The sequence below is a fragment of the Anas acuta genome, chromosome 1 (assembly GCF_963932015.1).
Source record: "Anas acuta chromosome 1, bAnaAcu1.1, whole genome shotgun sequence".
NCBI classification, from domain to species: domain Eukaryota; kingdom Metazoa; phylum Chordata; class Aves; order Anseriformes; family Anatidae; genus Anas; species Anas acuta.
In genome coordinates this window covers 102,818,499-102,951,712 of record NC_088979.1, presented here as the reverse complement: position 1 = coordinate 102,951,712, position 133,214 = coordinate 102,818,499, and the positions used below count along the sequence as shown (strand labels likewise).

The window sequence follows — 133,214 nt, the reverse complement described above, 5'->3', positions numbered from 1 at the left end:
GATCAGCTGTGTGGTCCCCAGCCACCAGCAGCCTGGGTTAGGGGGCCTGAATCTTGGCGTGGATTCATGTTGAGGTCTGGAGCAAATCACTCAGCTTCTGCTCGGCTCAGGTATCCTGTGCAGAAGCAGGAATGGCCATACCGCAGCGACTCCCAGGGTGGCAGGAAAACTGATTGCTTGTACAACAGTTTGGTGGAAGCAAAGTGCTGCAAAGTACAACCTGGAGCAGAAGAAGGAGGATGCGACCGGGAGTCTCATAATCTGCATGAATCATGGTGGTGATAATGATAATGAACAAGCGTCCCAGCAGTCTCCCAGGAGGCCGTTTTCTCATTCACATTGTTGCTGTGTATATGAAATCCATACAGATGTCAGTCGGACTTGTCAATTTTATCTATTAGGAATGACAACAAAAGGATAAGCAGAGGAATGCACTCAAATATAGATGCTTTAACTGAGCTCCCCAGGCCAAGGAAAAGAGCTTTTGCAACATGTTTGGAGAAAGAAAAGTCTGTTCTTCTTTTTGTAGGGTACTGATGATGCTAAGGATGCAAAATATTAATTTCATGGTGATTCTGTTCTTTACTGGAAGGCCCCTGGAGTAATTCAGTGGGCTTGTACACTGGGTAAGAACTTCTGGGCCTTTCTGGTGAATCAGTGACACAGGTGATCACTTTCAGTTGTCTCTTACAAATAGTGTTATGGTACTCTAGGAGCAACCATGCCATGCCATGCCCATTTTCATGGAAGAATTAGTCCCTGTCCTAAATCATTTCTAATCCAAGTATACAAGAGAAATAACAGTTAAAATAATAGATTGTTCTTCTTTGCACAGTGTGAAGTGGAGGAACACAGAAATGAAATGACTCAATGACTCAGGAACATACAACGAGGCTGGAGACAAAGTACAGTTTGGAGTAAGATGTATCAAGCACCACTCCAGAGAGCTCACTACAGAATCAGCCTTCTTCCATGATCTTAAGGAAAGGGATTTGTATCAAGGATGGCCAGCAAAGACCTAATGGGAAAGAAATGTCCTCATTTATACATGGCTTTTTGAGCAAAGTGGTAATGGCATTTCCTAATTGCCTTTATAGTACATGTCTGTCCTGCAGAAACCAGAGTTGGCATTATCATATGAATGTCCAGCATACTTCAGTGTAATCGATACAAAGTTCAAATACGACTAAGATGTGAGCAAGCTCATCTAGTATTATACAAACTCAGCTTGGTTTTATTTCCAAGTGCAATGTGTGAAACCAATAGCACTTGACAGCATATCCCACAATGCCTCTTATTTACTCTAGCCCCTCTGAAATGGGGAAGGAAATTCTGAGAACAGAGAGAAAGAAAACTCAGGCTCATCAGCCTAAGTCAAGGTCCTTGGTGTTGCTTCATACCTTCCCAGCACCTCTGGTCAATTGGCGTCTGCTTTGCATGAGTCTTTGCCTATGCCAAGGCTTGCAATGTACCTGCAGGGTTCTTAAACCTATTTCTGACAGTGTTGATGGAATCATTCCGACATTAGTCAGATTACTCTTACAAGACAAGCAAAGATGTTAGCCACGGCATGTCTTCTTTTCTCAGTGTCATTCCACACACACTGTCATGTGAGTAGCAAGTGTCTGTTTCGCCTGGAGAAAAGTTTGTTGAAAGCAGATACTGTAAAGTTAGAGCCATTCTGGAAAAAGACTGCTTTGCTGCTGAAAATGATCCATCCACTGAAGCAGAAATGAGCCTTTCTGTGCAATCACAATAAAATAAAAGCCGTATGCCAGCTCCCTCTCTCTTTCTTGAATGATTGTGCTGTGTATAGGTCTGCTGGACTGCATCAATACCTTCGTACAGCCAATAATTCATCCCTGTGCTTTTGGCTCTGTCCTGCTGCTCAGATATGCGAGAGCATGCTTTTGCTCGTTTGAAAAATCAGCTACTGCATATGCAGACACCAGCACAGTAGTAGACTTTAAAATATATGTGAAATCTGCGTGCCAGCATATTTGTGGGCGCTGAGCCCTTAAGCTTCAGAATATTTTTGCAGAATACAAATTACTGTTAAAAATGCAACAGTATGTTTATGTTGTGGTACTAAGAAACGTTTTTGACTATGTGCAAACAGTCTGATTGGGCAGGGGCTGCTTTATTTTCATTTTTGCTCCTTTTAGCACAGCACAAAAGGGCCTGTGGCTGTCAGTATGCCTTAGGTGCTCCCACAGTACCAGTAATAAGAATTAAACAGTAGAGTGATTGGAGGGAGGGATTTTGCAATCTCAGAAGGATATAATAGAAGTATATTAATTTCCACTGAACTGTTGGGCCAGAGAACATATCTCTTCATGTGTTTTGGACAAGCCCCAGATATATCTTGGTCTCGGTATAACAGCTCTTTTCTTGCTGTCAGTCAGTCCCAAAGTGAACAGAGCTGACAGATGTCGATTCTTTCAGATTTTCCTTTTCCTAAGGACCTTGACAGCTTCAGATGCAGGAACAACAAACTTATTTCATTTTTTGCCTTACCTGTTTACTCCCACTACAGCTCTCTCCTCTCTCTCACAAGGAGATGTAGATTCAGTTTGTATCAAGCAACATCAATGCTTTACCCTCATTTCACTGAGAAGGATCCAAGGAACAATACAACGTGTCCTTATCTCTCTGTTGGGTGCTACAGCAACCAACTTCATGCTTTCATTTCAGAAACACATTGTTATGACAGGAAAGCTGTAGGTTAGATATAGATATAAAACAATACACTACACAAACAGAATGTAGTTAGGTGGCAGCTATATATCTATAATACCTGCAACATGTATATCAGCAAAATAAAAGCAAATGGTGAAGAAAGGTTTTTCAATTTCAGTGGTAATAAATAATCTGAACTGAAAGATCTGTGCCTAAATCCTTATTGCTATTAAATTAATTGAAAGCAAAACAGGAGTTTTATATCATGCGGGGTATGCACACAGAGCTTTTTGAAGCTGTATTACTAATTCTTGCTGAATCGAGGGGAAATATGGCATGTCCACATAGTTCCAAAGGGAACGTGACTAGGAGCCAAATGGTAAAACCTCTTTGGTAATTTGATTTCCTACAGTAGATCTTCCATAAAATAACGTTGAAGTAACTGTTACTTGTAGTCACTGAAGGCTGGTAATTCACTGCCATTCCATTTCTTCCTTCTGACTTCTGTTTGTGAGTAGGGATATTATGGATTAGCCTGCTTCTGTGTGACTGGTGTATATATTTTAGTTTTGAATAGTGGGGCCCTAAAACCTGACCAAGACAAGCAAAGCACATTTATTTATTTATTTATTTATTTATTTATTTATTTATTTTTCCTGGAAAGTTCATTAGGCAAAAGCTTCACTAGTTTAAACCTTTCCCGGTTCTCCGAACTCTTATTTATTTATTTTATTTTATTTTTTATTTATTTTATTTTATTTTGTGTAGATTGATCGATTTTATCTCAAATGTGTGACAAAGTGTTAGGAGCAGAGCTCTTCCTGTAGAAGGCTGTCCTGAGAAAAATGCAGTTTAGTTTACAGCCTATGATAATCTTAACGAGATAGTTCATGGAGGGTGTGTCAGGAAAATCAGCTTACCATCTCTAATGCCATTTGAAAACAATATATATATATATTATATCTTCTTTTACTTCTCTTTTGACAGCATTATGATGTTTTCTTTGTCCTATACCAAAGGATAGCAGAAGCAACAGAGAAAAAAAAAAGTTTTATTTTTATGCACAAACATTTAAACAACTTTGGGGAAGTGATTGCTGCTGGGAAACTGATCCACACCTCTGCTTCTCCTGTCCACCCTCTCCATCCACCTTGGCCCTCTACAGTCCCCCTTGCACCCAAGCTGTGTGCCGCAGACAGCTTTGCAGATGAAATGCACTGACTGAGCTGCCTGCCCCTCTGAAGGAACACACAGTCCAGTAACAGCGTCTTCCCATCTCATTTTGGAATACATTGTTACTCAGAAGTTAACCAGTCCTTTACAAACCCATCTATGCAACAATATTTATAGACAAAATTCAAAAAGCCAGTTTTAGGAAAAAAGCTGTTCACGATGAAGGAAAAAGACTGTATTTGTTGGATAGTGCTTTAACCACTGGCTGTTCAGCCTGCTCTAACCACCGCTGTGCCTTTCCACATCTATTTTCCAACTCTTATTTTTTTAAATATAGAATAAATGATCCCAGTCTGCCATTACATTTAAGTTATTCTACGTGACTATAATATTCTGCTTTCTATCTGAGTAGGCACTCTTCCATATGAACAGCAAAAGAGAGGATCGCAGTCGTTAGAGAAGAAGCTGTATTCGACCAGAGTCCATCATCCTGTAAGGGTATGCTAGAGTACTATGACAGAGGCTATATCAGGTATTAAATCAATATCAACACAGAATTACCTGAAACCGTAATGAGAGAGAGCAGCCCAGGTGTGGATTTCCTGCTGGTGTGATAGCTGGGGGCTGCCAGGGGCAAGAGGCCCTATGCAGGCACTGCTCAGGCCTTGCTGGCAGCAGCCCCTGAGCCTAGCCCCACCAGCCCCAGCGCCATGCCCTGCTCCAGCTGGGAGGGGGCAGATTCCATCCTTAGGGCTTGATCCAAAGTCCATGAGAGGTGAGGAGAGTGTTACCTTTGATTTCTGAGCAAATGGCAGCCCATCACCCCACCCCTCAGCAGCCCAGCCTCTGGCCCCACAGCCTCGTGGCAGGCACTGGGTGCCTGGAGGTGGCAGATCCTGCTTAGCCTCTCAAGGCGACTCTGATGTCTTGCTGGGAGAATGAAAAATCCCATGGTATGTTTGCAGAGAAAGGGATATAAACCTTTTGGCATCTTGGCTGGATCCAAAATTACATGGATGTTTACTACTTAATTCAAATTTCTCCTGCATTTTAATTGATGCAGCTTTAACTGATGTCATGCTTCCCCCAGACTGAGGAAGGCTTTGACACAGCCCTTTAACTGTCTGTTCCCTTACTTCCTCTTCCCCCCAAGCGTCAGGTAAAACATAGCATTTAACAGTATGTGTTAAATTTGTACTGCACATTATACAGTTGTGGAAAGTGGCACTGTATCCTCTTTCATAACTATTTTCTGTAGATTTTTTTAATCAGAATATGAAACCATGGAAAAGAAATGCTTTTATACTCTACTGATAGAGATATGAGACAAGGAATATCTTTAGTGAAGTGCTTCAAATTCTCACAACATTTTTTTCTGTCAAAACTCTTGCAACAAAAATACATTACGCCAGGTGCCCTGGTTTCATTTCTGCATGCGCTCTTCTCAGAGGTTTCACGTAGCTCAGAAATCGAAAGTTAAGCTCAAAGCATACATTTGCTGCTGATGAACACAAATTCAGGGGTAGACTAATAAAAATACCACACTTCTTCTCGATACAGTATACATTTCCAGTGCTGAGTAAATACTAAACACAATGGCTGAGATACCCTGTTACTAAGGCAACCAACTCCCATGTCATCTTTAAATATATATATATATGCTTCCCATGCTATTTAATAAATAAATAAATAAATAAGTTCCTGTCAAGATATAGTGAAATGAATTCTTGATGAGATCTGTCTTATAAAAGAGTAAATGTTGTGGATGCCTCAGACTGGACTTTTATGTTGACAATAAGAGTAAGCACAGAAGCAAATAGAAGAACTAAGGACTTCTGAGTTGCAGATTATTGGCCATGTTGTACAAAACAGGTGTCAGGACTAAACTTTTCTAGGGTCTATGCATACTGTAACTGCCTTCACTGAATTTATGTTGTAACGTTTCATAGCACCTCCTTCTGAGACAGCTCTTTTTGCTCATTATATTTGAGAGACCACTGTATTTCTCAACTATGGTAATTCTTGTTAATAATAAGCCAAAGCAAGGAAATTTCCAGCTGCATGGAGTGTAATGTGTAGTCTCTTAAATCTTGCTGTTATTTTCTGTTTCCATATACATATTTTCAATAGTAGAATACAACATATAATAAGCAAGTGTGTACTCTGAGAGTAACTAAGGCGCTACTTACATATTAGTTCTTGTGCTCACTCTTGCTTCCTCTTTTACCCCAAGAGAAAAGTCTGTCTCTTCTCTCACATCATGCAGTAATGCCAGAAGGTCCTTATCCATGTCCCTCAGTAGGTTGCTCTCTCTCCATGGCTTGAGTCCAAGTAGTTTCATCTTTTTTCTAACATCTCAGAGGTGACACCATTCTGTCTCCATTTTTAGAAAATATCAGTGATACATCAAGACTGAGAAGAATCCTGCTCCTAAAGAAGCTGTTCCAGAAGAATCTCTTCTTGAAATCTCATTTCTTTCCCAGGCTTTTGAGATGTTTCCTGTGTGGTTGTAGTGACAGTGCTTATAATTAGGGAAATCCTTAATTCGAAGCACAATTGATGTGTTTCTTTGCCAGTTACCCCTCAACAGAGATAATAGTATTTTATCACCCTTAAATCCAAAAGATAAATGTGATGCCATCCTGCTCAACATGCTCTAAGTGATCCTGCTTGGCAGGATCAACAGGACTAGATGATCTTCAGAGGTCCCTTCCAGCCTCGGCCATTCTGTGATTCTGTGATTTAACCAAAGTGCTCAAACCCAATACATAACTGCAATGTAAATCAGGTCTGTCCCATACAGTCCTTTCCTTGCTCACCAGCAGATGCTGGAGGAGTGTGCCCTCTGCTTTGAGGCCTCTGTCCATCCAGAGTTTCTAAACAGCCCTTAGACTGCACTTCTTCCTTTTTATCAACAATAATCTTGCTCTCAAAACCTTCAGGGAATGTGGATTACACTTGCATGGAAATGGGATTTTTAGTAACAAGTGGCCAAATCCTCAGACGTCTCCTCTAAAGACACTTGTGCTTCTAGTGAGGGGAAAAAAAAAAAAAAAAAAGAAAAGCCTGATCCCAGTAAGGAATCTATTTCTAAATTAATAATAATTTTAAAAGCCCCTCAAGTCTGACATACTTTAATATACAAGGTGACATTTGAATGCATACTTTGGGTCAGACTCTGGTGCTCTAAGGCACATTGAGTACTGTTTTACTTGCAAGCAGTTCCATTAATTTCAGTGACCCAGTTACGGAGTAAGACACCACTCAGCAAGAGAAAAGATGTTAAAAATCTGCCCGCAGTATTTGATGGTAATTTGATTTCTGTACTGTCTCCCAGACCCAGTCACCCCATTCCGCTTTCACCACAGTGCAGCATCTCTTTCATAGATGCTGACATCTCTAGACGGCTGTCAGCCCGTGTGATGAAGAATATTAGAGTAACACTGTATCTGTGTCAATAAAGCCCATATGCATCCATTCATGAGGAGGCTATTCTTTCAGTGATTCTCCTAAAATTCCTTGGCTTTTTAAAGTTTCAGATTCAGGTTTCTGTGACTATGGTAACTTCTGTGCATTTGCATATTGTAGGCTGTGCAGTCACAAAACTGCATTGGGGATAATTGATTTTCTCCCTGAAGTAATTTGGTGCTCTTCACTTCAGAGATCATCCTTTGGATTATTGACTCCTTATTATCAGTTATTTGCAAAATTATTGCCATAGCTGTGAGGTTCATAGCCCTACCAGACTTTTGGCTTCTTTTCCTTAGGGTTTGCTTCTTGACCAGGAAGGTTTTAATCCTCTTACACTTGTAAAAAAATAATAATTAAAAAAAAAAAAAAAGGAAAGAAAGAAAGAAAAAGGAAAAGCTAGCTAGTTCTGCTGGCATTATCTCCTGTAACGCTGATATTTCAAATCAGTTCTTTACCAACACATGTTTCTCTGCTTGCCATTATGATACCTTCAAAAAATGTTACAAAGAGCTTGGTCAGTGATGATAACCTCTGTACTCTGTGGAGTAGTGATCCACTGCAAGGAGAGGAGTGTTTCCAAATGAGAACAGCATATTAGCGAATAAGTTTGTGCTTGCACTTGACTATGCTATCACCATTTTCAGTGTTTCACAGTTGGACTAACACTTTGTTTATAATAGCTCCATCCATTTTTTGTTGTTTCAAATTAATTTATAACATCAGCATAAAACCTCGCTCTAGGCTAAATAGTACATACACTGCCTGCCTGGAATTAATTGAATTATTTAGTCCAAAATTTTCAAATGATCAGATTAACCTTCAAAGATCTAGTGGGTTATTTTATTTTATTTTATTTTATTTTATTTTATTTTATTTTATTTTATTTTATTTTATTTTATTTTATTTTATTTTATTTTATTTTATTTTATTTTATTTTATTTTTGGGGGGGGAAGGTTGGGGGGGGATGATCTTTTAATGACAAAAGGTGAAATTCTTTTTTTTTTTTTTAATATTTTACCCATTATCTTGATAGCTGTTTACCTCTTAAAGCACTTTTTTTTTTTTATGTTGATTTTCAAAGCATTGAAAATTCAATGAATTTTCATTGAAAATATCACTTTACAGAAGTGATAGTGATAATGCAAATGTAAGAGAATATTTGAGCTTAAGGTACTAAGGTGCTATTTCTCTGTGTTTTCATGCTATTTTCATAGCAAGAAAGTGCTGTTTATCAGTGTAGATGCTACAGTGTTCAAACACTGCAGGTAGCAGTAGTAGTGACTCAATGCTTCCATTAGCATCTGTGGTTTCCCCTTTTGTGCCTTTGATGATTTCTGGCTTACAGTTAAGGTAATCATTGAACGGGAAGGATCTGGTTTAGTTGTGCTGTGGTATCTGACCTAGGCAGAGGGGTGAAAATGATGGAGCTACTGCGATAGCTCCCACGGCCGTGGTCTGTTAGCTGCCGTGTTGCTTGTTATTTTGTTTCCAAATCCAGCTCCAGCAGCTCCCTGCTGAGCTCGTCATCCTGTGGGAAAGTGACAGTAAAATTGGGACCCAAAAATGTAGGTACAATTTTAATAATGTCCCTGTCATTGTTTCCATAGCACTGGGGAAAGAAAGACTGACATGGAAGCACGGTGTTTTGGGACAAAAAAATAAGGGACATGACTATCAAGAACTTTTCTTTCCCCATGTAGTGTTAATTTTAGTAATGTTCATGCACATGCTCATGCGTGCATTTATACACAAGCCTCTCATTTTTCTCTGAATTTATGATGTCTCTGCCCCATCTGTCTGTGAGGGACTCCAGAACACCTCTGTGTGCTGGAGAAGGATTCTGAACTTAACATTGGTCTTAATCTGCCCTTGACAGATGAGTGTCTAGTCTCAGCCACATATTTCTCAGGTAGTGGCAATTCTGCAGTCTTCTCTGTAAACTTGTTCCGTTGCTTAACTTTTCAAATAGTTATAATGTTTTTCTAATATTAAATCTAAATTCCCCCTTGCTGCATCTTAAACCTATTACTTCTTGTTCTGTCCTTGTTCTCTAATGAGAATAATTGGTCTACGTCCTTTCTATAACAACCCTTTACATATTTGTAGACAGTAATGCTTCCCCTCAGTCCTCTTTCCTCTAGACTGAACAGGCCCTGTTCTCTCAACCTTTTCTCAGAGGTCTTATTTACTAACTCTTTAATCATTTTTGTTGCTCTCACATGAACTCTCTCCAATTTCTCTGTCTGTTTTAAAATGTGGTGCCCCAAAATGAATGCCATTCTCTGAACGAGGCCTAGCAAATGCTAAGTAGAGCAGAATAATTATCTTGCTTGTTAAACATGAGGTATTCCTGAACGTGGCTCTCACCTCTTCCATGAGACCTTGGTGATCTTGACTCACGTCCCATTTATTATCCTTTATAACCCCACAGAAAACAGGAGCTCTTTAATACAACATTTAGAGCAAAGAAAAACAAATTAACTTCCAGTTTCTGAATTATCCCCCTTTCCAAAGGAGAGTCTTTACCCTGCCCACAAGCTTACACTGCTGACAAGCACAAAGAGGTCTCAGAGGCTTTGAGGTCCCTCACCCTGCGGTGCAGGTGCTCCTCACCACAAGATGTTGTGTTGCTGCCTCACGCCCCTCCTTCCCACACTTGAGCGGAGCTATGGCCTCCCACTCCTTTCCCTCGTGGTCCCCCAAGGCCTCTCTCTGCCACCACCGTGTGCTGCTGACAGCAGCCCCTGTGGTGGGGACACGTTCCCCACATCCTGCTGATGGAGACTGGCATTACCCTGAAGTGCTGCGGCAGCCTGGGACAGTGACACCTGCCAGCCCTCAGCAGGTTTTGCTTGGCACGGAGGTTTCAGCTTGGATTTCATTCTCATGCAGGTGTACAGCTGGTGATTTCACCACTGTTTCCCCATATCACAGCATAGCCTGCCATTACTGCTCAAGTGCAACCACATGTTGAGGCCAGGATGGCTGCTGAAACCCCAGGTCACAGGGTGGTGCCTAGGCAGTGCTGCCAAGGGCTCAACTGCAGCTTCAGCCACGCACCCAGCAATTTCAGTGAGGATTCACCACTGCTGCTGGGCTGCTTTGTACCCCACTGGGCATGCACAGCTTTCATAAATCCAGGAAATACCAATGAATCGGGACCTCTGTGTTTAAAAGAAAAAACAAACAAACAAACAACAACAACAACAAAAATCCCCAAACAGAACAAAACCAAAACCCAACACATTCATTAAAAAATAAAAGAATGTAGCCACAATAATGCACAGTTGCTTGCCTCTTTTTCAGATTGAAATATGAGTTTGCACATTGGTGTATATGAACATACATCTCCTCATGTTCCTTGTTCTGACATGTTGTGATTACTACCGTGCTGCATATAGAGTGCAGGCTTGTAGCTGGGAAACACAAGGCATGTGTCTTGTGCCAGTGCTGGTTTTATTTTTATTTGTCTGTTTGCTCTCTTCTGGATCGTCTTGAGGTCTGATTTTTAAAAGAGTTCCCATTTAGCTGCTCAGGGCTGTGCAAGCCCTCCCTTTTGGCCTGCCAGAAGTCAAGCCTTGTGACTTGCCCATCTGTCTTCCTAAGTCCACTGCAGCTCTGGAAACCTGCAATGAGCAGATGAGAAGAAGAGGTCCGGGAAGGTCTGGAGAGCTGCAACCAGCATCCTAGTGACAGAAATAGTAATTGGAGGAGGAAGAAAATTTTTTGAGTCATACCCAGGGAGCGGAGGATGCATTTATCTTAATTCAGAAATGGTTACCAAGGGCAAGGTTTTTTTTTTTTTTTTTTTTTTGTCTGTGCCCTGTGTGCTTGAGCATCATTCCTGATGCTTGTTTGGGCACTTAGTAGAAAAGGTTTTTCAGGATCTGCTTTGGACATTCTGGCACTGCAGCAGGTGGATGCCTTGTGATGGCAGGCACCTTTTCCAGGCTCTCTTGCAGGCAGGAGCTAAAAAGTTAACTGCAGATCCTGCCCCAGCTCTTCCCTGGTAAGGGCTGGGGTGCTCAGAAGGAAGCCTGGCGTCTCACTTTAATGCCAGCCACCACCATTTTTGCTTTTGGCCATTTAAACTAAAATAATTATATCTTTCCCTTACAACGTACACATGAAGCAGGGACAGCAATGCTTTCCAGGAGAGCCGTGTTACATGCATACTGAAATGTCTAACAGATCTGGTGCTGGACCCAACCCCCACACTCCACCCTTCAGACATCCCTTTGCCTTTGCTCAGCTTGGACTCAGCCCTTGAGATCCCCTGACTGAAGGCACTGCTGAAGATTAGTTCTTTCAGAGAGCAAGACCCTATCTGCTGACACACCAATTTGCCTGCAAAGAATTAAAAATGAGTGAATTCTGCAGAAATGTTCCACTTTCAGGCTTTGAGGGAGAGTGCAAGCTGCACAAATCCACACACCTCCCCATCCCTGCAGTCAGCAGGGGCACTGGGCCAGAGCCTCTGCTTTGCTGAGTCTGTGTTTGCCAAAGCAGAATGAGGCACTGGCTATGGCTTCCCCTCTCTTTGCCTGGCTCCCAGCCCAAATTGCAGACTCCAGGGACCCGCTCCAGCATTTAGCATTTAGCAGCATCTCCCAGGCCATGTCTACAATGAACACTGGCCGACAGTGGTGTGAGCCGTGTGTTTCCCCATGCCCTTTAGAATAAAAGGGGCAAAGGAGCAGTGGAGCATCTGGAGGCACGCGTCAGTGCTGGTGATCAATCATGCGTGCATGCAGGTAGCATAGCTCTCTGTTACCTCAGCACCTCTTAAGTGATGCAGAGAATGTGCCCACGATTTACGAGGCTTGTGCTGAGTGTAGCCGGCATCATTGACTGCTACATTTTTCCAGATCGGTGCACCAGTATGCTGTTTAATAGACCTCTAGCGTAATGTGCAGCAGTAGAGCTCCATACCTTGGAGCTAAAGCAGAGGAGAGAGGAAGAGATGAACAACACAGTTGTTTTTCATACTGCACACAACGAAATTACACAGGAAGTAAGTCACCTCCTGAGGAGACCAGATATCAGAGTTATCTTTCTCAGCTAAATTCAAAAGAGTGATTAAATGCCAGATAGTTAGATCACGTACAGCAGATACTCTGCAAGTGCTTTTCTTGCTAGGGAACTGACCACATAAGTTATCTTTTGATTTGAAATATCTGAGAAAGTGGAGTTATAAAAATTGCTACTGCTAATTTATTTTCTGACAGGAGTAGAAGAAACCAGCTTCGGTTACTATATAATGTATTAAAATACTGTGGCTTGTAAGTAGCGCCTGCACATGTGAGGACGTGGTGTCTGTGTTGCTCCACGCTTGACTGATGAACTTGCATGGCCCTAACAAAAACCTCATGCACTGAGCAAGGAACCGTGACACAAAAACCCAGTTGACCACATAGTCTGCTCTCTCTTTTGGCTTTTCAATGCACTGCCATGGTGTGGGACGCTGGATGCACATAACCTGACTGAAGGCAGGACCAAGGCATCCTCAAACTTCTGCTCAAATCCATCATCTCTTGGCATTTTTTGTTAGTGAGGGTCAATATAGCTGTCAGAGGATATCCTTCTCCTGGGGCATTCTCTCGCCGTCCAAACACTGACCCTGTTCTCTATCAATCTCAGCAGCTAAGCTAGATGAGAGTGGTCCCTCATTGCTACATTACAACAAATATCTCTAAATCAGATCTTGTACACGACGTTTTTTTGTTTTGTTTTGTTTTCCTTTTTTTTTTTTTTATTTTCTCCCCCTCATTTGTCACCAGATAGGAAGTAGCATATTACTCATATTTAAAGGATAAATTCAATTAATTTTAAAGGCCATCTCACTCTGTATCAAAACCTTTCCATTAATCTCAGCAGTTGCAATCCTAACTACCAAGGGCAGCTGTATGGAAAGAAGGACTCATGCTATACATATTTGTCCCATTTCTAAACTCTGATTATGGAGTTCAGCAATTTCCTCTTGCAAAGATTTGCCTCCTCCAAAAAGTACATGCCTCAATGTTGTAATGGTTTGGGACTTAACTGGAACTGATCACCTGCACAAAACCTCTCTCCACAACCCTAGTTTCTTCATAAACAGGAAAAAATGAGTGTATCATAGCAGAGTAAAGTTGTCTGCATGGAGACCTGGTGCAGTATTACTGCCCCACTACTTCATGAAGTCAAGCCTTACATTAGGCTCTGACACCTACAGGCTCCCCACTTAGTGGGAAGTTTGGGGGAATTTCTTCATGGGCTCCTGCACTTTCAGACTCCCAGTATTAGCACAGTTCAAACTCTCTGACTCAGTGGAATATAAGTTAAAAATAGAGGGGGTTGTGATTGCCTCTGCCTAGTGTTCTGTGCCAGGGAGAGAAGCAGAAAAGCTGTGTTGTTCAAATCATCAGCATACTAATGTGGTTCTTCTCTTTTTGTTTTTGGTTACTTCCCTGATTGCTGTCTGAATGCAATAAAGGAATGAGAAACACCACTGCTTACTGTTTTGAGTTCACATCAAAAGTAAACCAAGCCAATTTGGTCTGTCTCTCGCCTGTCTTATAAATGATAGAGATAACTTGTAGGATAGGAAGGGATCAAATAATTGTTTTGATACCATGCTCCTTTGAATTTTAGTTGGCCATGTCTACTTTGATACTCAGTTCTTAACAACTTGGTGGGCTATCCATAACCTTTTCTAAAAAATATTAAAATATGAGTGGGGCAGGAAGCCCCTTAATCATTTAGAGACCAACCCCAAAAGCAAATTCAGTCTAAATCATAGAATCATAGAATCATAGAATATCCTGAGTTGGAAGGGACCCTTAAGGATCATCAAGTCCAATTCTTGACACCGCACAGGTCTACCCAAAAGTTTAGACCATGTGACTAAGTGCACAGTCCAACCTCTTCTTAAATTCAGACAGGCTCGGTGCAGTGACCACTTCCCTGGGGAGCCTGTTCCAGTGTGCAACCACCCTCTCTGTGAAGAACCCCCTCCTGATGTCAAGCCTAAACTTCCCCTGCCTCAGCTTAACCCCGTTCCTGCGGGTCCTGTCGCTGGTGTTAATGGAGAAAAGGTCTCCTGCCTCTCGACACCCCCTTACGAGGAAGTTGTAGACTGCGATGAGGTCTCCCCTCAGCCTCCTCTTCTCCAGGCTGAACAGGCCCAGTGCCCTCAGCCGTTCCTCGTCCGTCTTCCCCTCCAGGCCTTTCACCATCTTCGTAGCCCTCCTCTGGACACTCTCCAACAGTTTCATGTCCTTTTTATACTGTGGTGCCCAGAACTGCACACAGTACTCGAGGTGAGGCCGCACCAGCGCAGAGTAGAGCGGGACAATCACCTCCCTCGACCTACTAGCGATGCCGTGCTTGATGCACCCCAGGACACGGTTGGCCCTCCTGGCTGCCAGGGCACACTGCTGGCTCATATTCAACTTGCTGTCTACCACGACCCCCAGATCCCTCTCTTCTAGGCTGCTCTCCAGCATCTCATCGCCCAGTCTGTACGTGCAGCCAGGGTTTCCCCGTCCCAGGTGCAGGACCCGGCACTTGCTCTTATTGAACTTCATGCGGTTGGCGATCGCCCAGCTCTCCAACCTATCCAGATCCCTCTGCAAGGCCTTTCCACCCTCAACAGAGTCCACAACTCCTCCAAGTTTGGTGTCATCAGCAAACTTGCTCAAAATACCTTCTATTCCTACATCCAGATCGTTTATAAAAATACTGAAAAGTACCGGCCCTAAAATGGAGCCTTGAGGGACCCCACTGGTGACCGCCCGCCAGCCTGATGCAGCCCCATTCACCATAACCCTTTGGGCCCTGCCCGTTAGCCAATTGCTCACCCATCGTATGATGTTTTTATTTAGCTGTATGGTGGACATTTTGTCCGGTAGGATCCTATGGGAAACCGTGTCAAAAGCCTTGCTGAAGTCCAAAAAAATCACATCAGCTGGTTTTCCTTGGTCCACCATACGGGTGATCTTATCATAAAAGGAAATCAGGTTAGTTAGGCAGGACCTACCCTTCACAAACCCATGCTGGCTGGGACCAATGACTGCTTTGTCCCCCAGGTGCGCCTCAATAAGTTCGAGAACCATCTTCTCCATGATTTTACCAGGCACTGACGTGAGACTGACAGGCCTGTAATTACTAGGGTCTTCTTTCTGACCCTTCTTGAAAATCGGCACAACATTTGCCAGCTTCCAGTCTACCGGGACCTCTCCAGACTCCCAGGATCGTTGAAAAATAATTGAGAGAGATTCCGCGATGACGTCTGCCAGCTCTGTCAGCACCCGGGGATGAATCCCATCCGGACCCATGGACTTGTAGGGATCCAGGTGGAGTAGCAAATCCCGCACACGTTCAGGGTCGGTTGGGAGTTTGTCATCCCCACCGTCCCGGTCCTCCAGCTCAGGGCACCCTGGGTCCCGAAGCCCATCATCAGCATTGAAGACAGAGGCAAAGAAGGCGTTAAGCGTCTCTGCTTTGCCTATGTCATCGTCTGTGAGGAGACCTTCCCTATCAAGGAGCAGCCCTATGTATTCTTTAAATCTACCTGTTCCTGTTAGTAGGACTTGGCACAGCCACTATGTCTACTCTCCCAGACCTTAAAAGATAATTTATAACAGAACTTTGAATGTTTTCTGGCTCAATGCATTTTTTAATATACTGGATCATTTGCATCTGTGTCTCTGTTCACCATATATTTCATGAGCAAGTAAATTGTGGAAGGTTAACCTTTTCTGTTAAAAAAATAGGACTTTATGTGGACGTCAATATTGGCACAGTCTGTGAAAGAATTGTGTCTCAGCTGTCTGGGTGAATGTTTTGTCTGGCCTTCCTTGCAATTCATTGGGTTGTACTCAGTACTTTTTTTTCCTTTCTTTTTATTCTTAAAACCGGAAAAAAAAAAAAGTTTCACAAGCTAATATTAGTATCAAATTTTCTAAATTGTCAAGTCATGCTCTGGCTAGCTTTTCCCCCTCAGTAGTGCTTCAGCCCATGGTGAACATTTATGCTTACAACACATCCCTTCTTGGGTAATTTATAGTATTTAAAAGCTCAGATGATCTTGTGGACTTCTTGGTTCTTCAGTGCTTAAGTGGACTCTTGGCTCCATAACAGCGATTCCTGATCTAGCGGGCATTTGTGTGCTGCTGCTGTGCTTGATTGCTCCCATATTCATCCAAGGACATAACTAGCAGTATGAAAGATTTCTCCAAAGACTGATGAGTGCAATTAACTGAATTACCTCAACAGGGTGTAGATAGGATAGATTTAAAGTGGAACCTGTTACTGTGCCAGTGGCTGGATGATGATCCTGCTGTGCCAGTTGCAGGAGAAGAAAATCCTTCTCTGCCAGTTCTCAGTGAAGGAATTCTTGCTGTGACAGCAGATCTAGCTCGCACGCTTGATTTAATGCCCTCAATTACCATATCTTTGTAATTATCGTCCATGTCTGATAAGTCTTGTGGAAACTATCAGGTCTTGAGTAGAGGATCTAGGAGTATTGTAAGAATATAATGTCTTGAATTGATCCTTCTGTTTAATGTTTCATCACTCTGCTACCAATTGATCATTCTTTGAATAAAATGATAGCATAGCTGTATGCCAACACTTGTGATTCATTTTCACTTAGCTAATCAAAATGTTGTTTCACAAGACCCTGATGATGTTCAGGATGCCTTTTAGGAGGTATTAGCTTACTCCAAACTGGCTGATTCAGAGCATCTGTTTCTTATAACTCTACCAGGCTAAACACCATGATTTACAAGGCAGACTTTCCTCTTGCAAACAGTTCTGATGGAGGTACAAAACTGTTTAATTACAATGTTTTTCAGCCAGTGAGAAATCATAGTAAATAATATATATTTATATGAACATATTTATATATTTATATATTTATATATACTTCCTGTTGAAGGAACTGCAGCATCTCAGCATATCCTAGATCAATAACTGTACATTTTCTCTTTTTACAATAAATTTAAGGATGAAGAACGGATTTCTAGGCTGGTCCATACAGATCAACCATTCATCTTTAGCTAACCCTTCCAAGCATCTGTTTCTCTCTGCCATGCTGAAAACATAATGCTAAGATTCAAACACTGACTTTCATTGAGGAAGGCTTCTTTTAGCACTGTCAACAAAGTAAAAGTAAGTTTTTGACTCCTTTAGCAGTAATGAACAATGTTCATATTTGTAACTGAACTTTGAAAGCACATACCCTTCAACCAGGGATGTGACTCTCTCTTGTGAAGATTAGTTGCTTAGACTAATTAGACTGATTTAGTCCTAGTAAGTCCAAATAGTGTAATGGAGTTTGATGCTTGCTATATCAACAAAATGGTAACTAAAGATCACCATTAGTAAGGTCTGAGGTCTGAAGTAAGAAGGAGCAGTGAGTCCAGATACTGTAATGTAGTTAAGAGACGTTGTAGTTCTGAGTTTGCAATAACAAGCAAGTGTTTCATAGGCCTTAGGAACACACTTGAATTTTACCCAGAAAAAAAAAAAAAAAAAAAAAAAAAAGCATTTTCCTACAGTTTCACGTCTGGTATAGTTATGTTCTCAAGTTTTAGCATACTTTTTGATATTACATGAACCTCAGTAGCAGCAGCATCAGAAAAATTGCACTGTAGCACTGAATGCTGTCTGCCTACAGCAAAGATGAAGTTTATAAAGGACATAGAAGGCACAGAGCCCCTGCTAACCTTTTGTGATTTTTTTTTTTTAATTTATTTATTTTTTGGTACACTCCAAGAAAGTAATCTTTTTCCCCCTAGGTCTTTGTAAAATCTTGGATGTTTTCTTTTCAAAGAGAGAAGACACCACTGTAATTTTATAAGTACCATCAGCCTGAAAAAGACTCTAAAGGCATCTGTTAGGGCCAGAATTGTGATTCATGATGTCAGACACCTCCTTTCACATTAACAGCCTCTCAAACCCAGGCATGTTGGACTCAGTGGCTGATGTGGACAGGCTGATTGTTGTGACTGCGTGGTTGTGGCTAGAATTGCCACCAGATTGGGTCATGTAGAATGATCAGTAATAGATACTGGGTTTTGTTTTTGTTTTTGATTTTAATGATCAATGTAATTATTTACATCTGATAAAACAAGCATTCCTCTAAGTCCAATGTATTTTGGGCTGTATTTCCATGAGTGCAATTACAAATTGCAAATTGCACTCACTGAAAGTTGCATGTGTCTGCCTCTTTCAGAGACTGGTATGTTGGACTTCTCACCATTTGCCTTTGCTTTCTACAACATTAATGGTTCTTTGAGTTAGTGATGCTTGAATAATTCCAGATGAGAGCTTCCAGTACCCACGTGGTAACGTTTCTTCCTGATTAAGCAGAACAAGTGAGCACCTGATTGACTTTTACCATAAATGCTGACATTCTGCAGCCAAAGGGGAGAGGGAAAAAAAGAAAAAGAAAAACCACTTTGATAGTGTTTAAAGCATACAGGCCATTTTCAGCAAGGATTTCCATTTCAAGGGATTTGTTAGTGTAGTCTTGGATTAGCGTATGCATTGAAAGCTTTACTTAGGAAGATTTTCATCCTCTGAGGCACAGACATACCACAGCTCTTTGTTGTTCTGAATCCATATGATTATATGCTGAATAATGAATATTTTTAAAAGCTTTATGTAGCCATTCTGTGACACCTTACCAATTTCATCCATTCTGACATTCTCGCTCTAATTTATGTTGCCATTTCCTAAAATAAAACTTTTAGCAAAGACTTGTAACTATTTAGAAATTCTTCCATCCCAGGCAACTGAAGTGCTGAGAAGCTGATTAAAAAAAAAAAAAAAAAAAAAAAAAAGCAAATGGTATCATATGCTGATTTTGTTTTAGAACAAGCTGACTAGCTGCAATTGAGGTTAATTGACCTTTATAATGGATACACAGGACAGTACTAAAGCTATATACATAAACTGCAAGTTTATTTGAAAGCAAATTGTGTTAATTGACATTCATTGTGCATCTTTCTGTTGTTTATTGCTAGTTACTCATGTGAATAGTTTGTTGATATTATAGATAGGACAAACATTTGTTTCAGATAAATAGGATTTTCAGTTGAATGGGTTTTAATTAAATGATCTCCTGTACTCAATTTTGAAATTGTGAATTACTGTACAGTGTGTAGTTAATCCTGTTTTCTAGGATCTTAAATTGTTGAATCACATCTCACACAAATTTGTTTATTTTTGGCAAACAATGTCTAACATCTCTGACAGTTGTGCAAGACTTAGGTCCTTCTCCAGAGTAAAATATGAAATTATGGTGCTGTAGGAACTGAGTTTATGCAAGAATTGGTGCTTGTCCACATCACAGGACAAACCAGAGCTGTACTAAACACGTACTCACTGTTACATTAAAAGCATAAGTCAAAGTATAAGCATCTGCTCTCATACATGGGTCTTATTCTGTAGACGCTCAGCTGTTGTCCTTCCTCTCACAGACCTCACTAACTACCTGTGGGGCCTCACCAATATAATTGTAGCCTTAATGTTTTTCATAACACAGAGCATTTTATGATTCCTTAACTAAGTCCCACATATGCCCACAAATTCTACACAACCCGGTTGATTTTCCCATTTGGGAAGCAAGCTCTCTGGGCTGATTACCAGGGCTTTAATCTAGGTTTGACTGGAAAAGGGAGGGGAGCTAAAGGTGGCAGAGAAGGGCTGTGGGAAATCGTCACTACTGTCACTGTTGAAGACAGGGAAAAACTTCTGAGTTCTCCCATAGGATTGTCTGAGGGCTCCTCAGAGAAGGTAGCATTCCTGATCCCCCGGCCAGTATCTTCTTCTTGCATCTCCCCAGGGGTAACTGCACCTGCTGCTTCCCTAAAGTCCCTGTACACCAATGCATGGAGCATGGGAAATAAACAGGATGAGCTTGAGATCTGTGTTCAGTCGCGAGGCCACAATCTCATTGCGATCACTGAGATGTGGTGGGACAGCTCGCATGACTGGAACGCTGTCATTGAGGGCTATGTCCTCTTTAGGAAAGACAGGCTGGGGAAGTGAGGGGGGTGGGGTTGCCCTTTATGTGAGGGAGCAATTAGAGTGTACCCATCTCCAGCTGGGGGAGGGTGAAGGACAAGTGGAGAGCTTGTGGGTAAGAATTAAGGGGTGGGCTGGTATGGGAAACACAGTGGTGGGGTGGTGGGGGTCTACTACAAGTCTCCACATCAGGAGGAGGAAGTCAACGAGGCCTTCTACATGCAGCTGCTAGTAGCCTCACGATCATGAGCACTGGTCCTCATGAGGGACTTCAATTACCCAGACATCTGCTGGGTAAGCAACTCGGCCAGGCACGAGCAGTCCAAACAGTTCCTACAATGCGTTGAGGACAATTTTCTGACACAGGTGGTGGAGGAGCTGACGAGGCAGGGGGTGCTCCTGGACCTTGTTCTTACCAACAGGGATGGCCTTGTTAGGGATGTGAAGGCTGGGGGGCAGCTTGGGATGCAGCGACCATGAGATGGTGGAGTTCCAGATAGAACTAGACAAAGGAAGTAAGGCTAAAAGCAGGATTGCTACCCTGGACTTTCGAAGAGCCAACTTCGACCTCTTCCGGGACCTGGTTGGGAGTATCTCATGGGCTAGGTTGCTTGAAGGCAAGGGTGCTTGTGAGAGCTGGGCTACATTTAAGCAGCACTTCTTCCATGCTCAGGATCGGTGCATCCCAAAGAATAGGAAATCGGGGAAGGGGGGCAGGAAACCTGCGTGGATGAGCAAGGAGCTCATCAATAAGATCAAAAGGAAGAGGAAGGTCTATGAAATGTGGAAAAAGGGCCTGTCCTTTTGGGAGGAATATAGATGTGTTGTCAGGGCCTGCAGGGACATGACAAGGAAGGCTAAAGCCCACCTAGAGATGAGGCTTGTGAAAGAGATAAAGGATAATAAGAAGGTTTTTTTCAAGTATGTAAACAGCAAGAGGAAGACTAGGGATAATGTGGGTCCCTTGCTGAATGAGGGGGGTGTCCTGGTCATGGGAGATGCTGAGAAGGCAGAGATACTGAATGCTTTCTTTGCTTCAGTCTTTGCTTCAAGGACACTCCCCCGGGACTCCTCACCCCTGGCAATAGGACAAAGGGTCTGGGAAATGGAGGGCTCCCACCTGGTGGACGTGGGAGTGGTTCGGGAGTGTCTCAGTGGGCTCAACACACACAAATCCATGGGTCCTGATGGGATGCATCTGCGTGTGCTAAGGGAGCTGGCAGATGTGATCGCAGAACTGCTCTCTATCATCTTTGAAAGGTCCCGGAGAACGGGTGAGGTGCCTGAAGACTGAAGGATAGCCAATGTCACTCCGGTCTTCAAGAAGGGCAGGAAGGAGGATCCAGGAAACTACAGGCCAGTCAGTCTCACCTCTGTCCCCGGAAAGGTATTGGAGCAGGTTGTTCTGGATGCCATCTCCAAGCAATTGGAAGAGAAGAAGGTTATGAGGAGTAGTCAGCATGGATTCACCAAGGGGAAGTCGTGCTCAACCAACCTCATTGCCTTCTATGATGGCATCACCAGCTGGGTAGATGGGGGGAGAGCGGTGGATGTCATCTACCTTGACTTTAGCAAGGCTTTTAATACTGTCTCCCGTGACATCCTACAACAAAGCTGAGAAAGTGTTGGATAGATGAGTGGATGGCAAGGTGGGCTGAGAACTGGCTGACTGGCCGAGCTCAGAGGGTGGTGATCAGTGGAGCAGAGTCTGGCTGGAGGCCTGTGACTAGCGGTGTTCCCCAGGGGTTGGTGCTGGGTCCGGTCTTGTTCAACATCTTCACTGACGACCTTGATGAGGGAATAGTGTCTGCCCTCAGCAAGTACACCGATGACACGAAGCTGGGAGGAGTGGCTGACATGCCAGAAGGCTGTGCTGCCATTCAGTGAGACCTGGACAGGCTGGAGAGATGGGCAGGAAGAAACCAAATGAGATTTAATAAGAGCAAGTGTAGAGTCCTGCACCTGGGAAGGAACAACCCGAAGTGGGACGACCTGCTGGAGGGGAGCTCTGACGAAAAGGACCTGGGGGTCCTGGCGGACGACAGATTGCCCATGAGCCAGCAGTGTGTCCTTGTGGCCAAGAGGGCTAATGGGATCCTAGCGTGCATTAAAATGAGCATGGCCAGCAGGTCAAGGGAGGTGATCCTCCCCCTCTACTCTGCCCTGGTCAGGCCTCACCTGGAGTACTGTGTCAAGTTCTGGGCTTCCTGGTACAAGAAAGACAGGGATCTCCTGGAAAGAGTCCAGCGGAGGGCCACAAAGATGATACAGGGTCTGGAGCATCTTCCCTATGAAGAAAGGCTGAGAGACCTGGGTCCGTTCAGCCTGGAGAAGACAAGACTGAGAGGGGATCTCCTCAATGTATATAAATATCTGAGGGGTGGGGGACAGAAGGATGTAGCCAACCTCTTCTCAGTGGTTTGTGGGGATAGGACAAGGGGCAATGGCTGCAAGTTAGAGCACAGGAAGTTCCGCACTGACATGCGAAAGAACTTCTTCATGGTGAGGGTGACAGAGCATTGGAACAGGCTGCCTAGGGAGGCTGTGGAGTCTCCTTCTCTGGAGATATTCAAGGCCCATCTGGACGCCTACCTGGACAGCCTGCTCTGAGGAACCTGCTTTGGCAGGGGGGTTGGACCTGATGATCTTTCGAGGTCCCTTCCAACCCCTACAGTTCTGTGATTCTGTGATTCTGTGGTTCTGTGAAACCATAGCTGACAAACCACACAACCACTGCCATTAGTGATAGCTTTCCCTTCGTTTTGAAAACAAAATGGAAAAATACCCTCTCCAAATTTCTAGATAGAAACCTTTTCTAGGGTAAAAAGCACATTTTGCTTTACAAAGTTGAAGTGAGCAAAGATTGTTAATACATTTTATATAAAAATAAAACCAAACTAAGAAGAAAGGTAGATGTCCTGTGGGAATGTTCATAGTATTCACTGGCACTGAGCAATCAGTTACACTAAAAATCTTCTAGATCGTTCTGACCCTACCTCACTGTCTTTAAATAGCCACATAGCTAAGCATAATCAAGAAAGTAAAATAAGTATTTGCTGTATATTTTTTCACCACAAAAGCATTTAAAGGGAGATAATTGCTCTTCTGGTAAGTTACATTTTATTTTAATATGGCAGTCTAAAAACTGATGCTAGTCATTCACCCCGAATTAGAGATGAGAGCAAACTTAGGAGGAGATAAAATATTTAGGTAATATACAAAGAGATTTCTCTAAAAGCATGCAAGTTCCCCAGTTTTGTTGTATTAATTTTTCTCTAAAGCATATTTTCCCCACATGGCTTTCTCTTACTGTTTCTTTTACATTTGTACTCTGTAAAGTGTAAGGTTATTGCTGACAGTATTTTAAGAAGTGCTTTCCCTGGAGGATTTTTTTTTTTTTGATAGCCAGCAAGACACTGTTCTCAAATATGATGGTGAACATTTCAGAGAGATTTGTGATATAATGTGTGTCACAGACACAACTTACAAGTACCTTGTTTCTTTTCATAGTGAAGCAGTAAAAGGCTGGGGCATCCAAGCAAAGCAAGTCAGTAGCTTCAAGCTAAAGGTGCCTAGAAAACTGAGACAGTAGAAGCAGCACAGGCTGGCTGTCATGACGACTGAATATATTTTGCTGTATTACTTGGGCATCCAGTCCAAACGTGATCCTAAGTCATTAACTAACTCTTAATGCTTGTATGTTAGTTTGCATTTAGGATAACTATGGTTTATACAGTTTGGTTCCTTCTGCAGGAAAGCTAAGGGCTGGGAATGATTCATGTTGAAGTCCTTCTACTTTTTCCCTCAGTGATGTGGACATGACTGGTAACCAAACAGTGCCAACCAGCTTGTTCACAGTCTGACACAACTGCCCCATGGCACAATGCTTCTACACCCTTGCCGGTCCACCCAAAAGACATGCATGGCATGTGACAAGAGAGCCATTTGTGAGATCCATATGTGGAGGTCTTCAGAAACCATCAACTGAGGAATGGGGACAGGTATTCTGGAAAATTTGGGTTCTCCAGCTTCTCCAAAGGGAAACTAATGGGATAGTAGTAAGGATGCAACTAATCCTAACTGCAAACACAGAGGACCCATGGAGAATCAAACTTTGAAATCTGATATCTCTGAATGCGGATAATTTGAGAAAAAACAGGGTGTCCTACAGCCCTGGGTCAGAGCACCAGTAAGTGGGAGCAATAATGTAGCTGGTTGGCATGAGCCTGAGGAAGTGAGGACACATGGCTCTGCCCAGTGAACAGATGAACCGTGGGACACCAGCCAAGTTTAAATTGAACAGCCAAGATGTGTGGACTGGTAAGACACAGCACTTACTCTCCAGCCCTTTAGCCCCTCATTTATGCATGACTTCTGTCACAGGCAGATTTTCTGTGCTCTTGCTCTCACCAGACGGAGCTCATGCCTACCATGAAATCAAACCAACATCAGACCAAACTCTGCCCAACCAAAGAAAATGAAATGACCTTCTAGCCTATCATGGACCTCCTCCCACCTACTTCCTTCTTCTAGAGAATATGTGTTTCCCAAGAGATTCAGGTTCATTATAATGACTGTTGTTTATTATGTGTAAATGATGTAACTGTATATTTACCAGTTGTATTTCCTTCAATATATTATTATCTCCCATTCCCTTTAGCTATGTGCTTGGAGAGGCATTTCTTGGCGTTTCCCAGACAGGAAGAAATAAAAGATTTTACACTTTTTTTTTTTTTTTTTTTTTTTTTTTTTGGTGTTCCAATGAATAGACAAGCCCTTTCTCTAGGACCAGGTAAAATGCAGAATGCAGAGGTTGACAGAATCACTGGCTGGTTGTCAATCTGCAGCAAGGATGCTAGCTAGAGAATGATCTGCTCATTACCAACAAGGCACCAAAGATCAGGGTGAACATGTCATGCAAGTGAACGTGTCATGCAGCAGAAACTCTTAGAACAAAATAAGACACTTATAATCATCATAAGTAACATTCCCGGAACTGACCAAAGACAAAGAAGTTATACAACAACTGTGTAGCCAGCAGGCATCAGAGAGTGATGCAAATAACCTCTTCAGTGGCTAATGTAACTCAAAACCTCAACTTTGAGCTGTGAAAAAGAGGCAGAGGTTTTGTCATGCTGTCACTAGACATGATGGAACCACTTCCCTCTAATAGTAGAGAAGGTGCAGCCATTCATCATGATGTATGAATCAGTTGGGAAACTGCCATTGAGACTGTATTAGGTTTGCTTACAAGGCACCAAAAAGGTCCGTTTCTTCCATTATATGTTTATATCACAGATTTGGGGGGAGGAAGGGGCAGGAAGGAAAGGTGTGTGTGTGTATGTCTGTGGACTGAAAGAGCTATACTGACCTTGACCTGATGGAACAACTAATTCCCAGGGAAAGGGTTAGGTTGTACTCATCCCATGAACCTAGTGACATCCAGAAACTAGCCTGCCTGGTCCACAGTAGCTGAGGTATCTTTTTTTTTCTTTTTCTTTTTCTTTTTCTTTTTCTTTTTCTTTTTCCTTTTCCTTTTCTTTTTCTTTTTCTTTTTCTTTTTCTTTTTCTTTTTCTTTTTCTTTTTCTTTTTCTTTTTCTTTTTCTTTTTCTTTCTTTTTCTTTTTCTTTTTCTTTTTCTTTTTCTTTTTCTTTTTCTTTTTCTTTTTCTTTTTCTTTTTCTTTTTCTTTTTCTTTTTCTTTTTCTTTTTCTTTCTTTCTTTCAATATTGACTTGGGCTCTTAGCAAGAACAAACAAGCAAAAGGTCTGGCATATGTTGCCTAGAAAGGCTGTGTGATTTCCAGCCCTTTAATAATTTGAGACTGCTGGACATGATCCTGAGTAAACAGATCCAGCTAGACATGCTTTGAGCAGGGGGTTGGACTAGAAATTTCTAGAGGTAACTTCCTCCCCTCATTGTGCTATGATTCTGTGACCTGAGAAAAAGTATAAGCAACCTTTGTATAGAGAATCATTTGTGGCAATCTTTGATACCAGAGGTACATTGGTCTCCACAAATGAGGTGATGTCAACCTCCCAAGCAAATTATTTTTTGTTGTTGTGAACCTTGTATAGCTCCATAGTAGCAGGAACAAGCAATGTGCTCTTGGATAGCAAGAAACTGTATGAAGGACCACTTGTACAGGTAGCTCTGAAGGACCACAGGGCAAATGAAGTGTGGAGTTGAGTGCAAGTAGGTACACAATCCAGTTTGTTTGTAGTTTATTTTGTTTTGTATGTGGCTAGTAGTACTTGAAAAAGTGTAAAGGAAAATAGTCTCCTTCAGAATTTCCACTAGCATACCCACATCCATGTATTCATTTACAACTTTGCAAAATTAATGTAAAACCCTCCTTGTTTCTGATGTCACACAGCTGCATTTATGGCTGCTGAGCTTCAGAAGTTTGGTGGCAAAACCTGTAGAATCATAGAATGGCTTGGGTTAGAAGGGACCTTAAAGATCATCTAACTCCAACACCTCTGCCATAGGCAGGGATGCCACCCACTACATCAGGTTGGCATCTTTCTTGTGCTGGGGGCCCCAGACCTGGATGCAGGACTCCAGGTGGGGCCTCATGAAGGCAGAGTAGAGAGAGAGAGTCACCTCCCTCAACCTGCTGGTCACACCTCTTGATGCAGCCCAAGATGCATTTGGCTTTCTGGGTTGCAAGCTCACACTTCTGGCTCATGTTGAACATTTCATACACCAAAACCCCAAGTCTCTCTGCAGAGCTGCTCTCAACAGTTCTTCTCCCAGCCTGTCCTGTCTGGGATTGTCCCAACCCAGGTGCAGCACCTTGCACTTGGACTTGTGAAATCTCATGCAGTCCACATGGACCCACTTCTCGGGGCTGTCTATGTCACTTTGGATGGCATCTCTTCCTTCTGTTGTATCAACTGCAACGCTCAGCTTGGTGTCATCTGCAAACTTGCTGAGGGTACACTCAATCCCATTGTCTATTTCACTGATGAAGATATTGAAAAGCACCAGTCCCAAGACAGACCCCTGAGGGATGCTGCTCATCGCTGGCCTCCACCAGGACATAGAACCATTGACCACTACTCTCTGGGTCTGGCCATCGAGACAATTCCTTATCCACTAGATGACCCACCCTTCAAAACCATATCTTTCTAATTTAGAGATTAGGATGTAATGTGGGACATTGACAAAAGCTTTAGATAGAATAGGATGTTGATTCCCAGGATCTGCAGGCTAGTCTGCCTGGGTTGCAGGACCATGGTCCAGCATGCTACTACCAATTCTAGCAACAGAGCAGGCCTCCTTTAATGTCCTGCCAGCAGGGAACAGCAGTCAAATGGAGCTGAACATGAAGCAATGCTGCAAAAAGCAATGTTAACCTTGTCCAGAGGTGGTTCTTCCCTGGGGACAAGGGGGCTTGTCACCACCTCAACTTTTCTGAAGCTCCCTTTGGCCTTTCTGAGTCACTGGCTGACTGAGGGTGAGTGGCAGCTGAGAGTGAGTGGCAGCACATGTGCCAGCAGCAAGCCTGGCACAGCAACCCTATGGGGAAGTCCTCTGCACTTGCACCATGGCCCTCTGCAGCAGGGGAAATCCCCACCAACTGAAGGCTAGCAGGGCCATTTCTGGATTCAGTGAGATTCACCTTGTTGGCTTGTTTTCTTCTGTTACTGGATGTTTTTGCATCTTTTTGTATGCTTTATAATCGTGGGGAAGAGTGGGCTCCCAGTTATTTCCAAATAAGAGTCTTACAGACCTTATAGTCCTCCTTAATCACAGAGGAAAGTTAAAAAATGAACAGGGATTTGACAGCTGTGAGCAAGTGACAGAGAGGAACAAACCCCTGCTTGCTTCTCATCCCTGTCTCTAGTACATTTTAAAGATTCCTCAAAAGCATTTCAGTTCTCCATCAGACTAAAAGATCCTAGAATACTTACAGCTTTAAAAAGAAACGTATATTATATATATATTATTATTAAGGTTAGCCAGCATAAAAGACAGCAAGGGGACTGTTTATGCTTAGATAGGTTCATCCAAGATCGCTATGATTAACATGACCACTGAGAGATGAAAGAAGGTTGGGTATGCTTCTTATAGGAAATACGCATTTTTTTCCTTTGTGGTATGATATTTCCTCATTCTTTTTCTCGGAATAGCTTGAGAGAACGGAAGTTTCTCAGCTTGCGATCTAATCTTCTCTGCCTTCACAGGAAGTTACAAATATGTTGAACAAGCTCTCAGTTGACACATTTTTTCTCAACGAGAAACCCTTTGGACAGTCTTGCTGATTACAGGCAGAAGTGGTTCAACCACAGCTCATGTTCATAGTTACCGACTAGACTAGTTAACCTTAGATGTTAGTTAACCTCTTGCCATCAGCCTAAATTTATGTAGGGTTTGATTCTTGTAAAATAATAAGAGTAGTTGGGTATTTTGCTCTTTTGATGAGTTGCTTGTCTTGCTGTAACTAATTAAGCCGACCTATTTTCATTTGCAAACTAATGCAAATAAACATTCCTCAGAGTATATCATGGCATATCTCTGGTCTCTCAGGTTGTTAGTCCTTGACCCAGCTAGTTTAGCTGTTTCTTGACAGTCATAATCCCTGTCATAATCCATAATGCTCTTGACAGAGGTAGTCAAGCAGACTTCAGTCTTCTCTAGGATGAGGAGATGGTAGAAGCCAATCCAACAACATTTTTCAGAAAAAGTTATCAAAATCATATTAAGTACCACCTGTGATGACACACTAATGGTTAGAAAGGCATTAAGAAAAAAATGAATATACATGTAGCTATTTGATACAAGCTGACATGTACTTTATACCTTCATAGGCTTGTGCATCCCCAAGCACACCTGGAAATATGAGGTCATTGCTGCTAAATGATGACTATCGTTGCCAGCCAAAGCATAAAAGGTAAGTTAAAACCAGAAACAAGTCAAGCATCTCCCATGCTTCTTTACTTTACTAAACCAAGTTTATTTACTCCAAGTCTTTTCTAATGTAATATATGCAGTTTTCTAAAATTGCTGTTTTGATAATCTTCAAAGCAGATCTGTGCATTAGGAACTATAACTACAAGAAACATTTCCATTAGGGAAGAAGAAAAAAAAAGGGGGGGGGGGAGGAGGAACACGGGGAGAGAGAAGAGTTTTCCATTTGTTTACAACTTCTTCAGAAATATTATTTTGAGGGTGGAAATTTCCATGTTTCATCTCTTCTGGAAATGATTTAAGTTGTCATCAATCTGTGGAAACTAACATGAATGCAAAATGCCTTAAATTATGAAAAATGTGTGACTAATTGGTGAGCATGAAGTTTCTGTATTGATTTGATACCCAGATGAGTATGCATGATAAAAATACTAAGTTGATTTGCCATTTACTGTGTTAGTGTTAGAATGAAGACATCTTTGCAATGTAATGACAGCATTAAAAATCAACTAGTTTATAAAGGGCTCAAACATATGATTTTTTATATTTATTTATTTTTGAAGAAAGTACTCTAAAAGAAGACAGGCAGATATAATGTGTATTCCAGTGCAAAATATACTGGGAAATGACAGTTAAAACTCATATAAAAGACAATAGTTCACAATAAGCATATTAGCTCCTGAGTTCTGTACGCAAACAAATAATCAATTAACAAACTTTACACCACACACAAAAGGCAAGAGCTTCACAAAGGACATTCATAAAAGCATAGTATTGATACAGATTATTTTTTGTTTGTTTGTTTCAAGATTTCATTCTCTTTATACTGCTTGTAAAGAATGAGAACAGTTGTGAAATAACAATATACAAATTGCCAGTGTGTAAGAATTCAGATGGCTATGCTCTCTAAAAGATGATGAACACAAAAATCTTGATTCAGACTCATACTACAGTTCTTCTGTACCTCCAGGATAAAATGTAATAAATAGTCTATTCTAGAGACCATTTTGGAGAAGAATGGCCTGAAATAGCTTTAATATTAATGAGAATTAGGTTGGTACTTTTTGAAGTAGAATTTGAATGTATCATTTTTTTTATTATGTCAATGCAAACATTTTCTGTACAAATCTCAGCAAAACAATCTGAAAAAAAGAGTGTGATTAATTCATATCTTTTAAAAATAAATATATACAATATTTACATTTGGGACAGTTCCAGAAATTAACATCCAGGTTATATATCACTACATGAAACAATTATCTATTATTATAAAAAATGCATTTGCTGTACAAATATATATATAAATATATATGTATAAACTTTTTCAGTGAAACGTCTGTGGATTCATTAAAAAGAAAAGCATGAGATATTATCAGCTGCTAAGATTTAGCTCTCAGGTGTCCACACGTAGCAGTCTAGAGCATCATACATCAGAGAGAAGTAGATTTTCAGTGTTGAGAGTATTTTGTGTTCTGCTTCTCTGCCACCATACCAGCAAATCAACTTCACTTATCTGTTTGCTTTTTCTGAGCATCTGCAGAAATACAGCTTAACAGAATCAGTTTGACTCAGTGATTGTTATTGACTGCACCATGTCAGACAGCATTTCTGTGTCTACTTCTTCTTTACCATTATCTGAATTTTCTGACGAGATGTAACAGCCGGAATCTCTTGGGCAGTCATTTAACTGTGATTTGTCAAAACTGGGCTGAGGGCTTAAGCTCCGTGTCTCCTGACCACCCTCACTTGTCTGCTGTTGTTCAACTACAAAGAACAAAATAAGAAAAAAATGTCAAAGTAAGTACCCCGTGAAAGAGTTTGAGACAGAAATGTGGCTGATCTTGAGAAATTGTAGAAAAAGAGCTGGTAATATAAACATGGCTTGATCAATATCTTCTGTCTATCAGAATCAGAAACTTCAGCATCAAAGTACTAAAAATATGATGACATGAGCATCTAAGTTGCTGTTGAGGTTGGCGTTGATCCCGTACTATGTTGCTCAGAGATGAATGCTTGAGACTTTGGCCTCATCCTTCAGACTGTACACAAGTGCACCAGTCACCATGCATGGTCACCATGCCCACAATAAAGTAGCCTTTCCCCTCCCACACACATGCATTCCCTTGTTTCTAATACATGAATGACAGGTGCTGTGTCTTTTGAATGTAATTCCCACCGTTTCTCCTACTCTGTGTATGCATGGCAAGATATAATTGGCTGGTCTTTAGAAGTGCTCAGCCTGAAGATATGGCAATCAGATTTCCTAAAGCACTTGATTTTTCAGTGGGAGTAGCTGGCTGATGGAAACTTCCTAAACTTAGCTTGGTAGCCAAAAGGGTGTTTTCCAAAACACAAAGGCCTCAGAGAAGGCTTAGATGCTTAGTTCTTGCTATATGCTTTTTGAACACCGTTTCAAAACTAAGTAGAAGTAGAAAATCTTGCAAATAATGTGTCCTTGTTTAGCTTGCTGCATGACTAATCTATTCAAACTCAAAAATCTGCAGCTCAGGAGGAGTATCGGCAGACCTCTCAACTGAGCTCAACAAGCTGGTGTGTTGCAGACAGGATATACCTGTATATCATGAATCTAATGTATCTTGTGGTTAAAGTTCATGTACATATTTTCTGGCTGTAAAATACATGATGTTTACTCATGGTAAATTTCTTCAGAAAACAAGGTTTAAGATTTAAAATCTTCCTGCCATTCTCTTTCTTTTCCTATTGCTGTCCAACAACTGTGTTTTTACTTCAAACTGTGGTTTACTTTCAAAAGCATGAGGAACAGATCTTAAAGGAATAAATGGTTTTACCTCAGATTTTAATCCTCTGAAAAATGGTACCTTTTGCTTTTGTAAAGAAAGTTCCCTTATTTCACCTGACTTGTTGCTCCATGGTTAAATAGTTTGCTTTGACTGTTTGGTCAGATTTAAGTTGTCTCAGTACAAATACAGGCAGTATGGAAGTCCTAGTTCATGAAGGATTTCATCCTTCCTGGAAGTCTAAATCTAGTTTAGTTCCAGGGTAGCAGCATGTGATTATAAAATTCCCAAAAGGAAAATTTCTACAGATACTTGTTTCAGCTATTAGACCTTACAAACTTTTGCAACATGAGAAAGATTTTCACTTTTTTTGTTTGTTTGTTTGGTTTGTTTTGCATGACAGAGGGAAACTTTCAGAGGATTTTTCAGAGGATATCTGTAACTGTTTGATCTCCTCTCACCTTACAGAACATAGTTTGCTATGTCAAATGTTATATCTGTAGGGAAAATACTTGATCGCATAGGGTCCAATTGATTTCTGATTTAAGTCAGTAAGGAATTACAAAAGGAATTACACCAGAGAAGGTATTACTGCTGCTATTAGTAGCAACAGAAGTAGTTTAGCCCAAACAGCAGCAGATGCCCCAGTAAAGCCCTGTCTAAACTGTGTCATTAGCTCCTCACACCCATCCCACTGGTGCCAAAAGGACCCGGATGACCCTTGGTTGCTGTGGGCTGACAGAACTCAGCTGGTGGCTGCATGCAGACCTCCTCGGTGGCTGAAGACAGGGCTCTCCTTCCCTCTGCTGTAATCCCTGACAAGCCCTAATGCCACTCGCTGGGACTCTCATCAGCTTCTGGGGCATCATCTGCTGCCCAGGCAAGCAGTGACCTGAAAAGTGTTAATCCTGTTTACATTTTCAAGGTCAAAGAGGAATTTCTATCCACTTTGCTTGTTTTACAGTGGGAAAGAAGACCAAGTAACTAGTGGATTAAAAAAAAAAGAAAAAAGCAACTGCTTCGGTTAATGTTACAGTAGTGCTCTGTTAATGGTTGTGGTAGCTTAAGCAAGTTCCTATGTGAAAAACATATCTTACACTATTATGTAGCAGTGTCTTTCCCTTGTGTGTTCCAGGGACAGAGACACAAGCAAGCAGGAAACTGAGTTTTGTTGTTGTTGTTGTTGTTGTTGTTGTTGTTTTTAATTTGAATTTAGATCAGTTTTAGAAGAATAACAAATTTACATTTAGGAAACAGAAATGTAAAACTTCTGTCTCCTCACTAGAAGATTTTTTTTTTTGTTACATTGAAAACTGAAAAACAATAATGCTCAGGTGTTTGGGAAAGTGAAAATATATTTTCTATTTTTTGTTCAAAACAGAAAAAAATAAATAAAAATCATATTTAAGAAGAAAATACTGAAATCAATCTAGTTGTTTTTCTTTTTTTTTTTTTTTTTTTTGAGCAACTTAAATATTATGCAGTATCTACTAAACCACTTAAACAGGATATTGAGTATTATAAATAAGCATAGCATACAGCTTTAGATGTTCTAAAAAAATAAACAACTACTTTTTTTTTTTTGGGGGGGGGGGGTTAAAATTTCTTTTAGCTTTTGGTTTTCACATCCAGTTCTACTTCCTTCCTTCTTCTAACAAATACATATTCAATTTCCCCATTAGTAAAGGTAAGTTTACCGTCTTAATCTTTTGGACATCAGAAGAAAGATACAATACACGGGAAACATGAATTGATAAAAATTAAACTGCCATTAAATGTTGCAGAATCATCAGAAACCACTATCTTATCAACAAATGGAAGTTCTATTATTTTTCTACAACGAAGCAGTTTCATATAAGATATATAGCTTTTAGTCACTGTTGTCTATGATATGGCCAGAAGGGTCCAAAATAAGGATCATTTTGACACATATTCTAGTCCTACTTTAGACTGCAGTGTTATATGCAGATGACTGAAAAAAATGTTAGGCTTTTAGACTCGATAATGGATGTGTGATGATGCATATGTATCTTCCTCATGATTTAGACCTTGGAATTGAACGTTTTTTTGTTCAATGACATAAATGCGCATAACACATGCAGAGATAGATTTTTTTTTTTTCTTTCACCAGCTTTTCCCCTCTTTTTAATCAGTTTAAAGTCCTGATTAGGAAAGCACTTTAAGCTTAGGTTTAAGGCAATTGCATTCAAGAATGTATTGAGGTCACACTGACTCCAGTGCCATTATGTCCAAATGAGTGGTTGAAGCTTAGATTTTGTTTTAGGAAAGAAAAAAAAAAAAGTTCAACCCAGCAGCAAGCTGTACTTCATGAGCATGCCCTCAAGTCTGCCTTCATGAGATTTGCCCAGAAGGTGAAATGGGACTCAGCTTTAGGCTGAGTCACTTGTGTGCTTTCGTGGAAGATGACACAGTACAGCACAGCTGAACAAGTAACTAGAATGACGTGCATCTTCAAAACTGTTGTTAGACCTCCTAGCCAGGTGTGAAGGAGGTCAACCTATCAACCTGGAGTGCCTGTACCCGTTAGACCACTGTTAAGATGAAACAAAAACTCATAGCACACCAAACTCAGAAAGGATCATTGTAAAGCAGTAAACAGGGATACTTCTTGAAAAAGAAAGACCCAAAGGGGGTCTGTATATCTGCAATACTTCAGAGAATCAAAGGAGTAAATCTTTAGTGGATATTTACAGACACATAAGGTGAAAAATAGCACTTGATGAGTCAATGACATAGCTTCTGCTTTCAATAGCAGACATTGCATTGACATCAATTGGGCCTTCTCTTCCCGCTGGCAAAGATTCTCCAGCACTCAGAGTAAAATACAAGTGGGAGAGATACTGAACAAGTATGAGAGAAGACTTTATGCTGAAAACAGAAGTAAGCTTATTTTTCTCTAAAACCAGGAAGCAAACAGAGGTGTCTGGAAAAAGTGAAAAGTACTAATATGCATGCAAGGGAGAGCTTCCCAGAATATGGAAATATTACATACAGGTCAAAGGGTTGCAGCTACCACAGTGAAGGAAGGGAGATCATCTTTCAGCACTATTTGACCTTTACATGATATTGTGTAATTTCACAGATTTAAAGAGACAGCCTTTAGTAAGGCTGTAAATTAGTTTAGTATGCCTTTAGTAAGTTCTTCAGTAAGTAGAACTCTTGACGCCAGGTCTTCATTTAAGGAATACAACTGAGAACTGAAAGTTGTATCATCAGCTACTTTGCTGTCCAAATAAAATAAATAAGAAACAAACCTTATGTGATACTGACAGTGGGACTTAGAGTATGATCTGGCACTTAGATAAAAAGAACATGCTAAGGAAGTGGATTTGGGGAGATAAGGGTAAGATAATTATCCCCAAGATTGCACATATGTTTCCCCCCCCCCCCCTTTTTTTTCCCTATACATGAACATTATGCACATATTCAAAGAAGTCTAATTCTTCTTTCGCTCTAAATAGTTTCAGACTAATACAACCTACTGGACTTCAGGAATGAACCTCTTGACTTCCATCATCTAAGTGAGAACAGAATCAAGCCTATTTCACACATCCAGAAATGTGTGTCCTGGGAAGCAGTCAAGAAAGAAGTTGCAAACTTATTTTATTACTTTATTCATTAACCATTCAGCAACTGCTTCACTTTAGAAATGGCATCCTACAAAAGCACAGACATCCATCTCCTGTCTAGAAGCCATCTGGGAGAAGAATGAAAAGCTATTAAGAAATACCTTATGAAAAAGGTCTTTTTTTTTTTTTTTTTTTTTTTTCCCCAGACCAATCATGTTTTTTCCCCAAATATATAGGTCTGATCAACTTAGAGTAAATATAAAAAGATATTTGTGGGGGGTGGAGAAGGTCATGAGGTGCTTCAAAGACCTTGCAGTTTTAGAATAGTATTACTACATGAAGCACTTGAAGATGGTGAATTTGGGCCTTGACACACAGGAAAGGTAGAAAGAATATAGCACAGTACCATGAAGGAAAAAATGTTAAAAAACAAAATAAAACACTATTTGGTAGCATTTCTTAAATAAAACTCAGTTTTTATTTCCTGATGTGAGATGTGTAAAATCTTTACTCTTTAATTCACTGAGGTCTAAATCAAATGTAAGATGAAAATATTCTTGCCAAAAATCCTCCATTTTGGGTGGTTTTAAGAAGTGTATAATGTGGAAACAATTGCTGTAAGTCCTTTTGTTACAAAACTCAATATCTGTTTGTTTATTCTGCAACATGAATTATATAGTCTCAGGTATGTGGCATGAAGAAACCACCTAGTATAATGTAAAATAGATGTCAGGGAAAAAAAAAAAAAAAAGAAAAAAAAAAGGAAGAAGAAATGAAAAGCCCTCTAAAGACATTTGGACATTTAGGAATATCAGGTATTGCATTAAAGAAATATAAAATCATGTTTTATCATTACATTTATAGTAGAATCAAGTAAAATGAGGTTACATTCCAGGATACTTGGCTTTTATGAATAGTATTAGACTATAGTATTCAGATAATAGTATTATTCAAACACTCAGAAACCCTTGCATTTCAGCTCTGAAGCATATCTTCATGGATGAGACTCCATTCATTAATCAAACACATGTTTTGTGGAAGCATGGATCTAATGCAAAGACATGGAACCATTCCAATCTCTGTGAGAAAGATGGGATTAGAATAGTAAATATGATCTATGGGTTTATTATTTTCTCTCACAAAGCTTATAAAGAGAATGAACTTTTACCTGGTAGAATACTGAACTTCTATCTAGATTTACTTTTGGCCAGTAAACAGATTACCTTGTAACTGTGGGTAATTATGCTGCTCACTTCTAAGCAATGCAGAAAATCAATTTTAATTAAGAAATCATTTATGCTGGACTCAGTCATGCTCATTTAGGAAAAAAAATATTGACCTAGGAAAGTTCAGTTCAGATGCAGAATTCACTTTCACAATAGCACTCAGCTCTTTCAACCCAATTTTCCAATTGGGTTGACAGAATCACAAAGAGGTCAAATGATTTGGACAAGGTCAGACACATGCTGAGCTTATGCCCAAATTTGACTCCCCATCTTTCATTATAGCTATTTAACAGATGACTTCTATCAATTTTAGTCTTTAATATCATCCTTTTCAGAGCAGGTTGTTAATTTTTTTTCTGTCACTACTGGTCATGTGATAAGCACCATCAGACTTTGACAACCAGATGAGGGAAGGATTTGATTCAGTCCTTATTCAAGAGAGTATGCTTATTTATATAACCAAGACCTTATTTATTTGTGTTTTACCTTAAAGTATACAGGAGTCTTATGACACCCAGACTGAAATGAATGCTTATAACTGGGATGGCATCTAAAGATGTCTTAATTTTGGGCCCTGTGAGTATTCATAATTTCTGGGGAAATTATTTTATTGAACTTTAATACTCTAAAGATTGCTTATACCTATCTCAAGTGAATGTGAAACAAATATTCATTTCATCTCTTGATCAAAAACCACAGTGTTATCACTGATTCTGAAGCATGGGCCACTTTGTAAGATTTAATGTTATTTTATCCAGAACCATTATAAGAATTTAAAGTGTTAAACTGCCATACAGACATAATCAGGGTTACCATTTTACCTGGAGAAAAGTGACTTAATCCCATGCTGCCAACAAGGAAGAACCCTATTTAGGTAATTAAGGTGAATTTTCTAATATTCAGTGTATGGGACATGTCCTTCTCAGATTTGCTTCTTGCACAGGTTTATGTAGAACATAAAGTTATTAACACATCTTCAGAAAAGGAGAACCCTGTTGTCATCTTCTAAAAATATTACGTGTCTTGCAACACTTTTTGCTATACAAGAAGTATAAATAGTAAACCATAGCCTCACTGCCGCAGAATAGTTTGACACTTGCATAGCATGATAAAAAACATTATGTTTTGGTTTTGTTTTTCACCCTGATGCAGAACTCTGTAAAACTACAATCTATCATTTTTCATTAATGTTTTTTTTCTTGTTAAATATTGATATAGAAAAACATATGCAATAAAAGAACATGTGGCAAGGCTAATTACTTGGAAGTACACATAAAGATACATATGCTCAATGCATGGAAAAATTAAGGAAATGAATGTATTTTCATATGATTTCTAGCTGGATGCATGCAACACAATTCTTGGAAAATGTAACCTTTTCTGTCCCAGGTTCATTCTTTCAATCACTACCTCTACACAGACAGCACTGCAAGAGTCCTTTTCTAGTCCCTCTTCTCAAAAAGTACTGATAAGAAATAAGTACTGATCCTGCTGGGCAAAGAAAACCTTTTAAATGTTTCTCCAATGTGTTTACAAGAAACTTACATTTCTGTGGATGCTGATTAAGAGAACAGGAAACACTGTACATTGAAATGGGTTTCAGAAAAACCCAAAAGTAGAGTGAAATACAAGGAAACCAAAGGGTAGATTAGAGAACATCTGCAGGGAATGTTGAATGGATGAGACATTCTTAGAAACCCATGTACAGAATTAATGTACAGAAAGATTAGGATATATGTGAGCCTGCAGGTATGTGCATATGTATGTACATGTGCTGGAGTGACAAATGGAGAGCTACCTATGCTGAGGAGAGAAAAACTGGACAGCTGACAAGACCTGATATTAACATAGGAAGACAGGGATACCTGTTCTTCCAGGTATCCTTTTATTCTCTTTCAGATACTTCTCAATTGAGAATACACATCTGATGAAGTAACTGGTCAGGATAGGGGTGAATTTGCACAAATATTAGTGGAGAAGAAAACATTTTTTTTTTTTCCTGAGTATCTGCAGTTGCTTAGCTAAAGTTTCTCAGAACTTGACCTAAATTCATGTTGTAACTCTCTTTGTAGCTCTATTTTTTTTAGTACTTACCTCACTGCTTTATTATTATTATTATTTTATTTTTATTTATTTTTTAAGTACTAGCCCAGAGTTTGGGAAATTTAATTTTCTGCTCTTGCACAGACCTTGTGACTTTTGGCAAGTCATTTAAACGCTCTGGGGGTTGGTTTTACAGTCCTAAAAAGGGTTGCTCTCAAGCAATAGTTGCTGTCAATGTCTAGTTTAGGATGTATCAGCAGGATATCTTAAATCATGCATGTGTTACAAGTATAGTAATCATGTATGTGTCTAGAAGAGATGTACAGTTAGACGTCTGGACAAATAAAGAAACCACCAAACTCAATGTTTCATATTTAAGAGAAAAATCATTAAACAGATCAATGTGTGGACCACTACTTTTTTTTTTTTTTTTTTTTCCAGTTAAAATGTTCACATGATTGTCAGAGTTTAAACACTTACTGTCATAGTCCTGTAGATTTTCAATTGCTGATAACAATCTTGTCCTGTCTTCTGGGTTTGAAATATTCAATTCAATCAGGTGGCTCTCCTGTAGATCCTTTAAGTCCTCTAGAGTTTCATAGCCATTTAGCAAGAGTGTTGAGGCATATTCCTACAAAGAGAAATTTGCAAATCTCTCATGTAAACAATCAGTATTTTTTAGTAGATGAATAGGAACAATTTCTCCTTTACTTTTTCATCAGGTTGAATGGGCTCCACTTTTCAGTCTGATGAACCTGCCTTTTGTACAAAACTAGACTGAGAATGAGAGAGGTGGAGATATCTTGGCGTCATCTCAGCCATCCCAGCACCTGTGGCTGAGTTGCCTGCCAGACCTTGGCAGCAGATTAGGTCAGGATAGAGATCTGTCAAAAATGGTTTAATCTACTGACCTTCTGCACTTTCACGGGTAACCCAATAGAGTGCCTTCCATACTGGGTCCAGGAAAGCCTCTGGTGTAGAGTGCAGAAAGAGCCCTCAGATAAAAATGTGAGTGTAAGAAACTGAGGGAGCCCTCAGCCATGCTGTGTCACACATGGTCCCCCTTCAGCTGTATGTCAACACAATATGAAACTCTGTATCTATTCCAGGATTAGGAGTGCTTGCATCAGTACAAAAAGCAGTAACAGCTAATGAAAATATTACATGTAATTCATGACCTAACTATGATTTTAAACTCAGTCAGGAGTTAGTGATTCAGAGAGGGAGAGAGGCACAACATGAGCATAGGGCAAAAAGAATACTGCTCCCAAAGATCATACAAAATTAGAAACCTAAATTCTGAATGGTCACTTGGGTCACACTGCAGTCCTGAGATTTCCACATACTCACGCACCTCCTGCCCCAAGGCACACAATTACAGGCAAGTTACTTGACAAGTCATCACTGTGCCTCTCTGCATGGAGCCTTTTGGCTTAACCAAATCTTGTGGTAAAATGCAGTTATATAAACCACTGACATCAGATAAGAAACAGACATGAAACTTACTTGCGTTGTTGACTTCAAAACTGCTGAAACCTGCCATTCTACAACTGCCTGTAAATTACATCGAAACCCAAGTGTAAAGAAATTAAAGATTTCAAACACAACAGGGAAATGTTTGCTGACCTGCAGATGGACACACTCCAAGAGTTCTTGCAACGTTTTAGGCTTGGCCCTTTTGCTTCCTCTGTGAGCCTTTATCTTTTTGGGTGCAGCTTCTTCTTCCAAAATAATATCCACATAAATGAACTTGAAGTTTCCTACTTTGTTGTTCAGCATGCCTGTCCATATGCCCATGGGGGTTTTACAGATGATATCTATAATATCTCCTTTCTAGAAAATAGAAAAAGCACAATACTGCTTACACATCTGGTTTGTGATATGTGAATTTTCCTTTATGCACCAAAACCAGCACAGAATCTTAACCAGACAGTGTGAAGTAACTTTTTAATATGACCTAAATTTAGCTTCTTTGCTTTTATAAAATCCCAGAAAAATGCAGTCACAGAAAATGGAGCTAGACCTTATCTCCAAAGCTCCATGAAGGAGAGGTGAGCATAAGCAGCACCTTTCAACTTCTAGTGTTTCACTTGGACCCTGAAAACGTGTAAGTTTCACCCTGCTAGCAACTTTTGCAATGGATACCAGGCATAGCTTCGGCAAAAAGCAAGAGATCACAGTGAGGTTATTTTCCAAATACATGCTTTACACAGCTTCTCACCTGGCTCCTTCACTTTAAACCACTAACACAATAATCTTATTATCCATCATCCCAGGGGTCTTCAAAAACTATTAGCTGAGCTACATGAAAGGTGAACTCTTACCCATTTTACAGTAAGAAACACTGGCTACATTTCTCAAAGGCAATAAAGAACATTTAACTCCCTTAATATCTTCCTGTCAGTCCTTCCCAAAGGACTGTCAAATTTTCCCATTATTATTAACCCAATTGACTGGGAAAATAGTAGAAACACCTTAGCAGACAGAACTAAAAGCTTCAGTTCTCCACGCTTGTGCATACACTCACAAAAGCAAGTGCAAAAAAAAGAGTGACAACACAGCAACTTCAGGAAGGCTTGTTGATAAAGGTGCTCTCACCAAGCTGTGGGAACTGACATCACAGTTCAGCACAACAGTCATTCTGAGTAATTCTGGTAGTAAAAAAGTCATACCTTCTATGCAACTTGCTCCCATGACAGTAAAATTGAGTCCTCTCTTCTGGTCAGATACTATAGAACTTACAAAACCACTGGAAGTCTTTAAAGAGTTCTACAACAAATCCCTACATACACACTTAATTTGTCATTCTGTTACAAAACAGAAAAATCAAACTCAGTTTGTTAAAATATCTTTTAACAACTCCTAGAGTTTTAAATGTTTTCTGGTCTGGTCAAGAAAATGCAAGTAAAGCTGCCACCCTAGTTTGGTTAAAACCCAAGTATGAAATTCACAATGTTTAAATGGCCTGATTTCATTAGAATATGAAGCTTAGAGCTATGAACATGTTTGAAATGGGAACTAAACAAACATTTGTTTAAAACTCTATAACAATATATATTATTCTACACACTTATGGAGGGCTCAAGAACTTTAGATATGGATGCACATCAGGATTAGGTAGCTCTAAGGCAAACTGCAGTTTTAATTCAGATTCAGGGCACTGAAATTTATTGTGATATTCTTAGAGGTTTTCAAACTTAAGTATTAGTTGTTAACTGTAAAATACACCACCTTAGTGACTTTAAAAGTAACCTAGGTGAGCCAGCAGAAATTTGCTATTTCATTACCTGATAAACTGTTTTGAAAGAAATATCTTAGGTGTGTGTAGAAGTAGAGGGTAAATGTTGGAAACTGCAAATATTTGCAGAGCAATTGCTGTAATACAGGCCTGAGAGAAAAGGAAGGAGACTGCAGTGAGATACATATGAGGATTTTGACAAGAAGATGCTGTGAAAAAGATAAAAAGATGAGGCAAGGATACAATCTGGATAGGAAGGTGTTTACAGAGAGGGAAAAGAAAGATTTTCCTTTAGAGAAGAGATAACAGATGCAAATAGTCTGAAGAATGATGATATTAAATGCATCTGTGCATGGATGGAGAAGAAAAGGGCTGGACCTTTTTAGTAGTGTTGAACTGGTCCTATGTCTGGAGCTTCTTTTTCTCACTCCCACAGCATGGATACCCCTGCTATGATGCCAGAGCCAGAGAAAATTCATAGTTCAAAAGCGTGAGTAAATAAAGGCTAAATGAAAAAGTGAGCTGTTTGCAGTAAAGACAATGTGTGCCACCAAGATCTTGATACAATCTAACTGGAGAGGGAACTCGGTCTCATGCCCCATGAGACTCTAGATTTTCTTACTTTAGATCTTCTAGGGAAGCAACATGTGTTTTACTCTGAGGAAATATTGTACTGATGAGATACCTCCCTGGAGGCCTATGCCTTAAAAAGCCTTTAGCAGCAGCTGACTTAGCATCAATTGTCTAAACTAAGTCATTACAGAAGCACTGCAAAAACAGATCTGTATTGCTTTTAGAGTGATGCATGTGATTAACAGTTAAAAATGTTTTAGCAAGCATATTCTTTCACATGTAAAACATGCCTACCGTGGTCTTACTGGAAAAGAAGAAATCCTGACAGCTGTCTTACCTTAATTTTCAGAGAGTCAGTGTCATAAGGACTTGGTGTGAAGTCGGTGTGCACTTTAGCTCGACCACAGAACGGCCCACTGTAAGGGACTTCGTCATCAAACCTAAGGCTATCCCTGTTGCTTGTTCCATCAGAGCAGCTGGTCACCCCACCTTAAAGAGAATCAAGTGGAAGCTGAGATCTCCTGCACTTAGTGTCCAGACATACAGTTCTGCACAGCAGCAGAGAGGACGGCTTTCAAAAGCACAGAATTAAGAAAGAGCATACTCCACAAGGTTTTGACACATTCCAGGAAAAATACATTAAATAAAAAGCATACTACTACAGACTGAAGAATATAGGTTGGAGATCTTTCATTAACATCTTCCCTAAAATAATCTTTTTCTGGTGATGATACTAATAGACTACACATTTTACTTGCAGACTTTTTTGAAATATTACCTCTGCAGATTAATAACATGTACTCTGAAAGTGCAATTTAGAGAATTAATTTTGCTGAACTTCTCCTGTTTATTCAGAGAAATGAAAACAAGTACTGTAGAAGTTATTTTATTTCATTACAGAGCTAGCTAAAACATCAAAAGAACCTGCATTGCAGAGCAAAATTTTAATCTTATCAACATTTCTGCCTGTCATTTTATCCCAGTTGAGCAATAAAATATCAGCAGAGTAATTCAAGCAAATTTGAGCAAGCTCTGCAATATCCCATCCAAATATGTTTTTAGATAAGAGCAGCAGTGTGTTGGAAGTAAACTCCCATATATAATTTTCACAAATCACATCACAGAAAATGATCATAAAAATGGTTTTGTTTGAGGTGATTGCTTAAGTGCACAGCTCCATCTCAGGGCCAGATAAACAACTAAGTGGAAACGGCCAGGACTGCAATTCAAGCCCCCACTTATAGCTCACGTAATGTCTGCAGTGACAGCACAGCAATATCATCATGGACAGCTGTGACCTGCTGCCCAGGGACTGTCCATAGCAGAGCAATTGAAGATATGTGGAGGCAAACTCGACCTCTCTTCAGAGATTCATTCATCCTCCAATTGAGAATACTCAGTTGGGTGTGGGGGTTCAGTGGGATTTCAGAGAAGTAGACTGCGTCTCTGCATCATGATCTGAAGCTGCCCAGTCAGGCTCCCATCACCCGTCATCTCAGACAGACATCTCACATTGTCTGTCTCACATCCACAGAGTGAAAAATGAACTCACAGCCACTATCTGCAGAGAGGATGCTTGTGTGGTTGCACCCAGGAACTGCAACTCAGCAGTGCTACCCCCCAAGAAACATTCATGGTATGTATCAGCATAATTCACTGTAATCCATGTTGTTGTTGTTGTTTTTGTTAGTGTTATTATATTTTTACTTCTTTTAATATCAACACTCTTAAAAACAGTCAGGTTATTTCAGGCATATCTACTTTAGCTGCCCATTTGATCAGATTATATTTTTGTCTGCCAGACTGAAGAGCTGTCTACTACCACATTTTTGATCACCAGGTCTGACACCTCAGACTTAAGCAATAACACTATTGGACCAGATACTGAATTAGAAGTATGGGTATCTTGTACTTACTGGATGAGCTCTGACCACTGTTTAGACTGTAGAGACTTTCCATAGAGTCACTGGCTTTTATGGAGCCCTTCTCAGTGTGTATTCCACCACCAGGATCACTGTCATCTTTTTCTTCTTCATTCTTTAAAGAAAAATCAGATGTTAACCTAAGATTTATTTTAGTCAAAATTTTTTTTTTTTTTTCAATCATCATTGCACTTGGAGATTTATTCATAACTACATTTTATTAAGTACTACTCTAAGAGAGAAAGCATTTTAGGAGTTGATGCCTAGTACTAAGGATACCCAATCCCAACACTATGATCTTGGAGAAATCACTTATCTCCTCTCTGCCCCACTCATGTAATTTCACTTCTTCTCAAGTGATTCTTCATCTCAGAAGACTGCAATATATTACAGCGAACAAAGGCTTATAATGAAAAAAATGTAGGTAGCCAAATAAGATGTTTTTTTCTGATTGTGAGGAAGAAATATAAACTTTAATTATGAAAGCTCATGGTGAAGGCCTTGCTGACACATCTATGTTTTGTACTGAGCCTCTGAAAATCATGGGCACTTGATTTTGCTGGCACACAAGCAAGGGCATTCCAGAGATGGCTTGCACATATGTACAGCATCAATACATGTATGTTTTAGCACCATACTCACTACCTTGGTTAACCTACACATTGGCCTCAGAATCCCATGCATTGCAGAAGTAACAGATACATTTTTCTCTCACAAAATCTAATGGCGTATGAAATCTGTTCCTGGAATTCATGAAATTAAATCACACCTCAGAAATCACAGTTTATACACTTAACAAATTCAAAACAAGAAGGCCTGTATTTCAGGCACAGATAACTTAGGGATGATGTAACAACTAAGTGAAATAATGCTGAGCTTTCAAAAGAAGGAATTTCTTCAGCAGATTGCATCACATTCTCAATGTGCGTCACATTCTCAATGTGCATCACATTCTAAATTCTCTTGCACTTAGGATGTTACGTCACGTTTACGGAAATGTTAATCATCCATCAGGTGACTGATGGATGTCAAGAAAATATGACTGCATGTACGGAGACCCATACAGCTACATACAAGGCATAACACTGAAATGAAAGACTATATTGGTTTTCAGCAAGGACAGAGCTTGTTACACCAATCATCGGTATAAGTCATAGATTAATCAGTGGACCAATATCACTGGTCATCATCTACTGCAGGTATGAAGATCACACTATATGTGAGTCCATCCAGCTAATTCATTGAATTTCTTTCATGTGAATGGTTTCTGTTAATGTGCAGAAGATAAATGTTGAAATTATGAGTTTTCTTTCTCATAGTATAAAATTCATGGATTGCAACTTGCTGAATTTTAGCAAAAAATACAAATTAAGGTAACAAATTAGGATTTCTTGTCTTTGACCTCCAAAACTGCTAAACTTTATGCTTATTAGCATGTTGGGAAGTTTCATGCTTATTTTTCCTAGTTATTTGATGTTGATACATGTATGAGATAGGATGCACACCAGCTAGATTTTTTAGAGATCCTTTTCCTTATGTGTTTTAAAATTTGGAACTCAGTGACAAAAGATACTGATGAAACAGGGTTTACAGTGTGTAAAACAGATCATATGTTTTTTATATTTAATAAAGATAGCTTCACATAGTAGATAAAAGCAGATAGAACATATGAGTTGTCATGCTGTAGGATGCTGGCTGACCTCTACAAAATGGACTTTGGAAAAATATCTTGTATTCAAAGATAAATTCTCCAATGAAGCGTTTTGTACAGGCTGAGTATCAGACTGATGACTGGGTTCATCCAATACTCCCCTGTGTCCACATCAGGAGATGTTTTATGATACTTATACAAATTCTCCTTGATGACAAAGCAAAATTCAATGATGTAAAACTCCTAGGTCTAACTTGAGCCCTTACTGTGTGCTGCTGTACTTGTTTACACGCATGTGTGTGTACATTAGCATGCACATGAAAGAAAGCATACATATTAGAAGTTGTTTTAATTCAGTACTTTTAACCATGTTTTCATAGAATCTAATAACTGATAGCTGCTTGAAACAAGAACAGGAAAAAATGCACATAACATTGTTACTTCATATGCATTATCACCAAATACAAGATTCTTAAGCCATGTTTACCATCTCCTCAGAGAGTGCCTTGATGTACTTTTTGCCCATCTTTTTCTTCATGGTAAGGGAAATGGCTCTCATCTTCTTACCCAGGCTTCTTCCATTACTTGCTGCTTTGGTTTGTGCTGCATCTCCAACATCACTTACAGTCTCCAGTTCAGATACCTGATTTGAAATAAAACTGTAAGAAACAACTCACCAAGAAAATACAATTTGGTGCAGAGGAATGAGAATTACAGAATAATATTAAGGACACCAATGCAGTTAGGATGACAAAAGTTAGTCACAGCCATTTTCCTGGGGAATAGTATACCTAAAGAGGTTCGCAGCACACCCCTGCACTGCAAATGACAGAAAACAAAAAATATCTATCTTTCTGGAATTGTTGTTTCCCTTTGTTTATTGGCCTTAATACGAACAAGAATTGAGGGGGCATTTATACAGGTTGTTTGAAAACAAAAATGACACATCTGTAGTCTGCATGCATGTGTTGGTTACTTCGGGAACACACCAAAACGAAGTGCTCTTTTGCCTTTTTTGAAAACTTGCTTCTAATCTTCACACCAAAGTAAGAAAATTTAAGCATGATTCTGTTGTTCATTTTGGCAAGAACTCAATCATCCAGACAGATCCAGGTACATAAGACAAGTTCTTACCAGTGTAGAATTTATACAACAGTTACTCAATGTTTTTTGCATAACTGTTATGGGAAAGAGATCTGAAGAAAGCAAAAATTTGATACAAACCTCAGCAGAATCATCTGTCTTTGATACTGAGTGATGTCTGAAACGGTCAAAGCTTCCAAAACTACTTGTGCGCTGTAAAGAAAAAGACAAACCTGGAATCACTGGTTGTTTTTGTTTGTTTGTTTGTTTGTTTATTTTTCTGTTTTGAAGGCTTAAATACGGCTGTCAAGTCACCCATTTATATTAAAAAATCCTTTCAAGTCATTGGACCGTGAACTGCGGAAACAAAAAAATCCAGTGGAAACAAACAAGGAGGTGACTATATGGGAAACAAGTATTACTGTACTGCTGGAAACAGAAAAATCAATAAGAGAAACAATACCGCTTCAAATACAAATTAGATAATGGCTATGATTCAAGTTCTTTACATCAGTTTCACATAAAAATACACAGATATCTGTGAGTTACTTCTGGATTAAATTGATGTCTATGAGTTTAGAAATAAAAAGCTATATACAAAAGTATTGTGTGAGCCATAGAGTTGGTTATGATCGTGGAAACTTTTCAATTTTTATAGTTTACTTTCATGGCTGTGGAAACTGTCCAGGCTTCTTTACCAATAGGAATAGTCAAGGGCCACTGTGTAGTGTGAATGCATTTTGTCCCAATTGTGTATGTTGTGGAGGAGTAACAGAATAATCAGGCAGGCCTCACAGTTTTGTTGATGACAAGTCAGAGATGCCTTTAAATCTGTTCCTAATATCAGACAGAATTTGGATATTTATCAACTATACAGAGTCCTTAAGGGCTTGTTTTTACATCTTCACCAGTACTCAATGCTAAGTCTGGAATTAATCCTTTTTTAAAAACTCTTTACCCTTACATACAAAACAAATGTATTTTAATGCAGTGTCAGGTTTCTCGAGTGGGGCTTACTATTTTATACAATGCAATATCATCTCAGTTTGTTTCTACGTGTTCAAAATCCCTCCTGGAGGAAAAGAAAAAACAGCATTGAACTAAATAGCAAACCACAAACTCTTTGCACATCTTGAATGATTTAACAAGTGATTTCAGACTACCTGGTTACCCACTTTTCTGGATTTATTCATCCATTACTTTGCCTACATGATTTCAACCAAACTTATTCCTTGCTCCATTGCTTATATTCCCCCCAGCCACATGAGCCTTCTTTTCTTCTTCCCCTGGTTTCTAACACGCCTGTCATGTCCCCTTCCCCTGGCATCTTCAGCTACCTCTTTTCACTGTTATCCAGGAAATCTGCAAGCCTGAAAAGGACCTGCTAGCTCCTTGTATTGCGCTATCATTTCAACTTTCACATCTTCTCTACCAGGTAAGGTAGCTTGAGAGGATACTGAGGTGGATTATCCATTCGGCAAGAAAAGAGGAGGACAAAAGGGCTTGTTTAATAGCTGATCCAATTGCCCACTTTTGTGTTGCAGACATGGTAAATGCTGTTATAAACCTGCTTCCAGTGAAACTAAGGGGAAATCTCTCCACAAATGTAAAAGGAGCAGAAGAACACAAATACTGAGTGCTGTAGGAAATGCTGCCCTTACAGTGCCTGTCCTCCAGGTCCCTATCCAGATGACTGGGTTAGTAATGCTGTTGAAGTGATGTGATCTGAATTGCTGGAAGAGCAGAGACCTTTTAGAGCTGATGCCTAAGTAAAAATTTCAGCTTCTGGGGTCTTGCTGAGTATTGATACAGTACTGTGCCTGCTCTGCCCCTCTGCCCACAGTCACCAAGTCACCATGTTGTTCACTGCCCTGTCTCTGTACACTCTCCTTTCCTGGCAGTAGTTAGTCCTCTGAGAGACTCAGCAGTAATGCTGCCATACTCCTGATGCAGTACAGGGTGACAAGTTGACATTCAGTCTTCACAGCTGTAGTCTGGTCTTAAGGAAGGAGTTCATCAAAATGATACCAGCTATGAAGATCACACACACACCTCCCCTGAGTATTTCCATCCGGGAGGAACCCCATCTTATTCTGTCCCTGCTCATAAATCATAAGGTTACTACACGTATTAGCTTCTTTATCACTTACACACAGTCACTTTTAAACTAAAAATAGTTTGCAGAGGGGAAAAAATAAGACAAAGAAAAGCAATGAGAAACCACGTGAAAATACTTTGTCTTAAGTCTCTATTTCTGAAGAAGAAAATTTGCCTCTCCTGGACCAGAACTGAAAACAAAAACTCCCCACTGTTTCATTTCCCTGTTTTTCCACCTACACTTATTTATTAACAACCACCCACATCCCCAGATAAATAAATAAATAATGTGGACATGGCAGTGGGAGAGGCCTGAGCACAATCAGATAGGAGAAGAAAGTAACACTTTTTTTTTTTTTTTTTTTTTTTTCACTAACATTTCTAGGCCTATCTCACCTGAAAAATATTTTCAGCCAAAGGTTATTTGAAGAAGCTGACCCAGATTTGTGAATATTTTTGGACAAGTAAAATGACATTTACTATTCACTGAGGTGAAAAAAAAAAAAAAGAAAACTGCACATCTCTGCTCTTAATTGATTGTAATCTCACAGAAAATCTCTGTTGGGTAAACATTGTGGTTTATTTGTTTATTTTTACCCTGTGAAGTTGAAAAAGGACCATTTAGACTGTACCCTTTAATTTTATCTAAAATTCTTGTATAGAACTTTGCTATTAACTAGATGAAAAATATCCTGTGACAAGGGGTTAGCTCAATAGTATGATATAAAAACACAGCCCTAAGGATTATGGTTCTATTAGACAGGATTAACACCTTTCACTGGCTTGTCAACCCAGCCAAATGTGCCCTGAAGCATGGAGCGGGAGGCTGGGATTCACAGCAACGTTGGGAAGGTATAAAATAGTCTCACACAGTGATCTCTAAACATACACTGACCTTTCTGTTGCATTCAATCACTTGAAGATGTCTAGTAGGAATAACTGTATATTAAAGTGCAGATGTGCTGCAAATACTTTAAAAGGAACAAGAGGAAAAACATTGTTTATTGTTGGTCTTACCTATAAACAGCTTCAGCACAGGGAAATCAGTTATTCTTTTTTGACCCTTGAAACAACCTTATATCCTATGTGGCCAGAAGCCTTGGGCTATTTTGTAGTATACTTCAGTGTTGTTTCATCCCTATTAAATATTAATAAGGGTTACAGGATGATTTCCACTCTTCTAGATAATGGTCTTGTTGCACTGGAGAGTACTAAATAGGGCTGCTTCAGCACTTCTCTATACTAACTTTTTCCATTAAGTAATCAATAGCTACCACCTTTTAAAAATGTATTCAACCCCATTATACTGATAACAAAAGGCAGATTTAGGAGCAATGGGCTGCAGGGGAGCAGGACGATGACTTTCAGTAGTTTCAGTCACTGCATTAGTGTCAGGGAACACCTACCCTGTGAAGATACGCCCAGGCCTTTTTTCCAGCAGAGGGGAAGCTTTTAAAGTAAATGCAAAACTACTAGGAGAAAATACACTATTGACTTTTGATACCAGTGTTCAGCATCCTATAAGATTAAGTGATTTTGCTGGCTGGATTCATGGAAGAGCTACCAGTGGATATGTTAAGCAAATATTAATTTGCTCAGTAAAATCTAATGGAGGCATGGGCAGGGACCAAGGGAGAACACTTATTTCTCCACATAATGACCGATCAAATAATTTCTTCAAGTCAATGCACTAATTTTTATCCTTTCCCCTCTGGTATACCTAATTAGCATAATGGAAAATGTCAAAGATGTTTCAATATTTTAAATCCTTCTTCAATCTTTTTCCTTATCTTCAGTCCCCTGAAATTTGGGAACTTTATTTAATATTTTTGAAGTGGTAAATAACATCTAATGACTATTTATCTTAATTTGGACAGTGTGCAGTTTGTGATCTGGTTTGTCTGCAAATAGACTATCATTTTCCCCTGAAAAGGGTATGGTATACAAATAGAAAAACAACAGCAAAAAAAGGTGTTGCAAAACATGTCTTTCTGTTATAAAACACCCTTCCATTATAGCGCATATCATAAAAAAGTCAGGTAGGTCTTACGATAAACTAGTCAGAGCTTCTCCATGTCTAAGGACAAACTCTGAGCCAAAACTGACAGCGGTCATCCTGCTAAATAATCATTCTTGGTGCTATTCATCTCTTATCTTCCTTTGGACAATTTAGAATGCTCAGAGATCTCTATCCCTGCTGTGAGAAATTCTGGCTTATTACGTTTTACTTCAAGTCCTATTCAAAACAGAATTTCAGTACAGCATGATGCAATGGCTTTGTACTGACCCTTTTGCACAAGTAAATCTCTTCAAATTCATCCATGCATTTTCATTTTTAGCTTCCATTCAACCTTAGACTACCCAGACCTGTAGGCTGTGCAAGGGCAAATGCAGTCACTGAGTAACAAAAAGGGAGCTCAGTGTGTTGCCCAATTTCCTCTCCTGCCTTAGACACCTCTATTCTTCCCTCTCTGCTCAGAAGAAGCCACAGCAGCTCCCAAGACGACAGTCTGTGCTTGCTGCTTTGATCAATGGTGATAAGTGGAGCCTGCGATCTGATTCATTTCACCTGTTCTCAGCTGCTCCCAGTCCCTTCAGAATCAGGATACTGTGCTGGGAATGAACTAACAAACTACCAAAGTGGGGATGAATATAACCACTCTGCTAGCTTATCTTAATTCTTGCACAAATATTCAAAGAAAATTCTCTCCTACTTTCCCAGAAGGCAAGATAGTAAGTTTTAGCTTTTGGGATGTTCTGTGTAAAACAACAACAACAAAATCCCCTTGCACTTCTGTATAAAGAATGAGTATTTGCATACATGATTCAGTAACTTAGAAGTGTAACAAAGAAGTAAAAAAAAAATAAAGGACATCACAACCTCCCTACCTCAGGGATTTTTCCTATTTACACATTAGTTACACATACAGAACATCTGACCACTAACCAAGCTATTAATATAACTTTATAGCCCACTGAAACATGGCCTAAACCTTGTACTTCACCAGTCAAAAGCAATAAAAAAGATACAGCTTGTTCTTGCTAACTCAAATAGGGCAATCTACTGAAATGGCACTTTTAACTGGCTTAAAAATGACTCTATAAAAGACTCCAGTTGTTAACTTGGCCCACTATTCGTGGTCTGCATGGAGGTGGGGAGTGAGGAGAGCAGGGTGGGCTTTGAGCAAGGCTCCTGCCTTGAAGCTTCACTGCAAGCACCCTAATTTTAATGGCAGAAAATAACTAGAAACTGAAAGCTGTGTAAAATAACAAGTTTGTCATACTTAACACTCCCCCAGGTCAACGAACTTAACTCGTGTAAGTAAACTCCGAGCAGCCCTGTTATCAATGCCCCTGGCAGGCACCAGCCCCAAGCCAATGGCAACATGCAGCAGGCGGTGCAGCCAGGGACCTGACCCAAGGACACCCAGTGCAGGGCAGAGAGCCAGGGGCCACTGCCATTACAGCAGGGTAAGCAAGGGTACAGGGCTCCACAGGGTGGGGGCCCGTTTCTGCAAACTTTCCTTGGGAAAAGGCACTCACAATATCTTTTCTGCAGCTGAGTTTTACAAAAGATACAAGCAGGGATGGGATACAACTCTTCTTTGAATTCTGTTTACCACTGTAGAACTTGGATCCTTGCAATCAGTGTTTGGAGTCTGTGACTGGGGATATAGATTTTTTTTTTCTAGCCTTTTTTTCTTGACTTGGAAAAGCAGATAAAGCAACTAACTGCTAAAGTCAGTTGCTTGGTCAGTGAGCGACAGCATTCAACACCTTGTGGGGTGGGAACTTTTACTGGAGATAGAGAAAATGTACATTTTAAACAGCACTATTGCTGCCCAGTTGTTGCAGAGCACTCCCACCCTCCCCAGTGAGAAAAGACTCCCAGGGCTCTTCTGGCAACCTGGCCAAGTCTGGGAGCATGCATGCAGGTTTTGGCAATAATTATGTAATTAAGACTTTATTATTTATATGACATTTAATTAAAAGTGACTTTCAGTGGCACACAAAACCATGAAAAGAAAATGACTTTAAAAGAAGGTTAAGGATGTGTGACAAACTCAGAGGAGCTATGAAAATGACAGCTAAGGACTTGGCATGATGTGCACCTCTACTGCACTGTTATCCTTTTATATCCTTCACTTACACAGGGGCAGAAACACTGAGGGACAAGCTTGGAAATCCACCCTCCACAAAACAGTGACCACAGTGAAGGGGAGCGTTATGTGAGCAAAGACTGGTTAAACACTGCATAAGCACTGGAGGCTTTGGTCTTTAATCCCTTAAATAACAACATCTTTTCTTTCCCGAACCTTCCTCCTCCTGAACCACAGCAATTCGCATACAAATTCTTGTATTTTTAAAATGAATTGCCTTGTTTCAATTAAAGTCCTTTCTCTGCTTCCTTATACAGCATGATATTATTAATGCTGGGTGTTATCCTGGCCCTGACCTTGCAGGGCTCAGTCGGATTTCTCTTGTGAGAGAAATTACGTTGGTCTGCAGGATGGGCTTTAAGAGAAGATGAAAATATCTGTGCCAAAAGGTGAGCCAAGAAGAATGAAGTGCCTGAGGAGTCAGTTTTGCAGGGAGCTCCGAGCCCATCCTGCACACATGGAGTGGAATAGGCTGCTTGGTCAGCGTCCCCTCCCAGAGGAGGCAGGGTTCTCCTCTGTGTGGTTATTGTGGGCAGCAAGGACCCCCACTGCCACATCATGCTGTACAAAGACCACAGGTGGAACAGCACAGGGATCCACAGCATGTCCAAGGACTTTGCTGTCCTCTTCTGCATGGCTGAGAAGTGGCTGCAGCTGCCGATGGCCAGCCCTGCAGCACAGTGGGAGGGATGATGCTTTGGTTGGAGCCTCTGTGACTTGGCTGTCATACCACAGCCGTATGAGATCCCTTGCAAGGGTCATTTCGGTGGCATCAGGAGACTCCTTGCCTGTCTTGCACTTCATTCAAGCACAGTGTGGGAGCTGGTCCTGCTCCCATGGGAGTCACCGTGAATGAAATGCAGCTGCTATATTCCTTGCTAGGCAGAGGCACATTTTGAGCAGAAGATATTCCTTCAGATGACCTTCCAAAGGGAAACAAGATTAAAAAGTAACCTCTAAGTCACGGTTAAATCTGACCGTCTCAAAAGCTCGTTTGGTTTTTTGAAGAGTAAGCAAACTTTAGAAAACCCTTGTACAAGTTTTACTGCAGTCCTGCAGCCTTATCCTTGACAACAGGTAATGACCAACAATAAGCTAATTCTAAGAAACTTGGGGGGGAGGGAGGGAAGAGAGGGAGTTAGTTTTTATTACTTTTAAATGAGTGTTTGATACATCATGTTGGTTCCTCTGATTAATGTTCACAGCAAACTCAGCCATTGGAGTTGTAATGTTTCTGCAAGCTTCCCTACAGCAAAGCTTAGCCATTAATTCAGTGGCATATGTCAGCTCAGCAGAGCAAGGTCACTCTTCTCTTTCAAGGGGAACCTTTTTAGAAATAATAAAACTGACAGAAAGTTCTTTTTTGCATGCTTTATGTCACCTGAGGTTGAGTGCTGCAGTTAATATCACAGAGCTTATAAACATTCCCATCTTCAGCAGTCTCCAACCCCACCGGGCTCTTGGAACCTAAACTTTTTTTTTTTTTTTAAAGTAATATAGTGACAGCTTTATGTGGGGCAGATATACTGTATGTAATCCTAAATGAGTAAAAAATGAGTAAAAACTTGAACAAATCTTTTCTTAGACTCTTTAGAGGAGAAATTTTGGAAGTCACTAAGAGACTGCTGATAATGCAGTATGGATTTAGGATGTTAGTGCTTAGAGGAAAAAAAAATAAAGACTTTGATAATTTGTCTCCGTGGATTCTTGTACCTTTGGCTAAAGGGTGGAGAGGAGAGGGGGCAACATGACACAGGTAAAATGTTACTGGTCCACCTTGTTTCCATTTCACTGTTAACTAATACTGCAGGCTGGAAATCTGTGTAGGTATGTAATGTAAAGGAGAATGCAAAGTTAATTGATGTATTTAAGGAATCATTCAAACTTGCAAGTAAATAGAAATGTGTTAGTCATCTGTTATGACAACTAATCGCAACTGAATGGAACTGGAACTTATTTATCGGAATACAAATATTACAAAGCATGATAAACAAACTTACTGCTGGAGAATAAGATCCAAACAATAGGTCAATTTCCTCCCCTCATTATCTCCCTTCAGACATCCTGACTGCACTTGATTAATGAATCCATAGTGAGATTAGCTGAAATTGCCTTAATGGAGATGCAATGCAGTGGAGAAGCAAAATTTAGTGTGGTATCTATCATCAGTCATTGTGAATTTTAGTGTTTCATCAAATCTATATATCCATTTATTTACATTATTTTTATCTTGGAGAACAATAAAAATCAAACAAAAGACTATACTCATTACAGTGGGTTAACTTTTGGCTCCTTTAAAATGATGACCAGTGTCACCATGCATTTTTCCTTCATATATCCTCCCTTGTCAGAAAGCTGAGCTCCAGTGTTGGCTTATTGCCATCAAATGGCCAAAGTTATCTTAATTATCCAGTTGAAGAAAACATACTTTGCATTTCATTGCAGCCTTGCAAGCTTCAAAACCCAGACATACTTGTTTGCACAAAATATGCATGGGAATCCTAAATGTTTGTTAGAAATTTGAGTATAAATAAATAAATAAAATGAGCTTCTTGTTTTGGACCAGTTGAAATAAAGTTTCCAATTCAGAGTTTCCTACTGATTTAGAAATGTGTAAGAATACATCTTAGTGTACGTGATATGGTATGTGAGATTCTGGGCTCTCTTTGTAGCGTAAGTCCTATCACTGCAATCCTGGGGTGGTGGTGGGGATGAGAATAAATCTAGTTCTCCAAAGACAAGATAGCATCCTGATTCTGTTCAGGTCATTTTTATATCAGAAAGGAACAAATACAATCCACAGCTCAGCGCAGGTAGTGGATATGGCAAATGGTACCCATCTAGTATCATCAATTCCCCTTTCTCTGTTTGATTATCCCTGTGGCAGTGGGGTTACTATGACCACAGCTCAGTGGAAGACTAAGATTTCATTTCACGAAAAACAAATTCACTAGACATTTGGATTGTATTTTCTTTCAGATGCCTGACAAAATTGAGGCTAAGCTCTTACAACCACCAGGAAAATGGTGCATAATTGAGAGACACCAATGAGATGATGCTATCAAGGAACAGGTAGCAATGAAAGCTTTGAGAAGTTATATGAAGCCCCAAAACAAGGCCATACTCGAAATTCTTCTCAAATCTGGCCTATGGCTGCAAAGGAGATTGCATTATTTACAAGGTTTTAAACTTTCATGAATAGCAGGAACATATTTGCTTCTACCATTCCTTCAGATACTATCCAAAATCCCAAACACATAGTTTTCAAGCATTTTCTCCAGGTAGGCACAATGACCAAGAGACTCTCACTAATCAAACAAATATAAACTCTATTAGAGAGACAGGAAGAAAATAATGGAAGTACCCCAACAGGCTATATCAGAAGAGCTTTGCCATGTACTTGGGGTTAGAGCTGGATGACTGCTGTACTATCATCAGTTATTACATGCACTCACTACACAAGCTTTGAGCTTTTCATCCATCAGTGAACCATGTCCCCTTTTCAGTTCTGTGAAGCACTTTTTAGACTTAACATATGATCTTTAAAAGGAGGCAGACAGAAAGAGGAATGAGAGAAATACAGTGCAGCTGTGGAGAATGAAACCAATTCATGAGCAGTAATGCTCAACATCAGCTTTGCTCCGGTGAAGGCAGCCGAGAGTCAAGCTTTGTAAACTCATTCAGCTGCATTGGTTACTTTGTCATCTCTTCTTTACACATCTGCATTTGGCTGTGTTGTTGCTACGTGAAGCTGATTTCTTTATCTTGTTACTGCAGGCTGGCAGTGACAAAGCTCCATCTTGATCTTAAACATAAAGGCAGAGGGAAAACATGAAATTACACCACAGCTTTTCTATGCTATCTAGTTGAATGGCAGTCCTGCAATGCTTCTGTTTTCCCTGAAGAAGCCATCAGAAACACTGCAGAAAATCTTAAACCCAAGTACTCAAGTATTTCACTAACTCCAAGTATCATTTACCTTTCAACATGCCTAAAAGAACGGCAAACTTACCACACATTCTGAATGAGGTCAACATGACCAAGAAGAGGAACTCACTACTTCCTAAAATTCTCAGTAAGTAATTGTTTAGCATCCCGTGAAAAACAAGGACAGATATGTCAGGTTACTTGGTTGTTCTTGTGAAGATGATAAAAGAGATGAAGGTATAAAAGGGTAAGACAAGAACTAAAACTCCATCCATAAGACATAATGACACAAAACGTTAGATGGATAATAAAATCTTTGTCCCAGAGAAGGGCTTTCTTTTTGGCTTAAATGCTGGATGATGGCTAGGAATAACAGACCCTTTGCAGTTGATGTTCAGCATACCAGAAAGATGCCTGTAGATGTTAGAACTAGCAACTAAGCAGCATAAAGTCTGTGTACAAGTGAAATCACCATGCAGCTTTCTGTGTATCCTTGGAATAAACACGCAGAGATATACTGGAAAAAAAGTGGCAGTATGATGCATAATACATGCAGTCAAAGAAGCAGCTTTGTGGAAGTAGTTCAAAATCTCTAGATTTCTCTCAGGGCTGGAATTTCAACCTCAAGTTTGGAAAAAAATAAAAAAAGTAAGATGATGCTCTTCCGCTATGTAAACAAAATAAAGTATAAACACCTAGAAAGGTAAGAACATGCAAATATAGAAAAGATTTCCCTTGGGAAAAAGATAGGTGGTCATTCATCATCCTCTGGAATATTAACACACATGCACACAGACTCCTTCATCTGATGTATGAAACAAAGTTTTCCATTACAATGGATTAAAGGACACATGACTTGCTAAATATTCAGAGCATATATAACCTGTAGCCTGTTGCCGAGCAGAAAAATGTCTAGAGCAAAACCACAGACATTGATAATTTGTGGAAGTAAGTGAAATGGCTTCTAACAACTGAAGTAATTCTGCTGTTTCTGTTACAAGCTTTCAGAAGATAAAGCTTACAGGATATTGGGACTACAGAGGCCCAGAAGACTTCTCTTTTCATTTCCTGGTGTCTGTTTTGCCAGGGATTTCAGCCCAACACAGCAAGAGGTTCATTCTTCTGGCTAAAGTGTTTGTAAATTCAGTCTGGATTTATATATAATACAGATTACTGGAAAGATATTGAAACCTCTAAAGAACTTTAGGCCACATCCTCTGCCTTGCCCCTACACAGATACTGCTTTTTACAAACAACAACCTGGCCAGTGTTTGATTTAAGAGTATTTTGGGTTTCCTAGAAACACAGTATTGAAGTTGAATGCTTTATAAAGCTAGTTAAATAATCAGAAGGCAACTAATGCTGATTTATATCACCTTGGTGTTTGTGTTACAGTACTTATCAGAGAGTACAGTTATAACTGTTGTGGTTGGTAATCAGATTTCCAGAAATGGCCGGAGAATGTAGTTCAGACATGTTTCTTGAAATGTCCTTGCTTGCTTAGAAAAACAAAGAAAGAATTGCACTGGTTTTGTTTGTTTGTTTTTAAATTTAAGCAAAATTCACATTAATGTGAAAATATTCCCCTCAGAAAATTTGTTTTAGAATATTTTGTTATCTAAGGGCTTAAGCCTGGGTAGCAAAGGTAAATCAAGTAAGGGAATAAATAAGAAATGGCCTGAATTTTGATTATTTTATTTTAGTTTATTTTAGTTTAGTTTAGTTTAACGTGCAAGCTAGTTGTGTGAGTCCTCATGATCCTTTCTATTGTTCTGAGCATCAGAATGTGGATTCTGGATATCTTAACAGCCTCGTGGCAAAGGAGAGGAGAAAGATAGTTGTTCCTTCAAACCAAAGACCCTGGACCCTTACTTACTCTCTGGTGAGAAAACAAAATTCCAGAAATTTCAAAATCTTATTTTGAAAGAGATATACTATCATATATGTTAGGAAACAGTCTGAAAACAAACAAACAAACAAAAAAAAAACACAAGCAAACAACAAAAAAAAATATGGACCTGCTGTAGACCAAAGGAAAAATAAACTTTTGGCTGATAATCAATATTTACAAACAAGATGTTGATATGAAAAAGGAAGAAAAATAACAGAGATAAGAGGAGCAGTAATATGATTGCAGAACTTTCCACTTACACAAGAAAAATACCCCAGGGTTAACTCTAACCTTGTTCAATTTTTTTACGAAGTCTCAGGGAGACAGGAAACACCTTCTGATGTGTCACCTGCAATCCCTTTTTTCCTCATCTGCACATACATGATTATTACTAGTATAATTTTTTCTTTCTCTGAACCCTTCCTTGATAAAAGCCCACAGGTATTTCCACTGTGAACCAGATTCTCAAAACTACTTCCCAGATGTCATCTGTTTCTGCTTATTTAACAGAGTTCAAATGGATTTTGACAAACAGTGTTTCTTCAAGAGGCAATGGAGTAAAGACCTTTAATGACAGAACTATGTGTCATCTTTGCCTACGAGCATAAATTTGCACAGCGGGCAGTATGGTGAAAACAGCTTATCATCAACTCATCACCTCTCATCACTGTTAGAATGAAATGCAAATGGAAATGAACATCACTTCAGTCATGGCTGTGAAAATTAGCATCTGTGACATTAGCAGTGGCTCATTTCTTATACACTCAAAATTTCAGGGAGAAAGAAAAAATTTAAAACTTGCTATTTTCAGAACTCTACCAATCTACCTTTGAAATAAAATTAAACCCCTCAGTTTTACTCACTCAAGAATAAATCCTAGTTAATATTCATTAGCAATGCACAATCTCTTCACTGCAGATCTTGTCCTACAGAAGATGTAATTGTCTTGAATCTTTTTTTTTTTTTCCTTTAGGTTTGCTGTACCTATTTTCTATTTTATTTTTTTCAGTAAATATTCCACATTAGACTGCACAAGCCACTGTCTAAGAAAAGTGGAGCACCAAAAAACTTGTTTGTAACATCTGTCTGCACTAAAGGCTTCAAACACAGGCAAGTGATAAACTTTACACAGATGACAAATCCCATAGAAATCAATAGGATCACAGCTAATTTGATCATTTATATGTTTTCAGGATAAGGATCAGGCCTTCTGTGAAGAATATATACAGAAGAGAAATCCTGGACTCATTAAACCTATGGTAAAAACGTGCATTGATTTCTGTGCAGGCAGGGTTTCAAATAATGCTTTTAAAAAGGAAAATTAATGATATAAAATACTACTAGGGGACAAAGTTGCGCAGTAAAATATTTCCTTCCATTGGATTTGCCACTATTTTATTATAGCCCTGAAAATAAATAATAGTTTATCACCTTAGTAAGTGACTATTGATTTAATTAGAAGCTCGGACGTATTTTTGCCTAAACAAAATACACAGGCATTGACCCTGAATTGTCTTATACCAGAAGTAAGCCGAGTTCCACACATCGAGTATATTTGGAAGCAGAAAAAGAAAACAAAAATGTCTCAAACCTTTAGCATAAACATAGATCATCTGTCATGTAAAATAATGACATAAGACTTTCCAGAAAGTAAAGCCAGGAAAAAAATGGCACAAAGTTGTGTTTGCTTCAGCTTGAAGTAAAGCCAAGAATCATCATGCAGCTCTCAAGTTTGCTATGTCTGTAGGAATTTGAGAGAAACATAAGAAAAGCTTCTGCCCAGCACGTTACATTGTGTGAAGTGAGCAGCACAGTGCAGGGCCCAGCAATGCAAGGGACCCTCTCTGGCTGCAGCAAGCTGCTGGGGCCAAGGTGGACTCTGGTGATCAGTGCCACAAACGTGATCAGGCTATGTGCAAGCCCTAGTTTGTTTGACCTCACCTGCCCACAAATAATACTGAGATGTGGCTTGGAACAGCTACACCACATAAACCAAGTCATGTCCAGGCTGACAGAAAAGTGAAGGGGACAGGTGAGTTCTGAAAGGATGCGCTGAGAGTTCATGGGAAGTGCTTCGTGGGAAGTGCTCATGCTGTACTGTGATAGAAAGTCATTTAAGGACCTGCACAGACAGACAGGTTGGATTAGAAAGAGGACAGGCTTGAAATAGAGAGCTTAAACCCTCAATAAGTATGAATTTCTTCAATATTAGGCAGTGTATTTTTAAGCCTGAGGACTGTTCCTTTACAATTCAACTGCCTAGGTTCTCAGCTGCTGTACAAGTTGTAAATTTATAAATCCACACCAGTATGTGCAGCTATAATGATAAACATTAGCAAATGATCAGAATCCTTTCAGTATCTCTTTTGAAAATATTTATCTCCCCATTTTCTCTGGGATAACACCAGGTATAGATTTTTTTTTTAATATATATATTTTGCTCAAAAACGAATGTTTATTACATTTATTATCTACTTTACATACAAATCACATAGTAGTTACATACATATCCACACATATATAAAAGCTGCCAGATATGCAAAAATGTTATTAAGCATGTCTGTAGTGCTATAGTAATCCTTGCTGTATAAGGAAAAACTGCAACACTAGAATTTCATGGCAATGGACAAGTATCAACCTTTGGATAGAAGACACTGAGAGCTGCAAGATGCTATTTCTTATCTATATAGCACCTAGCACATTTGCTGAATTCTTTAAACTGCCACAACAGTGAAGTAAATGTATTACAGAGAACTGGCAGTTAGATAAGTGAAAGTCTGTATTAGTCCTCCACTGGCCACTGACCTGCCCACCACTACTAGTGGCTCTATACAGGGACAGTGAATTGCCAAGTGAAAGGTTTCAACAGCAACTGTGCATGGTATTCCTTCATCTTTATCAAAATGTATAACCACATACTCTTCATGGACATTAGGTAATTTCACATTAGAGTGTAATAAAAACAAAAGGATTAAAAAGAAAATGAAGGTGAAACACTTGAATTGATGCACAAAAGTTCATACAAATATGATAAAGACAACTGGTCACAATGGGTAAGACTGAGTTGCCTAAACAGATGTTTTGGTTGTCCTGTTTGTGGGTCTAAGGAGGCAAACCACATTTTCACTTAACAGTCCTATGGCTTTCCCATAAGTCTCGTGTCATATGTGTCAGCCCCATGTGTCTGTTCTGGAGACACTAGGACATCTGGGACAGCCACCTAAAGCTGAGGAAAGGTAGCCCAAGAACTCCACAGTGACAATTCTTCCCTGTGAGTATAAGGTGACGTCAAATATTACCTACACAGAGCAGGGGTTGCCAGGAAGACATCTAGAGTAGTCACTTGTGAAATTCTGTAACTTCTGTTAGGAGGTGAAGACATGCATCCCATGTTACCCAATTCTGTATTGAGCAAGTTAGGTATTTGCCTTGCTTACGCAGTGCATGTTTTGAAACATGCTACATCAAACAAAAATTTCTCCTGTCTCCTCCCACAACCTTTTTGTGAATAGCATATTCAGCAAAAGATTCTCATAGTGGAAGGTTTACACAGTTCTTTGCAAAAGTGAGACTATAGTAGGTAAAGTGTTTCAAAGTATGCTATCAAGGCAGAAAGATTCTAAACTACTTCACAAAGACTTTCCAATTTCTGGTAAACATTTAAAGAAGACTGTCAGCCCAGTTATGTCAGGAGGTTTGACAATCAGTCAAGTGTTTAGACTCTCTTTATCTCTGCTTTACACACACAGTGAATCTGTATATATATATATATATATAATGTTCACAGACTTTTATGAGTATATATATATATATATATATATATATATATATATATAGATTCAAGAAGCCACAATGCCAGCATTTTAATAGCATGGAAAACATTCATGAATGAATAACCAACTGTGTGGGAAAAAAAGAAAATCAGATCATTTGTTAAGTAAAGTATTATTCTGGAAGAAGAGAGTGAACAAAAATGAATTTTGCAAATAATCAGTGGATTCAGTGTCTCATGATCCTTTCTTATTTATAGTGTAATTCAATACTAACTATACTCCTTCCCTGCCTTTAAAAAACAGTATGATGGTGGAACAGAAGCAAATAGATACCATATAAACAAATGAAACACTTAAAATATATACACATCCATGGAAAAATGACTTCAAAATTGTTTCAAATCCATGGAACATATTAATTTTAATTGTTAATGAATCAGAGACTAAAACTGCAAATGTGGTATATAAAAGCCAATGCCATGTAAAACCAGAAGACATTCTTTCCGAAAAACTGTCTTCAATAAGCTTGTGGAATACAGAATGTGAGGTGTGTTCCCAAACAATGAGAGGATGGATATGTAAACTAAGAGACACTGAGTTACTGAAATCAGAGGTATACAAAATGGGTTTTCTAGTCTCTTATTTAAATTTTAAGCACTGAAAAAATGATATGGAAGTGCTCACATCTAGCAGCATCCATTTCTCTTAATGCTCACAACACAATTTGAAAGGTTATTCTACACACAGTCCAGGGACTTAAAGTAAAGTTGTACGGCAGGACATATCCCCATGCATCTTCCAAAACTCACACTTTCTTTCTTGCAACTCCAGCTTGTAGAAAGTGTTCAGTGTAGCAACTTATTGAATTATTCAGACTATTTCTTTCAAGCTGAAAATATTCCCAGAAAAGTGAAGACGACTAACACTGATTGCCAAGTACCATCTCCTCCTCTAGTAATGATGATACAAAAGCAAATTTATTTTAAAAAGGAACAAATATAGTTTTTCTATTCCATCACTACTTCTCACACACTTTCTTGGGACATCATCCATTTATTACAAGTGCAAGGGAGAAAGGGAGCTTTTGTGAGTGTCTCTGATTAAAGCTTAATGCAGAACATACACCGAGAGACAACATCCAGTACCAGGACCCTACAGTAGCTTCAGAATTATGATTTCTTGGATCAGATCATTAAATTTATAAAGAGAGTACATAAAACTAAATTCTTGAAATTATACTACAGAGGGACATGCTGAGGAAATCCTGAATTACTTGAGGTTTTGCTTTTCAGCTCCACATTTTCTGTAAAGGCTGCAAAATCTTAAGAGCTACTCCACGGAATTACAACCAGTCCTACGCCTCTCAAGTACCTAAATATTCCTTTTAAACCTTGTTAAGAATTCCTGTTATAATTCATTGACAGTAACAGTTAAACATTCTTACCTTTGGTTTTTGGCTTTTCTCCTTATCAGACACATTGGATGGTTTTCTCTTCAACATTTTAAATTCAGGTTTATCCAACTGATGTTTAACTGCTACTGGCTTGCAACTAAACTAAGCACAAAAAAATGTATACCACACAAGAGCACATCAGTTAATGCAGTTCCTTATTCTGTCAGGATGTGACCACGCAGCTGCTTTGCAGAGCGGGTGAGCAAGCTGAAATGGTAGTTTGGGGAGGTAGTGAGGAAGGAGGGGAGGAAGTGACGGGCAGAGAGAGAGAGAGAGGTGCACTAACGAGATGGTTTGAAAATGAGGACAGGGTGCAGAGTAAGAAATTCTTTAAAACTTCTGTGTTACCATCCGGCCTCAATAAGACATTGCACAACCTCAAGAAATCATTCTCTTTTCCTCTCTCATTTTTCCCACTCAACCTAGTGGCAAAAACTGCACCCTTCATTTCAGCTTGTGCTGAGACTTGAATGTGAAGAGGGTGTGCTGCTCTTCTGAGCACCAAGGGATATTATTTCCCAGCAGATCTGTGCACTATGACCTGTGCACTATGGCACACGGTCAAGCTGCTCCCTAATGTCTCCCTTTCTCTCTTAGCTCTAGTCATGCAATAAATGCAAGAATAAAGGCTAGTGTTTGGGAGAGAAGGAAGGATTTCTAAAGCCATTTTCTTATTTTGCATGGTAGAATATATTTTTTTTTGCCTTTCATCGCAGAATTTGGACACCCTGAAACAGCACTTTTTAGTCTTCCACTGTTGTTGGTTCGGTGGCAAAGTAGAAGGGAGAACAACCAAGTCTAACAGAAGGCTTACAACAAAGAGCCATGGGAGAATGATAAATTAAAATTCTATTTTTTACCCCCTTCAAAAACAAGTCAGAGCTAAATGAAAGTGGTGGTACTAAGATAGCTTAGAATTTATGCTTATTTTTGTTTGATATAATTTGCCAAAGTCAAACACACACAAATCTGGACTATTGTAAAAAAAAAAAAAAAAAAACCTTATTTGTTGTGAATCATAAAACATAAAGCCTGAAAAGATGGTGGAAAACAAAACAAAACAAAACAAAACACAGCTTTTTGCTGAAAAATGGATGAAAATTCTCAATTACAAACCTAAAATCTTTGGGCTACGCATAGAAATTCAATGAAATCGTAACATTACCACAAAGGAATAAAGAAATCTATTTTTAAGTGAATTGCAGAACTGACAAAATGAAGAAAAAAACTTTGGTTGAAAATATTATTTTTCAAACTTTTGTTGACATTTTTCCAAAATGAAAAAAAAAAAAAAAGTTTTCAAAAATATCTAATTTAAGCAATTTTTTCTCATAAGATTCGCATTGGTAAAACCTCTTTACAAAAAGCAATTTTGTGAAAACTCTCTTGCACCAAATAATTCACAAGTCATTGTGAATCCAAATACTCAGTGCACACACCCTAGCAAAGTCCAGTCTTTTCTTTCTGAATGTCATCATTTTACATGTAATAGTAGATCTGGGTGAACACAGACTTCAAGAGAAACTGAAACAAGAACCACCTGAACTGAACAACAGAAGAACTGATAGTCAAAACTGATAAGAGATGCATAGGTCTGATTTTTTAGAATTTCCTTTCCCAACCCCAAGCACACTTAAAATTTTTTGAAGCATAAATGAGGAGACAATGCTGGATAGGCAGGCAGTCTCTTTGTTCATCCTCTATCACATGAATACTGCAAGGAGGGAAAATACACTACTCATCAGATGAATTCCTATTTCAGTTTCCTATTTGGACTACCAGTTAAATATATAAGAAAAGTTTTGAGGGCCTTCTTGGATTCTGATGGATATACAACTGAATGGACTGAGACTGATGGGTAAGTTATGATTACATATGCTAATGGTAAAATGAGGTTTTCCTTTTCAGAACTTCTAAGAACTGGGTGGTTAAGAAATAGAGGAGGAACTGGGCTTAAGATACAGAGATTATGCCAAATACAAAGCAAGATTGTTCTTCAGGTTATTGGGTTGCAGTGAATTATGTGTTGAACCTCAGCCAGTTAACCAAGATGTTTCACTTCACAATTTAATCAGAACTACTCTCATTTAGAATAGAGCTGAATTTTATTATCAATAATAAGATATCTCTCAGATCTCATCATCATTATTATTAATTAAATATGGATTATTATTAATAATGACAATGATAAACTCTGAGGGATATGTTATTCATAATTATTAATAATTAAAATAATTAATTGTTATTAATAATATTGATGAACTATAAGGTATATGTTTCTTCCACGTATCTGTTACCAACACCCATTTTAGTTTTTAACCCTGAGGAGGTTTTACCATGGATATTTAATCAACCTTAGTAATTCAGTAGAGCCATATGTTGTTATAGTAGTTGTATGTATGTTTTACAGTGATTAAACCCAATTATTTATCTATATATATATATACATTGCAGTATATTGCTTTTCTTTTTAATCTGTTCCAAACTGGAGGATTAAATAAGACTGTGCTGATAATTAGACTGTGATTTCCTGTCTCAGGCCACTGTTAAAATCTTCATGATTAATAAAATGAGAACTCATCAGAAGAGTAATATATGAGCTTCCTTTCTGTAGAATATTTATTGTTAAACAGGAAGAAAGAGGCCATTTCAAGAGATATAGTACCCACCCATATCTATTTCCTTTCCTCATCCACATATCAGAAAAATTATAGCAGCTTGAAAGCTGACCTGATTAGGTTCTTGCCCTTGGAAGGTTGACCCACACTAGTTTTAAAAAGTAACAAAGTGAAGAAAATCAAACATATATAACAGTAAATTCATTTAATCCAGTTAACCAATACATTTAAAAGAGGGTTCTTACGTTTTAAGAATTAATAATAAGCCTGGTGCTTATATCCTCTGTATTTCAAGCAGATTTTGCAAAGAGGAATGAATACCTATGTAAAATTAAAATAAAAATTCTCATATTTAATTTTCTGTTGGACATGATTACAGGTAACCTATTCCATTTCCTTGTTGGTTTTTGGAACTGATCCAAGCCACATTGAAATCAATAGAATTTTTTCAGATTAATTTTATGAGGCTTAGATTGGACTCCATCCTGAAATACCTAGGCAATGCCACTCTTTTCTCTCTAAAGTCCAACAGGAAAAAAGGTTTTCCACTTAAAAATAATTAAGATGACCCCATGAGAATGATTCCCAATGTCATTATATTTATAAAAGGCAATATACATTATAGCTTATTATCATTATTCAGTTTTAATGAGTGGACTATGATGAAAGATCCTGGATACTCAAGTGCTTTATGTGTCACCCTCCCACACAGTATCAAGTGTCACAACAGTATCAAGCACCACACTCCTCAGTGACTCTGTCCAGTTCCCTTGCCTGGAAAGAAGAAACTACTTCCAGACTAAGCTGCAAGTACAAACTCATGTTTTCGGTATCTGATTATTTTTATAGATCTAAAAAGTAGAGTGAAAATTAGAATTAAGGGTTTGATATAGTGGTCACTTGTCAAAACGCAAAGAAAATTAGGTATTTTTCATATTAGCAACTCAGTTTTCACTGCCTGTCAGACAAATCTGGCCCAAGTTTAACTGAAGACTCAGAGATACATGGGGACTGCACATTGCTTTCCCTTATGCTGAGTGATCCCAAAGTGTGTTAGTCTGTTTTAATTAAATTAAAACTTGTGTATTTCACAAGAAAAGAAGGGTGCCTTCAGCCTCTGCTTTTATGTCCATGCCTCTCTGTGTATGATCTGGCTTGCTTAGGTATTGCAGAAATCTCAGAACAGGAAGTGGAGCTGAGCAAATAATTTGCCGTGAATAATTTACTTAACAATTTTAGTCTTTATTTCCTCAAGGAATGCTCATGAGCAGAACACAGTTTCCTCAAATGTACTAATTACTGGTCAGAATATAGCTAGATACTTCCCTCTCCTGGTCTAATCTGTACAAGGGCCAGCTACGGTGCAGTTTCTGCTACTTGTCAGCACAGTTCTCTCCATAAACTATGATGGCAAAGAGGCTACCGAAATTAAAGGAAGAAGAGTGAAAAAGTGAGGTCCCTCTCCCACTGGAGTGAGCGTCCCTTTACCACTAGCAAAAGAAGCTAGATGTCGTTGGATGGGCTGTCTTTTAAACTAAACACTGACTTATTGTTTTAACTCTGAAGACTGAGGCTCTGTTTTTTCTTTGAGATTATGGGGAATGGAGCAGGAGCTTAAGGTCCCATACTCACTGTAGATTCATCACTCTGAACACCCAAAACTTAGCCCTCAAAATTGGCCCACAACAGTTATGGGCTTTTCTTCACACAATGAGTTGTGTAATTTCTTATTGAATTGGATCCCATATGCTTTTTATCAGGAGAAAAAAAAGAAAAAAAGAAAAAGAGGCAACATAAACTCAGGCTCTGAGAAAGACAAAACAGGATTAACAATATTTTAAGTTTACGCCCTTGATTTGCCATAGGGTTGACACTATATCAAGAAGACTCCTATCCTGTATGAGGTAGAATTCTTATGAAGGCTGTAGAAATTGGCTATTCAGCAAAGCTTAAAATCAAACACCTAAAGGTTGCTTCAAAAACTTGATCTTCTCTAAATAATTTAAACTGGGGGCAGGGGGATTTTTAATGTTATACATCCACTGAAACAGCATCAGGAAACAAAAGAGTGGAGTCCAAGCTTGTTAAAGCGACAGTAAGGGCACAGATAAGCAGGAATATTGCCATTATGTTGAGTCCCAGAAAATGTGAATTCAGCCTCCCTGAGACTCTTGGGCTTCCTTTTCTTCCTGAAAAAAAAAATATTTTTACAATTCTTTCTTTCTATATGCTAATCCTTTGCCACTAAGGTCAATGGAGTTGCAAAGAAATATGGCAGGGACAAGCTATAGAGCATCACTACCAAAGCTCCTACTGAATTTAGAGTCATGTCTAGCACAAAAAACAGTTCCTAGTGGGTAAGAAAAAATGTCTTATTGCCAGGCCCCCAGACTATGTCCTTGGCATGGTCCCAACATCACATGGCCCAAGGGGAAAATGAAGTACCAAGAACTTATCTCAAACTTTGCTCCCAGCACATTCTCTTGTATTAGCAGTAGATGAACAGATCAGTCATACCTACACTATGTCAAGTTAGCACTAACACTAATAAAAATCTATTCTATTGTGACAGAAGGATTCTCAAGGAGATTGGCTTTCACCTATTGAAAAAATCCCTTTCTTATTACCTTGAAGAGTAAGAGCCAAAGTTGTATCTATATCTTCTAGGTATGCCTGTTGGGAAAACTCAAAGTCAGCAAGGTTGGTATCTTGTAAAACATAGCCACAGGCTTATCCAGTATCCCTGTAATAATTTCCAACAGAAATATGTGCGTCACTGGTGGTTTTCCTGTATAGTTTATTGTAAGAAGAGCTCATTTTATAGTCTGTGATGAATAACAGAAAGCAACTGACAAGCTGCTGTGGGTTCAGGCATGTATGTGAATAGGATGTTGTTTCTCAGAGTGAATGTTAAGTGGTACCTCAAAGCTGCACGGCAATGTTTGTGCCTGAGACATCTCAGTGGATTCTGTTAGTTAACACTGGGATTGCTTATCAGATGCAAGGGCATTTTATCCCACATAATTTGCAGGTTTGTATAACTGTTGTTTTTTAATTATCCAGATAAAGCTCAGCCTCCCAGAAATGCATTTAAAGATAAAAATGACAGCTGCCATGCATATCTATTCAAACATGACATTTGTGATGAAGGAAATTGATACAAAAATAAATTTAGGCTCTCTGTCTTAATCTTACACACAAAATGTGACATGCTTCATTCGGCATTTAGAAGACCAGCTTAATGCAGCGGCATTGGCAGTGCAGCAGGGGATTTTCTCAAGGTATGTACATGACGTCTGCCTGCCTATCTCTGATTAGAATCAAGATCAACAAAAGTAAATTCTGATTAACTCTGATACACAGCCTGCTGTCAGGAAACTCTTTGTAGTTTGAGCTATCTTTTACCAGTAAACATCTCCTGCTGAATTTCTTTGCTGATGTCAGAGTGTCAAGTTTCTATGTCATCACAGCATTAGGACTGGTCTTCAGATGATAACATGAAAAAGAATAAAGGCTGGCATTCACTTGTAGGGCTTCAGTTTCATTTTGCTTTGAAAGGAAAAGGTACTCTTCCTGTTTTCCTTAGTTTGAAGTGGATGATAATCAAAATTTGGAAGTGACAGAGAGGGACAAATTTGCTTTATTTGCAATTGTTTTATAAATTTTCCTTCAACTCATCTAACTGATGTGATAGTCAGCAGAAACAAAAAATTGCTTCATTGCCAAAATAGGTGATTAGTTTCAATCTTCTATTTGATTTTCTTCTTCTTGAAATGCTGTGCACTGGAGTGGCTTATCTGTTGCAACACTTGATTCAGGTGCTAACATCTATGGCAATACCTTCAAAATCAAGCAGTGTGTGGTCAGGTTAGCTCCATCAGCAGACCTGCCAAATCACATATACTGGGAATGAGACTTGAGCAGCTGATTTGCTCTTGCCCTTGCTTCCAGGCCTGAATCTCCCTGCAGGGAGGTCTGCCTCCTGCTCTGGCAGGCACAGGTGGTTAGCCCAACCCATTGGCCTCATGCTCCAGTAAAGGGGTGATCCAGGGTGGGCAAACTGCAGCCACACTGAGCTCCACCATACAGAAGAGAAGGTGCTTTTTCTGATGGAGTTCAGCACTGAGTCCCTCTCTGGGGAGGACTGGCCAGGTGATTGCTTGCCTTGCTCAGGCCTTCAGGGGACACTTCAGACTGAATGATCATGATTGAGCAAGTTGCCCCAGGCCAGCTGAGCCTCACTAACAAGATGGGAAGATGCTCTTAGCCCATCACCAAGATGAAGTGAAGCACATTCTCATAAATTTATTTCATTAAGGATTTAAGATAATGTTCATTATCCCAGGCTGTCTGTGGACTAAAAGCACTCACAGGGACAGTCACGGTACTCAGCAGTTGCAAGGTAATTACCTACATATCAGTAACTTGTCTTTGGGGATTGAAGGGAATGGACAGAGGAGGCTGTCTGCAAACTCTGCTCTGTTGGATGGATGCTTTGCCTCTTTACAAACAACTCACTTTCCTTTAGGATTCCCTCTGCCAACCTTGATTTATTTTTTTTCAATATGTTATCGAACTCTTTCCTTTCTCACTTCCCCACAAGTGTATGAGTTCTTTGACTCAATCTTTGTATACCATATTTCTAGAGCATCTTTTACTACCTCTTACTTTCTTTTATGTGATCCCTGTTACTTCTTTCACACACACTGTCTTGGGTGCTTTCTATTTCCTTTGCCTTGCTGCTGCAAAAGAAAGCAGACGTTGATGAAAAAGTGACAAAACTTTTTCCTACAACAGCTTGATGATCTGCTACAAGCTCTACTGAGCTACAGACTAGGACAGAAAACTGGAGAGGTGTCTCACTCCAGGAGTAGAAAACCTCTGAAAGGTAGATACAGGCCTGTTATTTTACAGGAAATAATTTATATATCTATATGTACTAATATGTATGGTCACCCGAATTAATTGATTTCATCCTTCTCCACTTGTACAAATCTCTCTGTAGGATGTGAGCTGTCATCTGTATGCATCTGAAAACCGTTTTGTGAACTATGACAGTGGCTAACACACTAGTCATAGAATTATAGAATGGTTTGGGTTGGAAGGGACCTTAAAGATCTTCTAATTACAACCCCTCATGCCATAGGCAGGGACACCTTCTGCTAGTACCCTGTCAATGTTTTCGATTTTTATTTTATTTTATTTTATTTTATTTTATTTTATTTTATTTTATTTTATTTTATTTTATTTTATTTTATTTTATTTTATTTTATTTTATTTTATTCTATTTTATTTTATTCTATTTTATTATTTTATTTTATTTTATTCTATTTTTTTGATTTTTGATACAAAAAAGCCACATGTACTGCTGTATTGCTGAGTTTTGAGCAAGGATGATAAGCGAGAAAGGAAATCTGCATTTTAAAACACTACACAATCCAGAACTAAACACAGAAATCCCCAAAAGATCTGCAATATCGCCTGTCTTGTGATTCTAAAGTATCTGAACTCTTGATTTTTCCATTTCCCATGCACTGTTTGTTGTCACTTCTTGTGGTATGCTGTCAAACGTAAGTTGTAAGTAGAAGTGAACAAGAATTTTCATGTCATTTACCTAATTAATTTGGTCCTTTCACAAAAAATAGTCAGCCAGATTTCTTCAAATGGATTAGAGCATAAGCACTTCCAGCAAGAATTATGTTTTGTTCAAGTTTCCAATTTGTTTTGCTCCTGTATTAGTGAAGGTGAATTTCTTCAATCAATTAAATACTGTCAGAAAATCAGTCCAGAAATTTCATACCATAGATGAATTCCTTTCAAAATAAAGAAGAATATTCTGATACAAGTCACTGACCACCTCTTTCTCAAACAAACAAACAAAAAAACTTAGTCTCTGTCTTCTAAGGGTCTGTTCATATACCTAAAAGTATTTAAATGGCAGAATTAAAGGTGTGTTCATTATGTATCCACCATTTCATTTCCAATTTTATTTTTCAGGCCCTATTCTTTATTTTACCCACAATTATTTTTTCAAAGCTGGGTGAAAACCCAATATTTAAACTGAGTATTCAGTTTCTAAAAAGAAGTTTGAAATTATGCAAAATATGCCCTGCTTTTAAACAGTGTCACAACAGACACTTCACTGGACTTTAAAATACATTGATTCTAATAATTCATCAGCTCTGGAAATTTTAATGTCATTCTGGCACTGAAAATCCTCACTCCTCCATTTATGCCACTGCAAAGCACTAATATCATATGACTTTACCTATACTTCTATAAGATGAAAACAGAACCCATTTATCCTAATTTATGAAAGGCTTATTTCACAAATAGGCTTTACAGGAACACTTTAAAGCATGCAAAATGTCTTACTGAAGACAATAACTAGCCCAATCAACGCACACATAACAAGCAAGCAAACATAATCATCTCCTGAGACAACTTGGAAATTTCAGAAAATTAATGTTTCTTAAACGAAAAGTCATTTACATCAGCTAAGAACACAAGGAATATAAGGCATTTCTGTATGCACTGCTACCTACCACCTACATTGTCTTATAAATTAAGGTGAAGATCATTGATTCATCCTAGGCTGTGGTTTCCCTAGCCCTGCATTCAATGAAATTCTTACCAAATTAGCCATATAAATGGTATACTGAGCTAATGCAAGCAACATAAAGATTAAATATTTTGACTCCAAAAGGGAAGTTTTTCACCAGTTCAACAAGCACAAGATCAGACCAAAGTTCATGTTTCAAAAGTGAATCTATGCAGAAGTAAAACCGCATTTCTCTGTGTAGTGAGATAAATTGCACTTAAAAAGTTGTGGTCTCAGGCAGATCCCGAGACACCTTATGGCTTCATTGGTCAAAACCTTCATGCCAGCACCAGGAGCTAATGCATTAACACAACACAGGACCAGAACACAGACTGCAGCAGCTGACTTATTCAACAGGAACACTGCTCAGAGTTAATGTATACTTTGTTTTGCTTTGTAAGATGTATGGAAAGAAATGATGACTTTATATATTTTTTAGTAAAAAAAAAAAAAAAAAAAAGAAAAGAAAAGAAAAATGCCAATTATAAAATGCTAGACTGACGTGAGATAATGATCCACAAGAAGGATAATATTAACACAGCGTAAGTATATAAGGCAACAGACAGACAATACATTTTCTCTTGGTATGCAAAAGTGCATCATTTTGGCAATTTTAAAGGATGCTAACAGGAAGTCATCCTTTCATCAGACAGTTGGTTATCAACAAATGCACTTAGTTTAATTATTTTTTGACTCTTAATCATGTTTTGTGAAGCAGGTAGCTTTTCCCTTACCTATTGTGAAATCATATGCCATTTACAAAGAAGTATATGATATGCACATTTTTTCCTGAACTTTTAACAAATACATTTCCCTTCATACTATATTCACAACAACAATCCAAAATAACCTTTCATTTCTCTCTCCAGCTGTAGCTCTAACATCTATGTCAGAAGCAGAACCATGAAATCAGCTGAGGTGAATTGAGATGTCCTTCTGCAGTTATCTGAAACTATATTAAAGATGCTGTGATATTTTTAAAATCTTTTACTGTAAATAAATTCAGTAAATTATCATTCTGTCTTATGCATGCTATCAAGCATGCTATACATGCTAACTACCCAAACTTACAGAACAGACCAACAACGTTTGTAGGAAAAGTTTGAAATTGCTAGGCTTTTTGGTAGTTAGGTACGTTCTCTTCTAGGATTAACAAAGTGTGACATAATTCCCTACATAGATATGAAAAATCCAGTAAGGTATTAAAAATATAAAATAGGACAAGAGTTACCATAGTGAAGAGCAGCAGCATCAGATTTTTTGTATTTGTAAAACCCACTTTGAGATTGCATATTCAAAGTTACTGCAGACAAAGACACTAAATTCCTAAAATTTTCATGCTGCTATGCAGAAAGGTAGCTAGAAACATTGTGTGAGGCAGAATGGCAGCAGTAGGTATAACATATCAGCACAACTCAGTGGTGCATCTGTAGCAAAACTGGAAGAATGAAGATTGAATCATGCCCTCCCAGGCTCCTCTCCTGCAAGCACAAAGCTTGAAGAATGAGTCCTTATACATGTACTTTAAGAGGTGATTTTCACTCACTTTGTGTATTCAGCTGAAGCAAGCCGTATGACATTTAGCCACTTTCTGATATAACAGTTTCTTAGATAAGGCTCCCCATGACGGAAGACATGGGGACATGACAGAAGACAAAGTAAGGCTCTACAGACAGTATTTCTAAAGAAACATCTACAGACATCAGGAAAGAATCTAAAAACATTAGGAAAATGAGAGCTTAAGTCCACTAGTATTCATGTCTTTTCAGCTAATTTCATTTTTTTTTTTCAGTATTTCCATTAAAAGTAAACACTGAAACTTCAGTCATAGATCTTGACTGTTCACCAATTTTAAAATCAAAGCCACTCCAAGTTCACAAGCATTTGCTTTCAACAGACACATATAAATATATTTCAGTTCCTATCACCTCACAAGGCTTAAAATTCAAAATAAGCTTTCTCAAGGCTCTGGGACAGGGTTTAAACAAGGAAATAGTTAGTACCTTTGAATTTAATTATATTAAACTTAGCTGTATTTTATATTTATATTTTAGCTGTAAATTATATTTAGAATTAGCTGTAATACTGTTCCCTTTTGTCTGATGCTCATGTATCTTCACACTCTGCAGTCTGGGGAGCACTGAGGGGTTTCTAGCTGTCTATTTGCCCTGCAAGAGAGGTGCTGAGTACCTGGGGAAAGGCTGAGCTGGTGGACTGATAGGAAGATCAGGGGTACAGTTGAACATAGCTGAAATGCTATAAAAAGCAACAGAAAACCTGTTTTGTAAGTGAAGCTAGCATAGAGAAGCAGCTGGGGATAGTTTCATTTCTTAGAAACCTAGTCCTGTTTTCATGTCTCAGCCACAGCTCATCACCTGAAAAACCATCATCATGGTCCTGCATGCTTTACTGCCACCAATTCAGATGCTCTTTTCTTCTTTTCTGGGCAAAAAAAAAAAGTAGTGTCTCAGCTTGGGTACCTGTGAGTATGACTCCTGCAAAAACCAACAGAACAATGGCTTTATTCTAGGCAAGGATCTGGCTTCCCATCCTGTCATTGAAATAGGAACTAGAGCTGCAGCTTTGAGAAGTAGCTAGCAAAACTGGAGCAGTTGAAAATTGGTGTCTCAGAAAAGCATTTTGGTGCAATCCAGGCATTCTGTTTAGCACTATATTTGTGCCAATGTGATTCCACATGTAATTTAGAAAGCTCTTCTAGGGCTTGTGCAGGGCTCTTTCAACAGAAACACTGTAATGGACAAAAAAAAAAAAAAAAAAAAGAAAAAGAATAAAGTCAAACTGATTAAGAAAACTGAACAGTCAGAAAGACTAAAAAATCACAGTGCTCTAGTGCACAAGAGAAACTTCTGTCTGAAATGAAGAAGAAATCTCTCAGCCATTCTCTTGGCTGTGCAAAAAGCAGAACAGGTCAAATGAAGCTTTCGGTTCTGAAGCACATTTTGCTGTAGAAGAGCATTTTCAGTCAGAAATGTCAAAAAGTAGAGCTGAGGAGAAGAGTGTTTCTTCAACAAAGTAATAAGTGTCAAAATATGCATATCTACTAAGGGTCAGAGGGAAGATGGCTTGTCTGGCAAGAAAGCGAGTCAGACCAGCAGAAGAGCAAAAAACCACATGGTCACTGAAATGACAGAAAACCATGACCATGCCAGCAGGGCTAGCATATTCATTGTAAGACACATGCCTGAGAGGAATGGAGAGTGAATGAACATAGGCATTGGCATAAGCAGTCACTTGCAGTTTCCCCAAACTAACTGTTAATTCCACCACTATATAATTCATCCACATAGAATAGGAATCAATCTTTTGAAGCTTTCTTCTCTCCTCTTACCTGCAAATGGAAGAAAAAAGACATCCTGATCAGCAGTAACCCTAGATTTTTCTTTCTCCTCACCAGAATCCCAGGTCTCCACTAGTTCTGGAAAATGACCCTTGGCCTTTAATTCTCACTGAATACCAACCACAGGCTGCAACAGATGAATATTCTTACAGTATTAAGGACTAAAACCTGCTTCTGTTAAACCTAACCATGTTTCTAAGATACCGTGAGAAGAGAGAAACCCACTTCCAGTCACTCTCTGCCGTTTGGTTTCCAACACGAACATTTTTATCTACCAAGTCCTCTACTCTCTCTTTCCTGTAAAGGATGCCTGTGGCATTCTACAATCACAGCCTCCATATCGCACAGTTATAGGGAGAGTAGATGGGTCAGCCCATGAAGTACCATGGTCCTAATATTTAAGGTATTGAGAAAGATCAGAAATGTTCTAATCAGCTTTTCTCTCTTTGTCTCAGGCTAACCAAAACAGTTTGGGAACACAATTAGTGAAGAGGGCCCCTCAGCTGTGACCCCAGTATGTGTGCTACCATATGCCCTGTCAGCGTCAGTCAAGCTCACCAAGGTCCCATACTTTAAAAGCTTCCAATTAGATTTCCATGGCTTACAAATGGATGCAAGTCTTATTCAATTGCACAGACTGAGAAAAAGCAACAGAAGGATGAAATGGCATATACAAAAATGATATGGACATTGGATTTCTAAGTATACTACTTTGTAAAAGTAGTGAAGATCTTAGCATACAAGTAACAGAAGGGCAGCTTCTAGTAAACACAAGGGAAAAAAATAGTAGCAGTCTGGGACAGACAACTGAACTACTTTCTGCAAGGCTAAGCTTGAGGAATAAACAGTATAAAAACCAACAACCTTTCACATTAAGGTCAAGTGTTTGTTAAAGTGGTGTCTGTAAAGTCCGTTTTTCTATTTTCTACCTGATTTTCTGCTGATTCATAACATTGCAAACAGCAGACTGGATCATTCATTTCTCTTCTCCCCAGTGTACTTTGTGGTAACATGAAACTATATGAAGCATAGTAGTTTCTTTATCTAGGAGTAATTGTTTGTTTTTTTTTGTTTTGTTTTGTTTTTTCTGAAGTACTCATTCTTAAATACATTTGTCCACATTCTAAGGAAGAACTATTCACAAATTACAACGCCTTTAGGAAGAATATTACTAACAATAATTTCACATGGCAATCTTGACACACCAAGAAAGCAATGCTCTGTGTTGCTGCTAGCAAAATTTCAACCAACAGATATATTGAGAACAGCTGAACAATACAGAAAAAAAAAAAAGACCTATGTCTAATTTAAATTTTCACAGATTTGCTAACAGTGGCACCATGGCTATAAAATGGTAATGTAGCACATTCAGTTCTATATTTAATTAAAGGTCAGAAATACAGACTTCTAAAATGTTTTCATAATACATGAAGGTGGACGGGATGGGTGAGATCTGAGTTGTCTCTAAAGTCTCTGTGCCAGAGTCAGCTAACACAGATATTTAATGTGTGTGCTGAAAGATGACCAGCTGGAGGAGTTTTGAGAGTTTGTTGTAGCTGAGGATGGATGTTTATTCTCACAGTTCTTGTTGAGATGACCAGCTTTGATGATCTGTCAGCCTTTTACTGGTTAAGGTGAAACAAGCAATGGCAATGTAAAACACCATAAGGGAGGCCCATGTAAAATGCTGAGGAGGAGGAATAGAAGAGAAAGAAAGGAAAGAAATCCAGGGAAGAAACTGGAGGAAGAGAATTGGGATCATATTTTTCTCTCCAAATAGCAAGCTATTACTAAGAGATCCATTTTATTTTATTTTTTTTCCTTGTGATAACAGGAATAATTTACTGATAATTTACTATCTGCATATCAAGCTTCGATTAAGGTTAGGCTCCAATCAGATTTGTATATGTTGCCAGGGTGAATCTGGATAGCGTGTATCCAACCTAGAGATTTGTCTATTCCCATAACTAAATTGGCCAAAGTTTGCTGACAGAATAGGACCTGAGTCTTACATATACAAGTTTTGGCTATTTGCTTCAATTCAGGACATTCAGGCATTTCAGTACCACATCTCAGGCTATCTCTTCCACATCATGCTGTAGCAAAAACAAGAGAGTAGGTGCCAAGCCAAGATCAGCCAAGAAAATAACATTTTACTTTACTTATAGAATCAGAAAGAGTATTATGCAAAATTTTGGGTTTACTCTAGTAAGTAAATCAACATCAGAAAGAACATCTGTATCATCCTCTGAGTCTAATCCCCTTATAGCAAAATCACCAGTGTTGGCTTTTTTGATTCTTTAAAAGCAAAACCGAAAATCCAGTCCTTGTAATCTTCAATTGAGCCAGTTGGTAGAATGTAAATGCAAAAAATGAGATGTCTTACCACTGCCTGTAATCTAAATCTAAAGAGACTAAACCCACAGAGATACATTAAAGTCAGGGAGCAAACTGCCCATCGGGAAAGCAGATGGCAAAATAAACAATAATGCAGAAAAAAAGAAAAAGCACTAAACCTCTTGCTGGCACTTAATAGTAACATGTGCAGGACAAATCTCACCAGGGTAGAGAATGTTAACAGACTGTTTGTGACAAAATGAAATAGAATTATTTGAATTGACACTTATGCTCTCATAAATCTGACCCATACATCCATACTATTAAAATACTAATAGCATTTGCCCAGGGGCTTCAGCCTTAGCTTGAGATGCTGAGAGTTGCTTTCATTAGGAGCTGGCATATGATGGAGGCCAGTGTTTCCGACACAATCTGGCTTCTACAGGGAATCCTATTGACTCACAAACAGGAGGACTCACCCCAAAGAGCACAGTCTTTATGCACTTCTCTGAGCCTATTTCTGCCAAAACTCTGGCCCAAAGGTCTGTCTCCAGGGGCTCTCCTTTGTAGTCTGTGCTGCTGAGCCTATCCGGGGTATCACTGCTGCATCTTTATTAACTTTTTCTAGGTCAGTTTTCTCTCTCTCCTTATTATAGTTCTATCAATCAATGCTTTAGCCTTTCTGTTTTCTATATCAAATCCCTTGAAAATCTTATGTGCTTCATTTAGAAAGACAAATCCCATGTATCACGTACTGCTTTTGTTGCGTGGACTACTATATCATATATATATATATATATATAAAAGCTAAATGACTACCTTAATGTATTTAAGAATGTGATTGCTATATTGACCCACTTCATTGCAGCAACGATCTGTTGTGTGTGTGTACCCTTCCTAAAGATATATGAGGACACATTAGAGAAAATGCTGTTTTCAGCATGTACAAAGTCAGGACAGGAGACTCTCTGATATGAGGTTCTGGTTACTCGGGGCTCCATTTGAACACCCAGCCAGCAGGTGTCTGCAGCTATCTTGCCTCCTGTGGTTTAGATTCACTTTCCTGGGAGCTGGCATTATTGCACAGTATCACAGAATCACAGAACGGTTTGAATTGGAAGGGACCTTAAAGAGCAGTTCCAAGCCCTTTGCTATGGGCAGGGACACCTCCCACTAGACCAGGTTGCTCAAAGCCCCATCTAGCCTGGCCTTGAACACCTCCAGGGAGGGGGCATCCCCAGTGTCCTGGTTTCAGTTAGCACAGAATTAATTTTCTTCCTAGTAGCTGGTGGAATGCTATGTTTTGGCTTAGGATGAGAAGAGTGCTGATAACACCCCGATGCTTTAATTGTTGCAGAGCAGTGCTTATACTAAGCCAAGGACATCTCAGCCTTTTGCTCTGTCCTGCCAACGGGCAGGCTGGGGGTGCAGTAAGAGCTGGGAGGGGACAGACCCAGGACAGGTGACCCAAACTAGCCAAAGGGGTATTCCATACCATCTGACGTCATGCTAAACAATATATAGGGGTGGCTAGCCGGGGGGAGGGGGCCGGACTGCTCGGGGTTAGGCTGGGCATCGGTCAGCGGGTGGTGAGCAATTGCATTGTGCATCACTTGTTTGTACATACTATTACTTTCGTATTATCACCATTGTATCATTATTATTATTATTGTTATTATTATTTTTGTTATTATTATTTTCCTGTCTTATTAAACTGTCTTTATCTCAACTCACGGGCTTCACTCTCCATTTCTCTCCCCCGTCCCAGAGAGGGAGGGGGGAGGGTGAGCGAACGGCTGCGTGGTGTTTAGCTGCCGGCCGGGTTAAACCACGACACCCAGCTTCTTTGTGCAATCTGTACCTCACCACCTTCACAGTAAAGAATTTCTTCCTAAATCTACCCTCTTTTAGTTTAAAACCATTACTCTTTGTCCTATCACTACACTCCATAACAAGGAGTCCCTCTCCTGTTTTCTTGTAGGTCCTCTTTAGGTAGTGACTCCCTCAGCCTGTCTTCTTAAGAGTGTTTAACAGCACGGGTCCCAGTACCAACCGCTGGGAACAGGACTCGTCACTCTACTTGGACATTGAGCAGTTGACAACAACTTCTTGAGTATAACCATCCAGCCAATTCCTTGCCCACCAAGCAGCCTATCGGTCAAATCCATGTCTCTTCAATTTAGAGACAAAAATTTCATGGGGGACAGTGTCAAATTCTTTGCACAAGTCCAGGTAGATGATGTCAATTGGTCTTCTTCTATCTACCAGTGCTGTAACCCCATCATAGAAGGCCACCAGATACTTCAGGCATGATCTGCTCTTGACGAAGCCATGCTGGTTGTCACCTAACACCTCTTTATTTTCCATGTGCCTTAGTACAGTTTCCAGTAGGATCTGCTCCATGATCTTGCTGGCACAGAGGTGAAACTGACTGGCCTTGTAGTACCCCCAGTCTTCTTTTTTTCCCTTTTTAAAAATTTGGGTTATGCTTCTCCCCTTCAAAGGGAAATACCTTCAGTCCCTGGAGCACTGTATTAGGGTAGATTCATAAAAGGAAAGGAGGCTACTCTTTACTTTTCTTTCCCCCTGATATTTTTCAGTCAGCTGGTCACTTCAGTCACTTTCCATGTGCTTACCACCATCACATGGAGTGCCAGAAGACCTGTTGTGTCCAGTAAGAAGAGGGAGAAAAATCTCATCACAGTGTCCATCATTTGTATATCTTGCCAACTGAAGTTTTTCTTTCCCTCCCCTCCCCCAAGTTTTAAATTGTCTTAAAACAAACAAGCAAACAAAAGTAAATAAAACAGAAAGGTGTTCTACACATAGCTACCCAGAAAGACAATTTCAGAACAAGATCATAATCTGCTCCTTTCTATCCACCCCTAAGAACTTCTTGTTGCCACAAAGGTAATTGCAAAAAACAGGTTCCAACAGCTGACCTGATCCAAGAAGGCAGAAACATCAATACTTCTTCAGCCTCTGAACTTTCTCTAAATAACTTTAGTGTCCTTTACTACAGTGACCTCTAGGGGTCTGATCCAAGCCCACTGGTTTCATTGACCTTTCAACTGACTTTTGCTTACCCCAGATTTCCAAAAAAAGCTTTCTAAGCCTGGAAGGATGAGTATTTAATATCTAGATAAAAAATACAATGTGTCTGATGAGAAGCATAATAGTCTAAACCTTTCCGGCTCAATGCTGCTGATGTCTGCATGGTTGAAAATGAACTACCTCAGGGTATATGAACCCCTGGTGTTAGTCTGAATGACACATTCATGTCCATTTACTTGAAATCTAAATCTGTTTTACTGTATTTCATAACCATATGGAAAATGACAGCATCTCTTTATGCTGAACCAGAGCAAAAACTTCCACTTTTTACACATTTCAGTACAAAAGAAACCACTTTCACTTACCCAGGAGTACTGCAGATCCATATCAGTTAGGGAATAAGTAAGATGTGAGTGATGAGAAGAGCAAGTACAGTTTTCCCATTCTTCTATTTTTGAAATCAAGAAATCACAAGGACAGAGTTGGTTATCAGGAAATGGCTTCCAGTCACTCCACAAATGAAATTCAGCTTCTGAATGGATTGAAATTGTTCCTAAATTATTAAATTTGGAAGTATATGATCGCCCCAAAGATGCAGAAATAAACTCTGCCCTAGTCTCGGTCTCTTCTTTTCTCCTCACATTGTCTTTCCAGATCTTTTTTTCCTGAGGTTTTGTTAGTTTCATGCATGAAGTTAATGCTTCTTCATCCTCTTCAGAGAGATAAGGATCTTCTAAGGTATCTTTAAAAATACAAATACTTGTATTATAATGTGTTGCACTTCAAACACTTAAAACAGAACATAACAGAGTGGGTTTCTTTTTTTTTGTTTGTGTTTTTTTGTTTGTTTTTAAGTGGTGTATGTTGCATTTTAAATAATGAAACAGCCAAGAACTACATTAGGAAAAAACCTTCATAATTAGGGAGATGGAAAGGATTTTGTAGTGGGTCAGACATCTGAGCCAAAAGCGAGATTTATTCTCCATTTTGTAAATTTGTGTCGTTCCCTCAAAAGCCTGGAAATTCGTACTGTTTCGGCAATGAACATAAAAATTTGCTAATTAGATGTCATATTGCTGCAATAGTTGCAGAGAGTGTGAATTTAGTTTAAATACTGGAAAAAGGTCAGATGGTTTTTCTAGACAAATCCCCTCCCATATCTTTCCATTTCTTTCTAAATTACAAAGTAGTGGCTGAAATCTAAACTTCCTCATGTGTTTCATCTCCAAAAATGACCTGTTTGGAGTAGTTCATCAGATAATTTAAATTCAATTGCTGGTATTAGCTTTAAAATAATCATATATACCGGCGCATTCTACTTCAAATGCATGCACCATTAAATAAATGTTGGCAAAATAAGTTCAGATGAAGAACTGCTGCACAGTCAGACCAGTTATCTGTAGGAGGAGACTCAAGAAAATAACCCATGCTCAGCATCAATTTAGAACACCACGTCTTACAGGCTAAGGCAATCAGGTATGATGAGATTGACTTTCGTGTCATTCCGCAGACCTTCTTGCACTCCCAGCTGCTACTGACTCATGGATTAACACTGAAAGTTATCTCTGCATTTGTGAGTTTTTCATTCCTGATATGAAACACGATACAAAAACAGGAACTACTCTTAAAAACAAATTGTCCTCATCATGAAGGCCCCAGTATTATACAATTCTATTTAGCTGAAATCCCCACTTGCAAGATACACTGTTACAAAACTCAAGCTAGTGTGACAGGAAACAGGTTTTCACACTACCAGGAAGTCAGCACTAAAGTGCTATCACAGTAATATCTCAGCTAGGGTTTGAAAATCGTGGGTGGTGAATGACAGACCAGGAGAGGACTGTTTATAGTTATGCTCAATACTGACATTTGCCAAATGTTGGAAAGAATGCTGATATGATGCTTTACTTACTAAGAGGGATCAAAACATGTTTGACATCCTCCAAGCTTTGTGTGTTGTTTTTTTTGGTTCGGACCAATTTCTGCAATCGTTTTAATGTTCCCATGGACTCTGCTTTGTCATCTGCTTCTGTAGCCTGGCAAAAAAACAAATATGTTAATAGTATTAAAACCTCAACAAACAAACAAAAACAACAAAATCTAAAGGTAACCTGGTGCTTATTTTGAGAACAATAAAATCTCATCTTCAAAGAATTAATTATCTTCACAGTGGTTTAAAACTTAGGCATTTCCTTACCTGTGACCAATAGATACAAAGAAAGGAAAAGGCAAGTCACAAGAGACAACAAATTTTGATCTGTGTTTGTACTGATATTTACATATTACTTTAATACACTATAAATTAGTTAATACTTAATTCCAAAAAGAATTTTAATACTTATGTCTCCTATGTTATCCAGAATCATTTTAAGCATGCTCAGAAATCCCAGAAATGTCAAACTACTGCATTTAAATATGTATAGTAGTGTATTCTGAAATACTGATTGGTATAATTCCTTAAATCAAGAGTTTGCTTTCTTTCCTAGACTAAATGGCAATAACATAAATGACAATTCAGATCTATTATTGTTCAGTTCAATAATGCCTGATTGATGTAACTCAAGGTTTGGGTTTTACAGACTGTTAGAGAGGAACTTAGTGAATATGTGGCCATCTCCCATGCTTTCAAGTTGTATTAAACCAGCAGCTGTGGCAAATCAGTCCAGAAACTGTTGAGTTCTCTTTCAGTCTGACATAAAATCTTCTCTGCCTTCTTAAGGAGTCTGTAAATAAAGACTAAGCAGATCCACCTTAAAGCTCTAGTAAGCTTAGGGTCCTTTTACAGCTTGTATCTGAATATTCATCATCAACTGTGGGTCAAATCCAAACAGTGTTAGATTAGTCATGTTCTGATTTATTTCAAGCCCTTGTCTCCTCGTCCAAATTCAGGATAGCAGGACTGCGGTTTTAGCTTATTTAAGGACAGAAATTGAAGTGTAATTTTTCAGTCCCCCATTGTGTAATGTCTTTGCAAAATGAAACACAAAGGATTTAAAATGCTAATATTGCTCTGTTAGATGAGAACTTTCGTAGCAATAATCATTTTTTCACTTATAAGTAATAATACAAAAGCAACATGATGACTGAGGTATGATCTGGGATTTCCATCATGGAGACATCAAGATAAACAGAAGATAATCTATTCAGATAATTTTTTAATGGCAAACTCTAATCCTCTTTGCTTTTCATTGGGGAGAGTCTACTGTTAGTGAAACACCATCTGTACTTAATAAATGCAGGAACCCTCTTTTACAGAGAAACAAAGCTCATGCAGTATCAGTCAGTGATGGGACAGCTTTTAAATGTACAGTATTTTATTTTGGTTTACCTAAGCATTAAAACCCAGAAGTTTAGTTCCCTATCCAAATGAAATAAAATGTTCCTTTCTGTAGAAACCAAATAGACCAACAGATAAACTGATCCTTGTGTCTCACACAATTTAGGTGTTGTCCTGGCAAGCTTTAGCCAGAGATTTTTGAAAGTGTTAAAGCTTTTTGAAACTGTTAAATGTTACGCTTTGGTTTCAAGCAACTTTCTTCTTGCTGCTTTTGTTATATGGAGAGTGGCATCTCTGGTTGCTACTGTCCACAGTATAGCGGAAGGAAGTATAGTGCTACTGGTTGAACTAGTAATGATGGATACTAATTTGGAGTATGCTACTTTCCAGTACATTCTTCCTCTGTGCAAGTGGAATGATATTCAGCAAGGAACACTGGGGAGATATTGGAAGCCAATACACAAAGCAATAAGACTCCCCTCACAAAAATTGTTAATTTCAGACACATTTAAAGACCTTTGACTTTGGTGATTTTTTTGTTTTGTTTTGTTTTGTTTGTTTGTTTGTTTTTATGTTTGTTTTCCTTTGTGTTTTAGGGTCAGAGCATTTGCTTATCTGAATATTAAGCTATGTTTGTACAATCAGTGACCAAAGCTATCTATAATTATAGAATCATAGAACTGTTTGGGTTGGAAGGGACCTTAGAGACCCTCTAGTTACACCCCTCCTGCCATGGGCAGGGACACCTTCCATTAGACCAGGTTGCTCAAAGCCACCTCCAGGGATGTTCCAGTGCCTCACCATCCTCTGAGTGAAGAATTTCCTCATAAAAGCTAATCTAAATCTCTCCTTTTTTAGTTTCAAACCATTCCTCCATGTCTGACTGAGAAAAAAGTTACTCTCTGCCTTTTATATAAGCCCCTGTAAGTACTGAAAAGCTGCAATAAGGTCACCCCTGAGCCTTCTCCAGGCTGCACAGCCCCAGTTCTCTCAGCCTTTCTTCATAGAAGAAAGCTCCTGAAGCTATCTATAAGCTAAGGATTCCCTCAAGAATAAGAATATTCTTTATTTCACTGCTTGAGAGATATCAATCATGCAAAATGTTGTCACATCACAAATAAAATAAAATAAAATCAATAAATAAAAACCAAGAAAAACCACAAGCTGTGTTTTAGTTGCAAATAATTTGCATGAAGTGTACATGAATAATTATGGCCAAAAGTATACATTTAAAAATGTACTTATCAACATGTATTACAGACAAAAAGAGTTAAATTGTGCCTGGTAAACAGTTCTCAGTGTATCTTAATATATTCCAAATACCTTAGAAATCCCTGCTCACTGAGATGCTCTAAGGATTAACCTGGTGACAGAAGTACAGCAATTTGAAAGCTAAATGTAAAAAACTGTTGGCCTGAATCCAGCTATCTCTGTCCTGTTGAGCACTCCCTTTCCTGGGCGTAACTGCATTAATTTCAATAAAAGTACTTGCACAGCATGTCACTTTTTAGCATAAAGAATTTAGTCATGGCAGAATTTAGTCTTCATGATTTTCCCTGAACTCATTTGCCTTTCCCAAAGAGCTGCAATGATTTAATCGTAATTAGTATTGCACTTACATTCACAGTACAATATAATAGTAAGAAGACAAAAATTATTGCATCCTTATTGTGTCTATGGTGCTACTATTATTGTAATGTAGAATTTTTTGAAAGTTTCAGTAATATTCCTGCTGCACATAATAACTATTAAAGTAGTACATGATATAGAGTATTCTACTATATTTGTACACAGAGTTAGTTCTGTAAAATTTGGATAAATTTTATGTTAAAAAATTTCAGTAAAGACACCATCAACCAATATACAAACAAGTACTAAAACTTCTTTTGTATGCTCCTGCCCGTATATACCAGTCTAACCTTTAAATATTCACATTACTTTAGTCCGATTCTCTAGCTACTCAGCAATAACTTCAGAGACAAACTTAGCAGGCTAGGATTATAGGTAGATTTTATCTCGTGGAATCACAGAGCAATAAGAAGATATTCTATAAAAGATAAAGAAATATGATTAATAGCATAGATTTGGATAAAGATCTTTCAACTTTTAGGGAAGCCACATGCAGTAAAGGAAACCCTATTAAAACATCATGTTCTTTCTATGCTATCCACTGATGAAAAAAAGTGAACAATTTTCATGGCAACTCACCATTTCACCATTACCAGCTGCTCTTGGATTGTGAACTCGCGGTGGAATCCACTGCTCATAATTTATCACCTAGATGGTAAGAAAAGTAAAAAAGAAAAAAAAAATCTGACATAAATAATTACTATCACGTCATCAAATACAGCAGCCTTTCAATGAAATACTGTGTTTTCAATGAAATACAAAAGCAATGGCTGACAGACACCAGCTGCTGGCACCCAGTGAAATCAGTTTGATATCAAGCTGTGTTAATATCCTCAGCTATCTGGGACATCTTGGAAGCATCAGTGTATGCATTAAATCATGGGATGCTTGGATCTCGTCCTAGATCTTGGCTCTTCTTTCTGTGTGAGCAGGAAAGCCCCGTCTTTCCTCAGCATATCCCTGGTTGAGGAACAAGTGTCACTGGTGCATTTCTACAAAGAGCCTCATTCATTTTGCTTCTTTTTGCCTGTAATGCTGAGCCCCAGGGGTGTGAGTATGAATTGGATTAATAATGCAAAGAAAATGGGATGTTCCTCAGAACTAAGCAAAGACAAGTCTATATATACTTTCATCATCAATTTCTTGGTTGCAACGTCCTCGTGAGAGGAACATCATGAGAATACACTTTCCCTGGGGCACTGATGAAGTCCCTGGTGGGCAAGCCTGACAGTGCTTATAGCTTATCAGTGAAAGTAATGAACACTAGCCTTTTTTCTTCATGAATATGAATGACACTTTGAAGGCTGAATGCAACCTAAGAATTTACGTGAGAAATGAGGCATGAAACATTTTTGAAAATGTATTAGCCCAAAACTGTATTACTTCATATTTTATTTCTTTTCCAAATGTACTACAAAGAGCTTGGGCTATCAAAGGAGCCCTGCTAGACATGAACAAACAAGAACAAAGAAAAGAAAAATAAATGCAGATGGTAAAGCTATTTTTTATGGTAAAGTTCAATTATTACAGTGTTTCTCATGCTGTGTTTTTCAACCTGTACTTTTGTTCCAATCTCCTGTTTTCCATTGCTTACAGACTGAAAGGAATGGAATGAAATGAGCTTCTAGTTAGGAACTGGAGAGGAACTAAAGTTTTCGTGAAGCACTCAGAGAAGTTTATTTGCTTTAAGAGAGAGAGATAAAATATTAATTTATTTTAGTTGTTCTTTTTTGCACATTTGACTCTTCCATGTCTCATAGAATCACAGACTCATGTCGCCTCTGTGGAACATCTAGTAAGAGCAGGTTTGCTACAGCAGGTTACCCATGTCTGTGTCCTGGCAGATTTTAACCATCTCCAAAATTCCATGCTCAGATTCCATGCCCAATCTGAGCATCCTCTTTCAGCCACCCTCACAGTTAAAAAAAAAAAAAAAAAAAAAAAAAAAGCTTTCTTTATGTTAAATGGAATTTTCAGTATTTCGGTTTGTGCCCATTGCCTGTTGTCCTGTCACTAGGCACCCGTGACAAGAGTTGAATCTCTTTTCTTTACTCTCCCATCAGGTATTTATACACATGGGTTGGATAGAATCATAGAATAGCTCAGGTTGGAAGGGACTTTATAGATCCTTTAGTTCCAATCCCTCTTCCATAGGCAGAGATGCCACCCATTAGACCAGATTGCCTAGGGCCCCGTCCAACCTGGCCTTGACCACCTCCAGTGATGGGGCATCCACAGCCTCTCTGGGCAACCAGTTCCAGTGCCTCACCACCCTCTGAGTGAAGTAATACCCCTGAGCCTTTTCTGCTTTAGGCAGAACAAGTCCAGCTCTCTCAACTTCTTGTATAACAGGTGTTCCAGTACCTTAACCATCTTTGTGGCCTTTCACTGGGTTTACTCCACTATTTCCTTGTTTCTCTTGTATCCAGGAGCCAATAGCTGGATGCAACGCCCATATGGAGTGGGTCAGCTCACCAGTGCTAAGCAAAGAAGAAGGATCACCCTCCTCAATTTGCTGGCAATGCTCTGCTTAATGCAGCCCAGAAGGCTGTTGATCTTTGCTCCAATGACACATTGCTGGCTCATGGTCAGCTTGGTGTCAACCAGGACTCATTGGTCCTTTTCTGCTAAGCTGCTTTCCAGCCAGTTGGCCCCTAGCCTGTACCAAGGGAAGGGGTTATTCATCCCCAGGTTCAGGACTTTGCACTTCCCTTTATTGAACATTATGAGGTTCCTGTTGGCCTATTTTTCCATCCTGTTGAAGTCCCTCTGAAGGGCACAACCCTCTGGTGTATCACTTTCTCTGCTGCTCACTGCTCATCAGCTGATGAGTTGTTAACTACATTTATGTTACTATAATTATGCAAACTCAGGGGTCAGAATTCCTTATTTGCTCATACTAGTGGGCTGATTAATGTATTATTATGAAGAGGAGACATGATATATGTTTATATAAATTCATAAAGCATTAGAATACATGTACCAAAAAGACTGATATAAATATTTGGTACAGGTCTTACTTTTTACAATTCTAGCACATCAATTTAAAAGAAATGTGTTCAGGAAAATGAAAAGTTTTCTGAGTAATAAAACCCATATGTTCATCACAATGAAAATGATGCATTACTCAGGTAGTCATTAGTCTTTTGAGCCTGGCTTTTAAAATACACAGGTATATTGACCATGAAGTGTATGGTTGGCAAATTCATACTGAATGGAAGGAAGAAATATGCTTGATGTTTGAATGAAATTTTAGAATCTGAAGAGTAGTTCTTTTACCTGGCATGTTGTTTCTTCTACCTTCTTTCCTTTCAGTAAATTCATTCCATCACCAATAATATTATCTTCTGAGAATTGTGAATTGTGACCAAGAAAAAAAAAAAGAAAGAAAGAAAATGTGCTTTCAAATATCCTGTTTTAAGTTTTTTCAAGGAGTATCATATGAATTGCACTTGATATTTTGAGCTGACATTTTGACTCTGAAGTTAATCTTGTGTCATTTAAGCATGCATTTTATCTCAAAACTACTTTGAAGTTAGACTACAGAACAAATTGGCAAACTGACACACACAAATAAAACTCATTCATGCTTATTTCTTTATCTGAATTTAGTCCTCAGTTTACTGATCCAAACTCCCACCAAGTGCTCCCTCCTGCTCAGCTATTTAGCACAGAAATGTTTGGAATATTCATATAAAAAATGAAGCCCCTGGGCAAAAATGGTCTTTGCAATTGAGATCTTTGTGACTTGATCTTTTGAAATTACTTTCAGAGGATGAACTTCCACCTATTCCTTCCAAGACATTAATGCTTTACTTGGGAAGAATATTTACCTTCATTACAACAATGAACAATAATAGGTCAAATGACTCTGAAAAGCCTACATTTTAATAAGTCTTTAAGAAGAAAAAGATCTACACTCACTTTGAAAGCTCTTCTCTCACTTCCAAAATTAAGTGAAGGCAAAGCATCTACAATTACACTATTATAGAAATGCCCTAGCAAGTGCATTCCATCAACACAGACATCAGAGGCACCCAGTTATTTTGCAAGAAAAAACAAAAGAAACATCACTTGCAAATCACAGCATTAAGTGCTACTCTGGCTTTCCAAAGTTATTAGGAAAGAGTAGGAATATTTGTTTTGTTTTGTTTTGTTTTGTTTTCCTCATGAATGTAACTTGGTTTCCTTATTGCTGCTGAGGAATACCTTACAATATCAGTAATTCTCCTTCTTGAAAAAGGACAGCTAACTTAAAATATAGATTCAGAAATTGTAGGCAGGCAAGAATGATTGCCTTGTGTTTTTTTTTCCCTCTCCGATTAACAGGAAAAGAAAGGTTCATTCAACTTCAACCGACTGAGATTCTTCATCCATCATATGAAAAAAAAAAAAAAAAAAGTATTTTGATATAAGCATGAAAACTTATATTCAAAAAGGTAAATAAGATGCAGTCCTCAAAAAAACTAGACTTACATTAGAATTAAATGAGACCACAGTGTGTGTAAAGCTGGTGAAACACCCGTAATTTCATGTCAGTCAAACAGTTAAAGGGCAAGTTACAGGCAAATTAGCCCCTACATTTTAATACTATTTTTAAAGAAAATTTTGAATCAAGAGACATACTTAGGGTTGTTAATATTCTTAAAGGACAACCCTCTGCAAACAAAAAATTGAAACAAAATAACACAATCTTCCTTGCAATTACTTGGATATTGTAAGATTGAGTTAAAACCCCAAAATTACAATCTGAGCATGAGATGAAAAGGAGATACACTGCTTTCACACCTTAGTTCTGCCTTTAAAATATAGGTCAGTTGCACAGGAAACCCCCATCAAACAATTTCCTTTATTTGGCATGTACGTCAACAGAAAGAGGGAAAATGGATCACAGAAATTATTTTTTACATGAGTTTGCCTTTAGAGGTTTCCATAAGAGCTTATATATGCTTAGAAGACACCGTCTTTCTCCTACAGACCTGATTATTCCAGTAACACCCACGTTTTCCAAAAAGTATGTTAGAGTCCAAAATCTAACATGACTGACCAGACATCTCAAGCACCTACAAATTTCCTTGAAGTCACTGAGAGCCAGGTGTCTGATAATCCATCCATTTATTTAAATATAGAGCTAGCTGGACTTCTGTAGCCATCAAAACTCATGTCAATAAATTCTTATGCAAAGCCAGATTAACATAACTGGGCTCTTTCTGGTCACTTTTCTGTGGAGTGAGTTAGGAGCAGCAGAGAATTACTCTGAATTACACTGCAAGGTATCAGTCCTTTTCTGTTTGTCTCAGAAATGCTCTTTAATGGAACTGGAATGACTGTGACTCACATAATCAACTTTTTTAGTAATGGCACTTTCGGGCTGGCAAGTCTGGTGCTGATGATTTGGGTTTGGGCATGTGACCAGAGATGGGTATTCCCACTGTTCTGTCTGTAAGATATGTATGTTTTACTGCCCAATAAGTTTGAAAAACTGATATATATTTTTTTTCTAGAGGTTGTACACACAGACACATTAAAGAGCCAATGCAAAGGCTACAGGAGTCAAAGGATGTCTTTTCATTGACTTCAGTGAGATTTGGATCAGGTCTAACAGAAATTCATATTATGCAATAGACTTACAGACCTTGAAGGATTATCTCTGTTAAGGGAAAGGTTTGATCAATACTGACAAATTAGCTTGATCAATAGCAATGAACAGTAAATCTTCTGAAAAGTGGTTTTCACCACTGTGCAAAGGGGACTTCCCTTTTAATAATTTTACTGCAGTGTGGGAAAGGGAGATTTTTATTTAGCTGCCAGCTTTGCTTCCTGTTCCCTCTGGGCCCCTGCCCTTCAATTACAACACTTGTCAGCTTTTAAAATGTGCACTGCTTCTTTTGCATGCTTTGGATATTTAAAAGGGTGGAAAAAAAAAAAAGAAAAAAAAAAAGTCTTGAGTCTGGAGGCTGGAGGAAGGTCAAAAAGTTCTGTTCTCTGATTCAGCTTTTTTCCACCTCCAAACTGACAACCTGTGCAGTACACTGAAGAATCATTCTGAAATGTTTTTGGATAAAAGTAAGACTTGTCAGGAAATAAATGTGTAATTTTTCTTTCACCTATCATTTTCTATCTCCTATCATAACCTTTGTTCTTATAGAACAGTAAGACTCCTTTTCCCCTCATCAGTTCATCACAAGGGCAGAGTTCCTCTGAATTTTATTGTCATATCTTCATTCTTGTTCTTGTTCCTAGAAAGCCTATTCACACATATATGAGCAAATGCATTTGACATTACAATTTCAGATCTATTTTCACTTCACCACTTTATCTTCAAGTGATGAAGTGAATGAAACCCAGAGGGAAACCTGGCACTCTGTCCTCTGCTATCTTTGGAATATCGAGTTAACAGTGGAATCTCTGAACAGTGGATGATACCTAAACAATTTGTACAGGAGATATTAAAAGTAAATACACTTCTCATCTTGTCACATTGCTAGCTTAAGCAGAGAATACAAGATACATCCACTTTAATCTTACATGTCAAGGTTTCTGTTTCTGCTAATACAGGTGCTGAACTTTTACTGTTTTGGTCTGATTAGGCAACTGTAATGGCAAACTGACTTAAAAAAAATACAAATACAAACTTAATTCCTGGAAGCAATGTTAAGCAGATTGTCAAAGAATTTTGATTTTTAAAAGTCTAATTTATGTTTAAGGTTTATCTTTAAGACAAGGTGACTGCTCAGTTGTTATTTCTTATGGTTAATTTAATGGATTTATACTGGTCAACTCTTAAACAGTGCACTAGCAAATTCCCATACATTAGCTGTAAAGCTGTTTCAATTAAAGTTCATTGAAACAGGCTTTAGAAAGATAATTGGATAAAAGGTTTACCTACAAAAATCACACCTACACAAGAGGTTGGATATTTGGAGTACTGTAAAGGATACAGGGAACATGGATTCCTACTTTAGGCTCATATTACAATTGTCAAGCCCTGTGCAACATAACTATTGTGATTTACTGTAGAAGTCTTCTTTGGCCCATGGACCACAGAGTGAATTGTTCACAGTGTGTTCTTATCTTCCTAGTTTTAACGTAAGCTTTATTTAAACTACATTTTCCTTCCTTGAGGACAAAGTAGATCTCAAAAGGACTTGACAAATTATTTAGCTCAATTATTGGTGAAAAATGAAAAATTTTCTTATGTGCCCTTTAAAATACTTTGTGGAAAATGCAAAATCAGCTGAAAAACATTTAGCAATTACCTTCAAGCTGACAGTGCCTTCTGATGTACGAATCATTTTCTGGCTTCCTGGAACCCTGCCAAAGTGTGCCATTCACATTTTTCCTGTCTAAAGTAAAAGCACAGAGAGCAGTCACCTGAATTCATAGCAAATCTGTGAAATAACAGGAAAGTCTATAAAAATAGCATCAGAATACAAATCAAACAAGATTGTGGAATGCTATAGAAACTAGTCAAACATGGAAATGAATAGATGATTTTGCAATATAGGAAATTTGATGGACAGAGGCTATCTTTTCTCCATTAACACCAGTGACAGGACCCGCGGGAACGGGGTTAAGCTGAGGCAGGGGAAATTTAGGCTTGACATCAGGAGGGGGTTCTTCACAGAGAGGGTGGTTGCACACTGGAACAGGCTCCCCAGGGAAGTGGTCACTGCACCGAGCCTGTCTGAATTTAAGAAGAGATTGGACTGTGCACTTAGTCACATGGTTGAACTTTTGGGTAGACCTGTGCGGTGTCAAGAGTTGGACTTGATGATCCTTAAGGGTCCCTTCCAACTCAGGATATTCTATGATTCTATGATTCTATGATTTATTATGGGCCGACTTCAAGTTTTATCATCTTTTCTCACTGTCTAATACCTCACCTAATACCGTTAAAACATGACCAGAATGATTTTTGTCTTAACACAGTTTTTAAGACCTAGCAGCCCACAGAACACATGTACCTTTATTTTGCTTCCAGGAATTGCATTTTTTGTTTTGTTTTGTTTTGTTTTGAATTTTACAGCTAATCAGATAGTGTGTTAGCACCAGCAAGAAATAGCACCAAAGATGCCCACAACCATGTCACACACATCTAAGGCTGATACTGCCTCAGCTTGAATGTGAGAAGCTATATAGTCTCCCAAAACTAGATGGCGATTCTCCTGTTCCCTTGGTGAACAACATAGTGGTCATGCTTCACAGTGTGTTGATAACTATGAAGTTTTTGTACCTTTTTTTTCTTTTTTTTCTTTCTTTAAACTCAGCTAGGACTAGATACAGCATCTAAATTTTCCAAACTTCAGAACATAACTAACACAATGTTAACAGGAAGTGCTCACACACACACACACAAAAAAAAAAAAAAAAAAAAAAAAAAAAAAAAGAAGTGTTATTTCCTACAGATGATATACAAAATAGAACTGATTGAATCGAAGTGTGCATGATAATACATATGATAACACAGAGTGTCAGAAACATTTGAAAAAAACTTGAATTTCTTCTTTGGAAAACTTGTTTGTGAAAGCTGAAGCAAATGAGATAAACATGGGAAAGGGCAGAAAACTGAATTTGATTATATCAGAGAGATTTCAATTTTTTATTGAAATGATTAAAATAAACACTGAACATGCTGGGTATTTCTTGTGCTGTTCCATAATAGATTCTTAAAAATAGAAATCTAACTGGGATTTAAAATGGTTTGGTTTCAATATCTAATTACAGATATGAATGTAGAAAGGAGAGGGGGGAATGCATTGATAGTTTAAGTGTATTTTTCCTTCCCTTTCCTTTGCATTTTCTCCAACAGCTGTAAAGCAAAACAGACTTTTAATTAAAGTAGGCACTGTGAGATTAGTAAGTTTATAGTAAATGATTGAAAGATTTACTAACCAAATGCTTCATTTTCAGACAGAGACTTCTGGATGGATCTAAAAGAATTAAAAGAATTAACCATTAGCTGAAAGTCAGAACGAAAAAAAAGAAAATACATTTAATCAAATATGGATATTTTCAACCTAATTCTTCAAAGCAGGGCACAGGGATTTAGCTGTGTAATTCCCACCGGCTTTAATTGGGGTTACTTGGCTTTTCTCATTTACTCAATCATCTACTTTCACATGCCACACAAAGCTCTGAAAGCTTCTGAACTTTGACTCTGTAAAAGTATTTCATTCAACTTTCTTTTTGTAATTAAGAATTCATGACTGAATCGGAGAGCCCATCAGAAATAGAATAACAGATGCTTTTATTTAAACGTGATCTGAAATGTCCTACAACTTACAGAAATTACTGTCTGAAGTTTGGTGACATAATAATGAATTGAACCAAACAGCTACATATGAACACAACATTGCCACAACCTAGAGTGACTTTTTATTGCCCAAATAAACCTTGTGCTTTTTGCATGTTTACATCAAGAAATAATGCTAACTCAAGCTTCTATCTGCAGTGAGTACTTTATAGATCATGAGTTGAATAATACATGAAGTTAACAGAAGAAAAAAGAAATCTCTGAATGAAGATTTATCCTGTGAATTAATTTGTTATATTTTACCTATGAAGCCAGAAGATTGTACTAGGCAAAACCAGAGTCTTTAATCTGTGACAATGATAAGCAGAAGGGAAAAAGGACAAAAATTGAAATCCATCTCTCACATTGATGTAGGTAGGAGGTGGAAGGTTTCTTGAGTGACAGGATGTAACTGAACTATTGTTTAGTCTGTAAGTCTGTAAGTGCTAGTTCCTTTTGAAACTAGTTTGATTTATTCATTTATTTCCAGAGTTCCACTGTTAAGGCATACTTCTGTTTGTTTTATTTCTACTACTCTTTTTCATTAGTTCCTTCTATGTTTCACAGTGTAAGTGAAAGAGAATGATCATTCCTTATTTATTCTCTGTAATCATCAGTGTGAGTATCATGCCTGGATAAGTGAAGGCTGGACATTCGCAGTGAAATATTTGCTATTAAATCTTTTCACATTGAGTGAAATTATTGTAACCAATCTTATTCATTATTCATATTGATTAGTCAAAGGATCAAGATAACCTTTCTAAATTCTGGTTAATAAGTTGGAATAGAGTTAGTTTTAGAATAGAATAGTTTTGTTTGCATTGTAAGATTTGAGAGTGGAACTATAAATTACTAATCCAGTCACTGGGGAAGACTTGGTTCTGATCTAAGCAAGAGACCTGTGCAGGTAGGCGATTGCATCATATTTGGTAGAGCTATTTTAAATGATTTATCTTTGGGTAAACCCATGCCAGCCCACACAGTAGTTTGGCTTCCTTAAAAGTATTAAAGGATGATGAGAAAAATAAGAATAACAAAGTTATATCCATACTTAGATTAATGGAAGTCTGGAAAGGGAGAATGTTTTTACAAAGTCCTATCTGGTCACATATAACAGATTTCACTGCACTGAGCACATACATCTCTGTGTTTGCAGCTGATAATTTACTAGTAGTTTTATCAGATGACAAAAATAGATGAAATCTCTTTATTAAGACAAATGAGGCTTTCATTGAAATCATTACCTATTTTGAAATTTCTCTGCAATAGACATAGATAACATTGCTTTTCTAAGTTTACTGGGGCCCCACCTAAAAAATGAAAAAATAATATGATATCCAGGGATTTTCATGTCTGTCACAGCCAGACAGATAAGATCGTTGTGTATCATTCCATTAGGCAGGATTTCATTTGAAGGGAACCTCTTCAGTAATGCAATAACCTTCAATCTCAAGACAAAAACGAATTCTCAAAATAAATTCCTGTTTACTAATATTTATTAATCATTAAGCCAAACCAATGTACTGTGTCTTAACAAATGGAAGTGAAATATGCTGCTGTCTCAAATGTACTTGATAAAATACAGTCTGACCCACTTAATCTGAATCATTTTGCAAACTAATTTTTTATTTGGATTAAATACACAAAGAACTCTTCAGAAGATTATCAGGTCAATGGTACAAACACGCTAAAAAATAGGTTACCACTTCAATCTTTCAGAAAAGCAGGCATATGGTTAAACCAAGCTCAGATTAACTGCATTTGATTTTAGCTGTCCTGGTCCCATTATTTTGGAAGAAAGCTTTAGGTATATGAAAAAAAGAGCTTTACGAATGCATTACAAGCTTGCTACTTGCTTCCTAACTGCAACATTAATACATGTACTCTCTGAAAATTAATGCAACATTGTCAAACACATTCATAAAACAACAAAGGTGAAAAGAACAAACAAATATAGTGACACTGTGTAGATCTTGAACTTGTCTCAACTTACTTTCTTTTTTTGGTCACTGTGTTCTCAAAGTCAGGAAATTCCTTTTAAAAAGATAGAGAAAAAAAAAAGACTATGAAAATCAGAAATCCAAATATAATATTTTCCTCACTGGAAGGACACTGAAAGATGCTTTTATGTACTTTTGAGGCATGTTTATATAATAATATCCACTATTATTCCCTGTCTTTTTCTGACAGCTGAAGCTGTGGAGGACAGTGCAGCAGAGAATATATGTAGTTAGGTGTCCTGATTTTAAGTGTTTTCAATATCAATGACACCCAAGAAGTTGACATTGACAACTGGAAAACCCCTGAAAACTCAGAGCACAACACTCTTACCCCAAGAAAGCATATTAAATTTCTAACATAACGTGATTATTTAAAATATTGCCTCCAAAACGCAAAGTTCTCTGAGGATAAAATGCCCACACATTACAATGCGACATAGCGTTCTAAGGAACACAGAAAGATGCAAACCATGAAACCCCAATGCATTCAGAGGAAGTCTGTACGTGGAAGAGACCAGGATACAATGCAAGTAAAACAAAGTAATTTAAGTTAGCCTGATAAAGCTCTAAGAGGCACAAAATCAGAATCAAATGCTGGGCTGGAGGCAAGACCACTGAGCTGCATGGCCCCAGCTGATGGCCACCTGCCCACACTTGATGAGCAAGTTTTGGTTGAACATCTGCTTAAACCTTTCATCACCTGCTTCCTGTTCTCTCCTTGTGCTGCATGGAAATTCTCAGAACCTAGTTGTCTGGATCATAGAAGATTACGTTGTTGTCCTTCTTTGGAGACCAAGCAGTGGCTGGCGACTACAGAGTCTGGGACTTTCTTTAAATAAAGTACATAGGAAAAGAAAAAACATGGCAAAAAGGAAGAGAACAGTTATGCGTGTGTTGAAAGACTGAAGAAAAGGGTGCCTCGCTCTGTAAGGAATGCCATAACATCTCCCTGCATTTTTGCTGTCACAGTCACCCTGGAACTTGAGCTTAATTTTAACTTTAAGTAAACCTGAGGATGTCATTCTAGGACAGAAGAGATCTCTGATCTGAATACTATTTTGATATCTCCCGAGACAGAATATAAAAGCACTATATCATTTTCATATTTATGTCTTCCATTCTGGAAAGCGGAAACCAGGTAAAAAAAAAAAGGTAAAAACATTCATGATGAATGCCATTTCAATCTGCTGGGTAACAAGACACGTTCAAAACCAAACCAAACCAAACCAAAACTTTTTTTTAATTGTTATTTATTTATTTATTTATTTATTTTTATTTTCCTTCGTCTACTTCTGCAGATCTCTGGCTACAGTAATTTTAAAATGACATTCAGGTTGCATGATGAAAAGCCAAAACATGTTCTACATAAAATTGTACAAGTGCATAACCGAGCATTTTATATTTTTCTCCTCTCTCAGTAAAACCCAGCATAGATTTATTTATTTATTTGTTTAAGTTTCTTCAGAGTCTGTGTTATGAAAAGCTTGCTTTACTGCACTGAGGTTATTTCAGCTGAGTGTAGGATGTCCTACAGAAGGATACTTCTGAAGTACCTGGACATTTGAGAACGCTAACAATTGCATACATTTTCCACGTTTTTTTTTTTTTTTTCAAGTATATATTCATTCACAGATGCTGCATGCAGATCAAAAACCCTTTACCTTGAAATATTGCAAGCAACATGAATAAAACTTCTTGCAGAAAACAAATCAAAACAAAATAGCATGTTTGTCTTGGGACAAATCTTTTCATAGCTCTAAAGAAGTGTTTGAAAGATGTTGAAAAAGAGATTTTAAGGCTCTTAAAAAGGGTAGCACCAGCAATCTCATGATGACTTAAAACTATCAACATTTTGACTTAAAAGATGCTCATTAAAGTAAGCATTATGCATAGAGGTCAGAGACCACAGGATGTTGTAATTCAGAATCCGTATATGAACCAGGGCAAAAACTGGAGACGTGGCACTATCTAAGATTCAGTGTGGTCATATACCTGGAAATATTATTAATTCACATCTTCACATGCCAAACAGCTGATATGGAACATGAAACAGAATTGTAAGTTTAATCTTTTGCTCTACAATTTGAAACCAACATATCAGCATCAGTTTCTTAAATTGCAGTGAAAAATTCATGTATGGCATATGCTGAGGCGATACTGTGGTGAGTTCACTAGATATCATGGGATGCAGAGTTGCAATAGAATAGGACAGTGGATTTCATTGGCCATTTAAAAATGGCTCCTTTCATTGAATGCTCCTCTTCCTGCTATGTTTGAATCAGCCGGCTAGTTTGGGGAACAAGAATAAATCATTCTTGTTTGTACTTCTTTCTCTTTAAGACTCTTCGGTACTTGATTATACTATAAAGCCCTATACCTTTAATCTCTAACTAAGAATTAAGCACTTTTATGAGCATGTTTTAGCTTAGAATTAAATTAAATTTCATCTAGAATCTACTCTCTACATTCTCCGAAGTGCATCATTATCTTTTCAATGGGAACAATTCCCTATTCCATATATGGAATAGGGAATTAGGCCTGCTTCCTAATGGCAAACTCATGTATGTAGAAACTCAGTATTATGAATTTTTTAATAAAGTCCTTTCCTCTCTGCTTTTGTCAAGTAACTCTGAATTAAATAATTAATCCATCTGGTATTTACAAGCTGACTGAGGAAACTAGAGCTCCTGTGTCTGTTAGATTTCCAAACAGAGAAAAGATGATTTCAGATAACTGAAATTTTTCCTTCAATGGCATCAATGGAATGCCAATTACAACACTGCATACTGAAGTATGTATCATGACTGATTGTGATTTTGCTGGCAATAACTTAGACTGATAAATTATTTGGCACTTTTCTGATATATAGGGTAGTCAATCATATCACAGTCAGCAGTTGAAAAATATTTGGATCTTATGACATTTGTGATTGCAATCTGATGGGAAATATACGAAACTAGTTTTAATATGGAAGTGTTTTGTTTGTTTTTTTTTCCTAAGAAGCTGAAGACAGGTCATGGGGTAGAATACTGCAACACCAAGCTACAAGAGGTGCAGGATGAAGAAATTAATTTTCCCTGTTAATAACACTGTTGGAAGCAAAGGGGTCATGATTCACTCTGTACTCTTGGCTACCAGCTGCTTCCAAGGAAAGCCTGATTCAACTTTCCTATAAGGTTCAGAAACAGCTCTGTAAACCTAGTTTTTGCTTTCTGTCTGAGAATATGATTGAAGCTGAGCAACAGGCAAAGTAACCAGGAAGTTAACAGGCCAGTTCCCTGTGAGGATTAAAATCAAAAGACAAGTGTGTATAACTGGCACAAGCCATTACCACAGGAACACAGATTGGGAACATTCCAGGCAAAACATTTCATATACTAAATAGGTCATCTAAGTTATGTGAAAAACAGTGTACACAAAAGATTATTCTTCATCCAGAATGCGTCATTTGGGCACATATTTTGCCAGGAGCAAAAATAATCAAAAAGGTGTCCAAAGAGTGTGTTCTCTGAATTATATCATGCATGGCTCCAGACACCTCAGGACCCTGTATTTTCCATGTCTCTGGTGAAACATCACTGCCCAACTGTGATTAGGACAAATCACAACAGACAAGATAAACGCAAGACAATAATTACTTCGCTCCAATAGGAGGAAAAAAATTCCTCTTGTACTAGCCTCGCTTTTGTGTTGAGGGCGGCATACCTGAAATGCCTGCCCTATTGATTTATAAAGAAAAAAGGAAGGGTGCAAAGTGTCCTAGGAAGATGTGCAGTGCCAGGCTGCTCCATCCTGATATGTAACAGCACTGTGGAATCTGCATGGCCATGGCTCAGCCAACCATTTAAACATACACTCAAGCCCATACCTACTTAGCGATGCACTTAAGTATGTGCATTACTGAATAATGATAGATGGCTGAATCAGGGCCTGAGGGAGCCAATAATGTTCTGAATTTATCATGCTATGGGGGCCTTCCTGTAGCATGAAACCAAGTGACGGAATTAAAAATGGGAGAGAAGTACAAATGGGCTCAGTTAATAAGCTTAACGGCTTCATCCAAGGTGTAGGTCTAATAACTCACATGCTAGAAATAGTAGATAAGATTACACAGTCCTTTGGCCTTAGCAGCATTTTTCCATAGGTCTTACTGTCGACACGTCATCACTAATCTTGTTTTCCATTTCTAGTGAGTATTTTATAAATAACCATTTTGATTCTACAGCCAGCACAGTGACACAGCATCAAGCGTTATTTTTAGTTAAGTGCTGAGCTGAATATTCTCTAAAAACAGAGCACAATAAAGCCGACAGCCAGTCTTATGAGGCTTCTTGTTAATATCTAGTGAGCCAACAGCTTGCTTTCCCACTTACCCTAGCTTTTATTGATGATGAAATTTAAATTTATGATGAATAAATGTGCCATCAGTAAAATACCCCTTTAGGAAACAGAAATGTATCATAAGAGTTAGAAGAAACAATAAATAAATAAATAAATAAAGTTTCTAATATTCACTGTTATACATGCATCTTCACGGACTTGGCAGTGTCTACCCCCCAAAAACAAACAAACAAACAAACAAACACAAACAAACAAACAAACAGTACTGAGCAATATAAGAATGAATTGCTACAATTTGTTCAGATTAATATATATGATTTTATAATCCTACACTAACATTTTAGCTGCTTTTCTATGCTTTCCTAGGCTGGCTTAACAAAAATAAAGTTATTTATTGGGCATGTTGATTACTTTTATTTAGCTGAAAAATGTATCAAACCTGACTCAAAATAATGAGGACTCTGAAGAAATGCTGCTGTATCAGAAAACAGAACAAAACAAGAAAAAGCAAAAATTAAAAAGCCTGAGGTCAGTGCATCCTTAATTCTTACCATTCCACATTGTAACAAGCTGGTACTGAACACAGTTTTACAGATTTGTCTCTATCATACCTTGACAAGACAAAGGACAGTTTCTAATAGTTATCTTTAGCAAAGTATATGAGGAGGTCATTTGTCACATGTTGGACACAAACAAAAAAGCAAATCTGCTCTTAATTTTTGGTTCACTTTGGCTAAATCCAGTTCCTAGCAGATAGGCATTGTACAAAGAAATATTAGTGTAGTTGTCTTTAACTGGTAAGCTGACTTGCAGTCATACAAAAAGGGAAAGGCTGAATGCATGTAGAAGCTGATCTACAGTGTCTCACCTTCATTCAAAGAATAGCATATTTCAGTATGGTTGTGTACCACAGCCCTAGCCAAATAGATAGAGCTCTGCATATCTGACATACTGCAAGCATACTAAGATCAAGTTACAGCCATATTTCACAACCATGCTTAAAAACACTTAGCTGGAACAGTGTAGAGGGGGCTTGTTTTTATAGCAATGATGTCACAACCAGATAATGGGGAGAATCCTGTCACACAGGAAAGCATCTCCCACTTGCTGCAGTAAAACTGTAATGCAGGCACATCTCAGAGTCCAGGCTCATATGTCTGTGCTGATCTGATGAGGCCTCTGGAGATTTCTGCACTGCTATGCTCTCAAGACCAGAACCATTACACAGAGCATCAAGGTGATTACCTGGCAGAGAGCATGCACAGAGCAAGATGGTTGCAGCAGAAGGGTCTGAGAAGAACAATTTATTCGTTTCCCTCCTTTCAAGATTCAACAAGTGCATGCAGCAATTCCCTGGCCATTCTCCTAACCCATCAGCTCAAACGCTCTCTCCACACAAGTACTGCATGCAAAGCTGCCTTGTGATTCTGCAATACCATAGCCCCAATATAGGACCTACCTATACGAAATATAGCACCTAAGCCACAGGACATATGGGTAAAACCTGGTGTAATTTGTGAAGGCAAGGCAGTCTCTCTTCCTTGAATAATGAACAGCGTGGTTTCTTTTTATTTCTTCATCAGACTGCATCATATATCACTATTTGGCAAAGATACAGTAACTATAAGTGAGGCATTGTTAAGCAGAGAAAAGAGATTATAAAATGAAAGAGACTATAAAATTTAATATACTATATTAAACTATTTTTCAAAGCCTCATACCAATAACATGCCAATAATAAAGAATTAAGTAGAGTAATATTTTTGAAGAAGAAAAAACAGAAAACAACTTCCTTCACTTGTTCACTTAACAATGTCTTATGAAGTGTAAAGGCTACTCCACTGAGGTCATCAGTTACAAAATTCATACAACCCACACTTTCAAAAAGACAAGTAAAGACACTGAGAGTAGATCCTGTAAAGACATACTCTACTAATATATGTAACCAGTATTTCCACACATTATTACTTGCAAAGAGAAATTTCCTTGTATTGTGAAGCAGTACTAATCTCAGTTTCTTGCTAGCTGTATAGAAACTCATGACCTCTTTTTAAAGTGTGCTTGTTAAGACTGGACAGAAATCAGGTCATTGGGTACAGGGATGAGATATGAACAATGGCTCTAAAGAGCCTAAATACTTCAAACTGGCAGCTGAGCCAGCTGAATACACGTGAGTCTGCATACACTCTAATATTTTTTATTCCAAGACACATTGCATACTTTGCAATTAAACTTTACTTACCAAAGACATAGACCTATCAGGCAGTCCACAGTTCACATGCATGCTCACAGGAGTGCTTGCCCAGCTGCCAATACTAGTTGTATCCTTGGGTTCTTGTTGTTCTGGGACAGGCTCATACAAGCTGTCCATGGAACCCTCCTAAAACAAATTGAAACAGATTTTCAAAGTTGAACACTTATAAATCCACTTAAAAAAAAAAAAAAAAAAAGCATCAATTCTGTATGATTTACAAAATAAAAAGATTGTTTTTCATCCATTATCTCTTGAAATCCTTAATTTCTTCTCTCTTTAAAAAGCATATGACAATTGATTATAGTAAGCACCAGAATGCTGCAGTTCATGGTATCACAACATAGATTCCACAGACTGGCAGGAGTAAAGCTGAGAGTACAATAAAAACAAGCATTATCAGTTCAGGAGGAGTTAAATCAGATGTATATCTTCTCCTGAATACTACAAGAAATTTCTGTGAAAACAATACATTATGAAAATATTTACAAAAACTATAAAAATGCTAATACTTGTTATTCATAGGAAATGTTAATTTGATGCAAAAAGCTAACCCTATTCCTATAGCAGTTAACAAAAACAATGCTGCCAGCTCCCAGAATTTTGAGCCATGACTTCAGCCCCCAAAGTCATGTCAATGGCTAGAAATGAATTAAAAATAGATTCCATTTGCATTCAAATGTTTGAACTTTATGCTATAATATACATGTTGGCTTTTTCTCCAGCCAACAAGAACACATTTTAACAGAAAACAAGATTTTCACATTTAACCCACAACTCCAGGATCAAATACTTCATATACATGCCACCATTCCACAATTCAAGACCCTAACTGAAAGCAGATGGCAAAACTGAAAACATTCTAACTAATAATCCTAGATTTTAGATGTTGCCACTTTGATCTGCATTGAATATTTTCCCAATGAATTTTGATCACTGATTTTAACTGCATTAATTAAGGAATAAATAATTTTTTAGCAGCATGACTCATAGCAGAACACCAGTATTGAAATCAGTGTCGTTTTATAAAAACATTTATTCCTTTAGTACAGAAGATAAACACAGATGCATATTTGAAGCTATATTGCTAATATGTAATTTTTACAGTCAGTATGACTGACTGGTGAACAGCAGTTCAAACAAATGATTTATTTTTGCAACCACAATGTTCATCTATGGAACTTTATTTGCTTCAGTCTACTAGAGTCTTGATAAGCCAAGATAAATGTTGTGGGAGATATATTACAGATTGAACCTCTTGAAAATATTTATTACACACCAGAATTCATTCTCATTATTCATGAGTTAATGCTTCCTGGTAGTGTGGGAGATGGGTTATGAAGCAGACTACTCATGGCTGGTGCACCTTACAAGCTGAGCCTGGGTCTTGAAAGCGACTACGTTTATTTCTGCTTGGACCTGGCTCAAATTACAATGGTTTTGTCTGTCCCACACTTGCATTTTCTAAATAAGAATGCCCACTAAAAACCATCATTTGAGCACTGGTTAGCAAGGTTTTAAAAACCCCCGTTAGAAGGAAAAATGAACATTTGTGTTAAGAAAATGGGATAATAGCAGAGACAGCAATCAGTGATGCTCAGATCAAATACCTTTAAGACCTTCTCATATTGAGAAGACACATTTTTCCATTGTAAACCAAAGGAAATTCAGTAGAGTCTGAACAGATTAAAGTGTCTGGTATGCTGCCAGATCTACAGATCTAGGCTTTCCAGGACTATAATGAAGAAAAGTCTGTGTGTATCCATATGCCATAACCTTTCTTATCTTAGTCCTTCTAATAAGCATTCATACAGTACCTTCCAAAGAGATGTGTATATATATATATTTTAATCTTCAGGAAGAGGACAGGCAGGAGAAACTATGCAAAGACTCCTTCAAAAGAGTGATATTTTTTACTTTAACTGTGTTACCATGTAACAATGATGGTTCGGGCTCCAGGTCTGAAGTTCTGGAGTGAACATTTCTGGATAAAAATGATGAGTTTAAAACCTTGTTACACACTTCCAGGATTCACGGTGTAAAATGCAATCATATACTTCTCCCTCAATGGGACATAACACTGGACCTTGCTGAAAAGAGTATTAGATTAAGAGTTGAAAGCATAAAAAAGCATAAAAGAGTGCCTGTGTGAAAGGTATGGGGTGAGGGTTGGGAAGAAGGCGAGGGTTGGGGGCGAGGCAAACGGGGGGCCATGAAAGAGGAAAGGAAGGTGATGAGAGTGTGAAATGGGTAGGAGAGGAGGGGACATAAAGAGGGGCTCTGAGAAAGTGCTCAATGAGGGGGGAGAACGTGCAAGGAAGCCCAAACAGGAAAGAAATGTTGTGAAATAAAGATGGAGTGTGGGGGCATCAGAAAGGGCAGGTGCACACAGAAAAGTAGATTGCAGAAAAGAGCAAGTGCATGTGAGAAAATGAGGGCTTGAGAAATGTGAAGGTCATGACAAAAAGGGGGTGAAGAAAAGCATGTGAGGAGTGCAGAGTGAGAAGGTATAAGTGTACATAGGGAATGATGCAAGGGAAAGCTAGTGCTTGAGCATGTGAGAAACGGAGCATGTGCATGCAAGAGAAAGCATGTGCATGCAAGGGAAAGTGCACACCAGAAAGTGTTTATGGAAGAGCAAGATGGCACAGGGAAGAGAATATTGAGAAGAGAGATGGCATGAGAAAGAAAGCAAGTACAAGGGCATGAGAGAGAACAAGCACAAGGTTGCAGGTAAGAAAGTGAGAGTGTGACCAGTGAGACTGGTCATAAGAAAGAGAACAAGGGCATGAGAAAAGGAGTGGGCTTTGCGAAGAGCATGTCATCATCCAGAAAAAGTGAGTGGGGAAGAAAGGAAAAGAATAAGGGAGAAAGAACGAGAGAAACTGTGAGAGAGCAGCACGGGAAAAACAGCATGTAAGCACATAAGAGGTAAAAAAGATGGAAAGGTGCAAGCTGCCAAGAAAGGGGGTGAGGTCTCAAAAACTGGGGTTGTCAGAAAGGGTGTGAGGGTGTGAGGAGAGGTTTAAGAGCACGAGAAAGGGAGGGAGGTTGTGAGAAAGGGAATGAGCACACAAAGTGCATTGTTGTGTGTGGGAGAGCACAGATGCACATGGGAGAAAAAGTGAGTGAGCAAGAGCTGGAAGTTAGGGGACAGGCAGAGATGGAAAGGGCCTCCAAGAGAGCTCTCAAGAAAGAATAAGAGAAAACTCCCCCAAGAAAAAGCAGGCACAAGAAAGGATGGGCATGAGGGCACAAGATGGAGTGCAAGTATGCAAAGGGCATGATCATGTGTGATGAAGAGTGAGTGCACACATGAAAGGAAGAGGGGGTGAGAGAGATGAGGGTGGAGAAACAATGAAAGGGACAGAACAAAGAGAATGCAAGAGAGAATTGTTGAGACAGAGAGGAAGAAAGACAAGGGGATAGGAAACAAGGGGGAAATAATGAAAGTAAAAGTGTGAGAGGAGAGAAAAAAGGGAAGAGAGGAGAGAGTAAGAGGGTGGAGAGGGAGAGGGAGGGAAGTGGGTTGTGTGCAGAAATGAGCAGGGAGGGAAAGAGGACATGCACATGAGGAAACAGGTGCAAGGACATGAGAGGGTGAGATTGAGGTTGTGAGGAAAGGCATGGCAATGCAAGATAGGGTGCAAGAGTGCAAGAAAGAAAGGAAGGGTGTGAAAAGGGGAGGAGGTGCAAGAGAGGGGAGTATTAAGTTCAAGAAAAAGTGAATGCATGCAAAAGAGAGTGAAAGCATGTCGAAAAGCTGGCGTAAAGTTGCAAGAAAGTGTGTGAAATTGCAAGAAACAGTGGAGTTAAGAGAAAGGGCATTAGGGCATAAGAAAATGAGCATGCATGAGAAAAAGCAAGCACACTCAATAAAGTGCACATGATTAAGGGAAAGAGGGGAGAGGAGAGGCAGTAAGAGGAGAGCTAGAGGGAAGAAAAAACAGTGAGAAGGAGAGATAGTGAGAAAGCAGTGGAAAGAACTAGCATGTGAGAAATTAAGTGCATGAGAGAAAGAGAATGCTTAAGAAAGGGAACACGAGAATGCATGAGCATGTGCAAGAAAGGAAGCACAAGAGATGAGGGAGCATGAGCATGCAAGAAAGGGAAAGGAGTGAACAAGGAACAGAGCATGAATGCACAAGAAATAACAATGTGTTGAGAGAGAAAGATGGTGAGAGAAAAAGTGTGCATGAAAGCAAACATATGGTTGTGAGACAGACTGAACATGAGGTTGCAAGAAAAGGGCATGAGGTTGCAAGAAAGTGCGTAATGTCATGAGAAAAGTCTGTGAAAAAGGGTGTGCTAGACTGCATGAGAGAAAGAAGAGGAAAGGGAAGGGGAAGGTGGGACAAAGAGATTGGCAGAGGAAGAGAAGAGAACGTGAGAAGAGTGTGAAGCAAAGAGATGTGGTGGGAAAAAGTGAAAGCACATGCAGTAAAGTGAGGGTGTGACAGTGAAAATAAGGTGGCAAGAAAGGCTGCATGGTTGTGAGATAAGGTAAGGGCATGAAAGAGGTGCAAGGAGGGACATGAGACAGAGAGCAATGGTGTGAGGAAGGGAGCAGGCTTGAGAAGAGTTGTGACTGTGAGAAAGAGCCAGCATGGGAGAACGAACAATTTCATGGAAGAGACAATGAAGCAGAGGGTGTCAGGGAGAGCGAGCGAGCACAGGGACATGCAAGGAAGAGACAGAGCACGTGGGGAAAGCCTGTGTGAGGGCATGAGAAATGAGAAATACTGGGTGTGGAAAAGGTGTGGGCACAAGAAAACATGAGCACGTGCAAGAGAGTAAGTGTGTACCAAAAAGTGTATGAGAAAGACAACGCTATGCCAATAAACTTCTATTACACAAACATTAAGTCTCATTTAAAAGCTATCAATATGAAAAATCTCCAGAAAATCCACCCCTTTTAACCTCTAATTCATGCAGCACTTCCATATCCACTTCCTAAAACCTGCAATTTTTACTACTGTTTCATTTGTAAGACACACACACAACAGAATCTGTTAGGCCATATCGGGAATTCTTCGGATACATGGGTATATGGAGACACAAATTTCTTTATCTGGCAAAATAAGGTCAATATTTACTTATTCTGAAAAGGGGAAGTGTAATATTGTTACACAAAAAAATGTTGGTATTTTGCTATTGTTGGGGTTTGCTAGGACAAAAAGATCATTCACAAAGTAGCATCTAGGTCTGCCCCTTGCAACCAACATCAATCAATGAGAGAAAATTCTTTGCAGATATGAGCTGGTGTAGACTTTGTATTTATTCAGCTCCTTTAGTAGTTATGAGCACATTAAATGGCACAGGACAATACAAGAGAGAGCAGAAAAAAACAATAACTTAATTCTGTAGTACCTAGTACTTCTTCTTTCTCCTACAAAGTATAAGGAAGCATTTTAAAGCCCTTTGCTTTGGGAATTTTATGGGAGAAAAGATTTTAATTCAGAGCTAGAAGAAAATAACTGTCTGCAGTTCTTTACTTTTCATGTTATTATTATCATGCCGTGCAGTGACTACATGAACCATAAGGCAGAGAAAAGCACATTTTGCAATGCAGTCGGATCATTCTCCAACACAGAATTTCACTGTGAACTCTTGTGTATTATGGGGTGACAACTAGCCAGCTAAACAGAACAAGATGTTCTGCATGGAAAGCATGGGAGCTTGAATGCTCAGATGTCTTCTACTGGCACTACACTTCAGAAGATATTCCTTCCACATTCAGTTAATTTTTTTTTGTTAAAACACATTTTTAAATCAAATCTATTTCTGAGTAGCATCATGTCCTAATGCCCATAGCAGCATTAGAATCTTTCTATTTATACTATGGTTTCTTTAACATAAGGGGGTTCCATGTAGTTATTAATATATCACACAATTTTTTTAATATGAATTTTCTCTGTATTCTTTACAATAGAAACATTAGTTTAGTAACAATGGCTGTTTTAGTGAATAACATTAGATGTAATGCATATGTTGCAGTCAGAACATCTTTAAACCAACTATCAAAAAAAAAAAAAAAAAAAAACAAACATAACTAGTTCTATTCTACTTAAAATCACTGAGATGATGAGGCTTTTGCTCAGTACTTTACTTTTTACGCAAAACTGTTAGTAAGAAAGCTAACATATGGAAGAGAAATAGACAAATGCAAGTGATATTATTTGGCTTAAACCCAAAGATTAGTGCTCAACTTGAATAACTAATTTGAACATCCATGTGATTATGAGTGTTGTGTCCTTTCCCTAGCTCCCTTCTTTCACAGGTTTCTGATATATATGTGTTGGCACCCCTGAAACATCTGAAATTCTCCCATCTTCATCAGTTCCATTGCTAACGCTACTGTTCAGTGCTAAAGGGTTGGACTTTAAATACTGCCTTTGTAAGGATCTTTTCCACACCCCTCATATCTGCTTTCTTATGGAAACTACTGAAATTCAATTTTTCTTTGAACCAGAAATACATCTGGCTTTACATCTCTCTTAGTAAATGAAATTATGGACAAGAACAATCCATGACATTGTAACATGACCATCTGCAGTCCCTGACTCACAGTTGTCTTACAGTAACTAAAAGGCATCCAAATGACTCAGCACAGTTCTTAAACCCCCATCAAGATGATACTCAACAGGCAGGTTGCATGCAGCCACCTTGTTTTGGAGGGTTTGCTAGAAAAGGCCTAAGTTATTGCAACCTTAGGAACCTCAATGTCTCGGTATGTTCCTGGATGTGTGTGTTTTATTAGTAGAGTTATCATAGAATCATAGAATATCCTGAGTTGGAAGGGACCCTTAAGGATCATCAAGTCCAACTCTTGACACCGCACAGGTCTACCCAAAAGTTCAGACTCTGTCTTTCTTGTGGGTCCAAGAGTATAGAAATAAGTAAAAGCTTGCTGCACACCCTTGTTCAAAGATGTCCCCATCAAAGGTGAGCATTATGCTGCTTCCAGGAAGAATGCTCCCAAATCAGTAATATAAGCACACTGTCTCAGAAAACAAACAAACAAACAAAAACACCCAGAAGAGGATTAATTGGAGGTGTTCCAGGTGAATTGTGCTAACCACAGTGTATATAGTCTGCAGATTTGAGACTTGAGTCAGGAAAATAATATAGGGAAAAAATCTACCTCAATTAAAGGACTAGATGTCTTAACAACATTTTCTATTTCTTAGATTTGTAGGATGCTTCCATTTAGTAGGCAGGCTACCAAAATAGATGGTTTGAAGACTGCAGTTGACACAGAAGCAGTGCTTGATTTGGTTACCTCTCCATATTGCTCTAAAACCAAACAGTATTGTTCTGATTTAAGCACCTGAAGTACAGTTAAGTACTGTAAAACAGAAAAGACACTGCAAATTTTGAGTGTAAGGCTGACATTTTAACATGTTATGTTTACAAAAGCAGAGACATTTATGCCTTAGGCCATTTTGTAAATGGAAAAATGGCACAAGGTTATGAAGGAAAGTCTGCAAATTTCCTGAGACCAAGGCAAAATTAATCTCATTTGAGAAAACAAATCATTATGAAGTTAACTGAGAACACAAAACACTGCTGGGGAAACACCCCATGCTGGAGCACTCATAGCAGGAGACAACAAGTCTCCAAAGCAGCAACAGGAATTATTCCAGTGTCAGCTATCTGCTTCCCAGGAAAGGGCAGAGCCCTGTCCAGGCTTCCAGAGACCTTACAACCTTCTTGTAACTTGACTGTCTTCAGCCTCCTTGTCACCAGTTGCTGGACTGTCTGTAACACTTGGTGGTTTCTCATGCTAAAAGCCCATCTTAGTGATAAGGACAGTTCCAAAAGCAAACTCACAGAAACTCAAATCTGACAACAGAAACTGATGTTCCTTTAAGTACCACTTGTTCCACTGCTTTAAATCAGCCAGAAGTCTAGTTCCACCCTGTTTTCAAACACAATATTCTTGGCATTCCCTAAGATTATATCTCACTTTGTCCACTATGTTCAGTAAGGAAGAAAAGTATTTTTTGACCTATAAAACAATGTATTTTAAAATATATATTTACGCATATGCACATGCACACACAAGCTCATTGCAGTGAATCTTCTTGGTCTATGTGAGGAAAATACTTCCATGAAAATACTATTTTTGGAAAGCTCTTTTAGTCTGCCAGTAGTCTAAGATTCTTCTATGGCTGCAGGTTCAATATTTACACCAGATGTTCACCTGGTATAAATTATTTCAATTCATCAGTGGTCATTTTACATCTGCAAATGAACTGGCTCCTCTGGTGTTTTTTAAAGAGCTTTTTACAGTCTAATTACTGCACATTATTTTTGACTTGCCTTTCTTGAAGAGAAAAACACACTCATATCTTTTTTACTAGTTCAACCACTGTGTTGCCGGCCTTTTCACAGTCACAGACTGAAAAGTAGCTAGTGTACATATTTGGATCACTAGCTCATTTCCAAGCTAGACAATCTGATTACAGAAAGAAATTGCACTCTGTTGCATGCACATGGAGGAGTACACATGTCTCTGAGTTTAAGAAATACAGACCCATGCTAGTGACTTATGAATTATCTTTAGATCTCGATAACTTGTGAGAAGTTTTGCCAGCTGCTCAAAAGATTACCACAGTAGACAGAATGGCTGTTATGGAAAGCTTGTAATGAATGGAGGTTATCTTCTTAGCAGCAATCTTTAAACAGGACTAATTTCATTACAGAAACTATCATGGCACTAGCTTTCACTTGCCTAAACCATCTATAATTACTGTAGTCATTATGTTTGTCACAGAAACTCTAGTTGATGCACACCCAGCATAACATAAAACTGCAACTTGACCTGCACTTGCCCATATGATCTATCCCCCATTCTGTCTAAAAGCTGATTTCTCAACTTTTACAATGCTCAACAACTTAAAAAGTGAACTACACAGAAAACAAGAAGCTGCCCCAATGAAACAATAAAAAATTGATAGAACAGTTCTGTCCCCAAAGCCTGCAGAAACCACTGTTTTCAAGCTGTTACAGATTGTACCACAAAGCCATTTGTAACTTTAAACAAATTCACAGGTGTTCACAATAAACTGTGATCAAAAGTGTCACTGAATTCCCATTATATCATTTTTATGAGGGGACTCTTGTCACAAAATTCTGGTATATCATTGCATTTAACTTTAAGAACCCCAAAACTGCTTTTAATCCTCATGGTCTGGAAAGCACCAATACTCTGTGCTGAGATTAGCATTAGCAACTAGCAACAATGGTTTACACAAAGCAGGTTCCCTATTTGAATTTGTATAAGTGCAGCTTGAATATTAATTTTTATTTTCTTTCTAAACATATGGGGAAAAGATACAAAACATCTGCACAAAAGATGAAAAAAATGAGCAAACAGATCTCCTATGCTGTGCAAATACTGCAAATATACTCATCTAATTACTACTGCTAATACTGATCATTGGTATTGGCAGATGGTTAAGCTTTTAAAACAGAAACGGTTTCTATGGATTTCCTACCCCGAATTACCTGTTCATTCTGACCAGTAGTCTTAGGGCAAGGGAAAAGGAAAAAAAAAAAAGGAGAGAAAACAAACAAACAAACACACAAATCAAACAACAAAAGAAAGAAAACCTGGAGAGGGTCTTAGATCAACTCCTCTGTCCTTCAGTAAATACAGTAAATATGATTGGGTTCACCCAGAGGACTATGTATTCATGCTTAGCTAATAGAAAATGCTGCAAAAGTTCTAGTAGATTTCCCAGAGTCCTATAAAAGGAAATCAGACACTACTATCTCAAACAAAATAACTTAAAGCAAATTATAGCATACATATACTTAGTAATTTTAAGACACATATAAGAAGTTTGCTGTGCTGGCATCAAGTGTCTAATGTTTAAATATACAGATTTTTGGAATAATAACAAAACGCATACAGCACATTTGTAATATGCTTTTTACTTATTTTTACTGAATCATGTTTTGTTAGGTATAATTTCTCATACATAAATTCTTTCCTCTATGCTAGAGAGAATCATTGTCATAACACAATCCTTGTACACTTGATGATACAACACCTTGAATATTTTCCTTCCAAACACACCCACTGGTTCAGTTTATCAGCTCAGCAACCCAGTAAAGAAAAATGTGTATGCACACTTACCAGAGAAAAACAGAAAAGATTCATGTTGCTATTGAGATCCACTCCTGCACCCCAAAATTCTGCTCCAAAGAACTCCCACTGCACAATGCAGCTCCTCCTTGCTCTCCCAGCTGTTTGTACATTTCTCCCTGCAGATTACTGCAAGATAAAATCCCTGCAATAATCCACTGGATTCAAAGCCCATTATCAAATGAGACAGGCTTTCTCAGGACAGTACAAACTGTTTTCTGAATTAATGAACAGTGTTTATAAACAAAACAAAAGAATGGTTTGAATGATTATGATGGGTTCAGGATATGCTCTCTTGTTGTTTCCATTTCATTTATCGTCTAATATAAATAAAATTATTTATGCTGAAGGCCACCAGAACATACAGCTAACCCCAAAGCAACTCTTCATATCTTGCTTGTATTTTCCAAAGAAGTAGATATTTTTGGAAAATGCTTCATTTCTATACAGTTTAATTAGTTTACAAAATACAGTAGCTATTGTTGACTATATTTTGAATGGAAGCATCTTACTTAAGCACCTTGAAAAAGAAACCCATGTGCCATAATCAAATTATAAAGAAAAATATATCACATTCTCTTTGGGGCTGCATACTAGTGAATAATTACCAAACCAGTACCTTACATGTTGACTGCTTGATGATGCAGATTAAGATTAAACCAAATTTGCTATTTGAAAATATGGCAAATTTGGAAATTAAAAAAATGTGAATATTCAAAGCTGATTCATGGGTTATAATGAAGCTTTTCTGTATATACTTGCAGGCAGGTGAGGGAAAATTAGTTAGAAATAAAACCAGTAGCCTATGTGTCTAACTGGTATAAATCAACAAAATTCCATCAGCCCAAGGAATTCCCATGTATTTATTTGTTATGGAGTAGAACTAGAAGTTCTATTAGTCTGAAGAAGAAATAATGACATAGAGACTGTGAGTCTCAAATTGTTTCAGATTATAGTACACGTAAACTTAATCTGTTTTTGGAATAATGTTTCCTTGCATCCCACCAGTTAATTTCCCACAGCTGTAATGTGAACACTATGATATTTGGATATTTGAATGAGTAGTTGCTCAGAGACACAGTAGTTGCAAAGAGACACAAGCTGAAATTCCACCAAAATTGAGAGGTACTCTCATCTTGTGACCAAGAGCTCAATTTCCCTTTTCTGGGCATAGGGATTTATATTAGTAAATGTCAAGTATCTCTTTTATTGCTTATACTTGTGACTACTTCAGTTTGTGGAAGTCATTTTGCAGTTTGATTCTGCACCCCCGGTGAATTGAAAACCTCTGATTTTGGCAGGATAATTTCATTTTAATATAACTTATTTTCTACTCTGAACAAAACACAAGCAAGCCTCACAAAAAGGCACTCAGACAAACTCCAGAGGACAGATAAGATTCATAACATGAAAAAGAGAAGAACTGCAGTTTGTGATTTCCCTATTTACATTGATGTATATTAAAGTCTATAAAAGACTTGAAGGCTTTTCCCAGGCCTCCTTTTTAGCTATAATTTCAGGTTGGTATCACATATTAGAGAAAAAAAATGGTTTGGCTATGAAGAACTTCATGAAAATCGTTATAGATAAACCAATTACACTGGGGGCTTCTCATTTACTCTTACTACAAACTTGAGGAACACTAGCAGATTTTGTTAACTACCACCTAGTGACAATTTCCTAACAAGATTATGCACAAATAGACATATGAGAGACCTCACTTACCACAGATGGGCTTGCATTTGTTTTGTGGCTCACTCGGTAGTTTCCTCTTCAGGGACAAATTTTGATCCTTTCTGTGCCTTGGGTTCTCCAGCTGGAAAAAAATGAAATAAACACAAACCTCATAGTACTATGAAAGTAATGATGAAAAGTACCCTAGCCCAACTATGACTTTTTTTTTTTTTTTTAAATGCATATAGCAATAGCTATCTATAAAACTCCAAGAAAACTAAAAAACTGGTAACATGACAAGATATACGAAGGAATTGAAACCTAAGTAATTCAGGGGGATGCATTTTGTATTCAGACTGGTTTAATTTCTGGATATTTTTTTTTCTAAACATATTTACTCTCAAACCCTTGGGAGGAAGTTTATTCGTTTTATACCACAAATCTGTAAGGTAGGTGTAGCTAAGGAAGCATGGATCTTATACTGAGCTATTCAGTTTACATTTTGCTTATATGTGCAGACACACAGAAAAGAGGATAGTTGAAGACCAAAAAACAATTTAAAACATAAAAAAACGCCTGTAAACCACCTGCTTACAGGCATACGCATATGTGGAAAGTGACTATATAGCAAGGCAAAAATGCAGAGCTGTACAATATAACCTTTTATGAAGAGAGATAAATGCTCATCTGCTAACTTTCTAAGGCATTGTGCCAACTCTTGTTTTAGTTGTTCTTGCTTCACCATTTGGACAGGTGCAATTCATTACATTGAGCCTGAAATCTTGTGAGCTAAGCACTACTAGTCCACCAAAGCAAAATGTGAAAAACAGAGGCATGTTTTTCTCAAATACAGAGCTGAAGATTGAAACTGGGAGTGATATGGGTTTAAACCTTGTGAACATGCCTCCTGAATGCATGTCCCAGATGGCTTGTCTTCCTTCATTCTCCAAAAGGCAGACCTCCAGCATTCAATTGCTCTCATTTTATATCCTGGTGCATTAGTCCTTCAGTTTCCAGCTGTATCAGTTATTTCGGTATTTCTATACTGAAGACACTGCAGCATTTGTGAAAGTTCTTCCAGTAAGGTATAAAATATCCACTTCAGATATCCTGATTGAGAAGCAAAGTTAACCCACTCTGATTTCCATTCTGCTTTACACATAATAGCTTTCAATAAGGACTTCAAGCAGGATCCCAAAGGACAGCTACAGATAGTCTAGATATGAGCTACTAAGACTCTAAGACTAAAGACTGCAGACTTGCTATTAAACATTTTTTAATATGCAGAATATTAAGACTCCTCTTATGAAAAGTTAGCATTGTGGACCTCTACTAATTCACTGTTATAGCCATCTGTACAGGTCAAATTGATACTTCTAAACCACAGATGACCTTACCCATCAGGTTCCAGTCCTAGACTAATGGATAAATTATCAACTGTGAGGAATACCTTAATATAATAATTAATATAAGATGCAATAGCTTATAATTGGTTGGTCAGGATGAATCATATAAACAAAAACTCAGCAAGAGTTCTTAATGACACTTTATATCACAGCTCTTTGTGTAAAGAATTTGAGCTATAAAAAGAAAAAATATATAATAAATAAAAAGAACAAAATTGAAGGTAAATTCAGTGTTGTGACATCTATGCACATTTTATCTGACATAAATAGAGCAATTTGCTGCAACAGCATCACAGCAGAGAAGCAAAAGCATGTTGTGAGAAGGGTAGGCAAATAAGTTTTACCAAACATGAAGCAGTTCAAACCTTGATTTTCTAACTCTAATCTTGCACTACTGTTAGCATTTAATCTCTGTGTTCATTGCTACATGGTTTCTACATACCTGGGTTCTATATCTGTGCAAATTGTTCAGACACCATTAAAAAGAAAAATACGCCCACAAATTGAGGCTTTCATATATTGAGGTTTCTATTCCTAAACAATGAAAAGACTGCATAGCTGAGATCTCTAGGCATTCTTGGGCTCTTCAGAAGGCTGGATTTCAGGCTATTCACAGTAAGTGGCAATGTATAATCTAGCCTGGTTTACAGCAGTCAAGGTCAAGCCATGATTCAGGTACTTGTAATTCAGTCTTGGCTGCAGGCTCACAGACCTATGCTAGTCATTCTACTGGTGCAGCTTCATCTGTCACAGTGAAAACTCACCAGCAGAACAGTGTGACTCACAGATGAGTGACTCTGAGTTCTCTGGCTAACTGGACAAACAAATATATACTCAATAATTTTAAACACAGTAGTTAATTACCACTTACATTTGAGTAAAGCTGGAATCAATACTTACCCTCTTTTCTTCCCCCCTTTTTTTCCCTCCTATAGCACAACTATCCTTAATGAAAATGTGTCTACTTCTCTGATCATCTGTCATATGAGCATCTCCATAAAGATTTAAAACTAACAGCAACAATGCTATTGTCTGATAAGGTATGAATGTTAAATATGTAAATAATCATATGGTGAGCAGTCACATTTCTCTATTATCTCCACATAAGAAGCTGAATTATTACTTCATCATGAGCTCAAAGTAACTGTAGTGCATTACTACAGTGCTCTAGAGGCTATGCTGGTAGAAACTGGGAGATTCAGAAATTATGAGTCAGTTAAAGGCTTTCTCTTGGCTCTCCCATTTCTTTGGAAAGGGATTGTGTGTCTACTTTCAGGAAGTGCCTACTCAATATGTTCCATATTCTCTAACATATGAGGGCAACCTTTTGTTGGCACAATGGATAAACCCCCTGTCTTATTTCACCTCCTGTTCACTTTCATTAAGCAGATGACAAAGCAGTTCTGTGCAGAATGTTTTTCTTGTTGACCCACTACCCATGGTGAGTGCTCTTTGACAGGCCACTATTTGATCTTAGGAAAGTGCTATGATTAAAAAAAGTTTAACACTTGCTGTCATGAACATCCCCTGAAGATACCCCAGATGGCAGAAAGCTCCAGCTCCATTTCAGGCCACAAACATATCAGAAGCTGTAAGAGCTACTAACAGTTGATGTTCCAGAATCAAATGTTCCAATCACTGGTTCTAAATTACATCTACTTAATAGTTTGGAAAGGAACCATGAAGTACTAACTAAAAATCTGATTCTTTAAACATTATTGATTTTTTTTTATTTTTTATTTTTAGAATCTCCTTCAAGTTAGAGACAGTTCCTTCATTTCCACCTTTTACATTCAGCAAGTAATTAAATTTGGTAAGGAAAAAGCTTCACAACTATCCCTACCTCTGCCAAATTGCAGTACTCCCCTTCTTCTTTGAAGAGACAATTTTACAGATGCAACGATTGATTCAATACAGTAGCTTTTACATATTTGCAATGAAGATCGGCAACACTGTTTAGGTTGGTTAAAGACTGTTTTAAACCCCCTCAGCACAAATAGCCATAACATTTACTTCAGCTCAGAAAATCAAGCAAATAAAGACAGAAAGAGCCAATATCCTATAACTCATAATCAAAAAGGCAAATTAAACACTTTCACAATTTCCAGAATACCACTACAGGTCTATGTCTATTAAAGTCACTGGAAAAAATCCCATTGAATTCAGTGCAATCAGAATTTCATGCACCTTCTCCTGCTAACAGATCACATTTAGTCACATCATAAAAGCACATGGTGTTTCCCATGCAATTCATAACATTCAGTCATGCTTTGAAGCCAACATTGCTTTCTGGATAAACAATCAGATTGTTCTTTCCCTTGTCCCAGAAGACTTACTTTTTTTTTTTTTTTTTTTTTTTTTTTTCAGAGCAGATATATTTTAATCAAAGGAAAAAAGGTATTACTCTTCTAGAAAGGAAACATCTATTTCCTAAATGGGAGGACCAAATTCTATTCTCCATAATTTTACTGAAACTCCATGAAACAGGCCTACACATTCTATATTGCTACCTAACAAAATATTGCAGTTTAGAGGGAAAACTGCTAACTTCTCTCATCAGGCCAATTTATATATTGCCAGACAAAACTGATGTCTACTGTGAATTATGGGTATAGGAGTCATTATCTTTCAGGAGCACCTTGAAAACGAGATGTCTAATCTCAATAATGTAAGTTTCCTGGTTAAATAAATCCCCTGTGCTTAGTAATTCTATGCATTTATAGAAGAGATGTCAACCCTCTACCTCCTTAGACCTTAAAAAACATTTTAAAGCCTCAAGGGGATTTGAATCCTCACTAAACAGAATTGATTTCTGTACTTACTACTTAGTATTCTTAATCACACAGTTCATGCATTTTGTTATGTAATGGGCTGGGAAACTCAAAGAACCAGACTGTTTTGCAAACATTTGTCTTCCCATCACCCTGTATTCCATTTATTTTTGATGTTTTTGTTGGTGGTGGTGCTGTTTTATTTTTTCTTTAATAACAAGATGACAGTCATATTAAGCACACCCTGCCTGCAATGGCTCCAAAAAATTAACATTTCCCTCTGAGTCTGTAGCCACCCAGGTCCCGTGTGAGCATTTAAGAACAGAACTTTGAAAGGCCAGTAGAGGTTTTTCCAATCCACTCTGCAAGAAAGATTGCCTTACCACTTTTGCCTATGATAATTTAGGTTAAGGACTTTAGTCATTCCTTGAGGGACTGATCCAAAGCTTAATGAAGCCAAAAGGAATACGTCTATTGATCTGAGCACTTCTGGTAACTTTACTCAGAGCTCCTCTACTAATTATGAGGTACATGCAAAGGTGGGTACAGCCTGAGGACAGTCATTCTAACCTAACTTGCACCCACACCCTGCAGCCATAGCCACACACTTCTGCTCCCATGAACCTCCTTAAATCCAGGTGATACCCACAGGTAGCTGTTGACAGCCCCAAGCTCCAAGTGAAATAGAAAAGAGCCAGCTGGCTCACACAGCCAACTGCACCTAGATAAGTAGCCTCTGAAGAGAACATAATATTTTGTCTGTACCACCATTTCATCTGCAGTTTTCAGGCTTGGAGCTGGTTCATAGCCAGCCAATTCAGACTTGCATCTGCCTATATCTGTAGACACAACATCAGATGTAAAATCTTCTGTCCTTCAGGAGTCTACACTGAGACACTTCGGTCTTGTCTCTCTACACACATTCAGACAAATCAGGAGGAATTCACTGGAACCCAATGAAACCACTGTAGCATCTACAGAGAAAAACTAAAGACTAATTTTATTGATGAGCTCCTACCATGTGTTTTAATTTTCATGTTTGCATGAGTCTAACCTTGTTGAAAATCATAATTAGAGACTCAGAAATTTCCCATTCTGTTTACAGATATCTCGTGGCTCCTTAGCTGATTGAGATACGTATCTGCTGCCAGTAGCCCATTCTCTTGCACATCATTCCAAAAAAAAAAAAAAAAAAAAAACAACCTGCTGTACAAGCATCACATTTTGATCACACTGGCTCTAACTTTGGCTCAATGTTTATATATATATATATTTATTTATTTATTTATTTTCCAAATCTCCTAATAAAAAGCATTTCTTCTTTCATGAAGACAGGACCAGCAATCCAAACAAGTTATATTTTAAAGTCTATGCAGTTGTTAGTGTCAAGCAAAGCTTTTCTCTTATACTCTGCAACTTAGGTTTTGATCTGTACTTAGTAAAATATAGTGATAAAACTTAATGCTCTGAACCAGTTATGAAGTGTGAGTACAAATTCATTCAGGAAATACAAAATTTGCTTAAATCAAAATGGTCTAAATACTTCAGGACTGTAAATACAGCCATGAGCTGGAATCAACCACATGAAATTGCTCATGTTGCAGCAAGGAATACATGCTGCTACACAGAGCATTTCTCCCCACTTTATCCTTTTGCATTGCATTAACAGCTACCCAGTTTGGACAGACCATTTGTATTCTTTGGAATTTAATCTGAACAGATCCTTAGTTGACAGACATTAGTAGAGCTTCATATTTTTCAAGTGAGTTATGTCAACTCATCCAATGTCACCAAACAGTTACAACTGTGCAGCTAATTTTTACAACAGTGCTGTTTTTTACAGGCAAGGATACATCAACTGATGCAATGGCAATTTGAGCTGTTTACATCCCTGTGCATGTGATTTGCTGAGCCTCCAGCTTGCAGTGTACTCGGTTTTGACTGTCCATGACCCTGTTATACTGTCTTATTTCCTCTCCATGTGTTATAGCACTTTCTTTCATTTCTACAAACATATTGTGCCATGCGAGAGACGAACTCTATTTGCCACTTAGGGCCCCTTTAAAAACAAGTAGCAGCCTTCCTGCCTTGTGGCAATTCACACCTTCATGTTCCTGCAAAATATGCCCTGTCTGTACCCACTATTGGATAAATTACTGCCATTTATTAAAGTAATTGAATATGCAGAAGAGGCTGATGTTAAGGGGAAGAAGTCTGTACACTGCCATCAGGATATGTTGCAGGAACAACACATAGGATATCAGTGTGTTCTAAAATATTTGGGGAAAACAAAATTTAAATTCGATTATCACATGCCAGTAAAAAAATTGTAATGTATCTGCTACACACTGTCCTCGCTAGTCACATTAAAACCAGACTTATCCAGTGAGAACTGTAGATACCATCTGCATCCCTAGAATAACCTTGGCAGCATATCAGCATATATTCATTTCTGTGGAGAACAGCCTTCCTTGCTGTAGCTGAGCCCTCATGGTACCTCAGACTGCCAAATTGTCTCAGAACTAGTAACTGGATATTATTACTCACTTAAATCAATTCTAGTTAAACAATATACTTGGAGTTGGCAGTTCCTGAAACTTTATTAAAGGTTGAGTAGGTAACCTTCCCCCCCCTCCCCTATCCCCCCATGACAATTCAGTAGAATATGATTACCTCAGGCAACCCACCAAGAACCTAAGATGGATAGCATGAAAAAAGGAACATACATGAAAAAACAGTCTAGAAAGACTTGTTTAGGTATTTCACTGTTGTTCTGCTTTAGGTAGAGCATGGCTTTCCAACAGGAGAATGAGTTATCTTCTTAAAAAATTACAGGTGGATTGAGAGGGGAAAGAGCAGTGCACAGCAATGTTTCTGTATTTGCATAGGAACTTCCACCTCACTATACTAACTTTTTAAACTGATGAGAGAAAAAAACAATCAAGACATTTCTTGAATAAGACTGGCATCTAGAGATCTGCAAAAAGGGTACATGCAACAGATACAGTTACAGATCAAAGTCTTGTACATCAAAGAGTGACCCAGCCCCCTGTGACTCTCCCTGCTATTTTATCATTCAAATTCTTCAAAGCAGGAGTCAATGAAATAGATGACGTTTTGATCCTGGATAACCATGGAACAGCCAAAATTTTCCCCTAACTCTATTCAATCCAGATGTGGTTCAACAACCTGTTACTCTAACAATGCACACAAAAAAAACCCACTGCTATAAGCAGAAATAATGTTCGCAAATAAGCTACAGATGTCCACCAGGAACGGATTAGTGAATCACACACATTGTTTAGTGCTACAGAAGCATTTTTACCCAGTATACTCATAGTATATAGCTAGGACTTCAAAGCTGGCTCTGCTAGATGTACATTCCTACCTTCATCGTAGGCACTTGCATGGTACCATTATTCCCACATTCAAAACATAACAACATTTAACATAGTTATCCTTTGAACATCCCTATGACAAGAAAAGTGGTGTTACTCCCATGTTGTCACACAGTTGGGCATATTGTCTGTATCACTAAAAGTAATAATCAGCTATATGTAATCTATTGCTCACTGATGGTGAGATGTCTGAATCCAAAATACTGATTTTTAAATCTGCAGTTTAAAGTGCTTCCTCGTTCTTCAGGTGCTTAAAGATACTTAGAAAATTAATATTTCTCTGTGAAGAAGTCCAGACACTGTATAAGTCTTAACATTATTGAGCAGCTAGACAGCTATTCTACATTTTGATTAAATCAGGATCTATAATTTGCATCTTGTTTGTATGTTAACTCAGTGATTAATCTGATTGTTGTCCTTAGAGAAAACAAACCAAACAAGCTTTGTAAAGAATAAGACAAATGGACTGGATGGGACTTCCCCCTCCTGCTGCCTCTTACCTGTCAGCCCACTGGCTGCAGCCCAGAAATGGCAGCACCCTTTCTCACTAGGGGCATTAGGGTTCAAATTTACTTCATGATTTCTGTTCTTCTCCAGCCACCAGGTGAGAGACTTGTCTGAACTGGGTTTCTCCTACTTCAGACTCCTAAATTATCTGTTCTACTTTATACCTACTAATTAGATCAGTTGAACTAAAGGATGTGTGTGTGAGTGCATATGTGTGCATATGTTTGCGTAGGTCTCTGGCCTGGTTGTTAGACCAGTTACTTGACAAGGGATACAATTGAATTCTCCAGGTCCAGCTCCAATAATCATTAAATATTAATCTAGTTCACTGGAACAGAAATGAAAATTGCTGCAGGAAGTATTAAAATAAAATGGTTTATAGGACTGGTTGTAGGTGTTCAGGCAAGAAGTTTGCAGGAGACTGTCAGGATGAGGAAGGAGACATTTTGTAAAGACAGTGGGAGGGCCAAATGCAATGAGCTGATTACTAGTAACTTGCTGCTGTGCATAGTTGTGTGCAGCATTATCCACAGGCAAACCAGAACATTTTGTCAACAGCATCTCGCTGTAAAAAAAAAAAAAAAAAGAAAAAGTAATAAAAGTCACATTGAGTGGATATGGGGAATCTTATTTAAGAGTAAATGATAATATGTGAAAATTGAGTAGGAGAGGATAAATGTGCATGCATATGTCCCAGCCCAGAGCTGTAAAATGCTACTGTTACTAAAAGTGGTGTTATCCACAGCCACAGCTCTGCTGGGTGTCAGTTTACACTTACTTAAAGAAGGCATATTATTTATCCCACAAACAGCAACTGAGGCATAATATGCTATTAAGGGATTAGATAGTCAAAAAGAAAAAGCACAATATGAGGGCTGGAATTATTTTTCTGAATATGACTAATAACAACTTCAGTCACTGTTGGAGACTGGATATGCGTTCTTGTTCAAATGTCTTGGTATACCTTGGCACTATGTTTGCTCATGTGCTTTTACATATTCAAGAGATGCTTTCCCATCATCAGAAGGTATCCTACACTTGCATATTATCTACTGATTTTATATTAATACTAGCAGTGGAAGATAATCTAGAGTACAGCCTACAAAAAGCCAGTAGGAGCAAGGATGAATATGACAAAAATTAAGAGATGAGAAACAGCTGTGGTAGCAAACATTTGCAGTGGAAACTGGCAAAAAGCACTTGTAATAGAGAGATTCAGTACAACTGTGTATGAGACTTCCACGCTTTTACATAGAGGTTCTAATGAAATTTGATATAGAGGTCTTGTGGAAAAATTTTAAATCAATTTACCTTTTTCGGGATGAAGTGTATACTCTTGACACAGAGAAGCATGTGTGTGTTTATATATAAATACATACACACACTGAATTATATACTCTGAATTCCATAAATTGGTTTAAAAGAACATTTAACAAACCCTGCAAGTATAGATCTTCTATACTCTCTTCTTAAAATCCATGCTATATTAATGGTTTTATTGACAAACTGAACAACAACTTTGTGGTGTCATCCACTTCATACAAAATCACAGTGACACTTGACACTTGAATAATATTACTTTAGATTTGTAGAAATTCAGAATCATTGAAAAACTATGCAGTTGTAAAACTCTGCTAAGTCTAAATCTAAATCTTAAACAGAAGTATCTAGAAAAGATACCAAAGCATGCAAGTGAAAACAAACATGAGGGAGATATAATTACAAGGGATAATGAGACTTTGGTTGTAATCTCTTGCATGCATCTGTATTATCAGCTGAATCTTTGGATAGGCCTGATCCAAAGTCTGATAAATGTTAATGAGGGTATTTCTTTTTCATTTTAATAAGTTCTGAACTTAATCCTAAACAAAATAATTTAGTTCAGTAATTCATGGTTTTGTAACGTGAAGAATGGTGTATGAACAGAAACCTACTGTGACATGAAGTATCAGAAATAGTGCCTCATTATTCTTTATTTATAAATAGCCTTTTTAGAAATATAGGCTCACAGAATCACAGAATCTCTACGTTGGAAGAGACCTCAAGATCATCGAGTCAGAAAAATAAATTTCTCAGCAGCCTATTTCTTGGGTCCATGCACTCAAATACACTGTGATCAATATTTTCAGGGGAAGCAATTCGCTTACTCTGTTTGGCATGTGCATAAAACTTGCAATGCAACTTTGACTTTCATTTTGGTTGCAGTCTGTTATCGCTAATGGAACAAACAAACAAAAAACCTTCCTAGCTTTTCCAATGTATCAGCTAGATAAATAGTTAACACTTAAGAACTCCCCAGTCAGTAATGAATGACACAGTTTTCTGTGTTATCCCTGATAAAGTTTAGGATATGGAAAGCAGTTTAATCCTCTTTCTATACTCTCCCATCTGTGCTTTAGAGCTACCATAGTAAATTACTACATACTACTACTTTAGATGCAATTTCATATTTTCATAGCTGAGATGATTTTATTCTACACTCAGTTTTTTAATCTTTGTGGAGAAAAAAAAATGTTTAGGGAAGCCAGGTCAGATAAAACTGTTGAATTAAAGAGATGGATGGTAGTTTTCAGTAAAACAGACCTTTCATAAAGCTTGCTCAGAACACAGCGTTAAGCCAAACTAATAACTTTGTTTACAGAAAATCCACAATGCAAAATGTTAAGATTTAACTCAATTGTAATCTTCTGTTAATTGTAGGACATTTTTTATGCAGGAATAGTTGCTGACAAATATGGCTTGAGGCATTCTTTTATTTGTACCTTAAATATGCTATTGCCTATGCCTGATGTCTTTGATTCAGCATTAATATTGCAGATTGAATTTACTTGGTGCAATTTTGCTGTTAGCCTGTTCAGTCACAGTTAGGGCTCATTTTTTTTTCTCTGTGAGGGAAGCTTAAGATTTGTGTTAGATTTCTCCACATTTTATCAGATGCACACTTTGCCAGTTCTGTAATTATTATGGGTATAGGACCTGATTTAGTATCCATTGCAGTAAATTCACTACTCACTTTGAGGGTGAGCATAAACAGCTGCTCCAGGAGCAGAAGTGAATGCAGAGAAAGAGATTGATTTAATAAACTGTTTATCTTGTATTTTTCTGCATCCATAATAGGAACCTACATTCAATAACACCACAGAAATCCCGTCAATCCAGTATCTTGCTTAGGTCACCATATGGTTGTGGAACAGCTGGTTAATGTTAAACCTTCACAAAATTGAGATTACACTTGCAGGAAACAGCAGATACTTTGAAGAATCTGTAGCCACAGTGTGGCATCTACACATCTAAGACAGATAGCCGTAAATCATCAAAACACTACAAGGGAAAGAATTCCTCTGTGACCCTTTGTTATTCTGAATTCCAAAATGACATCTTAACCTGTCTTGTGTCATAGGGCTAGCATGCAGAATGTAGTCCATCCTACCTGATGCCCTAAACCTAGCTAAACAAATGCTTGTCACCTCACAATGAGATTATGGCAATCCTGCACTTTCTCTGAGACTTTGTAATTACTTCTAAGACTTCCACAGTCTTAGAAGTCTTGTTCCTATGTCCTTTTTCAGCCAGCTTTGGAAACTCCTCATTACCTGCATGCAGATGAATTGCTTACTGGGAGCTAAAGCAGCTGCAGAAGTGCAGTCAGGCTGCAAAGCTGTGACTCCATGTTTTCTCTCCCAGTTGTAATATATATGCATGCCTCTGGAAAGCACTCTGCTCTACTGCATGGAGAAATGGTGCAAATTCCCCGGGGAACTTGCATAAGGAAGCAAAAGAAGGAGCTCTATAATGGGTCTATGGATTTTCCTCTAGGAACAGATAACTTTGCTCCACAAAGGGTAGCCTGCTGATGCCAAAACAGAGCTGCTTCACACTGTGTCTGCCAGTAAGAAACTTCTCCTGCTCATTTGAATTTCTCTAGGTCTTCATTGCTGCTGCTGGAATTGCAATGGAACAGGCTCCTATCTTTAATGCCCTACCCACTTGCACCTGCTCCTCCAGAGCAGAGTGTGATGGGTGATGAGCAGAGGAAGTCTCAGTGGGAGAACAGGGATTTGTGCTCACTAGCAGGAGAAGTTACACATGGAATAGAAGATAGCTTGGTAGCAGTAGAAAACTAGGCAGTGTGGCTAAATTATAATATTGATGAAAGCATTGTAAAGTGACAAAAAATTGTAAAATGACTCTTATAAAGATGGAAGTTTTAGAAAGTTATTGAAAAGAGGAAAAATATCTAAATATAGATCATTTATGCGGCCTTAAATTTGCCTCTTGTGTACCTAGTGTCAATATTGACAGTGGTCCAAGGGATCACTTAGGAGATGTGGGTGGGGTGGGGTGGAGTGGGGTGGGCTGGGGTGGGGGGAGTAGTCCAAACCCTGCCTCTGGCAGGGAAGTAAAGCCATCTTCAAATCTGATGCCTCAAGAAGCAAGAGAATGAATAACTGAGCCCAGGAAGGGAGGCAGAAAAGGATAATTGCTGGCAACAGCCTAGCTCTCTCCTTACCCCCTGGTGTGAGTGCTCTCCCTCAGAACCATGATCAGAGCCTGCAGGGCTTACACCCTTCCTCCCCTCTGCCCCCTCCCTCCCCCCCCCCAGCTTCCCAGAGACAGTTGCTCAGCTCCCTGTGCGTCCAGCTGCCTCTGGAGAGCAGAAGAGCAGAAGGGGAAATAAAGGAGGAGGAGGACCTGGCTACACTTCTGCAGTTTAATGTGAATGTAGCTTCATAATGTTAAGCAACAGATGCTCCTACAGTACATGCCACGTTGTAGAGTGTGAGGAAGTGTAAGTTTTCCAGCTAAGGTTGCCAGATCTTCTGATGACAGAAAATGAAGGAATCTTAAAAACAAGCTCTTCTAGTTACCCCTACAATCAGGCACAGGTAGATTATAGAATGTTTAATAAGTGCCTAAGTAAGCTGTCCTGACATTAATAGTCCTTTCTTTAAGGCACTGATAGAAGAAGAGCTAATTATTCATGAATATTCCAAGTGCTACTAGGACAAGCAAAGCATGTAAAGAGACAGGTATGAACATTCTTAAAAATGTGATCCAAGTAAAAATAATTCATGTTTCCCAGTACTGACTTTTGAATTTTTGTGGCTGTGATACTATTTTTTTGTGGTGCTGCTATGTGCAATAACAGTATAGAAACAGAAAACCAAGCAGGCTTTTGGAAAGGTTAGCTAAAAATTAGTCAGTTTTTATAATTTGCTGATAAAAGAATTGGTATAATAGAAATTAATTTTAGGCCATGGATAAAAATATAGAGCAAGACACATGGCATTCTTAATGAAACAAAATTACTTAGCCTTTTAGTTAATTTGTATGTTACATTGGAAATCTCTGTTAACAGGGTAACTAGATGTATGGAACTGAGTATTCACATAAACTACTAAGGAAATAATTCTGGGATTTCTGAGAGATTCAAAGTTACTGTTTGAATAACAGTATGACTCCAAAGACATCATGATATAGGAAGGATGTAAATAAAATACTAAGCATATTCAAAATATTAAGTATTCAAACTGTATTCAAACTATATTCAAAGTGCAGTGTGGAGCACAGAGCCAATGGATGGAGCACAAGTAAACTGTGTGATTTAGGTATAAACACTGGGAATTTGGGAGTCTTCTTGATAGTAAACAATGTTTATTATTGATGTTCTTTAACTTCTATGTTACTATGTCTACCACGCAAACGTGCCATATTTCCAAATGTACAATTTTTTTAATAGCATTCATAGAACTGTTTAGAAGGAAGAGATGCATTCAATAACCATCAGAGATTTACCTGGCCTACCATTATCTGACAATCAACACCTCTTCACTGGAGCTTGGAATACACACAACCAAAGATTCATTGTAAAACCAGAATGTATGACTTGAAAAGCTGGAAGGAAGAATGCTTAAATGCTTAACAGTAGACTGAAATGATAGGTAAGAAGGTTTTGATAAAACTATGAAAAGAATTTTTGCTGTTGTTCTTGGTTTTTGTTTTGTTTTAAAAAGAAAAATTCATGCTTTTTCTCAAAATGATTTCCAGGAAACACTTCTTTTCTAATCAACTCTAATCATCAGTTATTAAGAGCACTGTTTTTTTTTTTTTCTCCCTCTGACAAGAAAAAACAGCAATTAAATGACACAGATGTCATTTGTTCTCAGAAGTATGTCCAACTGTGTCAAAATAGTATTATCTGTAAAAGACAGTAAGCAGAATTTGAAAATATTAGTGTAACCATCCAGGGGCAGATTACATTCAGGCTTATGCAGACACGAGAGTGATAAGGAGGGGATATGCATGTGTTTGGGCAGTGGGGAGTAGGTTGTAAAGGGCAGAGGAGGATACAAGAGAGCTCCATCTTTCCCAGCCTTGAGTTCACTTGCAGTCGAAAGAGACAATCTGTTTTTCTCAGCTTTGTAGAAATGTCAAAAGCATTGAGAACAGGATCCATCATTTCACCAAAGAGGACAGGGATTTGACCCTATACACCCATGCACTGACCCACAGAGCTTGTTGCGTACATGCACTGCATATGTATATTATACTTAAGAAGACTCTGACAGAGGCTGCTAGAAGCCTTTTGGGTCCTTATACAGTGTAATGTTCTCTGAGTGACTAACTCTGCTCTTTGGAGATGACGTGTCAAAGAGGTAGCTAACCCAGAAAGATCCAAGAAGTCTTTAGCATCTTCATGTTGGCTAATTGTGCTTTTCATATCTGAGGTATACACAGTCTATAAACTAATTTGAATAACCGTTGTTAATCTGTAGCAACCTTAATTAAACTTTTACAGAGAAAATTTAGTTAACCATTCAAAGCATATTTGTGATTCTCCAACATGAGCAGCTTACCCTCTACCTTTATGAAATTGCTGTTAATCATTCAGTAATGTCTGCATCATCCTATTTAAACCTTCCCCTGTGGTTTTAGAATTCTTTCTGCTTACTAATCCACCACAGGGGAGTGATATGTAAACAAGTAAATATATTTTATAGGCTTTTCCTGTTTGTGATGGTAGGTTCTATCAAGCCATATTTATAGCCTCACCAAGAATTATTTATAATTCATTTGCCTCACATTCAATTGAATTAATTTAAAGGTATAATTCAATTTAACAAACATGCAGCTTGGTGTATTGAGCGATGAGATGTAGTGCAGCTGTTTCAGGCACCCTGCACTTCATCCCATCTTTCAGTTTTCAGCCAGCTTCCTGGCTTGGTAGTCTTTCTGTATATCAAAACAGATACCATGCTAGAACAACAACATACCATAACAAGACAACAACAGCTTTTAACCTCCAAACTGTGTAACTCATCTACATGTATATAACCAAAATTTATCTGAATTCTCCTTATCCATGAAGAGTATGTCCTTTACTGTGCAGATCTCTATTACAAAATCCTGTTGATGTGAACTATTGCACTCTTGCTGCTAACTCTGCTGAAGTCCATTATGGACCACTCTTTCCTGTGATTTATGCCTCATTATAAAAATCAAATTTCTTGGTTGTCAAAAGTAAATTGACTGCAGCAAGCTGAAGGAACAAACTCTCTGACATACAGAGTCATCACACCACCCTAAGGGTGTAACTTCAAAAGTGATAGGATATGCTATAAATATAGAGCTTCAGAAAAGAGAGAGAAACTGATCAGATGGAGTAAAGAAAGTGCTGTCTTTCTTCTAACCTTAACCCTAACCACCAGCATGGGCTGAGACGGCCCACACCCACAAACCATAACCCAGATTTAAAAAAAAAAAAAAAAAAAAAAAACTGTTGGAAGAAATTATTTTGCAGGATACTGCTCTTGCCAGCCCTTTTGCAGCCCCATTGCAGCTGAAGATCTAGATATGGTCACTTTCCCAACACTAAATCTAATCTTACCCACAGTTTTA

General features: G+C 38.4%; 1 protein-coding gene and 1 long non-coding RNA gene across 4 annotated transcripts; one reads left to right on the top strand and one right to left on the bottom strand.

The window, feature by feature from the left end:
* Positions 1 to 29,790: 29,790 nt before the first annotated feature.
* On the bottom strand, positions 29,791 to 117,375 carry SAMSN1 (SAM domain, SH3 domain and nuclear localization signals 1). 3 transcript variants are annotated; one of them, XM_068690767.1, is made up of 17 exons: positions 117,285 to 117,375; positions 115,551 to 115,688; positions 105,395 to 105,532; positions 98,805 to 98,845; positions 96,412 to 96,449; positions 94,776 to 94,862; positions 90,796 to 90,863; positions 88,096 to 88,164; positions 84,523 to 84,646; positions 82,976 to 83,352; positions 47,483 to 47,554; positions 46,746 to 46,901; positions 44,602 to 44,722; positions 43,023 to 43,174; positions 40,501 to 40,707; positions 39,355 to 39,505; positions 29,791 to 31,020 (listed from the first exon to the last, which is right to left on the bottom strand). In XM_068690767.1, the coding sequence occupies exons 2-17, from the start codon at positions 115,572 to 115,574 to the stop codon at positions 30,815 to 30,817; spliced, it is 2,031 nt and encodes a 676-aa protein (XP_068546868.1). In that variant the 5' UTR covers positions 115,575 to 115,688; positions 117,285 to 117,375; the 3' UTR covers positions 29,791 to 30,814. The 3 variants fall into 3 exon arrangements, with proteins under 3 accessions (XP_068546868.1, XP_068546874.1, XP_068546879.1); XM_068690773.1 differs by lacking the exon at positions 94,776 to 94,862; XM_068690778.1 differs by lacking the exons at positions 82,976 to 83,352; positions 84,523 to 84,646; positions 88,096 to 88,164; ... (5 more) ...; positions 115,551 to 115,688; positions 117,285 to 117,375 and adding an exon at positions 64,634 to 64,864.
* LOC137860495 (uncharacterized) lies at positions 90,870 to 101,425 on the top strand. Its single transcript, XR_011098945.1, has 2 exons — positions 90,870 to 91,955; positions 99,002 to 101,425. It is a non-coding gene; the product is annotated as an uncharacterized lncRNA (long non-coding RNA).
* Positions 117,376 to 133,214: the final 15,839 nt, after the last annotated feature.

Bases quoted from the DNA above. Each gene is read 5' to 3' on its own strand.
- SAMSN1 (XM_068690767.1), bottom strand. From the start codon at position 115,574: ATGAATCTTTTCTGTTTTTCTCTG. The intron at 98,846-105,394 runs GTAAGTAAAGTT...TCTTTTTAAAAG, and splicing joins CTGATAGGTCTATGTCTTTG to GAATTTCCTGACTTTGAGAA. The intron at 88,165-90,795 runs GTAAAAGAACTA...CTTACCATCTAG, and splicing joins TAGAAGAAACAACATGCCAG to GTGATAAATTATGAGCAGTG.